Below are 121,896 nucleotides of genomic sequence, written 5' to 3' on the forward strand. Positions count from 1 at the left end.
GAAATGCATTGTGGGCAGAGTTGGCAGAGGTCCTGCATCTATACTTTATGATGAAATCTAGGGATACATTCTTACTTCAATTAAGTTGGCTTTGGATTTCATAATAAACATCCGAGGGAAGGTTAAACATGCACCAATAAGAAATTTGAAGAATTAAGAGACATGTTTCAGGCATGGATTAAGACATCTTAGATAGCCATGTGCCTGTAATTACATTTATTTCCCGACCTGGCAGGATGTGTAGCATCTTAATTTGTCTGTCATAAATTAGTAAGCATATTTCATTGAGAATGAGGTACTTACCTTATGCTAATAAATACAGGGTTATGCATTGACAGCAATAAATGAAGCAAAACAAAACCCAACACAAAGGTTTCAGAGTTAACCATGTTTAACAGAAATTGGACTGTTTCTTTTTTAAAACAATTAATTAGATCTAAACAAAAAATAGAAATGAAACCATCATAACCAACAACATATGGGTAAAATTTGGCATGATATATCTTAGCTTGAACAAAGTATTGCATAGACTTTGCAAGATTAACGTGAACCTTAAACAGGAACACATGCCATCACATAAACAATCCATAACATGCAATATAAGCATCGTTAATTGATGTAAGGGAATGAGGAATAAAATCACCATCAAGTCCATGAGGGAGATAATAGCACTTCAAAGCTTGTGTAGTTTAATCAATACAAAGTAGACAATTGTGGTTTCCAGTATAGGACTCATCGTTTGAAAGTACTGTATGTAGTTTACCATAACAAAATGACCATACCCATTTATAAAATTGTCAACCTAATGATTCAACTCTGTATCAATGTTCTTTATTTGATAGCAGGCTGCATAAATTATATTCTGCAACTTTGGTGATTTTAGTGACCTTATGTTTCTTGTGCATGATTTAGATAAAATCATTAATGAATCAAGGTCCTTCATTTGTACAGTGATGCATTATTTTTTCATCCCTGAGGCTCTCACCACTTAGGAGCAGGACAATGGTGAGGCCTCATTTGAGGAAGAATTAACAGCAGTCACAAAGAAAGTTCTATAAACTGATGAAAAGACTCTTCCTTTATTGTTGGATCTTCCTGCAAATGAGTTCAAGGGTCTGTCGTAACAAGCCAGTGGCAAATCAGCCACAGTAAAGTTGGCTGTCCTTTGGCACCTCCAAACTAACCCAGAGCTTACTGGAGGCAGTCATTTAATTGAATCATCGGGCCTTTAGTATTATTTATCAGCATTCAGTCCACTAATATTGTCCAATTAGGTTGAGCAAAGTTGGCAAAACATGGTGGTGGTCTATTTAGTATGCCTCACACACTGCTACAAAACCAACAACTCTTTTCTCTATGGTCTGGCACATTTCTACGTGGCTCTGATGCAAGTTATCTGAAGGCCCTTTTACAGAGAATCAATTTATTTTGTGGCTGTAGTGACCCTTAATCCAAAACTCAGCATCAGTTCTTTAGAGTTGTTTATATGGAGCAAAATTAAAGTCATCATTGGGTCCAAAATCGCATAACATCATATGGCAATATGTTTGTTTTACTTTCAGTTCTTCATATACTTTTGTCTATGTCAGGCACTGTATAGACATGTTTATACACATTTAGAAATGACTATTCATTTGATAGTACATCCTTTGATTCTACTATGAGTTGCACAATATATGTTTCAATATACTTTTCTATTTGTTGCAATTATAAAGCATTTATTTTCTTCACCAGTGCATTCTTACCTTCCACTCACATTTTTGTCTCACATTTCCTGAGCAGATTGAACATTTGCCAAATTGTCTATTCACCGTCCTGGATATGATCATAATAGTTTCTAAAATGTTTAGGAAAATGTAGTGCCATAATGTTGTAAATGCATACATTTCTAATGTGTTCAGAACAGTATAATGAATGTTGTTGAGCAGCATGATTGCAAGAATTCTTTCAAGTTCCACTATGATAGTCACATTCACAGCAGTCACTACATCTTGAAACTTTGTTTTTAAAGAAAAGTCTCGGTTTTTATCTGGAAGCTTTAGACTTGGCATATTCTAAGTGTGATTTTTTTATTTCCAGATCATTATGTTGCAAAATAATTTGGAACAATTTTTAAATCTACCGAACAATTACTTAAAGTGGCATTTTCAGTTTTTACCACAAATAATTTAGTTTGAGTTAAACTTAGTTTTTAATTGTAAAAATCATTGCTCAGGAGACTTTGTCTGGTAAAAGCAATCGGACAAATATTTTCAGCACAGTGCTGTCAGTGTAAAATCTATGATTATTTTGATGAATGATTGCAATGCCCTTTCCGATTGCTGTAAGTCTGCTTCCCATTGTGACTGCGCAAAAGCTTTCAGAGGAGGAATTAATTTCTTCACACATTACTTCACCAGTACAAGAAACTCTGAAGAGACTTGATCCAGCCTGAACAAGGCAAAACAGTCTATACCCTCAAGCATTTACTTCTCTGGAAATCACTGACAGCTAAATCCTTAAATACTAACACTGTATGAGTTCCATTGACATATATAAGCTCCTAACAGCTGCTAAGAAATGCTCAGATGACATTGTAGATACTTCATTTTTCCTGGGATAATGATTAGGTCATAGTTTATTCACAACACTTTAACAATATCAGTAAGATCTTGCATCATGCTGTCATCTTCGGTCAGCTGCTCCTTTGTATTTACTTAAGTTTCACAACTCATCACTATGCTTGTAAATCTTTAACCATAACCCTCAAGTAATAATGCAAAGAGAAACATATGTCTGTTTCAAATACTCTCAAACTAGTTATCATACATCCATTTCTTTCTCTGCCAATGGATTGTGTATCCAACAGGAAGCAAGTTACTCTCAAGGTACAATTGAATTTAGAGTGATATACTGATTTGCAGTGGCAGTGAATACAGGAATGGCTTTTGGAGTGTAATATAATACAATTCACTTAGGAAGGAAGGAAGGAAGGAAGGAATGAAAATAGGCAGGCTTATTTCTTTGGTAACCCTTTTTGTTTAGTTTTTTTTAAAATCCCAGTTATCAACATAATAAATCCAAAACACCCTAAGGAAATTTATGGACACAAAGAAGCATGATATTGGCTCTAGCTGAGACTTTAGTGGATCACTAGCCCCTATGACATTGAACACAGAGAGTCAAGCTCAAATGTAGAGTTCATGTGAAATGGAGGGACCACACAGAAAGACACAAGGTACACAACAGTGATGCAATCTAAAGAAATGAGCTTATCTATGTTAATTTCTTCCTACTTTGGGAGACCATTAAACAGATGAACAAATTGTGTATTATAGCATAAAAGCCATTCTTGCAGTCATTACTATTGCCAATCAGTAAAGTCTGTTCTTGACTGCGATTATTCATGTTATTTTGATAATTGATACTGCTTATGTAACCAGCGGTGATTCTGTAATCTCTATTGCAGGGGGATGATATATTACAGTGTAACATGCAGTTAGTATTTTAAATGCCGAAGTGGCAATTTAAAACAGAAAAGTTACAAAAAATGTGTCTGTTACCATTTATCATCTGAAAATGGGTGTGAATAATACAGGGAGCAACCTGTCCAATCCATTCATAGAGAAGGACTATCAAATGTAATTTTTCATCTGGATCTGTAAATTGGCAAGGAGTCACATGGCTGGTTTACAGGAGGAAATGATTCAGACAGTTTGGCATTGCTTTTGGGTGGTTGAAGAGTTCTGAAGTGTTTAAGAACCACTCCAAGTAAATTTTAAATTCATTTAAACTCCAGGCTGGAGATCCTGCATCAAGTTCTACAAATGGGGCTATTTGCATAACCAGCATGGGGTTATTGCACCTGCAAGGACACTTTTTAGTAAGCTCTATCCTAATGGACCACCCGGAAGGAGATGAGTGGTGTGGTGATCAGGCTTTCAGAATAAGGTAATCAATCCCCTCTGGAAAAAGTTTGGCACCTTCATTAGGTTCATAATGAATCTAAAGCTGCTGTCAGAGCAAAGCAATGGAAGCTCATTCAAATATGCCTCCGTTCTGTAGTGGTGGGGGTGGGGGAGGGGCGGGGGGTTGTAGATGGAAGATGTAATCATGATTACCCCCTTTGGAGTTTGAAAGATTACAGCAAATGGGATGCAATTCAGGCAGATCCAGTTGTTACCCAAGTTTCCACTGCACTAGGTAGGGAATTATTCTTCCTACCTAGCCCCAGGAAATATTAGAGTTTTTTATATTTGTTCTTAACCAATATCATGTTTGGATGCACATGACAAAATCCCCACAGGCAGCACAATTTCAAGGTGAGGATGGATATGTTAAGATGCATAAGTGGAAGGTTCCATTTTCTGCTTCTGTTATAAGCTTCAACTTCTTACCCATAACAGAAACTGCTTTTGGGCTGTAGTTACATGCTCCCAACAATGGCAGTAATTAGAAAGATGCAATTAGTAATTTACCATTATAACTGTGACAGAAAAAGTTGTGATAAAAACCTGACAGTAAGACATAAAGGATAACATTTAACAAACATTTCCTGGCAGATAGGAGATGGTGATGAAATAGTGAAGGAAATAATAGACATAGCTTCCTTTTCCAACTCTGTCATCATTTTTCCTATGACCCATTCTAGAAGGAGCAGGAAGGACTGCCTTGCCCAGACAGTCTCACTAAGGTGTTGAGATACATACAGGGCCCCAGTTGAATAGTTCTTGGGACAGACAAAACATAGTTCAGCAAAACCTGACAGTTCAGCCAAAGAGATCCAAAAATGTAAAGGTAAAACCCCTTTCATAGATAAAAACAGAAAATATATGAAATAATCTGAGGAGCATTTGTGGAGATAGAAGCACAGTTGATATTTCAAGTCTGTAATCTCTCATCAAAACTGAAACAAAGTAGAAATGTAAAGGTTTTGAGCAGGAGAAAGCATAGAGAGTAGAACGAAGACCAAAAGAGAAGGTCTGTAATGATAAATGGAGGACGGGAGAGATTAAATGATATGGAGTTTCATGGTACAATGAAGAACTAATAGAACATGTACAGAAGCAGGCGTTGTGAATGACTGACAGGATATCAGCCATCCTAAAGCAAAGAAATGGAATTAGAAAGTAATCAAAAGTAAGAGAAAAAAAGCAACAATAAGAAACAGTAAGTGGGATGGATTTCAGGCAGAACCAGTTAATTGGAACAAAATTGTCGAAGTCAATCTTGACTTGTAAACGCTGTAAAGTTGAAAGATAAGGTGGTGTTCCTTCAGCTTACATGAAGCTTCTTGGAACACAGTGGAGCAAGAAGATCAGAGTAGAATAAGGTGGAGAATTAAAATGGCAGGTAGCTGGAACTTTGTGTTTGTAAATTGACTGACTTTCATAGGACTGAAAAGAACAGGCTCCTCCAAGATCCGCAAGAATAATGTGAGTTGTTGCTACCCTGACTACTTCTGTCGCCTCAGTCTTAATTCCAAATGTGAACCTACCTTTTCACCAGTTAAATAATCAAATTCCCTATCAAATAAGCATTCCATTGCCAACACAATGTGAGCCAGGTTTAAAAGACTGCATCAAGTAACAGCGAGAGTGAATGGTACCCAAAAAAGCAAAACACTGCCTTTAATTAGTGATATTATATTTTTATCACCATTATGTTACTTAGTTCCTTTTTTTAACTCAGAGGACATGGGCATTGCTGGCTGGACCAGCATTTATTGCCCATCCCTAGTTGCTCTTCAGAAGTTGGTGATGAGCCAGCACCTTCTTGAACTGCTGTGGTCCATGTGCCAAAGGTAGACCCATTATGCTTCTAGAGGGAGAATTCCAGGATTTTGACCCAGCAACTGTGAAGGAAGAGTGATGTATTTCCAAGTCAGGATGGTGAGTAGGTTGGAGGGTAACTTGTAGGTGGTGCTGTTCCCATGTATCTGCTGCCCTTGTCCTTCTAGATGGAAGTGCTTATGGGTTTGGAAGGTGCTGTCAAATGTCTATGGGACCCCCTGTACTAAAGGCCATTGTACCTGGGGCAGGGATACAGCCTCTGACCTCAGATGGGGCAAGGGTAGTGAGGTTGACTGCTGTATTCCGGTTGGAGGTGGGGTCACTGCTCAGGTCAAAGACTGAGAGCGGGGTCAGGGGGCAGGCGCATGACTAGCACATGAATCCATGGTTTCTGTCCCTGGCCTTGACTCAAACCCTTTATCTGGCAAATATTCAAGGCTGAAAGGAATATGATCAGACTGTGGAAAATATTGAAGGGATGGAACTATGCATGACACTGACAGTGAAGCCACTCTCTAGTAAACTACTTCATCCTCAGGCACCAGACAGTGGGGGTACAACAGGACACAATAACCAGATCCCAGGGCTGTATGGGACCCCCTGTTCTAAGGACCATTGTCTCTGTGGCAGGGATACAGCCTCTGACCTCAGATGGGGTGGGGTGGTGAGGGTGACTGCAGTGCTCCAGGTAGAGGTGGGGTCACTGCTCAGGTCAAAGGCTGAGAGCGGGGTCAGGGGGCACTGGCATGACTAGCACATGAGTCCATGGTTTCTGTCCTTAATGTAATCCCTGACAAATATTTGAGGCTAAAAGTGATGTGATTTTTGACCACATGGAGCTATTAATAGAAAATGAGGACTGCAGATGCTGGAGATCAGAGTTGAGAGGGTGATGTTGGAAAAGCACAGCAGGTCAGGCAGCATCTGGGGGGCAAGAGAATCGACATTTCGGGCATAAATGTGGCTGTGGTAGTGGCTCTGTGGGTCAGGATGTGGCAGAAAAGCTTCAGGGCAGAGGAGATGACCTGGGGGTGCAGTGTGTGTGTGTGTGTGTGTGTGTGTGTGTGTGAGAGAGAGAGAGACAGAGAGACTCACTAAGATCTTTGTAGAGAGAGGAGGACAACTTCTTCAAGGTAAGCATCCTTGGAAGAGACTTTGCACTAAGATTAGAATCAACTAGGAGGAAGTGAGGACTGCAGATGTTGGAGATCAGAATCGAGAGGGTGGTGCTGGAAAGCACAGCAGGTCAGGCAGCATCCGAGGAGTGGGCGAATCGATGTCTTGGACATAAGCTTCTCCTTCCCCTTGGCCACATTCAAGCATACTTAAGACTGCTGATTTCCATCTTGTGCCATCAGCTGAACTGCTCCTGAAACTTTAATCTTTTACCTCTGACCTCAACTATTCAAGCATTGTCCTGGAAGGCTGCCTCTTGGTCACCTGCCTAAACATCTCCTTGTTTCACTCACTTTCAAATTTTGCTTTATACCACTCCTGTGAAAAACCAAGTGACATACATTATGTTAAAAGGCACTATATACAGTAAATATACGTGTTGTTGTTGAGTCTCCTTGATGTCAATTGAGTTATTGCTGTGTCTTTTATGTAACAAAATATTGAGGGAATTTGAATTTAGCACAATAAAGACACATAAATGGCATAATGTACTGAAGTGTAAGTTTCCTCAATCTCTTGGTGCAACAAAGGCGTAACAATGTCATAGATGTTGCAAACAATAAGGAATTCAAGGCCACTATTTTGCTTTTGCCAAGGTCTTTACCTCATTGATCAAAGAGATTTTGAAATTCAGGTACACAGATAGGAAGCTAAAATTCATAAATTAAACATTGACTTGTCGTGAGATCTATTGCAAAACAGCTTTTTAGTTCATAAGTTCAAATAAACTCGAAGCTGTGGAAATGGCACAACCACTGATGCCTATTAGCTGCAGCGGGCCAAGGATAGAATATTTTGGAATTTGCATGTTTGCTTTTGATTATGCTGGAACATTTGGCAGTGAGCAATCCGTTCCACATATTATTTGATTGCTCTTGAGGTTCAGTTTCTTTTAGCTTTTGGCTACTTCTTCGACTGAAAGAAGTGTACCAATGTGTGAATAATAAACATCGAGCAAACAAATATAACAAATGTTGTGACTGTGTAGCATTTGTAATGTTAACTCCATATAAAACGTATTCATGTTTATTACTTAGAATACTTAATGTTCAGTCATAATGCTAATATTGGTTATAAAACAATAGATTATGTAAGCATGCATTCTTGGATTTGAATTGTCAGAAGTATGGTTGGGTTTGTGTATCTGTTATCATTTTGTACAAGATTCTTTTATTTTTGCTTAAAGAAATTCAGTACAAATACCTGACAGATCTTACATTCAATTTACTCATGATAGACTATGCTACCACATGGCTTTTGTTATTTAAATATAAATTGGGAAAAGATGTAATTCAATATTAAATGTACATTGTATTCATTGAAATCTCAGCCTAAATAATTTGTTTGGTTTCGATCAAATTATAAAATCACACAAATTTCCTTCAATTAATACCTAAAAATAAAAAAACTTCAAACATTGTTCTATATCTCGAGCCGAAATCTCAATTGTTATAAACATCTTTGAAGTATCCTGGGAAGCAATGTTTGACTTACAACAAAGACAAATATTTTAAGGTTTACATTTTACAGTAGGTATTTTCAACTTCATGAACAAAAGTTTTGGATGCATTCAGTCATGCAGGAGAACTATTCAGTCCGCATCATACTATTCACATTGATCTTCCTTTTTTTTTCTTAAAGCAGAGTAACAACAACACAGAAAGCACAAATTTAACATTCAGAACATAGATCTGAAAGTTTAAATCATATCAGACTGAGATTAATTTTAAGTCATTTGTAACAATTCTAAGTCAACTTAAAATCCCGTCATGGGATGTAGGCTAGATCTCCAGCTAAGCCAGTATTTATTGCCCATCCCTAGTTGCTCTCATTGCAGGGGATCTGGAGTCACCTGGAGGCCAGGATGACAGATTTCCTTGCCTAAAGGATAGCAGTGAACCAGATGAGGTTTTTTTGCTAATCAACAATAGCTTCATGGTCATCAGAGGACCCTTAATTCCAGATGCTTTTTAGTGAATTCAAATTTCACCACCTGCCATGGCAGGATTTGAACCTGTGACTCCAGAACATCAGCAGAGTTTTAGATTAGATTAGATTAGATTAGATTACTTACAGTGTGGAAACAGGCCCTTCGGCCCAACAAGTCCACACCGACCCGCCGAAGCACAACCCACCCAGACCCATTCCCCTACATTTCACCCCACACTACGCGCAACTTAGCATGGCCAATTCACCTAACCTGCACATTTTTGGACTGTGGGAGGAAACCGGAGCACCCGGAGGAAACCCACGCAGACACGGGGAGAATGTACAAACTCCACACAGTCAGTCGCCTGAGGCGGGAATTGAACCTGGGTCTCTGGCACTGTGAGGCAGCAGTGCTAACCACTGTGCCACTGTGCCACCATGCCATCCACTTCTGGATTAATAGTCTAGCAATAATACAAATTGGCCATTGCATATGTAATCTAAGCATAAGTTAGAATCAAGAATAGAGTTTTCACATGCCAATCCACTTTCATCAGTAAGGAATCCCTGACTTATGCAAATTCAAGTCTTGATCCAAGTAATAGCATCTTCTCCAATTATGTAGCAGTACATTTTTATGCCAATTGGATATAATCATTTTGAAGTCTCCCAGTTGTTTTTCTTTGAATTCAATTACAGAACTAAAGTCTGTACATATCAAGGTATAAGCTGTGCAAATTCATGTTTGTTCATATGATTTTTGTGCTCAACAAATCGAAGCCCACTTTATGATGCAATGGAATATTGTGTCAGGGCACCCAGGGGAAGTATATTGTGATTAATCTTCTTTATTCTGCTGATGTGTATTTTCAGTTCCTCTAACTAGATATCTTGTAGCCTGGCTGAACATGTTAATTCAATGTCTATACTGAGACTGTATAGATTCTAGGGGTGAGAAGTGCTGCACCAAACTGTTCCCTGACTTTGTTTTAACTGCAATTTGTAAAAGTGCTGCTCAAACCATAACATTTCTTTGAAAAGTAATTATGCATTTATCTGAATTATTTTCCATTCAGCTTCCAAATCTAATCACATCCACACAAAGTACCGAAAACATGCAAATTTTTCCAAAATTAAAAGTCTTAGTAAGTTAACGAAGCAGCACAACTGTGGGATTTGTTGACTTGCCAAGCACAACGACAAAACTAGCTAAGATACATTTGTTTCTTCTCAAGGTCAAACTGCAAAGAAATACAGATAACAAGAGTTAATGCTTGTCTACATTAAAATGGTAACAAGAGGCTCAGAATCCAAAATAAGAATTCAAAATATCTTTTCGTTCTTTCATTAGTACATCCAAAGACCGACTAGATCCAAAGTCATTTATACATATAATGAAAAAGATGGAGGAAAAGATAATTGAAGGAATTACAGTAGTCAGTCTTGACCATGCAAAGAGACTCTGTGCTGGAAACTATGCAAGTTTTAAAATGAAGCTTATTTGATCCATTTACTTTGCCTATTTAAACTGGACTTCACATTATTGATGCCTCAAAGTTCTAGTGACTGTGCAATCTTTTGCTAATTTTAAGTATGTTCCTAAATATTTGCTGTGCACCAATGGATCAAAGTACTCAACGACCAGGATGAGGTCCTCAGTGACAGATGTAGGAGGAATGCAAGGAAGGTCTTCGATGTGCAGGAATGGTGATGGCCATGAACTCTCTGTTTATGAAGGTTGTGAAGTAGAGATAATCAATCATTTTTAGAAGAAATTGGATTGGCATTTGAAGGAAATAAACCTGCAGGCTATGGGGGTAGAGGAGGAGATTGGAACAGATAACATTGATGCAAGGAGAACTGCCAAAAACTATGAGTCAAATTACATTCCTCTGTGCCATGATGGCTATGAGTGGAATCACTTGAATTTGGTGGATGTCTTGTGTGTTGCCAGAAAAAGTATTGAAACGTAAGTGCTAATTCATAAAGTGAGAGTCCTCCAGATCTTCTGGCAATCAGGCAGCCCCAAGGCCACTTGTGGGTCTTCTTCAGGCATGAAGTCAGGGGCCACAACACCCTCCCACAGAAACTGCCAATCAATCATTGACCAGCAGTCTCTGTACTCAGCAGTGCCAGGTGGAAGGCTGTGGCTGCTACTAGCAATGCAACATGAGATCCAAGACCCAGGCCAAATGTGAGGGGTTTGTGGGTTTTGCATGGACATATAAGCTCACTATGATCTATGTGTTGCTGCACATGATGATACTTACTGTCAACATACTCTTTAAGGGTAAGAAACTATAGAGTCTTCTGGGGCTAGTGTGGTAGAAGAAAACTATTTCCTCTAACTAGGAAAGTCTCTTCAAGTCATAGAGTTCTACAACACGGAGACAGGCCCTTTGGCCCAAACTGGTCCATGCTGACCAAAATATCCACCCATGCTAACCCCATTTCCTGCTCTTGACCCAACTCCTTCTAAACCTTTCCTATCCATTGGTTAATAAAATATAGTTTATTGCATGTTAGCAGCTAGTTACAGTTTACATTGATCTGATCATCTCTATGTCAAGGTCTATGAGAAGGTCCCAGATGTTAGGTCTCATTCTTTTGAGTTCCTCAGTTCTGTCTATATGAATATCACACGGTGATTGGTGCTTTTGGGATATACCTCTATTAACCCTTTCAGACATATATACAGCATCTTGTCTACACGATATTGTTTTCCATTTTGATGTTGTATATGAAAGTATATATAGTTATGATTACAAGTACCCCATTTCTTTGCAGTTACCGACTTTAGTCTGAAGGTTGTTATCTTTGTAAAAAGCATTCTCTTCGGTCTTGGAGCACTGGTAGTTTGCTGGGTGAAAGACTGTTGTCTTTGATTCTGCTCCTGACAATCTGATTGTCTCTGGGTCTCTTTAAGCTAAAGGATCTTTAATCTCTTGGATTTTCATCATAGAGAATATCTTCTGCACTGACACATATAGAGTCATAGAGTCATAGAGACGTGCAGCATGGAAACAGACCCTTCGGTCCAACCCATCCATGCCGACCAGATATCCCAACCCAATCTAGTCCAACCTGCCAGCACCTTCTCTGCTATACCTTAAATTGTTGGACATTGGTTATCTGTTCTCGGGAATGGCTTCCATGGGGTTGTGTAAATGCATATTCAATTTGTGTCACCAGTTTTTTATTCTTAATCTGCCTGTGGATATGTGCTGGAGCATGCAAGCTTTATATTTTGCATAATTAGGTTAGACTCTCTTCTTCACAGAGCGCAATTTCCCCTCCCATGTGTTCAATGATATCCTCCATCACATCCCATCCACTTCCTACACCTCTGCTCTCAAACCCCACCCCTCCAAACACAACAAGGACAGAACCCCCCTGGTCCTCACCTTCCACCCCACCAATCTCCGTATACATTGCATCATCCTCTGCCATTTGCACCACCTACAAATGGACCCTGCCACCAGAGATATATTTCCTTCCCCTTCCCTATCCACCTTCCATAAAGACCATTCCCTCCATGACTCTCTTGCCAGGTCCACGCCCCCCACCAACCCACTATCCCCTCTCAGCAACTTCACCTGCCTCCACAGGAATTGCAAAACCTGTACCCACACTTCCCCCCCTCACCTCTGTCCAAGGCCCCAAAAGAGTCTTCCACATCCATCAGAGATTTACCTGCATTTCCACATGTCATTTACTGTATCCATTGCACCTGATGTGGTCTCTTCTACATTGTGGAGACAGGACACCTACTTGCAGAGTGCTTCAGAGAACATCTCTGGGACAGACGCATCAATCAGTCCCGCCGCCCCGTGGACGAACACTTCAACTCCTCCTTCCAATCCGCCAAGGTCATGCAGGTCCTGGGACTCCTCCATTGCCACTCCCTAACCACCCGATGCCTGGAGGAAGAATGCCTCATCTTGCACCTTGGGACCCTCCAATTACATGGAATCAATGTGGATTTCACCAGTTTCCTCATTTCCCCATCCTCCACCGTATCCCAGTTCCAACCTTCCAACTCAGCACTGCCCTCATGACCTGTCCTACCTGTCCACCTTCCTTCCCACCTATCCGCTCCATCTACCTAACTGACCTATCACCATTACCTTCACCTCTGTCTACTTACCGCACTCTCAGCTACCTTCCCCCCAGCTCCACCCCCCTCTCATTTGTCTCTCCACCCCCTCAGCTCACAAGCCTCATTCCTGATGAACAGCGTTTTGCCTGAAACGTCGATTCTCCTGCTTCTCTGATGCTGCCAGACCTGCTGTGCTTTTGCAGCACCCTGCTCTCGACTCTGTCATTCACCCTCAGTGATTGCACCAACTTACACATGTCCTCAAAAAAAACCAAAGAACTGCGGATGCTGGAAATCAGAAACAAAATCAGAAATTGTTGGAAAACCTCAGCAGGTCTGGCAGCATCTGTGCAGACGAATTTGAATGAACGTTTTGGGTCCATGAACCTTTCTTCTCAGAGTTGCTGGGTTTTTCTAGCAATTTCTGATTTCCTTGGTTTAGTTTTATGAGGATTGTTTCTGGCTCAGCTTGACCTCTGCCACAGTTACTGGGGATTCTTCTTGTGTAAGGAAGTCGAATAATCCAAGTCACTGCAGCATCCAACATCAAACTTCAATCTGTCATAGCTACTTGTTCACCAAACTGCATTGCATTCACAATAGTTATAGATTCATCATGTGGTTCAAATGGGTCATGCTGTTCAATGACTATCTCATTGCTTGGTTTTCTTCATAAATCATAGTGGTTCTTATAGTCTGAGCATTGTTATTTGTTAATAGCAGTGGAAACATTTGTGCTTCTCCAGTATAGTCACAAGAGCATATCTCAGTGAAATAGATTTCTTATGCCTGCATAACTAATCCTTGCTTTGTGTACATTCTGTCATGAGTCTAGGGAACTGTGTGAAACTGAAATGGACTAGCCATATAAATACTATAGTGACAAGAGTAGCTCAGAGATTAGGAATTCTGCATTCTCCTACCTCTACAGAGCCTGTACACTATCTACGCGTCAGGACAGCGAGGAGATTTAGATTTACCTGAATGGGTACAGCTCCAAAACTACTCAAGAAGCTTGACACCATTCAGGACAAAGCAGCCCAGTTGATTTGGACCATATCCACAGCAGTCCACATTCATTCTCTTCACCATTTGGGTGGCACAATGGCTCAGTGGTTTGCACTACTGCCTCACAGCACCAGGGTCCCAGGTTCAATTCCAGCCTCTGGCAACTGTCTGTGTGGAATTTGCACATTCTCCTGGTGTCTGTGTGAGTTTTCTCCCACAATCCAAAGATGTACAGATCAGGTGAATTGGCCATGCTCAATTGCCCACAGTGTTAGGTGCAGAGGGAAATGGGTCTGGGTGGGTTACTCTTCGAAAGGTCGGTGTGGACTGGTTGGGCCAAAGGGTCTGTTTCCACACTGTAGGGAATCTAATCTAATCTAATCATCATACAGTGGCAGAGTTCTGCACCATCCACAAGATGCACTGCAATAACTCAATTTGGCTCCTCTGGCCGCACCTTTGAAACATGCTTCCTGTGCAATCTAAAAGGACGAGGGTAGCAAATATGCTGAAAGCTCTCTTCCAAGCCACGCACCATCCTGACATGGAAATATAGCACTGTTCCTTCGCTATCACTGGGTCAAAATCTTTCATCCCACTCTAACAACTTAGTTGGTGTCCCCTCAATCCAAGGTCTGTAGCCATTAACCTTCCTGCTAAACACATACTTTGGGTGGGGGCAGGAATGCATCCCAGATTATGTATACTTTCCCCACATTTAATTAAATGGCCTTTTCATCTCCTACCTCTCTCCTCCAGGACCAAAACATTTTGATCAAAGGCTGTAAGTTTAGGAAACAATGGAATTGATTTTCACAATTGATTTGTCCATGATGTGGCATGAATTTTAAAAGCATATTAGGTCATTCCAGGCCCAGTAATGAATTTATGTGGAGTCAGAAAATAATGCATCTGAACTAAGAAAGGAAAACTCGGCTAAGGCTTCCAGTTCTGAGAGCTATTCAGACAGAACCCAGCAAGAAAATGTGTGAGATGTCAAGTAGGAATAGGATATCACTTCCTTGTAATGCCTTGCACAGTTGCATGCTCTGCCAGTGATCACTGATACGTTTTACACATTAAGGAAAAATATGGAAGTGAAAAGTGAAAGATGACAAAACACTGCATGCATTCCTTGCACAAAGGGTAGTATTTCATGTCTTCCTTATTCAGTTAGCATCTATCAACAGTTAGGAACAGCAAAACATTAACGAGTGCTGACTTCTGTCTTAACATTTCCATAATGTCTCTAAAAAATATTTTGACATCTGAGTGTAATCAAACTAGATCTAATCTAGTGTATTCAGGTCTTATATAGAGTATTCACAGGGTTCAATAAATATGTGCATATATTCAATAAGAGATATACCCTGAAACGTATATTTTGATAGGTTGGGAATCTATTAGGGCTGGTTTTCTTGGACCTATAAAAATAGGACTGTGCAAGGATACAGCACTGGAGTAGCACTGTGCCCGATTTAGTCAATTGAGTTTGTTTGCATGCTATGGATGTTACATGGCTAGACATTAAAGTTTCCTGTTGAATGTAATGATAAGGGCACAGGAACATGAATTGGTTCTGCAGGCCTAAATGCATAAGAACTACATTTCTATATGCTTCTGCCAAGTGATTCTTATCAGAACATTCCAGTAACAGTGCAAAGATGCACAATTTTATGATTACAGTAAAAATCAGTGTGTAAGCCATCAGTATCTTGGTAATGAGGACCAGTCACGTAAGGATCAATATTTTGATGACAAGGGCATTAAATAACTGTTATAGAAAGAAATACATAGGAGGAATGACCAACTTCTCTGCCTGAGATAATAATTAAGACAGGGCTCAAAGGACCAAACTGAGCCCATCACCAGCACCAAGCCAAAGATAAGGAAGTAATGCTGAAAGAGGGTTAATAACATTACCAACAGAGGAAAATCTTTCATTTTAAAATTAAGTCTTTTGGCAACTATATGGTGTTTCCTATCTCCCAGGATAATGAGCTAATTAAAATGGCACCATGTAAGGCTGATACAGTCTCACGCGCAATAAAGACTGTAACTTGTCAGCAGTGAACCATTACTGCACACAAACATCTCCTCAATTACCAAATACAGTAAAGTAAAACAGGGCCATGATCACAGTATTTGCAGCAACTTATAAATGCAAAGGGAGAGCCAATGTTATATGGGATTATGTTAGTACAGTAAATCATGAAGGTCTCATATGATAATTGCACACTAATTGTGGATTCCAAGTAGTCAGGGAGCGAACATTCATTTGGAACCAACCTCTACTCCTGCATAGAGGAACAGGCTAAAGGTGTGCTTGTTGTTTCAAGGTGCTACTTGTCTCCATAAGTAAGAACGAGGCTCCAATATCCTAACCATCACTGCCTGGTTATCCTGAATTTCAACATTTATGAGATTGTGACAGGCAAGGCACACCAACTGGATGCAGACCTGTTATAGTTTAATTGCCCCTTTTGTGGATCGATCATTGGCGCTGCTGCCACACAAACATGAGGGAAGTGGAAAGAAAAGGCAAAATGGCTGGCCGGATCAATACTGAAGACTTATTGGTCTTTTTACTTCTTTCCCATTCTTGATCAAGTTGTCTGAAAGTGTGAGTTTAATAAGACTTGAGTGTCTGCTGTGGTTTAGTGGATTCAAGTCTGCTCCAGAGTTTAAGCGCAAAACTCTCAGCTAAGGACAAAAGGATAACTAGGGAGAGAATAGGGCCCCTCAAAGACCACCAAGGCAGCCTTTGTGTGGAGCCGCAGAAAATGGGGGAGATACTAAATGAATATTTTGCATCAGTATTTACTATGGAAAAGGATATGGAAGATATAGACTGTAGAGAAATAGATGGTGACATCTTGCAAAATGTCCAGATTACAGAAGCAGAAGTGCTGGATGCCTTGAAATGGTTAAAGGTGGATAAATCCCCAAGACCTGATCAGATGTACCCAAGAACTCTGTGGGAAGCTAGAGAAGTGATTGCTGGGCCTCTTGCTGAGATATTTGTATCATCGATAGTCACAGATGAGGTGCCGGAAGACTGGAGGTTGGCAAACGTGGTGCCACTGTTTAAGAAGGGCAGTAAAGACAAGCCAGGGAACTATAGACCGGTGAGCCTGACCTCAGTGGTGGGCAAGTTGTTGGAGGGAATCCTGAGGGACAGGACGTACACATATTTGGAAAGGCAAGGACTGATTCAGGATAGTCAACAAGGCCTTGTGGGTGGGAAATCATGTCTCACAAACTTGATTGAGTTTTTTGAAGAAGTAACAAAGAAGATTCATGAGGGCAGAGTGGTAGATGTGATCTAAATGGACTTCAGTAAGGCGTTCGACAAGGTTCCCCATGGGAGACTGATTAGCAAGGTTAGATCTCATGGAATACAGTGAGAACTAGCCATTTGGATACAGAACTGGCTCAAAGGTAGAAGACAGAGGGTGGTGGTGGAGGGTTGTTTTTCAGACTGGAGGCCTGTGACCAGTGGAGTGCCACAAGGATCCGTACTGGGCCCTCTACTTTTCATCATTTACATAAATGATTTGGATGTGAGCATAAGAGGTGCAGTTAGTAAGTTTACAGATGACACCAAAATTGGAGGTGTAGTGGACAGCAAAGAGGGTTACCTCAGATTACAACAGGATCTGGACCAGATGGGCCAATGGGCTGAGAAGTGGCAGATGGAGTTTAATTCAGATAAATGCGAGGTGCTGCATTTTGGGAAAGCAAATCTTAGCAGGACTTATACACTTAACGGTAAGGTCCTAGGGAGTGTTGCTGAACAAAGAGACCTTAGAGTGCAGGTTCATAGCTCCTTGAAAGTAGAGTCGCAGGTAGATAGGATAGTGAAGAAGGCGTTTGGTATGCTTTCCTTTATTGGTCAGAGTATTGAGTACGAGAGTTGGGAGGTCATGTTGTGGCTGTACAGGACATTGGTTAGGCCATTGTTGGAATATTGCTTGCAATTCTGGCCTCCTTCCTATCGGAAACATGTTGTGAAACTTGAAAGGGTTCAGAAAAGATTTACAAGGATGTTGCCAGAGTTGGAGGATCTGAGCTACAGGGAGAGGCTGAACAGGCTGGGGCTGTTTTCCCTGGAGCGTCAGAGGCTGAAGGGTGACCTTATAGAGGTTGACAAAATTACAAGGGGCATGGATAGGATAAATAGACAAAGTCTTTTCCCTGGGGTCGGGGAGTCCAGAACGAGAGGGCATAGGTTTAGTGTGAGAGGGGAAAGATATAAAAGAGACCTAAGGGGCAACTTTTTCACGCAGAGGGCGGTACATATATGGAATGAGCTGCCAGAGGATGTGGTGGAGGCTGGTACAATTGCAGCATTTAAGAGGCATTTGGATGGGTATATGAATAGGAAGGGTTTGGAGGGATATGGGCCGGGTGCTGGCAGGTGGGACTAGATTGGGTTGGGATATCTCGTCGGCATGGACGGGTTGGACCGAAGGGTCTGTTTTCATGCTGTACATCTCTATGACTCTATGACTCTAATACTGAAGTGCAGGATTAAGAGGGTGTTCCACTGTTGGAAGTATAATGAAGTCCTGTTGTTTGCAAGGGATATGCTCCCAGGAAACCATAGAGATGTCAAAATCATGAGCAGTGAACCTGATTTATAATATGAGCCAATTGAGTAGGCTCTAATCATCCAAAGTTTTGATAGGTATAAACAATGCTTCAGTAAATAAAAGTGATATTAATGAAATACATTAACAAGTTAAAAATATCACTCTCTTGAATGCAAACTGCTTTAATTGAAAGTCAAGGTGACTGCACGGCCTCATTGTCAATAGAAACATTTGTTATTTTGTTAGATTTAGTAATAACTTATGGCAAATGTTTATTTTCATTATCGTCCCTGGAGCGTAAAACCTATCTCCAATGACATGGCCAATTGTCAGAGATACCGGCAAGCTGATTCACAGTTACTATGGGAAACAGAAATATTCAGTCCCATAAAGCCTGCTCCCACATTCAGTGGCCAGCTTTGGTGAAACAGTAATAAATATTAGCAGCAAAAGTTATTTTTAGTGAAAAAACAAAAGCTGATTGTGAGAACCGGATTAGTACAGCATGACTGATATTAGTTGGAGACTAAATAATCAAAAATGCCATTAACAAGTTAATGGTCATATAGTTTTAAAAATCAAATGAGAAATATGAGAAAGGAACAGGAGTGGGCCATTTAGCCCTTTGAACCCTTGCAGCCATTCAATGAGATTGTGGCTAAACACCATTTTCTTTCCTGAACACCATTTTGTCATGTCTTTTGATGTTTTTATCGTATGGCACTCTATCAATCTCCATCTTGAACATACGCACTGACTGGCCTTCCACAGCCCTCTGGGAAAGAGAGTTTAAAGATTCACTGCTGTCTATGTGAAGAAGTTACTCCTCATCAGAGTCCTCACTGACCTGCCCCTCAATGTGAGACTGAGTCTCCTGATTCTAAACCTTCCAGTCAGGAGAGCCATCCTTCCTGCTGCTACCTGTCAATCCTTGTGGGAAGTTTCTATGTTTTAATGAGGTTATTTCTCATTTTTCTGAACTCCCGATAATATAGGGTCAGTCTATTTAATCTTTTCTCATAGGCCAATCTCTCCATATATTGATTTATCAATTTTAAGTCTCATTAAAGTATTTAGTACTATGTTTTAAAATAACATGAATATCTTGCAATTCCTTATTTACACCAGTCCCTAGATCCTCTATTATTTCTGGAAATGTTTAATATTTTCTTCTCAAAGAAGATCTCTACGGGCAGAATTCTCCCAGCCCCTGGATCAGATAGGCACCAGAAATCAGTTGAAATAATATGACAAAATTGGAAAACTTAGACTCTTAACGCCAATCTTAAACTCAAGGTTTGAACAGCAAGATGAGAATCCCATCAGTGAATGGTAAGAGGCTTACTTGCATACATTTAGAACTTACTAGCATCTGATCTCACCTCATTTCCCATTCACCCGCTCAGCAGAGAGAAACTAGACAGTGTTAAGTCCCACCATAAAAGCAGCTGGAGATTGGCACTTGCTCCATGAGGCCTCAGTCTTGGATAACAGTCACCAACATCTCAGGGTTCACTCCATGGGCAGCACCTGCCTGCACCCCTGTCCACCTAGGTTGGCATCACACATGCACCACCCTCACCACATCATTACGGCATATCTTCAATATACGTACAATGCATGTATTCACTTCACTTTGGAGCACACTTGACACTGCATTGCAATCATAGAATCTAGAATGTTATTGCATTGTTACTTTGTGCACAGAGACAAGCATTAATCGCATGGAGATTCGTACTGACTCACTTACTCCCATTGGAATACGTGTGGCATATCTGCCATACCTTCCTTGCCTTTATGTGCTTCGCTGCCTAATTCAGAACTTACAGCCTCACAGCACTTCTGCTTTATATTGCTTTTTAGCATCAACTCAAAAATAGGCAACTTAACATATTTGCCTGGCAGTGATCAATCAAGGAAGTATGGCTGTATGGCACTGTGCTATGTCAATCTCATGCCTACAGTATGTGCTAACAATTTACTCAGCAAATCCACTGAATGTGAGGACTCCCCACCACCATGGTTGACAGGACCAAGGCTAGTCCAGGAGATCTTTCACTGAAAGTCAAGGAGAGTTATCAGCATCCACTGCTTTGGAGTGGGGACGACACTGGAGAAGTCAATTGTGAGTATTGGAAGCAGCATGCTGGAATACAGAGGAGATAATAGTTGTAAGGGACAACTCAACAGACAGGCAGGAGTGCTAGAGCACAGGAGGATAAAGGATACCTTGGGACGTGGAGGGGGGTTGTGCGGGAGTCATCTTGACTGAGAGGCTGAGTCTGTGACCCACTCTGTGAAGCACAAGCCATGTTGTTTTCTACTGTCATCCAAATCATGTGAACAGTTGAAATCAAAACTGTCTGCCATCAACCCAGAATTAGTACAGTGAATCACTTTTGAATTGCCAATATATTCATTCTTAAATGCAGGGACCAAGACTGTACACAGAACTTCAGGTGTGGCCTCACCAACACCCTGTTCAAGACGTCTTTCTTTTTAATTTCGCAACCCCAAGTCATAAAGACCAAAATTTCATTTTCCTTCTTAATTACTTGCTCCAAGTGCATGGTCAATTTAGTGTTGATGCACAACAACATGTAGACCCCTGTCTGCGGTACTTATATGGGAGTCTTCCTCTATTTAAGTAATAGCCTGCCTTTGATTCTTCCTACACAAGTGCACGACCTGAAAATTTCCAACATTAAACGCCATCTGCCAAGTCTTTAATCGTTCTCTCAACATGTTCTTCCAAACTTATTTGAATGATCAGTAAATTCAGATACATTATACTCTGCTCCCTCCTCAAAGTCATTAATACAAATGGTAAATAATTGAGACCCAAGTACTGATGCTTGCAACATTCCACTAGTTACTAATTACCAACTTTAAAAAATCCATTAATCCTAAATCACTTTCTTAGTGTGTTAACCAACCCTTGTTCCATGCTAACATGTTAATCTCAATGATGTGACCTTCTATCTTGTACAATATTATGTAACTTTTATGTGACACCTTATTTAAAGCTTTCTGGAAATCTAAATATACCACATCCACTGGCTCCCCATTATCAACTCTGATGGTTACTTCCTCAAAAACGCAAGCAAATTTGACAAACATGATTTCCCTTTCACAAAACCATGTTGACTCTGCTTGCACTTCTTACCTGGTTTTGTTTATTTTATTTTACTAAACAGTACACAGTTTACAAAACAATTAACATTAACAGCTGGAAACAGAGAAACATAGGCTTCAAGCCCTACCGTTCAACCAGGGAAATGAGGACAAACTTCAAATCTCAGTTTCAATTGATTCTGATTGCATTAAGGCTTTCTCATTATCCTGCTATTTCTTCCTTAAAAATGGATTTTAGCATTTTCCCAATGACAGATGTATTGATAATTTCCTGTGTTGTATCTCCCTTTGTCCTTGAACAGAGGCATCAATCTACTGGAACCCTTTGGATTTCAATAAACTTTGGAATATTTCAACTTAGTCCTCCAGCACTTCCTTTAAAATCCTAGAATGCAGGCCAACAGGTCTTGTCAATTTGTCTGCCTTCAGTCCCATTAGTTTGTCCAATACTTTGTCCCTTGTCATAGAATCACAGAGCAAGGAAACAGACCCTTCAGTTCAACCAGTCCATGCCAAACATAATCACAAACTAAACTAGTCCCACCTGCCTGATACTGGCTCATATCCCTCCAAACCTTTCCTATTCATGTATCTATCCAAATGTTTTTTAAATGTAACTGTACCTGCATCCACCACTTCCTCAGGAAGTTCATTCCACATGCAAAACACCCTCTGTGCAAACGATTTGCCTCTTGTGTCTTTTTAAAAATCTCTCTCCACCACCTTAACAATGTATCCCCTCATCTGGAAATTCTCCAACCTAGACAAAAGACAACTACCATTTTCTCTATCCATACCTCTCATTATTTTATAAACTTTTGTCAGATCGCCTCTCAGCCTCCTACATGCCAGTGAAAGAAGGCCTAGCCTATCCAGCCTTTCTTTATAACCCAAATCTTCCATATGTGGCAACATCCTAGTAAATCTCATTTGAATCCACTCTAGCTTGATAATTTCCTTCTTGTGATGGAAGGTGTTCCAAAACCTTTCCTCCCTTTATATCTTGGAGATGTTAATATTCTCCAGCATGAAAACAGAAGCAAAATATTGGTTTATATGCCATTTCCCTGTTCCCCATTAACTATTCCATTGTCACATCCTCAAGGGTCCCACTATCACTTTAGCTATTCTCTTTCCTTTGAGATACCTATCAACACTTTTTCTGATTGATTTTCTACTCATTCCAATTTACTTTCATTATCTATTTTCAAAATTTGTAGGAAGAATCAGGGTATTATTCCTGACAGGCTGGCCAATATTTACCCTATCATCAGCATCACAAAAGAACAGATTATCTGGTCATTATGATGTTAGCATAGCCGAGCGATGCACACATTCCATTAATGAATAAAAATTGTTACTCTATGAAGGTGTTTAGTCGTCATACATTGGTTTCTGTGTTTCCCACAGGAGTGTGACTCCTCTAAATGTCTTCATGAGCATAAAGTACTTCAAGGCATCCAATGGTCATGAGGGTGCTACCTTCTTTTCCCATGCAGGTGACACTAATGGTGAACCATTTTATCCACATTTGTGCGACTATTAATTTTTCTTTATGGGTGTCTTTCATTAACTATTCACAGAAATGGTGTAGCACCAGAGGCTGGGCCACCCAGAAGACTTCATCTCTGCCACTTTCTATTTCCCTGCTCCTCAACTGTATAACCACCAGGTGTTTTCAGCCAGTGATTTGCCCTTCTCATGTGCAATCGCACAGAAATCAAAAATAACTTGGGTCCTGAGGCCTAAGAGTGACACCCTCATGCCATAAAGCCGACCTATTCTGAACTCAGGGAAAGCATCTCAATGTAGCAACAGACTCATTAGTCACATAGAAATGACAGCACTGTGACGGTACAAATTAGGTTGAAAGTTACAATTAATGTATCGTGAAAAATATGTTGTCTTCAGACAGTCATTTCTACAAAACCTGGTTGCTGTTTTTGATGAGTTCTTACATTTTTACAGTAAGTTCAATTATGATGAGAGGAGATGTATTCATAGAGTCATAGAAACCCAACAGCTTAGAAGCAGGCTATTCAGCCCATTGAGTCCACATCAACCCTCCGAAAAGCATTCCACCCAGATCCACCCTCCCCAACCTATTTCTGAAACCTTGCATTTCCCATGTCTAATTTACCAAGCCTCCACATCCCTGGATACCATGGGTAATGTAGCATGGCCAATCCACCTAATCTCCTCATCTTTGGATGCTTGTTCAAGGAATATTAAAAGGCAGATATGGCAACTAAAACTTACAATGGATGATATGAACATAAAGAATTTTCTAAGATTTATTCAGCTTCTTCAGTAAGATTAATAAAAACCTACCTTTCACCATTACCATATCCTTCTACTCACTTACTTCTTGCTCTTTTACCTGGATGTCCCCTGTCAATATCTAGATTGATTTGGAGGTGCTGGTGTTGGACTGGGGTGGACAAAGTTAAGAATCACACAACACCAGGTTATAGCCCAACTGTAAGTACTAACTTTAGGAGCGCTGATTTTTCATCAGGTAGTTAGTGGAGCAGGATCATAAGACACAGAATTTATACCACAAGATCATAGTCATACAAAGGATATGATATATTGAACATACCTAAATTGCTGTTAAGTCTTTCATCTTTTAGAAGGGATTGCAGGTTTCGATCCATTAATGTTTAAATCCAAGAACTTCTTTCAAATCACATTCCCAAGATAACTTAAGGTTTAATTTTTAAAAAGTGAATCTCAGTTCAGGTAATGCATTAAAGATGTGTGGCACGAGTCTGACTCAAGATTAGAATACAGACAGACCGGTTCTATTTCCAAAGTAGGAATTTATAAACTGTCACATGGGTTAACTTCCTGCATTGACTGTCTGCAGAACGTGTGTTTTTTGAACAAAAGAGAATGTATCTGCAAATACAATGCAAATGCAAATTCACCCCATAGACTTATGTGCGTGTGCGTGCATGCATGTGAAGGGGAGGGAGAGAATGTGTGTGTGTGTGAGAGTGAGGAGTTATGTATGTGAGTGCGTGTGTAAGCGACTATGTGTGTGCATGTATGTTTGTGTGCACGTGTGTGTGAGTGAGAGTGATGTGTGTTTGAGTGACCATGTGTGTATGTGAGTGACAGTGTATGTCTTTGTGCATGTGTATATGTGTGCGCATGTGTGAGTGTGTGCATGTGTGTGTGTGTGTGTGTGCACATGTGTGTATGAATGAGAGTGACTGTGTGTGTGTGAGTGACAGTGTGTGAGAGTGACAGTGTGTGGTTGTGCATGTGTGTATGTGTGCACATGAGTGAGTGAGTGTGTGTGCATGTGTGAGTGTGTGTTTATGTGCATGTGTGTGTGGGCGTGCATGTGTGAATGTGTGTGTGCACATGTGTGAGTGAGAGTTTGTGCATGTGTGTATGTGCTGTGTTTGTGCATGTGTGAGTGAGAGTGTATGTGTGTGCATGTGTGAATGAGTGTGTGAGAGTAAGAAGGTGTGTGCATGTGTCTGTGAGAGAGAATGTGTGTGCGTGTGTGAGTGAGAGCGTGTGTGCATGTCTGTGTGAGACTGAGGGACTGTATGCATGTGTGTGTGAGTGATAGTATGTGTGTGTGAGTGACTGAGTATGTTTAAGTGTGCATGTGTGAATGAGTGCGTGTGTGTGTGAGTGAGTGTGTGCATGTGTGTGTGTGCATGTGTGAGTGTGTATGCGTGTGTGTGATTGCGACTGTGTGAACATGTATGTGAGTGAGACTGTGTGAACATGTATGTGAGTGAGACTGTGTGCACGCACGTGTGTGCGCGCACGTGTGTGTGAGAGTGTGTGCACATGTGTGAGAGTGTGAGTGAGAATGTGCATGTGTGCGTGAGAGTGTGCGCGTGTGTAAGTGCATGTATGTGTGTGAGAGAGTGTGCGTGTGTGTATGAGTGAGAGTGTGTGCACGTGTATATGAGTGAGAGTGTGTGTTGCATATGTGTGAGAGTGCATGTATGTGTGCATATGTGTGTGAGTGAGTGTGTGTGCATGAGAGTGTGTGCTGTGTGTGTGTATGTGAGTGTGTGCATGTGTGTGAGTGAGAAGGTGTGTGCATGTGTGTGTGAGTGAGAGCGAGTGTGCATGTGTGTGTGAGTGATTGAGTATGTATAAGTATGCATGTGTGCATGTGTGAGTGACAGTATATATGCATGTGCGTGTGTGTGAGTGAGAGTGTATGTGCGTGTGTGTGAGTGAGAGTGTATGTGCGTGTGTGTGAGTGAGACTGTGTGTGTGCACGTGTGTGTGCGCGCACGTGTGTGAGAGTGTGAGTGAGAATGTGCATGTGTGAGTGAGAGTGTGTACGTGTGTGCATGTATGTGTGTGAGAGAGTGTATGAGTGAGAGTGTGCACGTGTGTGTATGCGTGTGTATGAGTGAGAGTGTGTGCATATGTATATGAGTGAGAGTGTGTGTGTTGCATGTGTGAGTGAGAGTGTATGCGTGTGTGTGCATGTGTGTGTGTGTGCACGTGTGTGCATATGTGAGTGAGACTGAGAAAGTGTGTGTGTGCATGTGAGTGAGTGACAGTATGTGTGTGTGAGTGGTGAGTGTGTGTATGTGTGCATGTGCACATGTGTGAGTGAGAGTGTGTATGCGTGTGTGCGTGTGAATGAGTGTGTGTGCATGTGTGTGAGTACGTGTGTGTGCACGTATGAGTGTGTGTGAGAGAGAGTGAGAGTGTGTGTATGTGTGTGAGTGAGAGTTTGTGTGTGAGTGACAGTATGTGTGAGAGTGTGTGCACTTGTGTGTGAGTGCATGTGCATGTGTGTATGAGTGAACGTGTGTGTATACATGTGTATGAGTGAGAGTGTGTGTACGTGTGTGTGTACGTGCATGTCAGTGAGAGTGCGTGTGCACATGTGTGTGAGTGAGAGTGCGCGTGTGTGAGTGAGAGTGTGTATGTGAGTAACAGTATGTGTGTGTGAGTGAGAGTGTGTGTGTGAGTAACAGTATGTGTGTGTGAGTGGTGAGTGTGTGTATGTGTGCATGTGCGCATGTGTGAGTGAGTGTGTGTATGCGTGTGTGCGTGTGAATGAGTGTGTGTGCATGTGTGTGAGTACGTGTGTGTGCACGTATGAGTGTGTGTGAGAGAGAGTGAGAGTGTGTGTATGTGTGTGAGTGAGAGTTTGTGTGTGTGTGAGTGACAGTATGTGTGAGAGTGTGTGCACTTGTGTGTGAGTGCATGTGCATGTGTGTATGAGTGAACGTGTGTGTATACATGTGTATGAGTGAGAGTGTGTGTACGTGTGTGTGTACGTGCATGTCAGTGAGAGTGCGTGTGCACATGTGTGTGAGTGAGAGTGCGCGTGTGTGAGTGAGAGTGTGTATGTGAGTAACAGTATGTGTGTGTGAGTGAGAGTGTGTGTGTGAGTAACAGTATGTGTGTGTGAGTGACTGAGTGTATGTATGTGTGCATGTGCACATGTGTGAGTGAGAGTATGCATGCAGTTACGCATGTGTGAGTGAGAGAGTGTGTACGCATGTGTGTGTGCATGTATGTGTGTGCATGTATGAGTGAGAGGGTGTGTATGAGTGAGAAGGTGTGTGCATGTGTGAGTGAGTGACTGTGTGTATGTGTGAGTGAGTGACTGTATCCATGTGTAAGTGAGATGTGTGTGTGTGCATGTGTATGTGTGCATGTGCGCATGTATGAGTGAGAGTGTGTATGTGTGCGCGCGTGTGAGAGTCTGTGTGTGTGTGCATGTGTGCGCGTGTGTGTATGAGTGAGTGTGTGTGCGCGTGTGTGTGTATTCGTGAGAGTGCGTGTACGTGTGTATGAGCGAGAGTATGTGTGAGTGTGTCTGAGTTCATGTGTGTGTGAGAATGCGCGTGTGCACATGTATGTGAGTGAGAGTGTGTTGGAGTGAGACTGAGTGTGTGTGTGTATGAGTAGCAGTATCTGTGTTTGACTGTGCATGTATGTATGTGTGCATGTGCACATGTGTGAGTGAGAGTATGCATGCGTGTGGGCATGTATGAGTGAGAGACTGTGTGTGCGTGTGTGCATTGTGTGCATGTGCATATGTATGTGTGCATGTATGTGTGTGTCTGTGTACGAGTGAGAGGATGTGTGCATGTATGAGTGAGACGGTGTGTGCACGTGTGTGTGAGAGTGTGCATGTGTGTGCAAGTGAGTTGGGTGTGTGCATTTGTGTGTGCGAGCATGTGAGTGCATGAGTGTGTATGTACATGTTGAGTGAGTGACTGGTGTGCGTGTGTATGCATGTGTGAGTAAGATGTGCACATGTGCATGTGTGTGCATGTGTACGTGTGTATGTGTGTGTGTGAGTGAGTGACTGTGTGTGCATGTGTGAGTGAGTTTCTGTGAGTCTGTGCGTGCATGTGTGAGTGAGATATGCACGTGTGTGTGTGTGCACTTGTGTGAGAGTTACTTTGTGTGTATGTGTGAGTGAATGCCTGTGAATGAGAATGTGTGTGTGAGTGACAGTGTGTGTACATGTATGAGTGAATGACTGTGTGCGAGTGAGTGACTGTGTGCATGTGTGAGTGTGTGCATGTGTGAGTAAGATATGCATGTGTGTGTGTGTGCACTTGTGTGAGAGTTACTGTGTGTGTATGTGTGAGTGAATGACTGTGTACGAGTGAGTGACTGTGAGAGCATGTGTATGTGTACATGTGTGTGTGCATTTGTGTGTGCACGTGTGAGTGACAGTGTGTGCATATGAGTGACTGTGTGTATGTACATGTGTGTGAGTGTGTGTGCATGTATGTGAGAGTTTGCGTGTGAGTGTGTGTGCATGTGTGTGAGTGTGTGTGTGAGTGTGCGTGTGAGTGACTGTGTGTGCATGTGTGAGTGCACGTGAGGGTGCGTGTGTGCATGTGAGTGACTGTGTGTGCATGTGTGTTTGAGTTTGTGCGTGTGCATGTGTGTGTGAGTTTGTGTGTGTGCACATGTGACTGTGTATGCATGTGAGTGACTGTGTATGTGCATGTGCGTCTGTGTATGAGTGATTGTGTGCACATGTGTGCATGTGTGCAGGCGTGTGTTCACGTGAGTGAGAATGTGTGTGTATGCATGTGTGAGTGAGAATGTGAGAGTGTGTGCATGTGTGTGTATGTTAGTGTGACTGTGTGTATGTGTGAGTGAGTGACTCTGTGTGCATGTGTGAGTGAGTGACTGTGAGTGTGTGCATGTGTGCCAGCATGTGTGAGTAAGATATGCATGTGTGTGTGCTTGTGTGTGTGTGTGCACTTGTGTGAGAGTTACTGTGTGTGTATGTGTGAGTGAATGACTGTGAGAGCATGTGTGTGTATGTGTGTGTGTGCATGTGTGTGTGCATTTGTGTGTGTGCACGTGTGAATGACAGTGTGTGCATGTGAGTGACTGTGTGTATGTGCAAGTGTGTGAGAGTGTGTGTGTGCATGTATGTGAGAGTTTGCGTGTGTGTGTGTGCATGTGTGTGTTCATGTGAGTGAGAATGTGTGTATGCATGTGAGAGAGTGCGAATGACTGTGCGCATGTGTGAGTTAATGTGAATGTGTGCATGTGTGAGTGTATGTGAGAGCGTGTGCGTGCATGTGAGTGATTGCGTGTGTGCATGTGTGTTTGTGTGTGTCACATGTGAGTGACTGTGTATGCATGTGTGTGCATGTGTGTGAGTGTGTGTGCATGTGTGTGTGTGCATGTGTGTATGAGTGATTGTGTGCGCATGTGTGTATGAGTGACTGTGTGCATGCGTGTGTTCATGTGAGTGAGAATGTGTGTGAGAATGAATGTGAGTGTGTGCGTGAGTGACAGTGTGTGCATGTGTGAGATTGTGTGTATGCATGTGCGAGTTTGCGTGTGTATGCATTTGTGTGTATGTGAGTGAGAATGTGTGTGTGTATGCATGTGTGAGTGTGTGTGCATGTGTGAATGAGAGTGTGTGTGAGTGAGTGTGCACATGAGTGTAAGTGTGCATGTGTGTATGTGAGTGACTGTGTGTGCACGTGAGTGAATGACTGTGTGTTCATGTGCGAGTGAGAGTGTGTATGTGTATGCATGTGTGAGTGTGTGTTCATGTGTGTGAGAGTGTGTTTGTGCATATGTGTGAGTGTGAAAGTGTGTGTGCATGTGTGTGTGAAACTGTGTGAGTGCATGTGTGCAAGTGAGAGTGTGTGTGAGTGAGTGTGAGTGTGTGTGCACATGTGTATAAGTGAGAGTGTATGTACATGTGTGTAAGTGAGAGTGCGTGCATGTGAGTTACTGTGTGTGTATGTGTGTATATGCATGTGTGTACATGTGCATGTGTGTGTATGTGTGAGTGAGTGACTGTGCATGTGTTAATGGGCTTGTGTGTGTGCATGTGTTTGTGTACATCTGTGTGTGAGTGACTGTGTGCATGTGACTGTGTGTGTGACTGTGTGTATATGTATGAGTGAGTGACTGTGTGTATTTGTGAGTGACTGTGTGTGCATGTGTGAGTGAGATGTGCGTGTGTGTGACTGTATGTGTATGTGTGTGACTGAGTGACTGTGTGCATGTGTGTGCATGTGTGAGTGAGATGTGCGGATGTGCATGTGTACGTGTATGTGTGTGTGTGTGCATGCGTATGTGAGTGACTGTGTGTGTGAGTGACTGTGTGTATGTGTGAGTGAGTGACTGTGCGTGAATGTGTGATTGAGAGTGTGTGTGAGTGATAGTGTGTGTGTACATGTGTGAGTGAATGACTGTGCACGTGAGTCACAGTGTGTGCATGTGTGAGTGAGTGACTGTGAGGGTGTGCATGTGTGTGAGCATGTGTGTGTGCTTGTGTGTGTGAGTGTGTATGCACCTGTGTGAGAGTTACTGTGTGTGTATGTGTGAGTGAATGCCTGTATGCGAGTAAGTGACTGCATGTGCATGTATGAGTGAGTGACTTTGAGTGTGTGCATGTGTGTGTGTATGTGAGAGCATGTGTGTGTATGTGTGAGTGGGTTTGTTTGTATGTGCATGTGTGTGTGCATTTGTGTGTGTGCACGTATGAGTGACAGTGTGCGCATGAGTGACTGTGTGTATGTGTACGTGTGTGTGCATATATGTGAGAGTTTGTGAGTGTGTGTGCATGTGTGTGAGTGTGTGCATGTGTGTGCATTTGTGTGTATGCATGTGTTTGACAGTGTGAATGTGAGTGACTGTGTATGTGCATGTGTATGAGAGTGTGTGCATGTATGTGAGAGTTTGCGTGTGTGTGTGTGCATGTGTGTGTTCATGTGAGTGAGAATGTGTGTGTATGCATGTGTGAGAGTGTGAGAGTGTGTGAATGAGTGACTGTGTGTGCATGTGTGAGTTACTGTGAGTGTGTGCATGTGTGAGTGCATGTGAGAGCATATGTGTGCATGTGAGTGACTGTGTGCATGTGTGTGTGTTTGTGTGAGTGTCACATGTGAGTGACTGTGTATGTGCATGTGTGTGAGAGTGTGTGTGTGCATGTGTGTATGAGTGATTGTGTGCGTATGCGTGCATGTGTGTATGAGTGAATGTGTGCGGATGTGTGCATGCGTGTGTTCATGTGAATGAGAATGTGTGTGTGTATGCATGTGGGAGTGAGAGTGTGTGTGAGTGAGAGTGTGTGAGTGAGAGTATGTGCATGCATGTGTATGTGAATGTGCGTATGTGTGTGAGTGACTGTGTGTGCATGTGTGAGTTTGTGTGTGTGTGCATGTGTGAGTTTGTGTGTGTGAGTAAGAATGTGTGTGTATGAATGTGTGAGTGTGTGTGCATGTGTGAATGAGAATGAGTGTGCGCGTGAGTGTAAGTGTGCATGTGTGTAAGTGAGTGACTGTGTGTGTGCATGTGTGAGTGAGAGTGTGTGAGTGAGTTTGTGTGTGTGTATACGCATTTGTGTGTGTGTGCATGTAAGAGTGAGTGACTGTGTGTGTTCATGTGTGAGTGAGAGTGTGTATGTGTATGCATGTGTGAATGTGCATGCATGTGTGTGAGAGTGTATTTGTGCATTTGTGTGAGTGAGTGTGAGGCTGTATGTGCATGTGTGTGTGAGTGTGTGTGTGCATGAGTGTGTGTGAGTGAATGTGAGTGTGTGCACGTGTGTATAAGTGAGAGTGTGTGTGTGCATGTGAGTGTGTGTGCATGTGTGTGAGTGTGTGTGCATGTGTATGTATGTGTGAGTGAGTGACTGTGTGTGCATGTGTCAATGGGTTTGTGTTTGTGTGCATGTGTGACTGTGTGTATTTGTGAGTGACTGTGTGTGCATGTGTGAGTGAGAGCATGTGTGTGAGAGGGTGTGTGTGCATGTGTGAATGAGAGTGTATGTACATGTGTGAGTGAGATGTGCGTGTGTGTGACTGTGTATGTGTGTGAGTGAGTGATTGTGTGCGTATGTGCATGTGTGAGTGAGATGTGTGTGTGCATGTGTACGTGTGCGTGTGTGTGACTGTGTATGTGTGTGAGTGAGTGATTGTGTGCGTATGTGCATGTGTGAGTGAGATGTGTGTGTGCATGTGTACGTGTGCATGTGTGTGTGTATATGTGTGAGTGAGTGTGTGTGAGTGACATGTGTGAATGAGAGTGTCTGTGCATGTGTGAGTGAGATGTGCGTGTGTGAGTAACTGTGTGCGGTGTGTGCATGTGTGTGTGAGATGTGTGCATGTGCATGTGTGTGTGCAAGCGTACATGTGTATGTGTGTGTGTACATGTGTGAGTGAACGACTGTGCGAGTGACTGTGTGCATGTGTGAGTGAGTGACTGTGAGTGTTTGCATGTGTGCGTGCATGGGTGAGTGAGATATGCATGCGTGTGTGCTTGTGTATGTGAGTGTGTGTACACTTGTGTGAGAGTTACTGTGTGTGTATGTGCAAAAGTGACTATGTGTGCATGCATGAGTGAGTGACTGTGAATGTGTGCATGTGTGTGTGCATGTGAGAGCATGTGTGTGTAAGTGTGAGTGGGTTTGTGTATGTGTACATGTGAGTGCATTTGTGTGTGAACGTGTGATTGACAGTGTGTGCATGTGAGTGACTGTGTGTATGTGCATGTGTGTGAGAGTGTGTGTGTGCATGTATGCGAGAGTTTGTGTGTGTGTGTGTGTGTGTGTGTGTGCATGTGTGTGTTCATGTGAGTGAGAATGTGTGTGTATACATGTGTGAGAGTGTCTGTGGGAGAGTGTGCGAGTGAGTGACTGTGTGTGTATGTGTGAGTGAGTTACTGTGTGTGCATGTGTGAGTGCATATGAGAGCGTGTGTGTGCATGTGAGTGACTATGTGTGCATGTGTATGTGTTTATGTGTGTTTCACATGTGAGTGACTGTGTATGTGTGTGTGTGTCAGTGTGTATGTGCATGTATGTATGAGTGATTGTGTGCGCATGTATGCATGTGTGTATGAGTGACTGTGTGCACATATATGCATGTGCGTGTTCATGTGAGTGAGAATGTGTGTGTGTGGGCATGTGTGAGTGAGAGTGTATGAGTGAGAGTGTATGCATGTGTGTATGTGAGTGTGCGTATGTGTGAGTGACTGTGTGTACATGTATGAGTGAGTGACTGTGTGCATGTGTGATGAGTTTGTGTGTGTGTGCGCATTTGTGTGTACGTGTGCATGTATGAGTGAGTGACTGTGTACATGTGTGTGTTCATGTGTGAGTGAGAGTGTGTATGCATGTGTGAGTGTGTGTGAGTGAGAGTGTGTGTGCATGAGCATGTGTGTATGTGCATATGTGTGCATATGTTTATGGATGATTGTGTGTGCACATGTGTGAGTGAGAGAGTGTGTGTGCGCGTGTGTGCATTATGTGCATGTGCATGTGTGTGTACGTATGTGTGTGTATGAGTGGGAGGGTGTGTGTGTATATGAGTGATAATGTGTGTGCACGTGTGTATAAGTGAGAGTGTATGTGCATGTGTGTGCAAGTGAGAGTATGTATGTGCATGTGAGTGAGTGACTGGACATGCATGTGTTTGTATGGGCATGTGTATGTGTGTGCGTGTGTGTGTATGTGTGTGTGACTGTGTGTGCATGTGTCAATGGGTTTGTGTGTGTGTGTGAGTGTTCATGTGTTTGTGTGCATGTGTGTGTGAATGACTGAGTGTGTGCACGTGACTGTGTGTGTGACTGTGTATATGTGTGAGTGAGTGACTGCATGTGTATTTGTGAGTGACTTTGTGAGTGCATGTGTGAGAGCGTGTGTGAATGAGGGTGTATGTGCATGTGTGAGTGAGATGTGCACATGTGCATATGTGTGTGTGCATGTGTACATGTGTATGTGTGTGTGCGTACATGTGTATGTGAGTGACTGTGTGTGTGTGAGTGAGTGACTGTGTGTATGTGAGTGAGTGACTGTGTGTGTGAATATGAGTGAGTGTGTGTGAGTGACAGTGTGCGTACATGTGTGAGTGAACGACTGTGTGCGAGTGAGTGACTGTGTGTGCATGTGTGAGTTTGTGTGTGTATGCATTTGTGTGTGTGAGTGAGAATGTGCATGCATGCATGTGTGACTGTGTGTGCATGTGTGAATGAGAGTGTGTGTGAGTGAGTGTGCGTGTGAGTGTAAGTGTGCATGTGTATATATGAGTGACTGTGTGTGCATGTGTGAGTGAGTGAGTGTGCATGTGTGAGTGAGTGACTGTGTGTGTTCATGTGTGAGTGAGAGTGTGTATGTGTATGCAAGTGTGAGCGTGTGTGAGAGTGTGTGTGCATGTGTGTGTAAAACTGTGTGTATGCACATGTGTATAAGTGAGAGTGTATGTGCATGTGTGTGTAAGTGAGAGTGTGTGTGTGCATGCGTGTTTATGTGTGTATCACATGTGTGTGTGAGCATGTGTGAGTGACTGTGTGCATGTGAATGACTGTATGTATATGCATGTGTGTGAGAGTTTGTGTGTGTGTGTGAGTGTGTGCACATGTGTCTGTTCATGTGAGTGAGAATGTGTGTGTATGCCTGTGTGAGAGTGTGCGAGTGATTTTCTGTGTGTGCATGTGTTAGTGAGTTACTGTGAGTGTGTGCATGTGTGATTGCATGTGAGAGCGTGTGTGTGCATGTGAGTTGCTGTGTGTGTGCATGTGTGTGTGTATTTGTGTGTGTTTGTGTGTGTGCACATGTGAGTGATTGTGTATGCTTGTGAGTGACTGTGTATATGCATGTGTGTGTAAGTATGTGTGTGCATGTGTGTGTGAATGTGTGTGTGCATGTGTGTATGAGTGTATGAGTGACTATGTGTGCATGTGTGCATGCATGTGTTCATGTGAATGAGAATGTGTGTGTATGCATGTGTGAGTGAGTGACTGTGTGTGCATGTGTGAGTTTGTGTGTATGTGCATGTGAGTGAGTTTGTGTGTGTATGCATGTGTGTGTGAGAGTGAGAATGTGTGTGTATGCATGTGTGTGTGCATGTATGAATGAAAGTGTGTGTGAGTGTGCGCGTGAGTGTAAGCGTGCATGTGTGTATGTGAGTGACTGTGTGTGCATGTGTGAGTGAGTGACTTTGTGTGTGCATATGTGAGTGAGTTTTTGTGTGTGTATGCATTTGTGTGTACATGTGCATGTATGAGTAAGTGACTGTGTGCATGTGCGTGTTCATATGTGAGTGTGTGTATGCATGTGTGAGTGTGTGTGCATGTGTGTGAGAGTGTGTTTGTGCATGTGTGTGCATGTGTGTGAGTGAGAGTTTGTGTGCACGAGTGTGTGTGCATGTGTGAGTGACTGTGTGTATTTGTGAGTGACTGTGTGTGCATTGTGAGTGAGAGCGTGTGTGTGCATGTGTGAATGAGCGTGTATGTGCATGTGTGAGTGAGATGTGCGTGTGTGTGTGACTGTGTATGTGTATGTGTGAGTGAGTGACTGTGTACATGTGTGTGCATGTACATGTGTGCATGTGTGAGTGAGAGCGTGTGTGTGCATGTGTAAGTGAGAGTGTGTGTACATGTGAATGAGTGACTGTGTTTGTGCATGTGTGTATGAGTGCTGTGTGTGCATGTGTTTGTGTATGTGTGAATGAGTGATTATGTGTGTGCATGTGTGTGTGCATGTATATGCATGTGTGAGTGAGAGCACGTGTGTGCGTGGGTTTATGTGTGTGCATGTGTGAGTGACTCTGTGTGTGTGTGTGTATGCATGTGTGTGTTCATGTGTGAGTGAGAGTGTGTATGCATATGAATGTGTGAGTGAGTGTGTGTGAGTGTATGTCTGCATGTGAGTGCGTGCGCGTGTGTGTGTGAAAGAGAGTTTGTGTGCATTTGTGTGTGAGAATGTGTGTATGTATGTGTGTGAGTGAGAGTGTGTGTGCATGAGTGTGTGTGTGTGCATGTGTGTATGAGTGACTATGTGTGCATGTGTGAATGAGTGTGTGTGTATGTGTGCGTGTGAATGAGTGACTGTGCATGTGTGAGTGAGTGTGTGTCTGTGTATGCATGTGTGAGAATGTGCATGTGTGTGCATGTATGCATGAGAGATGTGTGTATGCATATGTGAGTGAGTGTGTGTGCATGTGTGTGTGCATCTGTGTATGCATGTGTGAGAATGTGCATGTGTGAGACTGAGTGTGCGTGTGCATGTGTGTGTGCATGTGTGAGAGTGAGTGTGCGTGTGCATGTGTGAGAGTGAGTGTGCATGTGCATGTGTGTGCATCTGTGAGAGTGTGTGCGTGAGTGTGCATGTGTGAGAGTGAGTTATCTCAGGAATGTGACTTGTAGTTCTGAGATTTACATATTAATGAATCAAAACCTGCAATCCATTTTAAAAGATGAAAGACTTACAGCAATCTAGGTTTGTTCAATATATCATATCAGTTGCACGATACTATGCTCTTATGCTATAAATTATGTGTCTTATGGTCCTGCTCCATAGCTACCTGACAAAGGAGCAGAGCTCTGAAAGCTAGTGCTTCCAAATAAACCTGTTGAGCTATAACCTGGTGTTGTGTGATTTTTAACAATAGCTGGATTGTTACTGCAGCCAAAGCTTTTTGGAGACCATTTGTGGAAATTTTCACCAAAACTGGTGTGATCAAGTGCAATATTAGTTTTTCAACTGTTTACTTCTATTGAAGTCGTCAGAAAGTAATGTTGAGTGAGGTGTAAAACTGGCATTCTAATTGAACCTATAGATTTGCCCATTAAGTTATTTAACTCCTGAAGATCTCAAATAGCAACAAAACAAATAAATATTCTCAGTAACTAAGTTTCTGTACTTCAAACATTTTGTTAAAGCAGGCCACAGTGTTGAAAATTAAACATTCTTTATATAATATAGATGTATTTGGTAAACTACATTTGAGCGCTTTTTTATTGTTAGCACATTTGTTTATGGTCGCAGCTGGCACATGACCTTTGACACCCTCTCCTCACCGTGACAACTGCTGGAACAAAAAAAAATCAGCCATGGGTCCATATGGTTGAAATTGTTTGATTTGAACAACTGGATCACTTTCAGACATTGCTCTGGGTTTTTTTCTCAAGTGACAAAAGGAAACTTCTGAGTCCAATGCAAGCAGAGACCCAAGTTGTCCTGAGACACTAAATACAGAAAATCAACTTTATGCAATTTTGCCAGATTTGTCAGATGTAACACATTAGAATTACCTTACAAAAGTAATGTGAATCCTAGCATTAAAAACAGGATTGAGTTAGAAAGTACACCACTACAAAAGCAAGATGTTGCAAATGCTGGATATCTGAAGTTATTGGTGTTAGAAGCAACATGAAAGAAAGGGCCCTTCACTATTTCGATCACGTGTAGTGAACAAGACTTTTATAATGTCCTTGGGACTAGAATTCAGTATGGTATTTTCATAGAATAATGATAAAGTGAACACGCTAGATGACAAATTATAATGGTATTTAAATGCAGTTGAGTCCATCAGGTGATATATTTGAGTGAACAAATTAGAAGGAGCCATAGACCATTCAGCCCCTTGAACCTGCTCCACCATTCAATAAAATTATGTCTGATCTGATTGCTCCACATTCCTGCCTAGCCTTTCATCTCTTCCTCATTGAGAAGTTATCTACCACTGCTTTAAAAATATTGAAAGACATTGCTTCATCTGTCTTTTGAGGAAGAGAGAGCCAACGATTGTGACAAAAATAATCTTCTTAACTCTGTCTTAAATGGGGAATCCCTTATCTTGTAACAGTGGTTGCTAATTCTAGATTCTCCTGTGAGGAAAATAACTTTCCACATCTACCTTGTCAACATCTCTTATATAGAGTCATACAGCACGGAAACAGACCCTTAGGTCCAACTCATCCCAAACTGACCGAGTCCCATTTGCCAGTGTTTGGCCCATAGCCTTCTAAACCCTTCCTATGCACATACGTATCCGATGCCTTTTGAATGCTGTAATTTTACCTGCCTCCACCACTTCATCTGCTAGCTCATTACATATATGCACCACCTATTGTGTGAAAAAGTTACCCCTCAGTCCTTTTTAAATCTTTCCTCTCCTACTTTAAATGCATCCCCTTTAGCTTTGGACTGCCCCACCCTGGGGAGAAAGACATTGCCACTCACCCTATCCATGCCCCTCACAATTTTATAAACCTCTATGAGGTCACCCCTCAGCTTTCGCACTCCAACGGAAAAACCATTCAATCTCTCCCTATAACCCAAGCCTTCCCGTCTGGGCATCATCTTTGTAAATCTTACCTGCACCTACGCCTCCTACTCTTCTAAACTCCAGTAGATAAACCCTATTATGCCCAAAGTTTCCTAATAAGAGATTCCACTCATTCCAGTTCTCTGAAGTACTTCCAACAATTTAAATCCTATTTTTAAGTACAGAGACCAAAACTTCACATAGTACTCCAAATGTAGTTTTACAAATGCCTTGTATAAATGAAACAAAACATTCCTACTCCAATGCCATTCTGGTGCCAGGTAGTGGACTGAAAAGCAAACTGCATATCCCTCTGTCTGTTCACAAGTAAGGCAGTGAACTGTACCCAACCAGCCTGTGCTTCCAAAACTCACCACCAAGTGTCCAATACTAGACATGATTCTTAATTGGACAACCTTTGCCGGATTTTTTTAAATGTCCAAAGAATTACACTGACAACCAATTTAAGATTATTAATTGGATTCTCTATATGGAATACTGGAAGATGTATATAAAATTGCACAGGAACCTGTTCTTTAATGGAAAGAATATGCATATGACCTGCCCTGTTCAATAACTGAAGTAGTTGAAAGCCACTCAATGGTCAATTTCTCTGGACAATGTTTTGAGAATCAGAGTCAAGCAGCCTGGTTTACAATTTAACTGAAGTCTGGCAGTTAACTGTCAATTGTAATTAATTGATGCACCTTTATCAATCAGATTCCATTTACCACTCTATCACATTCTCCCCTCATGCAATATGTGTTGGTTTTTTATGAATTGGTATTTCTGCAAATTGTCCTGATAAGTGCAAGTTTCAATAAAATGGGTCTTTTTTCAGAAATACTTAAGTTCTATGCTACTAAATGATTATTTATCTTTTGTAGTCTCCTTATGTTGTCTTCAGAATTTACTTTCCAACTACCTTCATGACATCAGCAAATTTAACAACAATACTTTTGGTCCATTCAGTTATAAATAATTATTAAAACGTTGAGATCCCAACACTGGTCTTTATGCCATACCACTTATTACATCTTGCCATTGAGAAATCACTGATTCCTGTTAACTTGCCAATCTTCTATCCATCGAATATGTGAGCTCCTAAACCATGAGATTTATTTTCCACAAGAACCTTTGAAGGTTAAATTTCCATTTGAAAGTTCCATTTGCTGAAATTTGAATGCCTGTCATATTTTTTGTTTGCTATATAAAATACTTTATTGTTATTCCTTAAAATAGCATGTGCTTGAGTCTCAATACAGAGCCCGCAGTTAATTTTGACATGTCAAAATTAGTGTACCATAAGTTATAGTCTGAGTTTAACTTCTGAATTGGACATCAAACAGTTGATTAGTAACAAACTGGGCAGGGTTTGCTAATTGTAACTTCACATTATGGGCTGTTCTTAACAAAATTGGATTCACTTTAAATATAAGTTGAGAAGGTTGTGCATTTGTGAATGGCATAAATTAAAATGCTGGGCCACTTTGTTCCTCATAAGTACCATCATCTGCCTCCTGCCATGCAGTATGCTGTTAAAGTGACACTTCTGTACTAGCACCTGCATGGACATTAAGTGACAGCACAACTTCAAGGTCAGACCTGGCTGTGACTCTGAAACACCCAGATGGGAAACCTATTTCAGAAAGTTACTGAGAGATACCTAAAGCCTTTGTTCTTCTGTTCTCTCCAGAGGCTGCCTGACCTTCTGAATGTTTTCAGCATTTTCTGGTTTGTTTAAGGTTTCCAGCGTCTAAAGTATTCTTTTCATTCAAGACTAATTTTAAAAGTGGTCAGCTATCTATTTGACCTATTGGCAGTTTAAACCTTAAGAGTGGAATGTATTAAAGTTCTCTTTTCTTATTCTTGTTATATTGCTTCATTGATACAGCTGTTACTTATTGCTTGTACTTTAAAAAAGAAAGGTGTTATTGGCAATTTTTCTTCAGTTAGTGCAGTGTGGTGTATGTTCTATTTGTTCTTGTGTGTGGTGTTCCAGTGTCATGTAGGATTGATGCATATCCAAGCCATCTTGGTGTGAGATTTGGAAGTGAACTCAGAGATGACACGTTACCGTAGCACTTGCTCTCCACTTCTGCTTGGTAATTGAGATACTGAGTTTGGGAAATGCTGCTCAAGTCTTGATAAATTTCTGCAATGCATCCTGTAGATGGTACACACTGCAGCTGAGGTGCTCTGCAGCAGGAGATGTCAGACATTTAAACTAATGGATAAAGCGCCAGTCTTGTGGATATTTACTTTGTCTTGATGGTGTTAAGCTCTTGATTGTTTCACCTACTCTGACATCTGGACAGTATCATATTCCTAACTTTTGCCGTGTTATTTTAAAGAGTCACTTCCTCCAAAATACACTATACTTGTGGCAATTTATTGAAAGTTGGGATTCAGCTATGGCAATGTTGCTGAGCCATGGGGTGGTGATTAGACTCTCTCACTCCAAAGAGAAATATTATCTGGCAAGTCATTAGTTACAGCCTCAGATTATTTTGATCTTGTTGCATGCTGAGAGCTTTTAAATGGAATACAATGCAATCATTAGTGAGCAGTCCCAGTTCTGACGTTGTAATGGAGTGAAGATTATTGAAGCATCTTTACACAACTAATCCTCACACACTGCTCTATTTCTTTTTTAACTGAACTTCCTTTGGGGCTAAGATAGTTGGCTCCAAAAACCGTGACCTTTAAAATAACTTCGCCCAACCACCATGGGCTTCATTTTTATGAAGGCTTTTTGGTTCCATACTAAGTTGAATGCTGACTTGATGTCAAAGCAAGTAACTCTGACTTCTGGAATTTTTCACTGGGCTCAATGTTTGGATCACAATGTTTTTGAGGTCTGGGGGCCATTGGTCCTGATCCAATCATACTGAACATCCAGTGAAGAGAGTATTGGTGAGTTTAGGAGTTCAGATGATATTGTTGATGCCGTTCCATCTCAATTCTGATGATAGGTTGTGGAGAAGATGATAATTGGCTAAGTTGGATTTAGCAATTACCCAAAAAAGTTGCACTTGTAGCACTAAATTGAGTGTTACAATGTCCAAGCTATCCCACACATCCCAAGCTGGGCCATCCCTATGCCCAAATGCATCTCCCTATGCCGAGTGCTACAAGTCTCAGATAAATAACGTAGTATAACCAAGGGCAACTAGGAAGAGAATAGGGCTCCTCAAAGATCAGCAAGGCAGCCTTTGTGTAGAATGACAGGAAATGGGGGAGATATTAAATGAGTATTTTGCATCAGTATAGACTGTGGAAAAGGACCACGAAGACATAGAATGTAGGGAAATAGATGGTGACATCTTGAAAAATGTCCATATTACAGAGGAGGAAGTTTTGGATGTACCCGAGTACACATCCTTTTTTTTAAATTCAAAAATATACTTTATTCATAAAATGATTTGATGGTCTGTACATTTGATCATGCCATACATATGTCCACATTTACAAACACAGATTCGAATTTATCCTTGTCATATACAGGCCTGTGAATTTTTCAATCTTGTACATATATTTGGCTGAGGCATCAGCAGAGCCCAAAAAAACGTCCGCATGGGCCCCCTGTTCTTCTTTAGGCAGGCCGATCTTACATGGTGGTCTTTCCCCACCGCGCCTTGGCGGCAGCTGCCCCAAGCTTCAGCGCGTCCCTCAACACATAGTCTTGGACCTTGGAATGTGCCAGTCTGCAACACTCGGTCGGGGTCAACTCCTTCAGCTGGAAGATCAACAGGTTTCGGACCGCCCAGAGAGCGTCCTTCACTGAGTTGATGATCCTCCAGGCGCAGTTAATGTTCATTTCGGTGTGAGTCCCGGGGAACAAGCCGTAGAGCACGGAGTCCCGCGTCACGGCGCTGCTCGGGACGAACCTCGACAAGCACCACTGCATTCCTCTTCAGACTTCCTCTGCATAGGCACATTCCAGAAGGAGGTGTGTGACAGTCTCGTCCCCCCCGCAGCCACTTCGAGGGCAGCGTGCGGTGCGGCAGAGAGTCCAGGCGTGCATGAAGGATCTCACAGGCAGAGCCCTTCTCACCACCAGCCCAGCCACGTCTTGGTGCTTGTTGGAAAGTTCTGGCGATGAGGCATTCTGCCAAATGGCTTTGACAGTCTGCTCAGGGAACCGCTCGACAGGATCCGCCCTCTCCTTTTCCCGAAGGGTCTCAAGGACGCTACGTGCTGACCACTTCCTGATGGACTTGTGGTCAAAGGTGTTTTTCCTCATAAATTTCTCCACGAAGGACAGGTGATACGGAACGGTCCAACTACTCGGAGCGTTCCGCGGCAGCGAGGCCAGGCCCATCCTTCGCAACACCGGGGACAGGTAGAACCTCAGTACGTAGTGACACTTGGTGTTTGCGTACCAGGGATCCATGCACAGTTTGATGCAGCCACACACAAAGGTGGCCATCAGGGTGAGGGTGGCATTGGGCGTGTTTTTTCCCCCATTGCACCGGTCTTTGTACATTGTGTCTCTTCAGACCCCGTCCATCTTTGATCTCCAAATGAATTGGAAGATGGCCCGGGTGACCACAGTGGCACACCGAGTACACATCCACTGCAGCAAACCCACAGCATCCCAACAGTACTTTCTTAATAAACAGGATGCGGTCGACCGGTGTATGATCCTCTACCTTCTTCACAGTCACCCGGACTGTGTTTCGAACCCCCTGCCCAGGGCTGCGGGCAGCTGTTGAGGTCATAGCTCTGAGGTTGGCTGGTCCCTGAATTGGCGTTAGGCCGAAGCCAGCATGAAGATCCACCAATAGCAGGTCAGCACAACCAAACGATCCCCCAAAGTCCAATCACAATCCAGCGATGATCTCCAATAGCTCTGAGGACTCGCAACTCAACCCCTGTCCTGATAAGAACAGACACTTGATCTAGCCTCGTCCTTGGAGAACTACCTTGGTGATCATGGTATCTCCCCTGCCAGGTAAGTAGGCAAAAGATTTATACGATCTGAAGAGAAATGATGTGATGGACCCCTTTGGGATCTGGACCAGTAAGCGGCAGGTCAGGGTAACTTTGAGGGTCGATGACAATGGGAACATCCTCCACCCACCCTCGAGCTTCGCAATTGGAGGGAGCAGAGGCTACCTGACATATGCAGGGCAGCCGAAAGTGTGCCGAACCTGTGGGAAGTCGGGACACGTGGCGGCGGATTGCAAAGTGACCATCTGCAGGAACTGCAAACAGGAGGGTCACCTGACTAAGGACTGTCAGGAAGAAAAGAGCTGCAACCTGTGTGGAGAGGCGGGCCACATGTATTAGACCTGCCCAAGACGGGGGGGCCCCACCTACGCACAGATGGCTGGAGGTGGCAATGTGAGCCGTGGACCCCCAAAGACCAGTAAGGTCCACCCAGACAGCAGGGAAACGGAGTCTGGTGGCACCCAGAAAGAAGAACAGGCTGGAGTGGAGGAGGCGGCAGCCAGTGGAGAGACACAGCAGCTGATCCTAGCTCTAGCTGGGCAGATGGAAGAAATGGAGGACGAGGTAATCAAGCAGGCGGAGGAGTGGATACCTGTTAAAAACAGGAAGAGAAAATCCGGCCAGGCCCCCAAAGCCTCCCAGCAAAGGGGGAAAAGACAGCTGCACGAGGGAGGGACGGCCAGCTCTTCGGAGGGGGAAGATGGGCGCAAAGAAGGCCATCACCACCAGAAGAAGAGACAGAGCACCATCGGTAAAGAGGAGGGCATTTCCTCCCAACCAGGAAACAACGGACCCCCTGAAGTCCACCCTCCACCCAGTGAGAACCAGGGGGTACCACTGCCCCACAACTACAGGCAACCGAGAGCTGTGATCCTCTGACAGTCCCATTGTCAGACACAGAACTGGACAGTGAGGACCCTTGCCTTGGCTCAATGACACCAGAGCGGGTAAGTGACCCCAGTGAGGAGCTGGATAGCTACCTCAGCCCAGCGAAGGTCCAGCAGTTCGTGCTTACCATGGGGATGTAGACAAGCTACCCCAGAGACAGGACAGTCAAATGGACAATGGTAACCCCATAAACTGGGGGTTAAAGAAGTTTCATTTGCTTTCATATAACAGGGCACCCACTCAGTCGGTGGGTTCCGCTGAAGCCACAGCTAAATACTAAGAGACTGGATGGTTAATAAAGGGAACTGTAAATAGGATAACTGTAAATTCGATTAAACCAATCTGTTCTTTGTAATGTTAAGACATGCAATGTATATATCTATGAACGACATGACAAACTGTACAAGGGCCAAAGATTTATTTCTATGAATAAAGTATATTTTGAAATTTTAAAAAATTAGTTTCGGTTTCACTATCCTTTGGACGCGAACATATTCCGTGCTCACTCAGATGTTGTAAGAGAATGAGCGCTGTGTTCATTGATGTGGTTTTGTGGAGGTCCGCTTGCCTTTTACCTTTGGCGAACATGTCCTGTCGCAGCCGACAGGTGTACAGTAAGGACATCTAACTATTAGACAGTAACTCTCCGACAATAATAAAAAAAATACCACGACTGTTTTCAAAATGAAAATGATCGAATGATTGCTGTGTTTGAGAAGTTAGCTGTTCATTCCTGTTCAGTTAAGCCGTTTACATTTGGAAAAATATTCGTAAGCCGTCGAGGAAGACAACTAATGCCTAGCGTGTTAGGAACTCACCTGCCCGTGTCCTCTTAACCCTATCTGTGCCGGCTAATGAATCATCTACAAGCCCGACTTCTCGAGTCTGCAACAGACATTGGATCCTTGTTAGAAAAGATGTGCCATCCTTAGGCAGCTTGGGAAAGAAAAATGTTGGTGCGAATGATCCTGCTTTGAACCAGTTAGCAATAGACAATACGTTTTAAGCGAATGTGACATTTGTAACCGCCGTTTGCTTATCGGTTATAATTTCCATTTTGTTTTTTTTAAAAAGCGTAATTCCGCACGAATCCATTGTCTGGCCGGGGAAGGGAAAAAAGAGCACAGGTAGAGTGTTGGGTGAGTTTGCACAATTCCTACAATCGGCCACCGAACCTACAAACACTGCTATATTGGTCTTGTATTTTAGACACAGGAGTGTAGTTTCTGCCACGGTTTCACCTGGAATCATCAACTTGAAACCCTTCGGCCCGATATCGGATTCTAGCCCCATTCCCATCGGTTTGCACTCGAAAGACTTCTGTCGCCATTATGCTACATATAACCACGTTGCTGGTTTTAGTCAAACTTTTTTTTTTCAATCATTAGTACATAGCACCACAGCGAGAAGTGAAATATTTATCGCCCTGTCGGAATGTTTGCAAATATTTCCCATTTAGTGAATAGAAATGAGCCATTAGCGTTTCTCAATCCATTTGTTTAAACAGGCATGAACTATCTACCGAATCTGTAGATTATTAACATTATAATCGGCCCTCGCAATCATGTTGTTCTGACGATTTACTAAGGGTTTTAGACAAAAAGTGGAAGAATGTGATATTCTATAATCAGCTTTTACCTTTCATGGAGTCGGTGAAGTGACACTGAGGAAGAGGGTTCGCTAGGCCTTGTTAGCTTGAGGATCATGGGCACAAATATGCGAAATGAAAACGGGACTCCTTGTCCGGTAACCTGGTAGTTTGTTTTACTGGGATTCACTGTCATTTGTTAATGTTTGTCAATTTTGACAAATACACACACCCCCATCTTCAAATCCATACGCACCCATCTCCAAATCCATACACACCCATCTCCAAATCCACACACACACACACCCTTCTCCAAATACACACACACCGCCTCCAAATGCACACACCCTTCTCCGAATACACACACACACACCCATCTTCAAATACACACACCCTCATCTCCAAACACACACACACCCATCTTCAAATACACACACCCTCATCTCCAAACACACACACACCCATCTCCAAATACACACACACCCATCTCCAAATACACATGCCCCATCTCCAAATACACACACCCATCTCCAAATACACACACACCCATCTCCAACTACACATACACCCATCTCCAAATACACACGCACCCTCATCTCCAAATACACACACATCTCCAAATACACATGCCCCATCTCCAAATACACACACACCCATCTCCAAATACACATGCCCATCTCCAAATACACATGCCCCATCTCCAAATACACATGCCCATCTCCAAATACACATGCCCCATATCCAAATACACACACACCCATCTCCAAATACACATGCCCATCTCCAAATACACATGCCCCATCTCCAAATACACGCACACCCATCTCCAAATACACACGCCCTCATCTCCAAATACACACACATCTCCAAATACACACACACATCAATCTCCAAATACATAAGCCCCCATCTCCAAATACATACACACCATCTCCAAATACACATGTCACATCTCCAAATACACACACCCATCTCCAAATACACACACACCCATCTCCAAATATACACACACCCTCATCTCCGAATACACACGCACCCATCTCCAAATGCACACACACCCATCTCCAAATACACACACACATCTCCAAATACACTCACCCCATCTCCAAATACACACACATCTCCAAATACACACACACCCATCTCCAAATATACACACACCCTCATCTCCGAATACACACACACCCATCTCCAAATACACACACATCTCCAAATACACACACACCCATCTCCAAATATACACACACCCTCATCTCCGAATACACACACACCCATCTCCAAATACACACACACATCTCCAAATACACACACCCATCTCCAAATGCACACACACATCTCCAATTACACACACAACCATCTCCAAATACACACACCCCCATCTCCAAATGCACACACACCCATCTCCAAATACACACACACCCATCTCCAAATATACACACACCCTCATCTCCAAATACACACACCCCCATCTCCAAATGCACACACACCCATCTCCAAATACACACACACCTATCTCCAAATACACACACACACCCATCTCCAAATACACACACACCCATCTCCAAATACACACAGACCCTCATCTCCAAACACACACAGACCCATCTCCAAATACACACACCCCATCTCCAAATACACACACCCCATCTCCAAATATATACACCCTAATCTCCAAATACACACGCCCATCTCCAAATACACACAAACCCCACATCCAGATCCACAGATACCCACATCCAGATTCACCACAAAGATCCATGCACACCCATCTCCAAATCCACATACAAATATCTACACACATCCACAAACCAATATCCGCTCACAGCCTCATCTCCGGATTCGCACACATTTAGATCCATACACAAATATTCACAGACACACACACAGACGTATACAGAGGCACACAAGGGTACGTACACCTACTATCATAGAGACACGTAAGCAGTTAAGAGTGTGAGCTACTGAAACAATTACTGTTGTTACTGTTTTTAACCTCAGCGGTATTGTTGAGGCTTTTAGCTGTTTGCTGAATTTACACAAATAATAAGTATATAGATCAAAATTGAATATTGAGCGTTTTTAATGAGAAAGATTCAAATATGATGAGGATACCAGTGAAGTTTGTAACATATTGAATCTTGTCTGCCATTATAAGACGAAAAAATGGGAAACGCTTTGAACAGTAATTCTATTGTCAACCGTGTCAAGTCGTCTTTAATTTCTTGTTCGTGCAGATTTCAACTTAAGGTCACGTGGACAGGTGAGAAAGGAAGGGGACGAAAACTATTTCTTATCAACAAATTTCATAATATGTATGTTGTATGTTATCGCGTTCAAAGACAGGGTTTGCGTGTAAACGCGTGTAACGGGCATGTTACAATGTCCAACGTAATGCACTGAATACACACACACATGCTTTGGGAATACCACAATTCACAACGCTTGATTAATGTCTATCTCTGTAAGTCACACATAGACAGCGACAATTTAAAACTTGAATAGATAGTTTCATAATCAGATTAATAGTTATTTAATCCAAAACTATACATAGTTCGAAACCGGCCAATATTCAATATTCAGGAAAACACTAGCCTAGAAGGTGGTAGTTTGCTAAGTAGCGAACCTGTAATGTGCTGGTCTCGCTGAAGTTAGGAACAGGGTACAAATATTGCCTTAGCTATTTAATTCAAATATGTCTTTGGAACTGAGGGACAACCAATGTTTTGCACTGAACCCCTATTAATGCGCTGTGCGGGGACTGTGTTGCAGTGCCGTCGCTCAGAAGGCTCATTTTGCCTGACGCTATTAATTAGTGACGGGAAAGTGGCAATAAGTTGAAATCTATGACTCCAACCTCTCACTCCCGCCTCTTTCTCTCTCTCGCACACACACACACACACACAAGAGCACAGGTATCTTGCAAATTATCCGAACTGCCGTCAGACCTCCGCTCCATTTTATTTGCGGTTGTTGCAGGTGCAAAAAAAACCCCGGCAATTTAACAGCAAGGTTTACGGTCACAACGTTCCAGTGGATGACATGGTCACTTTGCAATCATTCTTTCAGTTGCCAACAATGACCCGGTGCTAACAAACCTGGGGGCAGCTCAGCTACGCGAAATATTTAATTGTAAAGATGCCTCTGAGAGACGGGTCGTACTTAACCCAACACCTCACTGTCTGTCTCAGCTGAAGAGAAACTGTGAGAAAGCTCTACGCTGGTTTAGACCGAAACCCATACTCGGACACAGCCTCGGCTAGCCCTGCCAATAGGTCTGATGGGAGCCGAGATCACCAAATGAAATTGGTCTATTTCTTCCAAATGGACACTGAACAAGGATGGTCCGAAAGACTTCAGAAATGACGAGCCTGTAATAACCTGAGCACACAGCGGATGGCTGGCTAAGCACAGGCTGCTCCAGACCATTTTTACGCTGAAAGCTGTATCGTGTAGCCGGCTGCTCGCTGGTTCTGTAAAATATGGCTCTGTTCAGCCATTAATTGAGCAGCTTTCAGAAACTTCTTTAATAATTAAGCCCCTGACTATACATTATACTCCATCCTGTGCCAGTGCCAGTGTGTTTCATATTTCACATGTCCGATGGCTCTATTCGGATGATTTTTGTTTTAAAAAGCTTTAAAAATGACAATAGGAACTTTAGATACACACCGTTTCTGTCATTAATATGACTTGTGACACAGGCCGATTATGCCCATTGAACCTGGATTAATGAAGGAGGAATTGAACAATGCACAACGCAGATAAGCATGTGCAAGAATTAGTCCTTTATTAGACCGTTATTGTTTGATATATGTACCCCTACAAGGCCATTTTTATCAAAATACTTATGTCAGCATGACCGTTCGTTCGTTTTAGAGCCGACGGGAGTACCAGAGACGACGGTGCACGCACTGTCGAAGAAGCCAGCGGCTTTTTAATCTTTAAAGTGTAATCACCAGATTTTAGAATCAAAAACATGTTTACTGAGAAATGAAATTTGTTGCATAATTCGGCAAAAAAAATCGAATAATTATAGTTACCGAAAACAAAACATGACAGCGCCTTCCAATTAATTTGAGGCAGACACACAGTAACTCCATGGCTCCAGACAAACAGTACGTCATTTGCCAAATGAAAAGGCATACAATTGAATTTATAATGGCACTCCGATCAGAAAAGTCCCTATATAATTCGATATTTTTGAGCATTCAGTGGCCAGCCTTCGTAAATAATATACAAAGTAAGGAAACATAATCCAGCAAGCTGGAATGTTTAATTCATCATTATGCAAGCTAATTGGAAGGTGATTATATGGTAATTGCTCATTAGCGGTGTATATTTATCGCTGTACCTTATGTCAAGGCCATGGGAATTGTGTAGAGCGTGTACTCTCATTTCAAGGATCAGTTTCAGAGGCAATTCGTGAAACTTGATGGATCAAATTCTTCCTGACGTCAAGTCCATCAAGAGCAATAGAAGCCCTGGGATAAATAATGGCTGTAGAGTGGGCATGGTAGTTTAGCTTTGCTTTTTCGCTCGCGGAAGAGAGATTTAGAATGCGGAAAGGGGATGTGGGGAAATGGGGGTCTCTGAGCTGAGCTCTGGAAGTTAAATTGGTACAGCAACAGGGTTACTGAGCTAACACAAACCCGTGGTTGAGAGATTGCTTCAGGTGCTGACATTGTGGGTGCAGCTCTGTCTATTGTACAACTGCGTGTTGCAACTGGAAGGAAATAGTGGCAATACGAAGTCAGGCATACACTTAGATCAAACAACACGCCGTAAAAATATGTACCAGTTCGAGACAAAAGGCGTAAACAACCAGAATGATTGGGAAATAATCTTTCGGGCGGAAATAAGTGATGGGTAGCACGAATTAATGTTGTTTTAACAATTTCAGTAGGTAAGAATTTACACAGCTTTACATATGATGATGTATCCTATTAGAGTGGTTGTGGATAGTAGTGGGAAGTTAGTTCAATATAATTAACCTTTTTGCTAAATTTGGAACTTATGTTCTTTCGCCTGAAAATTGTCATATTTGTGAGCTGAGCAAGTGAATGAATGGGTATTCTTCCAGACAGGTTTCTGATATCTTAATGACTCACTCTGCTGGATTGCTGGGATAATTACAGCCAATCGAGTCAATGAGAAAAGACTGATTTATTGCCCCTCTTTTCTGCTGGAGCTTGAAACCGTGACATTAAAATGTTTTAACTCTTCGACTGTCCGACCACGACCAGGTATCACACGGATTAGGGTTAGTGCTTGGGTCACGAGGTTCTCAAAACTCCCACTTCCAAATCGCAGCGGGCTTGTTTTCTTAAAGTAAATCAATTGATATATGAGGTCTAAGTAGTTCCTAAGCAGTGATACTGATCAGAGGATATAACAGTGGTGTTGAGTAAGGTTTGGGTTTCTGACTGAAGGCAGAAGGGACATCAAACTGACGCCCGTATATCAGGGAAATGACTTTCTAATGAGCAACTCTTCACGGACAAGTTTCACAATGAGTTGATTTTGTTTGCAATCACGTTGCTAATTTCCGTAAAGCTTTACTGTGTGGTACCGATATAAATTAAGTCTGAGACGCTTGAATAAAATTAACAAAGGAAACGAGAAGAGGGAGTGACAGGAAATTGAAAATAGAATCATAAATCTTTTTTTAATCGAAAAGAGCACATAAACGCTATTCTATCTCAATTCACATATAGGTGGATGAAATTCGCCAATATAACTTTTAACCGGGGCCATCACTCTTGCCAGTGACTTTTGTTTTAGCAGCGTGACAATTAATATTTTTACCAGCAATGTACAAAACACGGTGAACTGCAAGTCGCTCTAAATCAATAATATTATCTTAATGAAGGGCTCAGCCGATCTCGATATGATGGCCGATGGAATCTATCTACAGGTGTACACAAGTAATTTTAGATATCCCGCAATACACTGACTATGGCAACATTGGAGCACCTTTGCTATTATCCTGCAGGAAAGAAACCGCTCTGGATCCCCAGTCTGGGAGCAGGTACATTGCTGCAGAGGAGAGCTATCCGCAATGACGGCAGGTCAGAATCAAATAAAATGTGGTTCAAACCCAACCTTGTGTCCCTCACACCTCACCCCCACCCCTAACTATCATTACCATTCTAGATAATCCCGCGCTATTAACCAGACCCTATCACTTTGATATTTTAATGGCAATATTAATCCTATGTCTCCACAATAGGAGATGATTTTAACACAGCAACACACAATAAACAGTGCCACCGGGGATTAAGAATTACGGGCTTTTATTATTGTGAGTTTTTTCTATGCAATGACATTCGGAGCTTGGAAATGATGAAAGCGGATACTTTATTCAAGAAATTTATATGTAGAATGGTATAATTAAACAACAGCAAAATTTGCAGCATAATTAGCACACAGCTTTTTTTTTGCCATCGAGAAAACGAGTAAATGGAATCAGCGGGACAAGATACAGGAACTTTACTGAATTAACTGTCCTGTCACTGTCTGATGCTTAGAAAAAGTGCGCCGAATTTGGTTCAAGGGATCAAGGCGAGCCGCCTTTTCCTCCAGTTATTTATCTTAATTCCGACTTGAAAAGATATAATTATCTAGTTTGAACAGACCTGGTATAAAATCCTTCTTTAGCCGGTCAGGGAAAGCTCATGTGTATTCAGCGGTAGCAGGGTCGTCAGCGCCGCTTGGTGTACGCTGAGATAGTGAGTAATGAAGTTGTGTAGTCCTGCGATACAAAGGGCATTAACCTCATTAGCATGAAACCTTTTCTTCTAAGTATTGTGGAACCTTTTCAGCCTCCTAATCCCCTATTTTCAAAGATCGGTTTGTAATAAAGCTTTTAGGTTTTTCAAAGCTAATGGTATTCTCAAAAGATTTATTGCTGTTAGTGCGCAGGACGCTTTAAGTTCTTCCTGCTAAGTATATGTATAGCGCAAGACGAAGCCTCCCCCCCAACCCCCCACCCACCCCCCGATCCAGATGGGAAACCATTTAGGAAACTGGCCACGCTGTTCTTAAGTGCAAAGCTTTATAATCAAGGACTATGGACTCACTTGCATATTGTTAATCAAATGCCCCAGCCATAGAATACGCCGTAGCACCGGCCTAAAATTTAACAGAGAGAAAAAAAATCAAAATGTGAAAAGCGAATCGTGAGCAACTATTTCTGAAATTGCTGTGATCCCCGAACAAGGTAAAACAAGCGGCCGGCAACAGACGGGGGGAAAGGAAGGACCTATACATATCAATAAACTTGCAAACGCCGTTAAACTTGGCTTGTTGCCCATAATGTAAAACAAATCTGGTTCCATATATATCAGTCTGCGCCATGATTGTATTTTATTAAAATCCCCTCGATACTCAGGGTCCTGTATCGCTCTCGGTTTCTCCAAACGTTGTTTCTGCATTGAGAGGACGCGTGTGCACAGCAATTAATTGTGCAGTTTTTTAAAAAAAATCGCGGGTTAAAACAAAGCAGTTATTTTTGCTGTACTTTGTAACTGCACCGTATCACAGTATGACGACTGGTGAGATTGTCCTGAGTTATGTCAAACTATTCCCTCTATTCACGGATTAAGAGATTAAACGAACCATTGGCGCTGCCTCCGCTTTCCTCATATTCCTGGTATGATAATTGCTGAAACTGATTTGCACTTTCACAAAAGATTTCAGGACTCTTTGTAGCTGTACAGAGCAGACGAGGTTTCTGTCAATGGAAATAAAACTGATTAATGCAGTCTATCAGGATGAAAAGTAAATGAACCATGAAAAACATTGCCTGGCTCAGAAACCCGTTTTGTAGTCAAGAGCTGGTTACAAACAGTTCAAATGCTACAGTTTTAATTACGATTTCAATTAAAATAATAAAAAAAATCGATATCGTTTTGTGAGGTGAACATGTCAGACACCAGCGAAGTGATTTTAGTTTGTGCGTCTTTTCCGTTTCTGCTTTGTATGTGAGATACAAAAACAAAACAATACCATGGCAAATAAAATACCAAACAACAAAGATTTGGATTTCCTTCACACGCACACTGCATCCCCTCCCCCCTCAAAATGCAGGTAACGATGGAAGAGTTTGATTATGGGAGACAGGCGTAACGTCGGTTGGAAACACAATTCCACTTTTCTTTTTAAAAATACGCAAATAGACAAAAATGATAAATAACTACTCTGCATCACTTCTTAATATAACATTTAACACATTTACACATCCTGACAATTAGACGTCAACTGTTCTTAAGCGAAGGTTTGCGTTCTTCTGCAACGTTACAAAAACATCCAGCATTCTAAGGGTTAACTAGCTCAATATCTTCAAACCGGTCGATTTGTTCTTTAAAAATCCGGTGGAAAAAATATTAAGAGATATAGTGATTAATAACCGTTTTTTGGGGTAAAAGAAATTCATACATATCTGATTGCCTTTGATAACTCTGAGCAGCAAATGGATAAACCTTTATTGACAAAAATGACATTGACATACTTCTTGGAAGTATCATGTGTTAGAATTGCAACAAACTCAACAAACACAAGTATCTACATTCGATAGAAGACATTACAGAAACATCTTTAATTTTAGTGTCGCTATAAACACGGATTTAAGAAGCTCAGTGCCTTCTTGAACCCTAACCGTCCAGAGATGGCTACTGCTACTCTCTTTCTTTCGCCGACAGTCCTTTTTGGTGGCAATTTGCGAACAAGTTCCGCCAAACAAAATGCCACCTCACCAAAATGTTGTTTTCGCTTCAGATTGATGCGGAAGGAAAATGCGGAATACTCTTTAAACGTTTATTTTTCATAAAAAAAGTTCTTGTTTTAAATAAAGGACCGAAATCGTGGTCAAAACGATTCTTTTCTTAAAAGAAAACATGATGTCTAACTTTCTTTATTGGTTTTGTAGAACACTAAGAACGCAGCACTTCTACTTCATAAAGCAGTATTACAATCACGTCGACTGTATTATTTAACAGGAGTTTTTTTTTAAAACAGCAATTTTTTTCTGTAAAAAGAAGCACACAGCTGACAGAACTTCTCTCAAAGCAAATAAGAAAAAAAATAAAAAAATAAGTCCCGCTTTTTGTTTGAATAATAATCCATCTTTTCACGAGCGGCTCACATGCAATTCAAGTTTCTGAAACAGGTGTGGATTTTGGTTTTCCCATTCAGTTTTTTTTTAATATTTAAATTCGGAAGTGCAAAAAAAAAGTCCGGAATTGGATTGGAAGTACGGATGAAAGCGGACTGCATACAACATGAACAAGTTCGCTTGTCAGTCATCTTGCCCCAGAGTTGATTGATTGCTGTCTCTGGACAGTTCACGGTGAGCGCAGTGCCACCTCTCGGACCTCTTCTTACCCCAGCTGCCTCGTCACAGGAATTGCATTTGGTTGAAGTGTTCGTTTCCCCCTTTTTTTTTCCTCTCTACATCAGCAACTGTGCTGCTTGAAAGTTAACACTATAGTTTGACACGAATATTTCAGTCCTAATCGTCCGAGGTGACATCGATCTCCTCCGGACTCGCCTGTTTGGTCGCCAGCCTCCACCTATTGACGTGGTGGGTCCCCTTTTTCTTCTGCTGGGCATCTGTCCCTTCCTCCTCCAGTTTCTGTCGTTTAAATTTCGTCCTTCTGTTCTGAAACCAAACTTTTACCTGAAAAAATACCAAAGGTTCAATGAATTCGACAGTAGCCAGCAGACTTCCTCGCTTTCCGGTATTAGCGGTGCAGGCATTTTATAGAGCGGCATGTGTCAGTAAAGCGACGAAAATTTCGCTCTGATTTACAACAAAACATTTGTTTAGCGCAATTGTTACTGATTTATTTGGCATTTGACGGGCTGTTTGCTGGGGGTGTTTCCTACTTGGATCATGAATCCTTCTAAGGAGTCTGCAACGCGTTTAATATTATATTATAGATCAGCTAAATAATAAACTAAAATTATAACTTAATATTATTAACTAGTGTGCCGAATTATAATAATATCATAAATAAAAACACTAAAAATGCAACGAGAGCAAACATACGTGCAAGTTATTTCTATGCAAACTACTAAAATGATGTGTAGGGTTAATCTGCACAAGACATTATTTAATAACGAGGAGATCAGAGGGACACGATTAGATTTAGAAATACAACAGTCTGAAATATAAAAGCCTAAAAGTACAACATTCTTCCAATGAAGTTGCATATATATCCCCCTCGGCCCCAAATGTTCTCTCCTGACCTCCCAACCTTGATCCCAGTCTCTTCCCCCAATCTCCATTCGTTCACCTTTCTATGTTCACAGAACAATCTCGCTATTTTTTTTTGGCAGAAGCAGTCACCGATTAAGGACGATCATAAAGCCGAAATGTACTTTTTAAATCCATAAATGAAACGCGTTTTCCCAATGGAGTGACTGGGATACCTGAACTGTCTAGTTAGGAACAAGTGACAGAGGGACCCGCGCGCTGATCTCCGCATTGAACTTTTCAAACATGTCAACTTTCCAAACTGATGTTTCCTCTTTGAAACTGCTTAGTCTGGGCTTTGGTGCAAACCTCAGAACGCTTCAGAAGTAAAATCCAAATCAATACATTCCACACAGAAACAGATGGCCAATGACTGAAAAAACACGTAGGGAGAAATAATTCTAATTGCCCGCACAAATGCCGTTCTATTTTATTAACAGTAAAATGAAGTAAAGTTTGTAGATAAATAGAGAAAACAACATGCCGACATTTGAGTCCGCCTTCATATAAAACATACACTGGTCTTGTAATTTTACCCCCATTAGTCAGCGAATGAAAATGAACCTGTTCTCTCTCTCTCCTAATTGAGGGGGATGCTACTGGTTTTCCAAAGAGATGCCTTTGCTCAGGCCATGCGCGGCACCAGGACAAAAGACCCCAGTCAGCATCGATTCGCGATCACACAAAGGCACCTTAAAAACCACATTAACTAGGAAATTAAGCCTGACCGCTCCCTTGTTCGACAGGCAAATGAAGACGGCGAGGCATTTGTTCTCCCACAATGTTTTGCCCGATACGGTTTTGAAAAACACAAAGCCTCAAAGCGACGCTTGTCCACAGACTGTGAGCCTGGCTGCGCGCTGTTTCCTATCCCAGCCGCTTTCACTTTTTTTTACCTGCGCCCACTCCACTCCTGAATTGTTGTTATGATTGTTATTGAATTGTTATGATTTCGTTGACGCTAGCAACTTGCCTCACAGACATGAACTGAAACAAATATCCAAGGGGCCGCGGAAAGTCAGATGTCATCGGCGCTTCTCTGAGTCTCCCTTCTCTTGAATGGCTGCACTGAAAATCCCCAACATCATTCCCACCTAACAAGCTCAAAGTACAAAGCCCTTAAGAATACAATCACTTCCCAGCGCCGGGACGAGTGGCGCTGATCGATTGTAAATTATTCCCGAGCTCTGTACGGTAATTGCATGCGATTAATGTGTAAACTCGTGTAATTTCATCTGATTGTTTTGATCAACCCTAAGATGCATATAAAGACAATTCAAAACCATCAAAGAAATAGACAACGTTGACTAATTGACCAGTTCCTTCCCGGTGGACATTTACTTTATGAAAAATAATCCTTCTTGATGTAGTTGTGAGTATTTTTAAAATACCGTATTTTACAACAGCCTGCTACTAAAGTATCAAATTGCGCGGGGACTTGCTGACAATATCCAGTCAAAGCGAATGTTACAAAAAGAAAGGCTTTTTGAAGCCTCCATTTCAGCCAAGCTGCAGTTATTTGACGGATCATTGATAAACAGAGGACAAACAACCCCCAGCGAATGGTTCGCGCTCTCACCTGAGTTTCTGTGAGACTGAGACTGTGGGCCAGTTGTTTCCGCTCGGCCCCCACCACATAGTGATTTTTCTCAAAAGCGTGCTCCAACCTCAGCAGCTGAGACGGGGAGAAGGCCGTTCGGATGCGTTTGGGCTTTCTGGCCAGTGCATTGTGCAATAAAAAACTCTCCGGGCTCGTCTCGTTGCCTGAGATTGACACAAGAAAATAATTTAGGAAGCAGGACCAAATCCATCACTTTGTTACTGTTAAAATTAATCTCTATTCACCAATAAAAAAAACATTTTGTGCTGAAGTTATTCAAGCCGCTGTGTAGCTCTCCGACAGGCAAGCATTTAATATCAATTTGGTTTCAGCTAATTCGCTTAAAGTGATATATTTCAGTTACATTAAAATGAATCAATCGAGCGCAACATTGCTCGTGAGATCTGAACGAATATGGTTCATCCGAGCTGTTTAGTCGCATTTCAGTGCAGAGCCGAAGTGTGTAGGCCGTTACAGCTCAACTCAACAGCAGAGAACAAACACTATTTTATGAACTACACTTGTTAATAAAAATGCCATCTTAATCGATTTACGAAGAGTAAACCATATTCGCCCGTCACGAACCATTGAAATTAATGAATTTACTCAAATAATTTTAAAAAAAAATGCTAATCACGAAAAAGTGCAAAAGCACAGGCTCGTCTGACGACTAAACAGACACGAAAATAATTCATATCCACGCGTTTCAGTCCATTTAACCGAATAAATGAGTGCAATGTGTGTGTGTTTTTTTAAATAATTCCATTCCATGCCCAGGTAGTTTCACAGAATAAAAAAAATGCAAGATCTCAAGGAAGAGCCTGTCTTGTGGAATTCAGACATTTCCTTGAATTAAACTCCGTGCAAACTCCATTCCTGGAAGCCTGGCCCCTTCTATAGAAACAAATGACCCAGAAAAGAAAACTTCTAACAAAATACCGGCTCTTGAGTCGCTTTGAATGTGCCCCGGAGCCGAATTCAGAGGGTGAGGTGTGTCCAGACCCAGCACGTTATCCCCCACCCCGTTCCTCAACCCCCCATCCCATCCACACCCCCCCCCAAAAAAAAACCCCAGCAAGTTCAACCTCCGCCTGGGTTCTCGCTGCCCGTGGCGACTCGCTGCTTTTGAGGAACCGGGAGACACAAGGCACCGTGTCCGCGAATATTGCAGCCTGCTCGGCTCAAGCTCTACAGAACAGGCCCGTCCACAAACTCCAGCTTTCAACTTTCCCCAGTTACTTCAGCACGCGAAAAGTCAAAAGGCGATCCACGCGTTACTCTCTACAAGATCGGCCTCGGCGACTTGTATGAAATAGCGACGTGTTGGAAATGAGTCGAAAACGAATAACAAAATTTAGAGAAAGAGAGAGAGAGAGAAAAAAAAGAAATCAGTGCATTTTTTTTAAAAGACAGACGTACCTTGAAACCTGTGTCCCAGATATCTGTACCTGTGTATTAGCCATGGATAGAAACTCGAAGGATCTCTTTGTTGCGATGTGAACAGGGGATGTGGAGAATGAGAAGATTGCAGTGGGTGACCAGTTAAAGCGTGTGGAGGGACCGGGTGAACAGGCATCGCTGTGTTGGTTTGGTGAGAGACCGCATCGGCGAACACTAGATCCGGGTTGGAGTAGATGGCCCGGCCGCCGGTATGAAAGCCGTTCAGGAATGGATTCACTGAGCTAGAGTTTGCATAGCTGAGGGCGGCTGGCCTTATAGGTTCCTCGGCTCTCGACGCAGGCAATGGACTATCCTTGGCTACCAGAGATTCAATGGTGAAACACCGTTTAGGTGTTGGCTGGAACATGACTTGCCAGTCAGTATATCCTCAGTGCGGGAGAGAGAGAGAGAGAGAGAGAAAAGAGGGCGGTTGTGCGATACTTCCCCCCTCCCCAAAAAGAAGTATAAATGCTCAGATTGAAGAGAGAGTACATTAAAAGTTGGTCCGAGTACACTTTTAGTCGCGATGTGTCCACATAGTCCAGAGACAATCCATCTATGCGGTCACTTTATCACACGCCTGAAAAGTTGTGCAAACGACTTGTTAGTTCATGGGCTAATTAGTGCTGATATCACATAAACAGCTTCCACTGAAGCCCTGTAATGGCTCGATGATTGGTCGCTATTACTCGCCTTGAGGTTGAGGGAAGATTCTTAAAGTGCGTCAATTGCTGTTTAAACCCGGAGAGGCGGACTACTCCCATACGGAATGGATCAAAGCACCAGCCCAAACCCCGACCGCTCAGCCACCATCCCCCACCCCCTCCCCACCCCCACAACAACCCCCCCACCCCCCCGCCCCCGAAATAAAAACAAAACCCTCGGCAACCAGTCATGGCTCAACAACCCATCTCGCAGAGCGGAAAAAAAACTGCTCGGCTATTCGGTACTTGCAACACACACACACATACAAAAGCCCGAACGCAATGTGACAAAGCATCCGATAAGTAAATACCTTTTCTTAAAATACAGGAACGACAAACATTTGTGGAGGGGAAGCTGCTGTAGGCGCGGCTTTCAGAGTGTGCACTGAATTTCCTCCGGCTCACGTTGTAACGCTTCCCTAAATTTCCACCGCAGCGCACAATATAGAACAGTAAAACGGATAAGAAGGTGGCTTTACAAATGATTCTTAAAACAACAAAATACTAAATCTCCTTCAGATGAAGAGAGCGCAGTCTCCCGGAGTTTCGGGATGGCTCCTTGTTTTGGTTACCGCCTCGTGTCCAGGGACCTTGTTCGGACTGAATCCTCTACATTTCTATTGGTCAGGTAGGGGAATTATACAATTAGATAATTATATCGACTCTGCGCAATCTGCATGATTCCTGAGTGCGTTAATGCTCCTTTCTCTTTGCTGCATGTTAATAATTCGGGCTGTATTAAGTCAACACAAAGAATTAAGAGCCCAGCATGTCTCATTCTTCCGCATTTAATTGCATTCCACTCCTGAGAGTCCCGTAAACAGGTATTTCCCGCATTCATTAAGGTCAGGAGATTAAATATTGAAGCGCCTTGTTAATCAGTCAGTTTACTCTATCCTTCCCATTATATTTGAGGAGGTTGTATGTTCTAGGTGCAGGGAGCCCCTCCAGCTCTACAAAGCCTTCCCACCAATTGGTTAACCCCAGTTGTTTCACTAAAAGGTGTCATTTAAATTTTGGGATTGTAAGTGTTGCCCACACGTACATGTTTCATTGAGGTATATATGTAAACGGCTGAGCATTGCTGCGCCGTCCCGTTTCTCTGTATGTTTTTGAACTGTGGCAGACAGCAGTTTGAAGGTGAGGGCGGAGGTGTTCGATTGCGCCTTTTACTGTAATCCATTGTCGTTCATTTTTAATTATTGCCATAACACAACAGCTCGAGCTGTTCCTCAAGCTGTGGCAATTAAACCTCTTGTCGTTTTAAATATCGCGCTCTTTTATTATTATCAAAATAACAATGACGTCAAGAACATTATTCCGTTTTGTTACTGATATCAGAATAAATTCAATAACGGCAAAGCCGCGTGAGTCTTTGGAAGCTCAGATGTTTTAACGTGATGATGTTTCCATCTTGGGAGAGAGCAAAGCTCCTTTTTATTTGCCCGGTGTTATTAAAGAACGGGCAACATAGACTTCACAGAAAAATAAAGATTGTTCTCCTCTCTGTTGGGCATATAGCAAAATCACCACAACAGCTAACTCCTGACAAATATTGAAGGTTTGATCTGCGCGCGCGATGCCCGCAATTTCAATGAATGACCCTTTTAACATTGGCACAATGGAAGACATTGTTAAATGATTGAAAATTATTTGAGACAGAGACTCGGTTAATCTTATCTTTCAATTTCATCTCAGTCAGAAAAATATTTCTCTTATTTTAAGGGTCAGAACTCTAGTTATTACTTTATGTTTGGTAAGAGTGACCGGGTCGACATCAAAGAATGTTCTAGACCCATGATGGAGCTTGGTTTGAAGTTCTAGGGTATTATGAACCCATTCAGTTTCATACTAATCCCACAGCGAAGCGGCAGTTCTCAAATAAACAACTTCAACTTTATAGCTTTGTGAGGCTTGAGCGCTAGGGGAAAATAAATTTTATTTTTTCCCCTAATATAGGTCACAATGAATCGCTTTTAATTATTCATGTGTTTTCATGATTTCGGTCATGATTCGAATTAAAATTCAGCATCAATAGCCTGGGTAGTAATTTCTTTTCTGACTACTACATCGCGTAATATGTTCTGAATATAACGCAAATCAAGTTAGGTACATATTCAGAAACAAACGACAGGTTATGTTCTGCGTGCTGTGTAAGATAGTTATGTGAGCATTCTTCCGTCTATCACACAATCAGTGTTACATTTTATAAAAATATCAGAATCAGGAGTCCAAGCTGAAAATGATTCAAATGCACAAGGAAACACTGCTCGCTCGCTATCGCGTTTTACAAGCAATGCTTGCATCTACAAATCAGAGAAAAATGTTATTTAAATGGTTATTACCAAATAGCAATGCTATCAATAAAAATCAGCAGCAGATTTGGAAGATGTGCATGTTGCGTTCTGTACGGTACATGCAAGTTCCCATTGATTCAAGCTGTTAGATTTTGGCAGATATAGGAATAAATGCATTTATAATTATTTTTAAACGTTTACAACACAGGTTTATTAGATAATTACACTTCCAAAGCTTCCCAGTTTTATTGTAACTTTCTATGAAATTAAATTTTGTATTTTCCATAAAGGTTGAAATAGGCAAGAACTTTAATTAGTAGTTTGGTGTCCCGGAAACACTGGACATGCCGACATACTATTAGTTCAACTTTATTTTCAAAAAAAGATCATCAAAATGACCCTACGTTATGAAACTGATAATGATTCAGGCAAATAAAAATCAAATTTTAGCGCAATTAAGAAAAAAAAAACACATTTACGCATCGGACGTGCTGTGGTTCCTCACGGTTCAACGTTATGTCTGTGCTTTTAGTTCAATGTTAACTATAAACCTTTTGGCAGAATAGAAGTGGATTTTTAATCCTTAACCAACACATAGACAACCATTTAAACAAGTAGAATTTGTTTAGCGGAAGAGGATGGTGTATTCAAAGATGGGAGGCATTAATGGAAAAGCATGTTGACATTGTCAGTACTTAACTGTACTTGTTTGCGTGTTTAATAAATCAAAATATTTTCCACATTCAAATTGCATGTGAATATGTTTAAGATTGCGTCGATAGTATATTCTTTTTTTAATTGCTCCATGAAGGGTACTTTTAAAAATGTTGTGGAGAATCAGGTGAAATCACACAAACGCGCAACGAGGGATTAAGAACAAAAGAAACGAGTACATAGAATGGCCCGACCAACTTTGATTATTGACTGTCCTGTAAGTCCTACCCTCCCATCCCCACCTGACCAACACCTTCTTCGCCGAATATTGGATTTAACGTTGCGTTTACGTTGGAGTTAAAGACCACTAACCCGAATATTTGGAAAATACAGTATCAACTGCGTAATTGTCTATTGCATACTCCTATCTTTCAGGTCAGCTTCTTTGCCCATTGTCTAATGAAAAGTGACCGTGACCTCGAGTCAATTCAGGAATAGAACCTTTGCTAAGCAACTTATTTATTTTACGCAGTAGGTTTATAAAGATTCCAAAGTGATTGTACAACCTCAATAGTTTTGCAGAGATATTAATGACATTATTTTAAAATTATAGTCAAAGAAGTGAGCTAATAAAGTGTTCATCGTGACCTCAGTCAAGAGTTTGATTGTTGTTCTCATAAATCACCGGTACAAATTCATTTGAAGGCGCCGATAATATTTTATGTTCTTAATTCTTTCAAATTGCCATCAGCTTGAAATTACTGAGAAGGTAATCGTTAAGCGAATCAATCTTTTTCCCACCAAGGGACAAACGAGTTTTGTTAATAAAGGGAAATATTTTCCTTGCTCCAATTCAAACTGTATCTTCGAAAGTTTGCCTGTATTTTACAGTGAGGCCTCGCCGTGCCGGGCAATAGGAAAATAAAAGTCACATACAAGGTTTATTGTAATAAAGAGCAAATTAGTGGCTATCGGGGTACAATTAGATGCCTAAACGTACCACTTAATGAGGTATATGAGCACTAAATAATGACAAATGGATTTTAGTGTGCAGTAGGAAACGCTCAGGCTCGTTACTCTGCAATCAATGAATGTTTAATTCATGAAACCAAACTCTAATCCTTTTCAAAATGCAACACGTGTCATACTTTATGAGTTTGTGACGTGCTCTTGAATAAAAGTGGGACTTTACTGATAAGATAGAGGGGACCTTATTTGTGAGAAGCTCAATTCGCATCCAATGTTAAATCGGGCAGACACTTCAAAATATCAGATGAAGCCGGATGAATCGCTCACAACTAAACTGTGCAAGGTCGACTGGGAGCATAGTTACGCCAATTAGACCATTTGTATACTAATGTACGACAATAGATGATACAGTGATACGGTGAACTCTTTCTCTTCATGCATGTCGATATATCCCCAAACATCAGATTATCAATCAATTTGCCAAAGAATGTATAAATACAGGAATCAGCTAAATGTCTTTTAAAATACAAAATAAAACATATTTTAGCAAAATGTACAGTTTTAACACTCTATTAGTTGAACACAATTTTAAGTGTCCTATCTCATGTTTTGTTTTACCGATAGATTATTTTTTTCTCTTCTGTGGGTTACACATCGATGTCACATTCATTGATTCCCAGTCATACCATTGCATAAAGAGATGAACTCGCCTTTTTCACCTCTACACAACTGAAGATTTATTCAGAACCTTTAAAAATTATTAGCATGGCCTCACGGCTTACTTTCTAAAACAGAAAAATGTATAACATAATGGATCTTATTACTCTAATTTGAAAATTATGTTGAAAACAGAGGTTAAAACAAAGAAAGGGTAAATTAAGCGCTTAAACTCAAGTTATTCTAATGCTGATAATATGGAAACGAAGTGGGCTAAAACGTTTGTGTCATCGTGTTGCCCTTATAAGAATGAGGATATTTAGCAGTTTCAGTGTCTATCTGACTACATTATCTTCTGTATAATAAATTTATCCATGGAATATGAAAAGAGTACGTGAATTAAAAGAGCCCCTTTATGTCCCTAGGAAGAGAATGCAAGAAAACAGTTTTTCAAAAGGGATGAAACCCTGGCAAAATAATTTTTCCAAAGAAGTGTTAACAATGAGTATTTTTTTTCACAAAATTCTAGCAACCCAAGTTATACTTTCTATTGTTGGCATTAGAGTCAAAACACTTCAGTGTTACAATCCTTCGTTAAGTTTGATAGACAATTGAAAATGTAGCCATTGATTGTATCCATTTTTTTCAGGAATATAAGTGTATCGCATTCCCTGCTGCCACTGATGTAAATCCATGTGATAAGAGAAGATCTTTGTTAATGATTTTTGGTGAAGAAACCACAGTTTCAAGCCGGACTTTATTTTAAAGGCCTGATAACTGCAAATTTTATCACATTTTAAGCAGCAGATCTATTGTAGAAAAGAGATGCATTTTTCAGTGCATGGTTAAAATAACGACGATGGTTTCTTCTGTACGGTGTTGCTGGGCTTCATTATTTAATACATTTGCGTGTAGCGCCACTCAGTGGTTTATTCTATAAGGCCACATTAGAAATTATTAGTCTTGTGCATTCAATAGTTAGCGTATCAGAGATTCACAAATGACGAATACATCTTTAAGCACAAGTATTGATGCACCAAAATAAATGATCATGTGTGCGTACATTCAACATACTGTTATTTATTAAGTTCAACATTTATCCCGCTGTCGTTTTTACTCCAGTAAATGCATGGTCACCAAGGTAGAACAAAGTTTTTTCTTTGCTATTTTAATCATTTTGTCAATCACGTTGTGGACTTTTTTTTTGGCGGGGTGCTGTGGTGGTGAGGGTGGAGTTGAGGGGTGGTGGAATTTTTCCTTTATTCGTCTTGTAGGTTTGATCTGAACTCAAATATGACCCAAATCCAAAGTGTTGTGAGTCGTGGTTATTTTTGGGGAGTTATACACATCGAGAATTCTTACAGGCTTCAGCTCCGTCAACCTGATCTTTATGTAATTAATTGCTTGTTAATCTGTCCAAAATCATTGTACACAGGTTGTTACAAGCCAGGACCCCGTGTTGAAGCCAACGAATTCAATTTGAACTTGGATCAGATTTTTTTTTTCTTTTTAAACAAAAAGTAAGATTTATCACGAATATGTAATCAAACCCTGCGTTCATTAAATGGTCCAGACTTGTATATTACATGAATTCAGAACAATTTATGAACCAATCTAATTAGCGTGTTGTAGTACAACTTAAAGAAAACAGTCTTTTAAATGTCCAATTCGTTAAAAATAATCCACTTTCTTAAAGCGCCTTGACTGAGAATTCAGTGTTTTGCAGGTGCTGAGTGCAAAAACAGCGCATGCCAGCTTATGCTTTTGATTACAACGTATCCCTGACGTGCTAAATAAAACTTTTAAATTACAAGCTAAAACCAATTTATTGACCCATTCCATTAAGAGATGTAAGCGTCTAATCATTTCCATAACAGAGACGTAAGTACGGTAATGTTCTAAATTAATGTTTACCAGGCAGCAATATTCATTTGCATGATCGCGAAAAGTTCAGACGAAACCTTTTCACTTAGCGTTCTGATCTGTGAATGCCTACTTGCGGAAATTCAGTAGCAGGCGACCCGTTAGCTCCAAACGTTTCCATTAGTTCCAAAGGAAGTGCAGGCGACGGGAATAGCATCAAAAATCCACAGATTACATTGCGTGTGGACGCCAAATGTGACGGCACTTTGCAAAAGCGGTGTCTGTGTGTGCGCGTGCATGGATGTGCTGGGATTGACAACAAGATCTGTCCCAATATTAGTCAAAGTATGTGTGAACCACCTGTAGGGTCGGCAGAAAGGGGACAGGTAGTTTTAAATCCCAAATATTGAACAAAACATGCAAGGACAAGTTTCAGGTCGCGTTCATTTCATCACCTTGTAAACAAATAGCCCGGCACATAAGTTGAAGAGTCGCGATCAGGGGTTCGGTGTTAAAGTTTTGAGCCAGTTTCACAGAAGCTTCATTTCTGTGAATGAAACTTTCCCCCACCCCGCTGTCTGCCCCTGACTAGGGGTGGGGGGAGTGGATAAGGCAACCTCATGTTTAAAATCGCCTTCTTATACCCAGCCCGAGCAGCTTGTATTCCCACCATTCCTACTGCCCTCTCAGTGCTCCAAAAACGAAATAGATGTCACCTAATCGGTCTTTACAACAATTAACAGTGCAGTATAAAACATACCGTAAGGCTGCGATTGAATCAAACATGACACATGGTTAATCACACATATTGGAGGAATCTCCCCTTTACAATGTGATGTTGAAATCTTGCAGAAACATAGGTGCTTCATATTATATCAAATGACATTCTGCATGCATGTTGTGGGATTAAGTGTACATTCACTTTAGTTCGAAATAGCGTCAGAAGTCAGTAGCAAGCTCATCGGCGTCTAAAATTATTTAAAACGCGATAAACTCATTCAGCTCTGTAAACGATTAACGGTGTTCATGTCTGGATATTTGGAGTTGATCCCATTATTATAAACTTGCTTGTTCATTTCAACAAATCCTATTTCTGCGGCGTATCTCAGTTTAAGCCTCGTTCGGAAAATTTATTCAATTGCATTTTTTTAGTGGGACAATGTCTTTCCCGAATCATTTCTGTACTCGACCAAATTCGACGCTGGGCCTTTGATTTATTTCCAGATCCAGGGGTCCTGTACTTTTTCATGTAAACTTTTGTATCAGATTTTGCTAAGAGTGTGTGTATATGGGCATGGGCCTGTGATTACGATTCATTTCCTTAACAGAAGCGCGAAATTGTTTTTAAAAATCGTAATTTTGCCCCTATCTCAAACAGAAATGTGCGGAAAGCCGATAGATTATGGCTTCACCAAGGCAATGCAGAGGCGTTGGAGTGAGCTCACTGTCGTGCCTATTTGCAGTACAGCATTGCAATGCCTTCCTCATGCAACAAGGAACTCATATGATCAGGTAGCGGATGCATGCTCTTTTTGAAGTCGGCCTGTATGATAATATTTTTAAGGTGAACTGTTTATTTGGCCACAATTCATGGCAACAATTTAGGACTTGTTTGGTCGAGATATTGAGAGGGTCTTTTTAGTTTCAGAAGATCGAACGATAGGTTGAGTTAAGCTAAAGGTAACAGTTTATTTCTTGAAGAGTCGTTTTGCAACATGTTAAACCTGAAGAGCTGGCATTGTTTAGCATCATTTTAAACATAAATATTTAACACCGTCTCAGCTTTGGTTTCGATTTGCAGGCAAGGCCAAACATTTTCACTTCTTGCACTCTCCTGGATAATACCTGTAATTTGAGCTCAATGGTGCAACAAGTAATGGGAGATTCAGAGTTCTACAGGAGACGTGTGATCCTCTTCTTTAGAAAGTAATTGCCTCGATTTACAAAAAAACAAAATCTAGCGCTTTTTGAGTAGATTAATAATTACTCCGGATTTCCAATTAGGTGGCCTTATATTGCACATTGCTCTTGGTGTCATTTCTTGATGGAACTGACATTCTGAGAGAGGGGGTAATTTAATTAAAACGCCAAACCTGCATGCACTCATTTATATCAATACTAGTTCAGCCTTGTTGTGATCACATTTCAACTGGTCTAAATCTAGATCTCCCAGCTTTAAAATGTAACTTGCAAAGTTATTTTGTATTCGTGTAGTTGCGTTCCACGCCCTCAACACATTCTCCAGCGCTATGCAGCTAATTAATAAAGTTTGAACATTGCTACCTGATCTAAGAATGTAGAGCTAGCTCCCTATTCTTTTAGCTTAGCTTCAGCAATGCTATCTGTCCAGTTTTTCCTTTGCAGAACTAACAATTCCTACTTCCAGCAGATTACATATTGTTCTTGCAGCTGTAGGGTATTTAGTACGTGGAACTGATTCATCCGGTATAAGTATCAATGTTTCTTTAGATTGTCAGTACACCCACTACACGTCTGGAAAAAGATTTCTACAAATCATTTTGGGCGCACTGAAAGTAACCTGTTGAGATGCCCTAGGGTTCACATACCATTTTCCAGAGATTTATGACATCCTAACTTACAATGACACAATTGCCTTCTAAGCACTGTGTTTAGGTGTTGATGTGAATTACATAGAAACGCTGACAGAATGAGAAGTGTATGAGCCGTCTCAAAGTAAAATTCCAGTCCTACCACCACTCCCACCCGACCCATCCTTTCCACTGACAGAATGAGCAGAATAGGGGAAAATAAAACCTAAACATGTTGCTTTGTGTATCTTTGGTGGAACGTTTCTATTGCTACATTTTCCCATAGAATTTGGGTAAATAGTTTTTAGACTTATTCCATGTGTCTATTATTTGAAGAGCTAATTATATCCGCAAAGTTTTCCATTGTACAAAAACTTTGGCGACCCTTTCCCTGTATTAGCACATTGCAAAGACTTTGCCCTAATGGAGTAGCCAAAACAGTCCAGATGCCCCTACCCATGATGCTTTATTCTTTCAGGACATATGAGAATAAAGCATCATGGGTAATTGCCCATCATGGGTTATTGCCCATCCCCAATTACCCTTGAACTGATTGATAAGCCAACTTCGAGCCCAGTTAAGAATGAAACCCAGATTGTTACATGAATCTTATTTCAATCTTTTACAGAATGACATAATGGTTACAGCAACCGTTAACATGTTGCTAGACTGTTCAGCCATAAGCAGAAGAAACAATAATTTTGTTATCAGTAGAAATTAAAAGTATGGGTGTGTTGACACCTGGACATCTTATTTAAGGTGTTATGCTCATGGCCTGCTATTTGACCATCTCTCAGAATAGTTCAACAAAGTGAGCTGAACACAGTACCCCTTCACGTTGCTCTGTGACCCGCTAATTCATCTTCTTCCTTGAAGAGGTTCCTTAAAATCTGCCTCATGAACCAAGAATTTGGTCCATGGATCGATTTCAGATCCTGCTTCACAATATTTCTGTGAAGGGGTATTTTATTTAAATACAAGCTGCAAATATCGTTCAACCTTTACTGGTGAAAATATTCAAGTTGTATAAATGCTAATAAACCCGGCTTTAACCTAATGTAGGAGTCGCTGCCGAAGTATTCGGAATAATTGAAAATGTAACAATTTTTGCATAATTTAAGACATTGATTAATTTGGCTCACCTTTTGTACAATTCCTTCCCGTCAGCTCTCTTTGTCCTTACTATGGAAACTTTAATATTTTAAGTTTAACCTAAAGACCAGGTCGACGAGGCCTTAAAGTTGCACATGCTCACAGACAGGAAGAAACATTTCTACTGGCTCGGTTTGTTGCTGGTTGTATGTAGTTCCTGGAGTTATACTTATAGAATGAGATTTTTTATCAATTTGTAACTTTTAGAGACCTCAGTTACACATGCTGCATCTTCAAGACTCTTCAAGACTATAAGCATGGTGGCATGCTTATTTGGACATAATATGGCCCCATTTCTACTCAGGTAGGATAGTAGTGATTAGATGGGAAGGCCGCCGTTAAGCTTTCAATCAATTTAATCGAACTGCAAGACCTCGGAAATATGCAGAGAAACACAGCACATTTGGAAGATACAAATAATAAATAGCAAATGCGCCAGAAAGTTCATAAAATGTACTGAGGGCAAAGTGTGTTGGGGAAAGACACATGTTATTCCCGATGAAGCAACTGATTATTGGCTTTGTGTCAGATCTGCAGAACACTGTCCGTGTTTGCAGTGACTGACTTGAGTGTGAATTAAATGCGTGCATTTAGTTGTCAACTGTCCGTGAACGTTATAGGATAATAGGTCAGTGTGAGCGATCTTTTTTCGTGAGTCTGTCTAACGTTTGTGACCAAGTGTGTAAGGTCCATGAGGATGCCCTTTTGTAACTGTGTGAAAAAGTATGTATGCAGTTGTCTTAGTAAATTTCTGACATTCGTGATTTTATTTGTGAGGTTTTCGGCTTCTCTCAGATTTATGTTTATATACAAAGAAGGATTTCTGTGTGACTCTCCTGTTGTTATGTACGTGGATCCTTCCGTGTAGCGTTGTAGTCTGATTTAACCAATCGACATTACCAACTACATTTTTCAGAATTCTTAGAAAATTCCTGCAGTCTGCGTTTTAGACGAAAAATGTCTTCGTTCATCGTTAATTAGTGAGTCCCATTTCTGCTCTGCTCATGCTCACGCATGTATCTTGCCGAGAAACATATACGGGGACGACTTGGATTGTAGTTAAATAAGATATTCTGTAAAATGATACATGCATGGTCATGAATTTTAAAGCAATTTTCTGTTTTAAACTAATACTTATGCCAACAGATTAACATTGAAATCTATACAACAACTTGAAATGATTATATAGCTAGCTCAGGCGGTTCCAGCAATAATAGGGGGGAGCTGAATATTTCACATTAACAATAAAATAAATGTCCAGATCGTTACAGCATTTGTTAAGCGTTGTTGAAATTAATTCTTTTATGGTTTTAATAATGTACAGACTGCAGTACAGTATTGCATACCATTTAGTTCCTAGATAATCGTCATTTTTTTCGGTCATAGTGTGTGAGCTGAAGGGACCTTGAGCGACAGCAACACCTTGCCGCCAAAAGGCGCCGGACTTTGGATGTATAAGTGACTTGTTATCCCGGGCGAAATTGAACTCTGTCCTCCGACCAGTCTCATTCCAGCCCTTGGACAATGTTATAGTTCAGCCAGACCTCCACCAATTTCTGGCCTGTCAACTTACAAGATAATTCACTATTTTTTACTATCGGCAAAATGACAGGTAGATGGTTCCGAAATTAAATAGTAGTTGTAACTCAACTGATAGCGCCGGGTTTATATCTAACATAATTGGATAACTAACATATTAGAATGCGGTATCCTGGGGATGCAGGAGCTGAATGCTGGGACTTTCCCCGCGACTAATCATCACCCAACAGCAATGAGCAACTTTACAACTTGACACGGGGCTGTCGCCTGGTCAAGTAGAAAGTGAGGCAGATTGCTTAGTCTGTCGCTAAAGACAGTGTTTATGTAACCTTGATGTTTCCTATTAACACACAGTCTGCTTTGTATTTTATATTGTCAAGCGGAACAATAACTACAGTGACACTTTATGGCTTTTCTTTTGCCGCAATCCAATGTAGATTTGGTTCGCCATATCCAGCTCACGTGGCTGAAAGCTGCAGAAATATATGGGAAATCGTCACAATGCCAAGCCAGAAAATATACTCTTCAACCCTCAGAGATTAATTCTATGCCCATTTCATTCTACTTTGCTCAGAGCCTGGTATGTTATCTCTATCCTACGCCAACAACTTCACTGGCATCAAATTCCTTCCTGATCCCACTCCGACCCCCTCGGCAACTTTCAGGATGTCAATGCAGCCGGTTCTGGTGTGTGCAGATGAATAAAGACATGTCTATGTTTTTTTAAATCTGTGGTGGTTGTGTTCTGATGTATTGCACTGAGGTCTATAATTAAAGTGCCAGTTTCCACCGGATTATCGCAGGAATCGAATTGTACCTGCTGATGTGTGTGTATCAGTCTTTGCCATTTGATGTCAATAAACATCATTGACACTGACCGACCTTTGTTATCTGTCTTGTACAGTGTCGCTTTTGTACAAACTTCACTGCAGAGTGAAATTAGTTGGCGGTAGCAAGGAGGACTACATCGAGCCGGAACGATCTGCAAGCTACTAAACCGCGAGGGAAGCGGACTGCTCTACAATCTACCCACCACTGGTTCAAATTGTTTATATTAAATCCTTGACTGCATTTATCTCGTTCCTTCAGAGTTGAGCCATGTGTGTAATCTGCTTAATATTTTCATTTCTTTGCCTACAATTAATCAGGTTTTACTTTACACAATCTGTTTTGTGTCACTCGCATATAACCCTCTCCACTTTTTACATGTATTGTAATCATTACCATGTGTGCTAAGTCCTCCTTGCCGTGTTTGGAGAGGCAGCGCAACAAGAGCTGTGTTCCTTCTACTCCATGGCTACACTTCCTGTTAATTGTGTTTCCTCTGACCCTTCTGTGCTTCATTTAACATTCAATCTGCAGTAACTCTGCCATTTCAAACGGGAGTATCCTATATATTCACATCAAATATCTCTTTCCTCGCAAATGTAGGACAATGTGACGATATGTACCATCTTTAACGTTGACAAACCGACCCTCAGCGTGTTCGTTCTCTGTGAAAGGTCAGTTTTTTTCCCCCCCCCCAGAGCATCCTTACGCAGTGCTTGGTGTTTAGATGTGGTGTAGTCCCCGGGGCGTTTTACTGGGAGTGCGTGGGCTCTCTGCACTCCACAGTTACCCCAGACCCTGCTGCCGATTCCCAACCCATCTCCACCAATTTCCTTCCCAGGCCTGGACTAGAGAAGCACTGGAAGGTGACTTCCGAAAACTCTTAGTTACCTGGCACTCCAAGGCGCTCAGTTTTATGCTGTCTTTTTCTAAAATAGAGACACTATAATAAGGCTTTCGGGAAATGTTTGCAACAACTTTATGGCTGGCGCTTGGCATATCTCATCGATCGACCATCCAACTGGGCGTTCCACGTTATCAGGCATGTAATTGCTGTTTGGCTAGAATTCCGGACGGGTTTTTGTGATCTCTCATTTCAATACACAGACAATGGTACTATATATTGGAAACCTCTCACCAAACCGTATCCTTCCACTGGTAAGTAAGACTTCAATCGGAACAATTGTAGTGCTTCTGATTGAGAAATGCACCCCTTATATTCCAGTATAAAAGGGAGGAAAGTGTGCCATTGTATGTATCTAAGATTGTGAAAATAATGCTGTGAATGGCTTTGTATGTGAAACATCATGTCGAGGTAAATGTTGACGAGTCTGTGTGTATGTCTGAACTGCAGCATGCATGTAGGGAGATGGGTTATAAAGTATATCAGCCAGTCAGAGGGAACTTGGCTGAATGCACCTGGGATTTAAAGGAATGAGAGTAGAACATTCACAGTACAGCTGTAACAGTGATTGACACTCACTCTATTCACTGTCCTAATGGTGGCTCAGTGATTAGCACTGCTACCTCACAGCACCAGGGACTGCGGTTCGATTCCAGCCTCAGGTTTCTGTGTGGAGTTTGCACATTCTCCCCGTGTCTGCATGGATTTCCTCCGGGTGCTCCTGTTTCCTCCCACAGTCCAAAGATGTGCCGGCCAGGTGAATTGGCCATGCTAAATTGCTCATAGTGTCAGGTGCATTAGTCGAAGGGAAATGGGACAGGGTGAATTACTCTTCTGAAGGTCGGTTTGGACTGGTTGGGCCGAAGGGCCTGTTTCCACACTGTAGGGAATCTAATCTAATCTGAATCCGGACTCAGGAGCAATGCACAACGCCCTAAAACAGACGCGGTTCTGATTTTAACCTCCCAATTTACGCCACACGAGTTCTGCTTAGTGTGGACTTGAGATGTGAGTGCATTGAGTGAGCGTGTGAGGATGTTTGAGAAGGAGCAGATAGATACGTCCCAGCAAGTGAATGTGCAGTGCTCTGAGTGTCAGTGAGAGTGTGGAAGTGTGTTCCTCGCCAACTTAAAGCGGACACTGCTTGTGATTCCTTAACAGCATGTACGAGTTCACCATCAAAACGATGACAGCTCTAGTCAGCTCTAACCTGAGAGAACTCGCAACAGACGATTTTTGCTTTGAAAAATGACGCAGATATCTGGAAGAATTTGTTGAACAGTAAAAACAAAGTAATGTCGCCATTAAAATAAATCTTTGTATTAAACTATTCGGCGTCTGGCATTGGCAATGTTATCCTCAATGAAACCCAGAGTATGAAATATTAACAACCCAAAACTTTTATTTAAAACCAACACTCGGGATTTTTATTTGCCGTGCGATTTCTACATTGCAGGGATCATGTCTCCTTCTTAAAATCAACAAACTGCAACAAAACAAACCACACACAGATTCCCAAATCTCTTCTAATTCAGATTCGTGACAACTCGGAACCACTTTGGTAAATTATTTAGTCTGGAGAATACCCTGCCTTCAAACGCATCACACACAGTTTGTATCCCACGTGGAAAGTGGATGAACAAACCATTCAGCAAGATGGGGGAAATTCTCAAATGGTGCTTTTGTGCAAGAACACAACTTCAGATAGGTGCATTGTATGATCATCATTTAACTTTCTTTTCGAATCTTCACGCTCGCTTTATTGTCTTATCAACTATTGTCCGAGCTAATTTTAAGCCAGTAGTAAACGCCTTTGAGGCAAAATAAAGCGGACAGCGTCAGGGCGTTGGAGGATTTGAGATACTTTCACGTCAAGTTCCGACGACAACTCGCGGCGGTGCAAATTTCAGCTGCTCTCTTGGTTTTGTCGGACAGTCATCTTCTCTCCCGTGTTCCTTGTACTTCTGGCTGAGTGCGCTGCGAAAACCATTGCTCCTTGCTGCAGAGGCTCTGCACCGAAGTTACAAAGCAGGGCGGGCGCATAGCTCTGTGCAGCATCGTCACTGCTTGCCGCCCGTCCCGGCTGCAACCAGTCCTTCCTGGTCTTCACAGAATAACTCGCATACAGTCCGCTTGAAATGCTTCCGTTCCCAGGCTCACTCCATTCCTGAGGTCCAGCAGTTCGCTGGTAATGGGCCCGCACCAGCTCAAGCTAACTTTGACTCCTGGCGACTTCACAAACGTACGCATCGCAATCGTAAAGTTCAAGGAGCTACAAATAAAATGCCCGATTTCTTCTAAACGAAATCTTAGTCGCCCAGAAAAAAAAACTTTTTAGCAATCTTTCTAAAATTATGTGCGTGTAAGATTTTTTTTGTGTTTCAAGTTCAACAAACTGCAAATAAAAAGATTCATGTAAACTAAATCTTAGTCACCCAGGAAAGAAACACTTTGCTTTAGCAATCTTTCTGAAATTATTTGCAAGGGTAAGAATTTGTTTGTCTATTCGATGGTACAAGACATATGTAACTCTATATATCCATGTACAATGGATATATAACTCTTTCTTTGGGTGGGACGGTGGTTAGCTATGCTGCCTCACAGCGCCAGGGAATCCGGGTTCGATTCCAGCCTCGGGCGACTGTCTGTGTGAAGTTTGCACATTCTCCCCGTGTCTGGGTGGGTTTCCTTCTGGGTGGGTTTCCTCTGGGTGATCCGGTTTCCTCTCACAATCCAAAGATGTGCAGGTTAGGTAAATTGGCCATGCGAAATTGCCAGGAATATGTAGATTAGGTGCATTGGTCAGGGGTGAATGTGGACCAATAGGGTCTGGGTGGTTGTCCCTCAGAGGGTTGGTGTGGACTCGTTGGGCCGAAGGGCCTGTTTCCACACTGTAGGGATTCTATGGTTATTCTTCAGGCATGAGAGACATTGTTCAGTATTATAGATACTTTTTCTGTTCCACTTGCTCGATTAAGGAAATGTTAAACAATTGATTGTGGTGTAAATTCGGGTGTTTTGCTCAACGTTAGTACATTTCCTAAGTACGGCGGAGTTAAACCGAATTGGAGATGAGTAACAGCGAAATTCACTGTTTAACAAGCACTACAGGAGCACAGGGCCGGGACAGAACCGTTCCAGCCGGTGAGAGTCCTTCAACCCACAGAAACACAAGTTGCCGAGAGCAGCTCACCCTGAGTGTGTCGGCAAGACGCTGAAAAACTCGCTCATTTCTCTACTGACCCAGTCAAGTTCACCGTTCTCTCGCCGCAAGGTTTCAATGCTTTGGTGGGATGGGGGAAGGTGGCTGCAAAATGTGCACATTTTCATCGTGTTTTGTTTTATCTTTGGAAACTTAAGAGAGACGTTTTGGCCTTTACTCCGGTCAAAGTAAACCGATGGATCGAGTGGATCGACACCCGATCCAGTGAAAGGTCAGCGGAGGTTTTCATGGGAGGAATTGACCTTTACTCCCCCTCTCGCCCAATCGTGCACGTTTCACGAGGGATTTACGAGACCGGCGATGAACAGGGACTACGTGAAGCAGAAATAACATTCTCCCGAGTGACGATGTCTTGCTTAAAGACAGACAGAAGAGGTTTTGATTTTTCTCTCTCTGTTGTATGGCTAACATGTGTTTTTGATCAAATATCTGCACGTTAGAAGCCGTTTCTAATCAGTAGTCAGCGTCCCTTCGTTCATTGACTGAGGGCGGGGGGGGGGGGGGGTTATTAGAATAATAAATGTAACCAGTCTCCGCTTTAAATGTACCGTAAAGATTACAGAAAAGTTTAAGCTTTTTTGTGAGAGAAGATCTGAAACTGCTCAACATCGAAATCCTTGTCTCTGTTTTAAAGTTTCTCCAAGGAAGTGTGCACACTTTGTCCAGTGTTTGACCGGCTGTGATTGGGCTACTCCGTTCCTCAAAGTTCCGGGTAAATGTCCATATCCCAAACTCGGCTTCCAGGATACTTCCGTGTTTGCCCTTTTCACTGACAGCACAGTTTGCTCAGGGACAGCGGTTCCAATTCTCTTCCTGAGAATGCCCGATGCTGTCCCTCACAGTATAGAGTTCAACAATCACAGAGTTGACTTCGTTTTGAGTGTATTTGGGTCTCAGAGGAAATGTTCCTCGACTCCCATCTCCCTCCCATACAGTCGGAAACAGGCCATGACGTCACCCGCTTGTCCACCGATCTCCCGCGACTAATGTGAAGGCTTACGGTGTCTGAGCTGGCCAAAAGGCACCTGGGTTACGAGTAATTCATCAGTCAGTTACAACCCGAAATAAAATCTGCCCATCGCCCGCAGGCTATCAGGATTTGTTTATATTTCAGAACAAATTGGACAATTCCAACCCTATCAGTGATAGTGATCTGTGCGAGAGCAATTTACCTTCTTACAGTTTTCAGTATAGTTTCATTTACTCTCAGTAGCAAGACATTGTCATGGTTCATGTCTGTGGGGGAGTGGGGGCGGGGGGGGGGGGGGGGAGGGGAGGTGAATCCACTACCATTCTTGGTTCTTTCTTTCACTTTAAACACAAATATGTTGGGAACGAGCAGTCAAAAAGTCGAAGCTGCAAAGACAGCAGGAACATAAGGTTCTGCGTCAAGAGATCAGATTAGCGGTCATAAAAGGTTTCAGTTATGAAATACTAAATCACCTTTATCACCAGTGGAAGACAGTTGGCTGTATTTTTGAAAGCGAACACATTGATAGGAATTTTGTCTACACTCTTGAGAAAATACCGGTATTTTGTGGTGAGTTTTTTTTTCTAACGTAATCTGCCAAACATCAGATATATCACGAGGTTGTTACTTTTATTGTTTGACGAGATTTATGATGGCCTTGTTCATAAACTAGTTTCCAATAAGTTTCACATTGCTTGCCGCGTGTCTCAGGAAATTATGATTAACTAATTTTAACTGAAAGAGTCCTTATGAAACACGGTTAAAGTAAATAATTGGTGGAACATAACAGTGTCCGGGGAAGATTACCCATTGATAATGGTACGGTATTCTAGTAGAGAATTGAATTGCACCTTTCCATTTGCTCATTAACGTTAAACGACAGCCCAGACAATTGGGGTTTCGATTTTTAAAAGCTTTTCAAGTTTCTAAGCTATCTTGGTTATGCAAATTGTTCCTTTGAAAAAGAGGATGAATGTATTCTGTTGTGTACACAAAACTGACCATCAAAATGTCATGGAAAGCATAAACAGGCGATTAAACATTCTTGGCTAGCGCTTACCTTTGCGGCAGGACATTGTATTTTCTTGGTTTGATCAACTCCAAACTTCTAATTATTTGCGTTAATGATTGAGAGACATCTTCAGATTCATGTTATTGTTTGCTTTTCGGTTTCTTTGATTATTATAAAAATAGTATCTATTCTTAAAGCAATAAAATACAAACTGGGGGAATCACGGGTACAAGGTTATATATTCACTCTGCGCTCCAATGTAACTGCTCCACATATAACCTGAAGCTTATTAATTAACAGGATTCTGTCTCACTTTGGCGGTAGTTGGTCAAGAGACTGGCTTCAAAGCTGAAAGATTAAACCCGGGACCGTGGATAAAAATTAATTGAGCCGAAATAGTCACGTAACCACCCAAAATCCACTGACAAACGAAGGATCTGCCTCTCTTTTTAAAAAAATAACTCCCAAGTGTGCAGCACCACATCCACGATATTAACGCATTTTCTTGGAGAGGGATAAGTCGATGGCATTCACACTAGCAACATCTTTACTGCCTGATGGACGTTAACTTCTTTAAAAGTGTGTCTGAATTGGGATTGTTACTGGCCTTTAACAAGTGGTGAATGTGTGTGTGTGTGTGTGTGTTTGTATGTTAGATGACGTGAAACAAACACGAAGTTTAGGTGTTAACTCAGAAAAACATATTGAGTCCAACCAACTGCAACGAGCAACTTTCAACATGCTGGACCATAAGGTCCCATCATTGCAGAAGGAAATAAAACGTTTTCTCTCTCTCAGTCGAAGGTTTATCATCGGGGTTTTTTGGTGTAGATTGAGAGGCGGTCGAAATAAAACGTGTGTAAACGGGAGGATGCAAAACACCAGCCTCTGTTAAGAAAATACCATTATTTAACAAAAATGAAAAATTATCTGCTTAAAGAGTGCCTCATGGCAGCAAGGCTGGCTGTTATTGTATCTAAGATCTCAATGCTACACAAATCTTGCAAACAGAATTATGGTAACGTTTCAATACCATGAAGGAGGTATTATAATTCCCATCAACTAACCATATCTGAGTCCTGAAGGAGTTTTGTTAAAAGAAACTACAATGTTGCGGGATAAACAGAGCTACAATTATTACTGTACAAAATACGAGTTACCTAGATCTGTCATGTAAGTGTCTGCAACACTTCATTCTTTTGGGAAAAAAAAGTTTCCCTAACATAAAGAAAATGCAAAAATATTGACTCAAATTAGTCACAATTTCACAGGAGTACTTCCATGGTTCTATTGACAATCGACTGGATTCAACTCATAACAATTAATTTATGAAATTAAATTTCAACTAGTAATGGAATTTTGAGATAACATCTCTTTTGTCATTATGGGTATAATTATATTAGTGATTAGGATAAAAGTTAATTTTATTTCTGCTGGTTCATAGGAATTATTGGCAATAATTTATAAAACTCAGGGCTATGAGTGAAAAGGGTGGTAGTCAAAAATATATCATAATTTTATTCCTATATCAGTAGAAAGTGTGTTGTCATCAATGTTCTCTTTAGAAATCAGTTGCCCACAGAGAATGCTTAAAAACAAAGACTTGCATTTATGTAAAGTTTTTCACAACCATCTGTTGGCTCAAAGTGCTTCACATAAAATGAGTACTTCTGAAGTGCAAGTAGGAAACACAAGTTCAAATTTTCACACAGCAAGTCCAAACAAACAACAATGTAATAACGAACTTTTGTAATGTTGATAGTGGAGTATATATTAGGCATGGCACCAAAGTTAACTCAATGCTCTTCAAATAATGCTGTAGGATCTTATATATTCTTTTGCCCCAGCTCAACAGCTTTTCTGAGAATTTGCACCTTCAGAAATGTGGTATTTTCTTCACACCCCACTGCAAAGTCAATCTTGATTTTCATCCTCAATACCTGGAATAAATTGGAACCTTGTGACTCTGGGGTATGAGTGCTACAAACTGATCCACAGCTGATAACTTAATAGGTTATTTTGGGTATAAATAGGTTATCTAAGTATTGGATATATTATTGTTAGCTTAATGTCAAAAAAAGTGTTTAACAAATGTACTTAGATTTTCCTTCCAAACAATGGACATATTACATGACTGGCAAATGATACAATTACAATAAAACTATCACTTTTAGCCTCAATTCCCTTCCCAACTCTAAGAGTAGTTTTCATCAAGACAATGCCCTTTTAAAGACCATTGGCTGCTGATTAGAATCAGGTCCACTGATCTGGAGAAACCTTCCTGAGAGTTTGTAAAATCATGTGGTGAACACATGTTTTATAGACAACCAGGTTTATAATCTAATTGTTTACAGCTAAGGAAAGATTTATCATGGGGTGTCTGAGATATAGCAATTGATAATACCTCTGTAATGTAAATAATGAAATAAATGATCTTGTATACCTACAGAATTGGAAATTAATAGTGTTTACAATTTCTTCACGTAAGGCTCAGTTTAACTAAGCTGCATTAGTAGGCTGTTTGAATTTAGCTAAACACCCGATAAGCTTGAAACACTTGTTTTGAATTAATCACAACCAACCAAGCAGAGCAACCTATAGTGCAAGAAGGCATTTAGTGTATCTCAAAATGCTGGATCTGTAATAAAAGCGTGCTCTCTTTTGATGTAGTTTCAGTTTTTCCTTTGGAGATTGTCTCAATGAAGCGAACAACATGAAGTTTCAAAATTTTAAAGATACTAACTGAATAAACAAATAATGCTTGCAATTCATAAGAATAATAAAAAAAGTGTCGGCAGAATATTTTTGTTGCAGCTGGATAGAAATGGTTGGATGAAATAGTCTGGGAATCATAAAAATAAGTAAATCAATCATACTGAGGCAACAATACTTGTCAAAACAGCTGTCTTCAAGAAGAAAATTCAATTTCAAATTAAAAATTGTTTAGGCACAGGTTCTCAGGTATTGGACTAACATATTCATATAGTACACACATTGTGCCAATTCATCGATCTAGAAACTATCTTATACAAATGTTTTACAAGCTTCGAGGGGACATAAACCAGAATACTTAAAGTACTATAGAATACATGTTGAGAAATGTGCACAACATTTAGCAGACTTGATATTATGACAATGCTCATCAGTAATTGAGGACCATCAACAATTTTTTTTATATTTAATGGAACTATACTGTGATTGACTTTTTTTTTCAAAATTTGTTTCCATCTTGAAATTTCGTGTTATGGCGTCTCAGCATTTAGTTAAAGCTCCAAAACTGATTGGAGGTTTGATTATTTAAAAATGTACCTAATCTTTCAATAAACTAAGGCAAATATTTTAAAGTTACTTCTTTCTTGCAGTGCTTTTCTTGAAGTCTTATTGATGGGAGTTGAGAGATTTTTGTTCTGTCTGCCCTCAATAGTACATCACTGATTTAAAAAATCTGAAGGCTGGGGTCACTAGCTATGATACCTATTTGTGTCAATATGTTTTGAGAATTAAATATTTTTCGACTAAAATATATATTTTTGCTCTAAGGACCTACCATACATAAAATGACTGGAATTATATATGATGTTGTGGAGGGGGGTAAGAGTTTAGCTCTGTTCAATAAAAATGTGATGACAGATACTGACAAATTTCTCCCAAATAATTGCAGACTGATAATCATTGAAATAAAATAGAATCATATTTTAAAGATCATCTTAAAATGTAGTTGTAACATTGTGTCTTTTAAACTTGTGGAAACTAATTAAGTATGACAATCAGTTAGAGTACACAGTATTTTATCAACTTTAATGGTGCCCCTTCATACTACAGCTATAGTGGATACAGTTTACTACTGCAAGTAAACTACAGTGGATACCCAAATTGATCTTGGCACTTGCATTTAGGTTTGTACTTTCTAATTAATAATGGGATACTTTGGCAAAGATGTTGGTCGATAACAGCAATTTTAGAAAAAAAAACAATTATAGTTATTATGCCAGCTTTCTGCTGGCACGAATGCACATTATAAAATCAATTACTGATAACTGCTGATGAAAATGCCCTGATAAATATCCTAATGGGAGAAAAAAAATGCTACCATTAATAATTTTTTCAAGCAGTAGAAACCTAATCTGAGTACCTGTTGTAATTCTGCAGCAATAAAACATTCCAGCTAACTTAGCATTTAACTTTAAGTTTCTATCACAGTATATAGACACAATTTACTGAATAATTTTGTTGCTAAGTCATACTTTTTCAAAACTTGTTACTTATTGATACATTTCCATTTGCTCAATAGGCTCAAAAATGATAGGATAGTTGTAATTATATCTTAAAACTCTGCACATCAAAACCTTTAACCAAAGTGTATATTTCTTTATTTTTTCCAAAGACCAAGTTTTTTGAAGATTTTATACTGGCTGCAATTGTGCCAAAATTGATACATGTCACTACAGATGCAAAATTGCCTGCTACATTTAAATTTTCTGTCCTTTTAAATTAATTATAATAATTAGACCAGACAACTAATTTTATGAAATCCTACTCCTAACACAGTGCTTTGAACAATGAGCTCATATCAGGAATTCAGGTACAGAAGTAATCAACCCCACAGAATGTTCTGTCTAATATATTGAATGAGTGGTACATCCTCTGGATCTGTTGATCCTTCCATGTACAGTTTGTGATGAATGATGTCCATTCTGTGGATGATTGGTTGCAGGGAAGCAGTCCACAGAGTATTGAGGGAAGTCTGTGTTATGTGTGCAAGCTTGCAAAATCTCAGGAGTAAAATATAATTAAATGTAAGATACTCCACAGATTAGTTGTGTGATACAATTATCTCTGCTATCTTGGTAAATGTAGTTTCAAAAGCACTCATGAAATGTTCTCTAAACAGCACCTTCCCAACTTCAACATTCTCTTACTCTACTATGGCACACAGCAATGAGTGCTGCCAACTCCAAGATATACTGCTGTTACTCTCTAAGCTTCCTGTGACAGCAAATCCTGCAAGTTCAACCAAGTAGAGGAATAGCAGATACATGAGGACATCACCAGCTGATGCATACTGTCCTGACATGGACCTATATCACTGTTCACTGCAACTTGCTCAAAATCATGGAACTCCTTCTGAACAGTACATTCTGGGTGTATGCACATTAGATGGATTACTGCAGTTCAAAAAGGCAAATCACCATCACTTTTTCAAAGATAATTAGGAATGGGCAACAAATGCTGAACTTGCTTTTGATGTACTTATACAGTCTCAGAGACATACAGCAAAAAAAAATAGGCCCTTCGGTCCAACCAGTCCATACCAAACACAATCCCAAACTAAACTAGTCCCACCTGCCTGGTCCTGGCCCTTATCCCTCCAAACCTTTCTTATTCATGTACTTATCCAAATGTGTTTTAAATATTCTAATCGTACCCACATCCACCATTTCCTCAGGACATTCATTTCAAACATGAAACACTCTCTGTTTAAAGAAGTTGCCCCTTATGTCCTTTTTAAAACATTCTCCACTCAGCTTAAAAATATGCCCCCCAGTTTTGAACTTTCCCACTCTAGAGAAAAGACCCTTTCCATTCACTTGCCTATGCCTCTCATAACTTTATCAACGTCTCCAAGGTCACTCTCAACCTCCTATGTTCCAATGAGAAGATTCCCAGACTATATCCCAGCCTTATAACTCAAAGCTTCCATTCCCAGCAACATCCTGGTAAATTGTTTCTGAACCCTCTCCAATTTAGTAATATCCTTCCAATAACAGGGAAACCAGGACTGCACACAGTATTCCAGAAGAGGTCACACCAATGTGCTGTACACTCTCAACTTGATGTCCCAACTCCTATACTCAAAAGTCTGAGCAATGAAGGCAAGCATACTAAACACCTTTTAAACCATCCTGTCTACATGTGATATAAATTTCAAAGAATTATGTACTTGCACCTCTAGGTCCCTCTGTTCTACAACACTACCCAAGACCCTACCATTAATTGTATAAGCCCTACCCTTGCTTGTTGTACCAAAATGCAATGCCTCACATATATTTTTCTCAGCAAAGAATTAGAAAAAAGAAGATTTTTAGACATAAAATAGTTCATCTGCTGATTTGATTTCCATTGACAATAGGTGATGTAGTATTGGCTAGCATTTTTGAAATTAGATTGGCAAATATTTAATATGAAATAAACCAATAATTATACGAGTGAAATAAAGATAATAGAACATTCAACTGAATATATTGTATCAAATACTGTTGGGGCAGAGTGAATGTAAATTGTGTACTTTGAGGTTAAACAATGGTAATTTTAAATTTGGGTTTTCTTTGATCAGTGTTGGGGATCAAGGAGAAATTTAAGTTTTTTTTAAATTATCATTTATGATTAATTTCTTCCCAGTGTCAAATGTTGACTGATTGAGAGACCAAATGCATTATTCATCAATCTGAAGTATGTCATGGCAATCTATTATAAATAGCTTTGCCCATGCAGAAACCCACCAGTTGCCTGTGTAATTATAGTCCACAATATCCTGATTGTCTATCAATTAATTTGCTGCACTTAAAAGCTAATACATGAGTTACTTGTTTTCACTAGAATGGTTAAGATCAGTGAATTAATCCTCAAACACCACAGGTGGAATTTTACACATCCACCCCTCCCATTGTTGGATTGGGTGGCTAGAAGTGTGAGCAATAAAATTGGGAAGTATAGGAAGTATTTGTGCCTGTAGCAAACCCAGCACTGCTGGCATGTTTCATGCCAAGGTCTATTTCAAATGGCCCATTTGCCCTTGAGCTGAATGAAGCTTTAAAGTGGCCAATTAATGGTCTGATGATTCTCATGTTGTTGATGCTGGTATTTTACCAGTGTGGGGGTTTGTGGGAGGTGGGTGAGAAGGGGAAGGATGCCCACATCACATTGCACCGCCAACCAAGTGAACCCTATTGACTTTGTGCTCAAAGGAGGCCCCCTGTATGATATTATCCACCATGGAAAGTTCCTCCTCATGGCTCCTGGTCATACCTCACTGATATCTCCAGCCTTGTTCTGGTGAAACAGCCCCATTCACATTCTAACCTCGACCCATTGATTAACGTAATTGAGGATTGCTGGTGCTGTCACTCCCTGGGGTGCTACTGGAGCTGCATGTTTGGTTGCAGGCACTTGTCAGCAGTGGGACCTCTACCCAGAACAGGGTGGAATCTCACCCTTAGCAAACTAATGGGTCAACTGTCATACAATCAGGTCGTGACATCCTAATCACCCTTGCACCATACAGACTGAGAAACTGAGGTGAAGAGAACCTGAAGGATGATAGTAGGATGAAAAGGAATTCAGGAGCTGGAGTAAGCTAGCAGTGGGTTTGGGGATGCAGGGAGTGGATATGGGAAGGGAGAGGTGCCAGTGATGGACGAGGTTCCTGGAGGAGTGACAGGGATACCAGGAGAGTTGGTGTGGGACAGGTGCTAAAGTGAGTCATTGAGATGACAGGACGGCTGGGGGCACCCTAGAATCTTGGAGAGGGAGAATTAGGGGAACTTAGGGTACTTGGTAGGGGAGAAGTAGATCAGGTATAAAACTGGAACTCACTAAAAGTCATTTGCCTATCATTCAACTGAAGGTAATGCACCATGGTGTACCTTCAGCTTGTGACATCAAAGGTGGGATTTGGAAAGGGGGAGCATGACTTTCTGGTGTGGTGCTGAGATGCTCAGCCTCTTGGGTAAGTTCCTCTTTGCACCTGAGCTGCCGACAGGAGACCAGCTTGCTGCTGCAGCTACAAGGAAAAAATTGTGAAAGTTTTTCAGCTGATCTTAAGAAAACAAACCTGCTCCACCAGGATACATGCTCTTGATGCAGTTGACATGTGTTTTTGAGGCTGACATGGTACAGGCCTTTGCAGAGAGCTAGGGTCCCCTCCTGTCCAATGCGTGACGTGACTGGTGGCTAACTCCATGTAAACAAATGTGGACCCCATCATGATGCAGCCTGATGGCCAATGTCTCAGATTCCATCATATCACATGCAAATGTTACTTGACACCCAAATGCTGCAGTGGAGACTCAGCATGAGCACATGAAATCTCACCTAGCTCATCCTGCATCATCACGTGGTCCTCAGAGCTATCAGGATTTCATAGCATCCCAGCAATCAGTGCTGCAACCAACTAACTGTGTCACACTGGGGTATGAAAGTGTTGGCCTTTCTCAGGGTTACAAGTATTCACTCTCCTGTCACTGTCACTCCACCAATATCCGTTGCTGTTGCCTGTCAATCTGTTAGCCCACAATTCTGTTGTCTAGAGTGCTGTCCAAAGTCAAGCTTTCTAGGCCTATAGCTGCTCAAGGATGTCTCATATGACCTCTGCAGGGCTCTCAATGAAAATCAGCAGCCTTTCACCAGCCTTGATGATATGAGAGTACAACTGTGTAGCAGCACTAGAACATGCAAATAATATGCAAAAGGACATTCCTTGATCCATAACCTGCAGGAATCCTGGGTAACCACTTTTATTTTCTGCAACCTCTGACCTTGTGCAATCTACTGAGCATGTCCATCTCCTCTGCTGTCAGACCCTGACTGTCAGCTCTCTCTGCATTGGTGTCTTATATGCCCCACTCTGAATAACTCATTTCCACGCATGGATGCACTTTCACCATATTCCAGACTAAGGTTAGCATGAGTTTCACTGTTTATGCAAAGGTTCTTCTGATGAACTGATCTTGGCTTCTTTACAAAGAAAAAAGAACAAAGAACAAAGAACAAAGAAAATTACAGCACAGGAACAGGCCCTTCAGCCCTCTAAGCCTGCATCGATCCTGATCCTCTATCTAAACCATTCACCTATTTTCTAAGGGTCTGTATCCCTCTGCTCCCTGCTTATTCACGTATCTGTCTCGATACATCTTAAATGATGTTATTGTGCCTGCCTCTACCACCTCTGCTGGCAACGCATTCTAGCCACCCACCACCCTCTGTGTAAAGAACTTTCCATGCATATCTCCCTTGACTTTTCTCCTCTCGCCTTAAACTCATGACCCCTAGTAATTGAATCCCTCACTCTGGGAAAAAGCTTCTTGCTATCCACCCTGTCTATACCTCTCAGGATTTTGTAGACCTCTGTCAGGTCCCCCCTCAACCTCCGTCATTCTCATGAAAATAATCCTAAACTACTTAACCTTTCTTCATAGCTAGCACCCTCCACACCAGGCAACTTCCTGGTGAAACCCCTCTGCATCCTCTCCAAAGCATCCACATCCTTTAGGTAATGTGGCGACCAGAACTGCATGCAGTATTCCAAATGTGGCCGAACCAAACTTTGTATGCATTCAGCTGATCTTCATATAACTCTCATCTCATTTGTTCCCAGATTATTTGCATTTTTAATACCGAACTCACTAAACAATTCATGTAATAAGTTATTATCGACCAAGTTTTGTAAAAAGCAGCAAGGAGAAGGGACGCATCACTGACTTCAATAAAACTGTCAAAAAAGAGTTAACAGGTTCTCAAGTTTTAATTTCCTCTATTTTGATGTGACTTTGAATCTGGCGCCATCTAGCAACAGTACAGGCAACAGGCAGGTTGATCAAGCATAATAACTCTAACAAAAGGGCAACTCTAGTTCTCTCTTCACAGGTACTTCCCGACCTGTTCAGTATTTCCAGCACTGCCTGTTTTTATTTCACACTCCAGTATCCAAAGCATCTTTACTTTGTAACTGAACTCATTGCACCATCAGACAGAAGATTTCATATAAACATGAAGCAGTTAGTTCGCAGGATTGTAATTCACACTTTAGGACATCCTATAGAAAGTGAAAGAGCATAAAGTTTAAGATAGAAACTGAAATATTATAAACAGATTTCAACTGTAATGCAACTTTTAAGTATTCTTGTATGAGAATAACATTCAATACATATAATTAAACTTTCAGGAGCAGAGAGGTTGATTTATAGCAATTACGCCTTCATATGGCATTAAAATCTCAGTTACATCACATTCAGCAAGACAGTGTTCTTGTAACAAAACTTGTGTCCAAAAGTTTGAAGCTCACGTCAATCACTAATTTTACATTGATTACATCTGCAAGGAATGCAGCAATGCAGCCTTGTGAGATGCAAGGTATTATTAACAGCAACTTCAAGATTTCATTGTTTAACTGTACATATAGCAGAAGTTGGTGCTAGCCTTATATACAGTGAGTGCTTGTAGTTTCATCATCATTACAATAACATGTTCTAGACAAATATATGAATGATCTTCCACTCAAAATACCTGACAGGACAAAATTTATTTAAGAAGGATAGAAAAGGGGAAATTGCAAATGACGTTATTGGCTTAAATCCTTTAGTGAAGGTCAATGTAGATAAGGGAGTGATAAAGGTGGTCATAATAGTTGGAGAGCAAAGATGAAAAGTACTTTCTACACTAACAAGGGTCTATTAAATGTCTCTGTACTAGACAAAAGTAAAGAGGAAATCTGCAGTCAAACAGGAGACCATTGTGGGAATAACAGAATTATTTAGATTAGATTCCCTACAGTATGGAACCAGGCCTTTCCGCCCAACAAATCCACACCGACTCTCCGGAGAATAACCCACCCAGACCCATTCCCCTACGTTTACCCTAAACACTATGGACAATTTAGCACAGCCAGTTCACCTGACTTGCACATCTTTGGATTGTGGGAGGAAACCGGAGCACCCAGAGTAAACCTACGCAGACATAGGGAGATTGTGCAAACTCCATACAGACAGTTGCCTGAGGTGGGAATCAAAGCTGGGTCTCTGGCGCTCTGAGGCAACCAATGAGCCACCATCCACCCATAAGCATTGACACCCTTGTCTATCAATATCTATTTAATCCATGTTTGGATCTCCATGCCTTAATTTTCCAGATGGCCTCTCACAATCCAAGCCCTCACGTTACATTGTTTTGGGGATTTTATTCACAATTGGGAGAGAAAGGAAATGTGATTTCTAAAGTATATACAGGACTTGTTTCTTAAGCAGTTATTTAATAGGTCTGTATGGGTGGAATCTAGATATACTTGGGAGCAATTCAATCAGATAAATTAGCTAAATGCATATGAATACTTTCATAAGTTTTATGAAAACATGATAAGAATTAAGATAAACTATGAAAGTTAAAAGTCACTATGCCAACTACAGCCACAATTTGGAATGAGGCAACTGTTACTGGCGGTAAAGTGGAAGCAGCATTTGGTATTCAGCCCACAATCGACAATGAAACAAAAAAGCCAAGAGGTGAAAGGACCTTGTAATGTGTGGGCTTGAATTGTGAGAGGCCAACTGGAAAAGTAAGGCATGTGCGTGGAGATCCAAACATGCATTAAATAGATATTGATAAACAAGGGTGTCAACGGTTATGGGAGGACAGGGACGGAAGACAAGAAAGTGGAATTGAGATCACCAACAAATCAGGCACTTTTCTTAATTTTCCTACTCTTGGCAAGTTTTAAATTTATGTCAATCTGGCCTTCTGCCCTGTATTTGAGAAAGGTGGCACTCAGTGTGCATAACTGTATAACTCAGGCAACCTTCTTCAGTCATTTCTTTCCTTGTAAGCCATTCTTCCTTCAGTTTTTTTCAATATGGATCCTCAGGACAAGAAGATGTAGGAACAGATGTAGCCCATTCAGCCCAGTGAGCTTGTTCTGCCGTTCATTTAGAGTATGATTGATTTGACTCCATGTTCTTGCCTTTTTCCCCATCCGTTGATTCACTTACTGATTAAAAACTTGTCTTTAATATATTTAACTATCCAACCACTACAGCTCTCTCAGGTAAAAAATTCCAAACAGTCACTAGTCTCTGAGGGAAGAAATTCCTCTTTGCATTTGTTCTAACTGGGTGACTTATTCCTCTCTGGTTATGTTGTCTTGCACTAGCCTTTAACACAATGGGGAAGAACATTTAGGAATTACTCAGTCAAGCCCTCTAATGTCACCTCTTGTTCTTGTAACTTCCAATGAGCACAGGCCTAATCTACTCATGCTCTCCTTATAAGGCAATTCTTTCACAAGGATCAAGGTAGCGAACCTTCTCAGGACTGCCTATAATGCTAGTATATCTTTCCATTGATAAGGTGATTAAAACTGCTCATAGAATTCTAGGTATGGCATGTACCATGCATAGTTTCAGCAAACTTCATTTTTGTACCTCATTCTCTTTGAAATAAATGTCAACATTCCATTTGCTTTCCTTACAACTGCAGGACATGAATACCAGCTTTTTTGTGATTTTTGCACAAGGACAGCCCAAATCTTTCTGTGCTGCAGCTTTCTATATTTAAATAATATACAGCTCTTCTGTTCTTTATGCAGAAGTGTGAAACCTCAGATTTTTCCATAGTATATTCTATCTGCTAAGGTTTCATCTACTCACTTCACCTGTGAATATTTGTACTGAGGGAGTACTAAGCATTCCCACCTATTTTTGTGTCATCCACAAACTTTGTGGTGATAAATTAATTTCCATTATCCAGGCTATGAATATATACTGAAAAAGGATTGTGGCCCAAGCACTGATTCCTGCGACTCTTCACAGGTTGCCATTCTAAAAATGCCCCTCTTATCTCAACTCTTCCATTAGTAATCCATGGTAATATAAATAAAGGCAGGTCAGCATCACACAAGTCCTGCCTCACCTCTTCACTCTGCCACCAGTTACTTGAACCTGCCCTTGTCATCCTCTACAAGTGTTTGATGTTGCATCCAGAAAAGGATACATCAAAAAAACCCTGGACAGCAATTCAATTTCTGATTACATATATTAACACAAACAGTGCTTCCATATTGAATTAATGTTGTTGAAAGCTTTGCTAGCAATTTAAATTCTGGTAATAAATTGCTCTGGATCTTATAACCCAGTGACAAGTCTTCACCCTATGCTTCTGATTCACAGTAAATGATCGGTGCTCATTCGTTCCTATAAGATCAGTGGGGCATGTTACCAACAACTGGAAGTTTTGGCATTTTGTTGTAACTCCTCTGAAATGACCCTTGAATGACATTGTTCAGAATGATGTTGCAATAAATTCGAACATTGCATTGCAATAATAAAGCTGTTGGAGTATTAGAAAAAGTTTCATTATAACTAAAATCATGTGCTACAATAAATGCATAACTTGAAGTTTAAATTGTTTTACTTCTGTAACAGTCATTCCCATATAGTCTTGTGTAACAAAATCATTTTCATTTTTAAAAAATACAGCTTTGTTACATGTCATATTCCCTATAGCCACAAGATGGCTTATTCAGTGAATGGATAATGGTACAACAGGGCTGCTTTCCTGAACTAAATCCACTGGGAATAATGTAAATGGAGTTAAACATGTAATCTAATATGCCTTGTACCATCTAATAATTTTTGAAGTTAACAGAGAAGAGAAAGTGATCTCCCTCAGTTCTGCTATTACTTAACTTGAAAATCTTATGTTTACTTTTGATTTCATGCAAGGGTAAACCGCATCAGGAGATTTATATTGGAAATGTATGGCGTAATTAGTAACATTACTTGTATACAACGTCTGACCGACAGGTGGCACTGTTTACACAATTGTGAGTTATCCTCATATAGCAATTGTGGGTATCAGCACCTTTATAACAGGAATAACTCTTTTGCACAGGGACAATGTATTATCTACTAACTTTGACAGTTGACCTTTTCTCCCCATTTGCTGTGCACTAATTAAGTAGCCAACATGTTTATGTAAAAGGGTTAAAAATTACATCTGGTTTGCAGGAATAGTGTGATGATATATTGGCTTTGTGAGATGTATTTTGTCCTGGATTTTTTTATGAATAGAGTTTGAGACAGAGGTAACGAGTCTGTCACAAGCTGATAAAATAAACAGCTTATGAGGCCTCGAGGTTTTTTTTAAGTTTGAACAATAGAAGCAGCATAAAGGGGTGGGGTCAAGCTTCCACAGAACAAGGATTTTAGTTTAACTTTCAGGAAGTGTTGGGGTTTGAAAACTGCTGTACATCTCTTCCTGCTACAGCAAAACACTTGAGTTCACGCTGTCTCTCTCTCTCTCTGTCTCAGAGTTTTCTCTTGATATTCTTTCCTCCTGAATTGGAGAATTGTATGTGAGACAATCTATTTCACTGAATTTGCCTTTGCGAAGGGTGTGTTTATGTGATGTTACTATATTAGAACAGTCAAAGAGTCATAGAGTCATAGAGATGTGCAGCACAAAAAAAGACCCTTTGGTCCAACTTGTCCATGTCAACCAGATATCCCAACCTAATCTCGTCCCACTTGCCAGCACCTGGTCCATATCCCTTGAAACCCTTTCTTTTCATATACCCATCCAGATAAATATTGTAATTGTACCAACCTCCACCACTTCTTTTGGCAGCTCATTCCATACACGTACCACCCTCTGTGTGAAATAGTTGCTCCTTAGGTCTCTTTCATATCTTTCCCCTCTCACCCTATGCCCTCTAGTTCTGGACTCCCGACCCAAGGGAAAAGACCTTGTCTATTTATCCTATCCATGCCCTTCATGATTTTATAAACTTCTGTAAGGTCACTCGTCAGCCCCTGATGCTCCAAGGAAAACAGCCCCAGCCTTTTCAACCTCTCCCTATAGCTCAAATCCTCCAACCGAGGCAACAGCCTTTTACATTTTTTCTGAACCCTTTCAAGTTTCACACCATCCTCCTGGTAAAAAGGAGACGAGAATTGCACACAATATTCCAACAGTGGTCTAAACAATGACATGTTCAGCCACAACACAACCTCCCAACTCCTGTACTCAATACTCTGACCAATAAAGGAAAGCATACCAAACACCTTCTTCATTATCCTACTCTACTTTCAAGGAGCTATGAACCTGTACTCCAAGGTCTTTTTGTTGAGCAGCACTCCCTAGGACCTTACCCTTAAGTGTATAGGTCCTGCTAAGATTTGCTTTCCCAAAATGTAACATCTGGTATTTATCTAAATTAAACTATCTGCCACTTCTCAGCCCATTGGCCCATCTAATCAAGATCCCATTGTAATCTGAGGTAACCTTCTTCGATGTCCACTACACCTCCAATTTTGGTGTCATCTGCAAACTTACTAACTATATCCTCTTATGTTCATATTCAAATCATTTATATAAATAATGAAATGTTGTGGACCCAGCACCAATCCTGTGGCACTCAATTGGTCTCAGGCCTCTAGTCAGAAAACAACCCTCCACCACCACGGTGGCTCAGTGGTAAGCACTGCTGCCTCACAACACCAGGGACCCAGGTTCGATTCCAGCCTTGGGTGATTGTCTGTGTGAAGTTTGCACATTCTCCCCATGTCTGTGTGGTTTCCTCCAGGTGCTCCGGTTTCCTCCCACAGTCCAAAGATGTGCAGGTTAGGTGAATTGCCCATAGTGTTAGGTGCATTAGTTAGAGAGAAATGGGTCTGGGTGGGTTACTCTTCGGAGGGTCAGTGTGGACTTGTTGGGCCAAAGGCCTGTTTCCACATTGTAGGGAATCTAATCTAATCACCATCCCCTGTCTTCTACCTTCAAGCCAGTTCTGTATCCAAATGACTAGTTCTCCCTGTGTTTCATGAGATCGAACCTTACTTTTTAATACTTAAGTAATCTGTTATTCTGGTAAGTTTTCCATTCGAGTTATTATTTCAATTCTTCTTTCTTTAGTTTGTATTTTAACAGTGAGGTAAGAATAAAGTATGTTTTGCTGCAAGCTTGGTAGTCTGACCACTCAAATTGCATCCGGAACATATGCATTACACTTCCATTTAAAAATAAGAAAGAAAGTTAGCGTCTAGGCTAACTTTAACATAAAGTGAGACAGTTTTATCTGGTCCACAACAATGGACATGACAGTTTCTGATTTCCTTTTGCCCAATCAAAATGCTGCTTGCATCACACATGTTGCCTGCTCTTCTCCATGTTTACAACATGTGGCTGAGCCCGAAGTGAACCACAATCTGAAACCTCATGGCTCACCATATACCACTAATTATCATTAACATCAAGTCGGGATAAATCCTGATTCAATGAAGAGTGTAGGAGGGCATGCCAGAAGAGCATAGAACATAGAACATGACAGCGCACTACAGGCCCTTCAGCCCTCAATGTTGCACCAACCTGTAAAACCAATCTGAAGCCCATCTAACCTACATTGTACCATTTTCATCCATATGTTTATCCAATGACCATTTAAATGCCCTTAAATTTGCTGTGTCTACTACTGTTGCAGGCAGTGCTTTCCATGCCCCTGCTACTCTCTGAGTAAAGAAACTATCTCTGACATCTGTCCTATATGTATCACCCCTCAATTTAAAGCTATGCCCCCTCATGCAAGCCATTACCATCCGAGGAAGAAGGCTCTCACTGTCCACCCTATCTAATCCTCTGATTATCTTATATGTCTCAATTAAGTCACCTTCTCCTCTCCAATGAAAACAGCCTCAAGTCCCTCAGCCTTTCCTCATAAAACCTTTCCTCCATACCAGGCAACATTCTAGTAAATCTCTTCTGAACCTTTTCCAAAGCTTCCACATCCTTTCTATAATGTGGTGATCAGAACTGTATGCAATACTCCAAGTGCGGCCACACCAGAGTTTTGTACAGCTGTAACTTGACCTCATGGTTCTGAAACTCAATCCCTCTACTAATAAAAGCTAACACACATTATGCCTTCTTAACAACCCTATCAACCTGGGTGGCAACTTTCAGGGGTCTATGTGCATGGACACCAAGATCTCTCTGCTCATCTACATTACCAAGAATCTTACCATTAGCCCAGTGCTCTTTATTCCTGTTGCTCCTTCCAAAGTGAATCACCTCACACTTTTCCCCATTAAATTCTATTTGCCACCTCTCAGCCCAGCTCTGCAGCTTATCTGTGTCCCTTTGTAACATACAACATCCTACAATGGCACTACCTATAACTACCAACCTTAGTGTCATCCGCAACTTTACTAACCTATCCTTCTATGCACTCATCCAGGTCATTTATAAACATGACAAACAGCAGTGGACCCAAAACAGATCCTTGTAGCTGAACTAATAACTGAACTCCAGGATAAACATTCCCCATCAACCACCACCCTCTGTCTTCTTTCAGCTAGCCAATTTCTGATCCAAACCGCTAAATCACCCGAAATCCCATGCCTCCGTATTTTGTGCAAAAGCCTATCAAATGCCTTACTGAAATCCATATACACCACATCAACCGCTTTACCCTCATCCACCTGTTTGGTTACATTCTCAAAGAACTCAAGGTTTGTGAGGCATGAAATACCCTTCACAAAACTGTGTTGACTATTCCTAATCAACTTATTCCTTTCCAGACGATTATAAATCCTATCTCTTATAATCTTTTCCAACACTTTACCCACATCCGAAGTAAGGCTCACTAGTCTATAATTACCAGAGTTGTCTCTACTCCCCTTCTTGAATAAGGGAACAACATTTGTTATCCTCCAGTCTTCTGGTGCTATTCCTATAGACAATGATGACATTTGTGGGCGGCATGGTGGCACAGTGGTTAGCACTGCTGCCTCACAGCGCCAGAGACCCGGGTTCAATTCCCGCCTCAGGCGACTGACTGTGTGGAGTTTGCACGTTCTCCCCGTGTCTGCGTGGGTTTCCTCCGGGTGCTCCGGTTTCCTCCCACAGTCCAAAGATGTGCAGGTCAGGTGAATTGGCCATGCTAAATTGCCCATAGTGTTAGGGAAGGGGTAGATGTAGATGTAGGGGTATGGGTGGGTTACGCTTCGGTGGGGCGGTGTGGACTTGTCGGGCCGAAGGGCCTGTTTCCACACTGTAAGTAATCTAATCTAATCTAATAAAGATCAAAGCCAAAGGCTCTGCAATCTCTTCCCTGGCATCCCAGAGAATCCGAGGATAATTCCCATCTGGCCCGGGGACTTACCTATTTTCTCGGATTTGTTAACACCTCCTCATTGTGAACCTCAATCCTGTCTAGTCTAGTAGTTTGTATCTCAGTATTCTCCTCGACAACATTGTCTTTTTCTCATGTGAATACTGGCAAAAAATATTCATTTAGTGCTCTCCCCATCTCCTCTGATTCCACGCACATCTTCAGACTACTATCCTTGATTAGCCCTAATCTTGCTCTCGTCATTCTTTTATTTCTGATATACCTATAGAAAACCTTAGGGTTTTCCTTGATCCTATCCACCAATGACTTCTCATGTCCCCTCCTGGATCTTCTTAGTTCTCTCTTTAGGTCTTGCTGGCTATTTGTAAGTCTCAAGTGCCCTAAATCAGCCTTCACATCTCATCCTAACATAAGCCTTCTTCTTTTTGACAAGAGGTTCAACTTCCTTAGTAAATTACAGCTCCCGCACTTGACAACTTCCTCCTTGCCTGATTGGTGCATACTTATCAAGGCTAAGCAGTAGCTGTTCCTTGAATATGCTCCATATCTAAATTGTGCCCATCCACCCTCCCCCTGCCCTCCCCCCACCCCCAGTTTCCTTCCCCATCCTATGCATTCTAAATTTTGTCTAATTGCATTATAATTGCCTTTCACTCAGCTATAACTCTTGCCCTGAAGTATATACCTATCACTTTCTATCGCTAAACATAAGCAAATTGTGGTCACTGTAACGAAAGTGCTCACCTACCTCCAAATCTAACACCTGGCCTGGTTCATTACCCAGTACCAAGTCTAATGTGGCCTCGCCCCTTGTTGGCCTGATTATATACTGTGTCAGGAAACCTTCCTGCACACATTGGAGAAAAACTGACCCATCTAAAGTATTTGAACTATAGTATTCTCAGTCAATATTTGGAAAGTTAAAGCCCTCCATAACAACTACCCTGTCACTCTCACTCCTATCGAGAATCAACTTTGCTATCATTTCCTCTACATCTCTGGAACTATTCAGAGGCCTATAGAAAACGCCCAAGAGGATGACCTCTCATTTCCTGTTTCTAACCTCAGCCCATACTACCTCAGTAAACAGCAATCATTCCTATAAGTGAGATGTTTGTCTGGTGAAGCTACAAAACAAGAATACTTGTGTGTCAAATAGCATAAGCAGAATGCAATCAACAGGGCTAACTAATCCCACAACCAGCAGACCAGATCTAAACTTTGAAATCCTTCCACTTACAGTCATGACTGATTGTGGCCATTTGAATAATAAACAGCAGGTGGAGGCTCCACAAATCCCTATCCTCAATGCTGGGCAAAAGGCAAGCCTGAAGTATTTACATCCAACTTTAGCCAGAAGTGTTGAGAATGGTCCATCTCTGCCTCCTCCTGCGTTCCTTCACATTACAAATGCTAGTTTTCAGCCAACTCTATTCACTCCACATGATATTGAGAAACTGCTGAAGGCACTGGATACTGTTAAGGCCATAGATGATGACAGCATTTTGGCATTTTTGGGCTGCTTTTTGAAGGAAAGATATACTGGCATTGAATGCAGTGCAGAGAACATTCGCTCGGCTGATACTCGGGATAGATGAATCATCTTACAGTGTTAGGTTGGGCCTGTACATGTCGGAATTTAGAAGAATGAGAGATGGCCTTATTGAAACATACAAGATTCTTAGAGGGCTTGACAGAGTAGAAGAGCAGACGTTGTTCCCTCTTGGGGAGTGTAGGACTAAAGGCCATTTTCTCACATTAAGGGGTCAGACATTTATGACAGAGATGAGGAGGAATTTCTTTCCTCAGAGTTGTTAAACTGTGGAGTTCCTTGTCACAGCGTATAAGTTAAGTATATACAAGGCTGAGATATGCAGTTTTCTAATTAGTAAAGGAATCAAAGATGATGGGGAAAAGGCAGGAAAGAGGAGTTAAGGATTATAAAATCAGCCACAATCTCATTGAATGGTGGAGCAGACTCGAGGGCTGAATGGCCTACTTCTGTCCCTATGTCTCAACGTCACTGTCAGAAGTATGGACTTGGCTGCAGTATGAGGAAAATGTTTAATACCCTCACATTCGTGGTTAAGGTGAATGAATATATTTTCAAGTGCCAACCCTTATACAATGCACATCCAATCTCATATGTGGCTCAGTGGCCCCCACCTCCATCATTCACTGATTAAAAATCAGGGCTTACACTTAATTTTTATTGACCACACTTTATCAGTGCATACTTGCATTGTTGCATGCATCACACCCAAATCTCACAACTTACATATTCTTTCAGCTATTCAACCATGGCATGACACTCTGATTCATTGCAATGCACTTAGTAACATCCTTCCTACTCTCTTGCACACCTGGGAAATAACAGCAGAGAACAGTGGGGATAGATATGGCATCCTTTTCTAGCAGTGAAAGTGATCCAGTTCATTGGCATGGTAGTCATGAAGGCTTTTGCAACTGGCAGTGCTGAAATTGCTGATATGACACGCCTGCTTTATACTTCTCCTTAAAACCTAAATCACACTTCCCCACAATCTGGAATTTTTGATAAAACACACTTAGTATGTAAAATGGCTATGTGGCATCATGGGTTAGGTCTGTCCGTCACTATCTAAAGAACTGTTCCTGGGAGGAACTAACAAAATCCAAGTTGTTTCCTCTTGAGTCATGGAGTCTGAGGGGGAGACCTGGTAGAAATCTATAAAATTATGAGATGCATAGATAGGGTTGATGGTCAGGATCTTTTTCCCAAAGTTGAAATGTCCAATAGTAGGGGGCATGCATTTAAGGTTGGTGTTGGAGGGGTGCAAGTTCAAAGGAGACGAGAGGGACAAGTTTTTACAGAGTAAGAGGAGTCTGAAATGCACTGCTAGCGGTGGTGGTGGAGGCAGATACGATTGGGGCATTAAAAGGGCTTGTAGATAAGCACATGAACATGCAAGGAATGGAAGGATATGGACCAAGTGCAGGCAGAATGGATCAGTTTATTTTGCCATCATGTTTGACACAACATCGTGGACCAAAGGGCCCATTCCTGTGCTGTACATTTCTATGTTGTACGTTCAAAGCCTCACTTCTGCTCCTCTGTGTGTTGTAAATGCAGTGTGAGAATAGCAGCAGCAATGTGAACTTAGTCTCGTTGAGATATGTGTCTCACAGTCAACCATCATGTGGCAACTCAAAACTGTAGGGACCAGCAATAGGGATTCACTGACCTGGCTCTACATGCATAGTCATACATTAACTGCACATTGAGGAAGAGTAACTCTTTGCCATTTTTCCACCTTGTCCTGTTGAGAGATGTTACCTGAAGAGTCACGTATGTACGGTCAATGGCTCCCTATGTTATTGCAAATCTCTCTAACTTGACAAAACCCTGTCCTGCTTCTCTTTGCATACAGAAAAGAAAATGAACTCTTGTCCTTTTGTCCCCAGCACATTTGTCTGAGCATCGGGGAGCTCATTGAGAGATGATGAAATGCTGTCAGCTTCTGTCCGGAAGAATTCTGAGGCATAGAAATTGAGGGTGATGAAGATCTTGCCAGCCAGTGGTAATGCCTTCTGTGTTCAAATCAGCAGCAGCAAAATCAGATGTATGTGTTGACACAGTTCAGTGACCATCTTGGTGAGTCAAAGACACCACTGCCACTGCTCCTAGCTGAGACGAAGGTAGGAATAAATACTGTCAGAATACATAGATCAACATGGCTATCTCTTTAGAGCTCTTCTTCTTATTCCTCTGTATCCAGAATATCCTCATTGCTGCCTCTGCTCCAACTTCCTTCTTTGCCACGGCCAAAGAGGAAATGTAGCCATAGCCCAATGACTGAGAGCAAGGTTTCAACTCAGAAGCCTTCAAATTCCATTCAATCTCTTGTAAACTGCCCCACTTCCAGAACCACTCCCTTCTGATTTTAACAACTTCAGTTAGCTGTTTCAACATCACCAAATATAATACTTTCATCGACTCTGCAGTGACAAGAGCAAGTCGAAGCAGTTCACCTGAAGATCCATGTTGATACCACTGAATAGCATCAGTTGGCAGGATCCCACACTTTGCTTAATGCATGCCCTGCTGTATATTTAACAGAGGGCAGGAATCAGACCTGTGAGGTCTAAAGAGACAGGCTTGGCTTTCAATTAAGGTTATGTATTGACTAGGAGCCTCAATCCTCCCTATAGATTCACTACCCACTGAGAAAAGAAATTCTTAAATGCATGGCCCTTTATTCTGTGATTATACCCTTTGGTTCTAGGCTCTCCCATAAGGGGGAAATTCCACATCTACCTTGTCAAGTCCTCTGAGATTCTCTGAGGCCTAATCTACTCAACCTCTCCAGCTAAGACAGTCTCTGCCAACCCGGTTTCAGCCTAGTTAACCTTTTCTGAACTGCTTCTAATGTCCATATATCTCTCCTTAGATAAGAGGCCGAAAACTTTCACATTATTCCAGCTGTGGCTTGAAGAATCAGGGAAGTGAAAATTGCCAAGGTCCGTAGGCTGCTCTCTCATTAGAGAGAGATGACTAATGGTGAGTTTAATGCTGAGAAATCAGCAGACTGTTGGGTACCCGTTCTTTTTAAATACACTGTATAAGTGATTTTCCTCTGCTCTTCATAGTTCCTCTCTGCTGCAGTGTGTGGTGGCTCATTGAATATTCTCATGCAGCTTCATTTGTGGGTGTTGGAATGATTGCCTCTGTAGTTCAGTATTTGGTCAGTATGTTTTGTTTTCCTGTAGACGTTGGTTTGAAGTTCCCCATTGGCTGTTCGCTCTACTGTGACATCTATGAATGGCAGTTTGTTGTTGTTTTCCTCCTCTTTAGTGAATTTTATGCCAGTAAGGATATTATTGATGGTCTTGAAGATTTCCTCTAATTTGTTTCCTTTAGTGATGACAAAGATGTCATCCACGTAGTGGACCCAAAGTTTGGGTTGGATGCTTCGCAGAGCTGTTTGTTCGAGTCTCTGCATTACTGCCTCTGCTAAGAACCCTGATATCGGAGATCCCATGGGTGTTCCATTGGTTTGTCTGTAGGTTTTGTTGTTGAAGGTGAAGTGGGTGGTAAGGCATAAGTCTACTACCTTGATGTCATTGTCCTTGCTGATGAAGTTGGTGGTGTTTGGTCTATGTGTCTTTGGTTCTTCTAATAATGTAATCAGTATTTCCTTGGCCAGGTTGATATTAATGGATGTGAACAGGGCTGTTACATCAAAGGAGACCATTATTTCATCCTCTTCTATTTCAGCATCTTTGACAGTCTTCAGGAATTCGTGTGTGGAGTGGATGGAGTGGTGTGAGTTGTCTACTCAGTGTTTTAGTCTTTGGTGTAGCTCCTAGGCCAATCTGTAATTGGTGTTCCAGGTAGTGGGACTATGGGTCTGAGGGGGGGCTCCTGTTTTGTGAATTTTGGGTAGTCCGTAGAAGCGTGGTATGTTGGATCAATCTGGTTTCATTTTTTGGAAGTCGGTGTTATTTATTTCTCCACATTTTTTGAAGTTTTTTGAGTAGGGATGTGATTTGGTTCTTTGGTTGTGGGGTCGGGTCCATCGCCACTTGTTGGTAAGTGTTGGTATCTGCAAGCAGTGCGCTCACTTTCTCAATGTAGTCTCGTTGATTTAAAATGGCTGCCAATCGTTCTTGGCCTGCAGGTAGGATAACAATGTTTTTATCTTTTTTTAGTCTTTTTAGTGCTTTTCTTTCTTGTGTATTGAGTGTGTTTCCTTCCTTATTCCTGCTTAATATTGGTGCAACTGTCTGTCTAATGGTTTGCTGGGTTTCTTCTGTGAGTTCATTGTCTTTCAGTGTTGTTTCTAATGCTGCTAAGAAGTTTTTCTTGTCCGCATCCTGAAAGTTGTAATTTCATCCTCTTGCTAAGTTGGCTTTTTCAGTGTCTGTTAAGGATTAGTCAGATAAGTTTTTATCCATGCTTCTGTGTTGTCGGTGTTGTTAGTTTGTGTAAGTTTGTCTAGTTTTTTCCCGCAGGTCTAGTTATTTCATTTTCTGTGTTTGTTGTTGTGTAATGTCTGTAGCTTGTTGTACTCTGTCTGTCCATTTATGGTCTATCACATTAGTGAGTAAAGTATTTTGGTGCAAAATTTCCCAGTTGTATTTACGGAGTCTGTTGTGGGCATCATTAATCATTTCTCTAAGCATTCTGTGGCCATTTTGCTCTGCTATCCTTTTTGCTAGCTGGGTGTTAAGGGGAGGTTTGTATTTAAGACATTTAGGTAGTACCTATTTCCTTAGGCATTCATGCAGGAAGTACAGCTCTTCGTGACTGGCATTCTATTTGATGGCATTGGTTCCCAATTATTGGGCTGGTTTTAGTGAATTGCATCCATAAGTGTTAGCAAGTTTTGAGAAGATTGCTCCCTGTTCACGTCCATCAACATCAACATGGCCAAGGAAACACTGACTACACTATTAGAAGAACCCAAAGACACATCACTAAACACCACCAACTTCATCAGCAAGGACAATGTCACCAAGCTAGCGGACTTATGCCTTACCACTCATTTCACCTTCAACAACAAAACCTACAGACAAATGGAACACCCATGGGATCTCCGATATCAGGGTTCTTAGCAGAGGTGGTAATGCAGAGACTCGAACAAACAGCTCTGCGAAGCATCCAACCCAAACTTTGGGTCCACAACGTGGATGACACCTTCATCATCACTGAAGGAAACAAATTAGAGGAAATTTTCAAGACCATCAATAATATCCTTACTGGCTTAAAATTCACTAAAGAGGAGGAAAACAACAACAAATGGCCATTCATAGATGTCACAGTAGAACGAACAGCCAATGAGGATCTTCAAACCAGCGTCTACAGGAAACAAACACATACGGACCAAATACTAAACTACTGAAGCAATCATCTCAACATCCACAAACTAAGCTACATTATTTCAATGAGCTACCATACACTGCAGCTCAGAGGAACTATGAAGAGCAGAAGAAAATTATCTATACAGTGTATTAAAAAAGAACGGGTAACTGATGAGCACAGTTTGCCGATTTCTCAGCAACAAACCCAAACAAGCAGACAAAACATGTCCAGAAACCCTAGCCACTCTCCCCTACATCAAAGGCATCTCGGAAATGACTGCCAGACTACTCAGACCCCTTGGCATCATGGTAGTTCATAAAACCACCAACACACTAAAACAGCAGCTAATGAACTTGAAGGTCCCTATACAGACAACAAGCAAAACTAATGTAATTTACAAAATACCTTGCAAGAACTGTAACAAACACTACATTGGACAAACAGGCAGAAAACTAGCCACCAGGATACATGAACATCAACTAGCCACAAAAAGACATGAGCCACACTCACTAGTATCTTTACGTACAGTTGATGAAGTTCACTACTTTGGCTGGGACAACACATCCATCCTAGTACAAGCCAAATAGAGACATGCACGAGAATTCCTAGAAGCATGGCATTCCAACTGGAACTCTATCAACAAACACATTGACTTGGATCCCACCTACCACCCCCTGAGAAAAAGAACAGAAAATGACATTACCACAGGAAATGCCATCACCAGAGAAAATGATGTCACCATAGGAAATGGTGTCACCAACCCAAGGAAACCTAAACCCATAAATAAAAAGTGAGCCATACCACCAGTGCTTCATCTGGAGTCTCACTGGCGATGTTACCTAGTATGGCGGTGAAACCGAACCTTCCAGCTCAGCAAGCAAACCTACATCCAGAACCACAACCTGAGCTACAGGGGCGGCACGGTGGTTCAGCGGTTAGCACTGCTGCCTCACAGCTCCAGGGACCCAGGTTCGATCCCTGCCTTGGGTAATTGACTGTGTGGAATTTGCACATTCTCCCCGTGTCTGCGTGGGTTTCCTCTGGGTGCTCCGGTTTCCTCCCACAATCCAAAGATATGCAGGTTAGGTGAATTGGTCATGCTAAATTGCCCATAGTCAGGGGTGAATATGGGGAATGGGTCTGGGTGGGCTACTCTTCAGAGGGTCGGTATGGACTTGTTGGACCAAAGGGCATGTTTCCATACTGTAGGGAATCTAATATAATCTTCTCCAACTTGCTAAGCATTTAATCATGAAGGATATTAAAGTTTTCCACATGAATTATTTCTTGTCTTTGTTTTTCAGATCGCTAACATAGAAAATTTGCTATAAATTTTCCTGTTATTAAAAGGGGTGCTCATTTAAATAAAAATATTATTGTCTGAAAACAGGAGTTTCTTGAAAGACCAGAATTTCAAATCCATCCCAATTGCCTTGAGAAGATGATGGTGGGCCATTTCTTTTTTCCACTGTGATTTAGATAGAATGATGAAGTTTGCTAGTTATCTTCATCAGGCAGTTAAGATATGAATCTGAGTCACATGTAAGCCAGACATGGCAAAGTTGGCAGGCGTCCTTCTCTCTTCAAAGGACATTGTTGAGTCACTTTTTTTAAAAATAGTAAATGAGCTAATCCATCAGCTGCAGAGATAAATCAGACTAAAAATATTTTTAAAGACAAGAAAATAGCTCTCAGGAGAATTAGGTAAATTTTTGATCTCAGTTAATGGCAACAAAGCTGCTATCAGAACAATGAAAAAGATACCGGAAAAGAAGGTACAGGTGTCCCCCGCTACCTGAAAGTAGAGCGTTCCAATTAAACCATTTGTAAGCCAAAATGGCGAAAAGCAAATAAGCAATTACCATTAATTTAGAGTCAGAGTCATATAGTCATAGAGATGTACAGCATGGAAACAGACCCTTCGGTCCAACCCGTCCATGCTGACCAGATATCCCAACCCAATCTAGTCCCACCTGCCAGCACCCGGCCCATATCCCTCCAAACCCTTCCTATTCATATACCCACCCAAATGCCTTTTAAATGTTGCAATTGTACTAGCCTCCACCACTTCCTCTGGCAGCTCATTCTATACACATACTACCCTCTGCGTGAAAAGTTGCCCCTTAGGTCCCTTTTATGTCCTTCCCCTTTTACCCTAAACCTATGCCCTCTAGTTCTAGACTCCCCACCTTAGGGAAAAAAGACTTTGTCTATTTATCCTATCCATGCCCCTCATAATTTTGTAAACCTCTATAAGGTCACCCCCTCAGCCTCCGATGCTCGAGGGAATGCAGCCTCAGCGTATTCAACCTCTCCCTATAACTCAAATCCTCCAACCCTGACCACATTCTTGTAAATCTTTTCTGAACCCTTTCAAGTTTCACAACATCTTTCCGATAGGAAGGAGACCAGAATTGCACGCAATAATCGAACAGTGGTGTAACCAATGTCCTGTACAGCCACAACATGACCTCCCAACTCCTGTACGCAGTATTTTGACCGATAAAGGAAAGCATATCAAGCCCCTTCTTCACTACCTATCCTCCTGCGACTCCACTTTCAAGGAGCTATGAACCTGCACTCCAAGGTCTCTTTGTTCAGCAACACTCCCTAGGACCTTACCATTAAGTGTATAAGTCCTGCTAAGATTTGCTTTCCCAAAACACAGCACCTCGCATTTAGCTGAATTAAACTCCATCTGCCACTTCTCAGTCCATTGGCCCATCTGGTCCAGATCCTGTTGTAATCTGAGGTATTCTTCTTTGCTGTCCACTATACCTCCAATTTTGGTGTCATCTGCAACTTACTAACTATACCTCTTATGCTCACATCTAAATTATTTACATAAATGAAGAAAACTGGTGGACCCAGCACCAATACATGGGAAAAATTTCTGAGCATTCCCAGAACCAAACAATAGCCTACCAAATCTTACCAAATAATAGATAACACCTAAACTAACACTAACATGTAGTAAAGGCCGTCTGAGGTTGGGGTGGTGGGACGTATAGGATACTTTAGGACACATTTTGCTAATGGATGCACAAAATAAATTAAGACAAAGCACAGATGCTCACAGACACAGTTCAGAGTTATGGCGGCTTGATGCTGAGATGCTGAATGTAGTCTCCGGCGAAGGCACTTGGCAGCGCCACTCTTGCTGAAAGCAAAAAACCTCTTTCGGTTCGCAAAACCAGGTCCTAAAGTAGGTCTTTCATAAAAGCAAATTGATGTAAAGCATACATTCGAAAAGCGGGGATACCTGTAATGGAAAGCTATACTAGTGAAAGCAAGACCATGTTTAAATATGTTTGGAGACTGAATTAAGAAGCTATTTTGGATTGCTGAAGAACCTCTGTGAGCAGAATTTGGCAGATTTCCAGGTAGAGGCTGAGCATTTTAAATCATTGCAGCAGTTATTTCCTGCGAAGGGGATTTCATTTACAAATAATAAGTTGAAAGTGCAAAGTGAATGCAGATATTGTTTTCTCAAAACTGACAGCATCTCCCCACCATCATGCAAGGCTTTGCCATCTCTGGCATCACTGACATGACCATCAATACTGGTTTGACTGGTTGTCTCCATTTTTACAACATCCTCCTCCACCCCTTAATAAGTAAACTTGTTCCTGGATCCCTCAACAACACGTCTAGGACACAGCTTCACAATATTTGAAACAAACACAGAAATTGCTGGAAAAGTTCAGCAGATCTGCAGCATTTGTGGAGAAATATCAAAGTTAACATTTTGGGTCAAGTGATCCTTCCTCAGAACAGTCACTATCAGATTGTTGTAGTCAAAGTTTGCCTTGCTTTTTCAAATCCTGGCTCACCTTACTACCTTCTCCAACCCTATGTACCATGTGCCATAGCATACCCTCTTATCTTCTCACCTTTGGGTCTTCTTTGCAAACCTTGTGTCATTTTCACCTATAAATCTTTCAACGTACTCCTTCCTGAGCTTCCACAATTTAGTTTGGGAGTAGAGTGCTTGCTAGTTTAGTGATTAACAAGTGTAAAAACAAATTGAAACCAAATGGAACAGCTAAGACATGGTTTACTGAAATGACACTAAATGGCAACATGCCTTGCTAGTTCAGACATATCAGGAAATTGTTGATGTGCCTTCCAAGACTTACTGCCTAATCAGTTAATGGATGAAAATCACTTACAGAGTGGTTGTGATTTCTTGAGGCAGATTAATGTCCATACTATTTGCTTCAATTTAGAAAACTGTTTTCATTTATCCATGCTTACTTTTAAGTATGAGTTGCATTGTAATAAGCAATGCTTTAAAGCGACTGTGGAGTGGTGAGTAGTTCAAGGGAAGTCATTAAGGTTCTGAATTGTCAAAATGTTGAATTTGGCTTACTGATACAAAGATTGATAGTTCACGTGAAATAATTGGGCAGGGCAACATTTGAGACATGGTGATTATCGTATTCAGATCAACACCTCTTCAATAGCTGATAATAAATTTTGGCTCCCCTTTGCTATTTTCTGGAAGATATATGGAATTTGGCTTGGCTGTGATGCCATGGATGTTATGTAACTAATAGCTAATACGTAGCATTAATTTATAGCCCAGACATTGTTTGGAACACTTGGGGAGAAGCCTACTGAAAGAAAGAGGCTGCCCAGTCAGCTCTACTTTTTCTGAAATAAAACCATTGTTATGGGTCCAGTGTGGTACCTGGAGCCTGTGTCCAATTGATTTTGCATAAGAAACTTCTGGAAGAGTTTGTCTATTTTCTTTCCTCAACTATTGCATCCAGCAAGGTCCTCAAGGACAACCTTATGTGTTCAGCAACACTCATGCTGCATGCCAAAAAGTCAGACCAATGGCCATCTGAGCATCTCAAACTGTATCCTTTTTGCCGTCAAGAACCATGACGTAATTGGGCAAAGGTACATATTTGATTGAAGTGAATCTCTGCTGATAAATCTACTTTTGTTTTCTTTTATCATGTATGTTGGAACCTAGAAAGGTAAACATTTATATTTTTATACTACAAGCTGTTCTGCTATAACGCGTACTTAATTTACGAGATTTAGCTGTTACACAATTGATGAACTGGGGACACTGTTACTAAAGCGTGAACTTTTAAAACATGTGTTGGCTGTAATGCAATTACACTGCCAACACTTTAAGTGCTGTTTCTAAAGCGCGATATTTCTATGATGTGGGCTTTTAACCTTCACTTTAAAGAAGACCTACCTGTACAAACTAAAGTTAACCAGTTTTGCATCTTCATTGAATATGTTTTGGTTTATAATAAATCAATAATTTGTATTTATTGAATAAGCCTTCTGGATGGATATTTTTATTTGATGTTTAATTTAGGGGTTGGCCTCTTCAGGAACTGGGTAAAACAACCTTTTTATAAGTCAGAACTCTAAAGTCTTTAAAAGTACCAACCCAATTTAAAAGTACCAATCCATAGGGCCAAATTTTCTCATCATGTGTCCTGGTAGGGAGAAATACAACTTGCAATTGCCTACTTGTCTGAAGAAATTTTGGCATTCGGTGTAATAATTCGATGTTGTGATTTATCATCTCCATACACTTTAAAGAAACTACTGGAGATTTCTTAACAAGACAAAGGAAATTATTTTTGTGAGAAGTAGAGGTATCCCTCGTCAGGCCTAAACACCTTGTTCTCATCCTCTGTACTTTGAGAGGTCATTTCCTCTGTTCAAAGCACCACACAAAAGGAGTATAAGATTAGGGTAAATTTCTTTATTGAGGATTATTGGATCATGGAGTATTATGCAAAGTATAAACTATTGCGTCTATCATAGGAAAAAGTAAATACATACTTGAAGCAGTCAAAGATACAAATAAATAGAGAGTAATGTTGGATTGCTCCAACAAAGAAGCATCAGAAATGCAATGAGCTAAATAGCCTCCTGAGGTCTGCAAACCTCTATGATTCTTTGGATGTCAGGCTTTTAATTAACCCAATAGGCAAAATTGCTCTGTTATCACACTACTGCACACAAGGAAGAAAACAACAGTAAAACAGATTTCTAAAACCATTATCTGCATACCTTTACTGTGCTTGACATTAAGCTTTTGTGCAGAGGCTTACTTTTTGCCTGATACAAATAAAAAGGGAAAAAGCAGTGGGTTTTTTTTCAGGAAAATGTCAGTAATACTGAAGAAGTTTCCACAACTTTTATGAATTTAAATTTTAGTCCGGCGTGCTTAACACTTTCTCTCAAGGAAATGACTGTTGATAAAATTTATTGAAATATGACCAGAATAATGCATGCTGACTCCAGACATCTGGGCACGGAGTAGTAACCAAATATCGAGTCAATTTTGGCTTCATAAGGAGTTAGGAGCTAGGAATAGCAACACAGGAGAAAATGCCTCATTACTGAGTTGACAGGAAATATATATTTCATGTTCAATAATACATTACCCTTGTCAACCCATGTGCAGATAATGGAATTTCTGGAGTAGAAATCAAGTACTGATGATAGTAGAATACATTATAGAAACATTTTTGTGTAAAGTCCTTGGGCAATTTGAAACTTCAATAATTTTTAACATGCAAGCACATGATAGAAACAAGTCATAAATGATAGCTGAAGTCACAATTTTGTAAAATTTTAAGTGTTACGGTAATATAGTTCACATTTCTCGACTTCAATGTAACAACCATCTTTCATGATATATCATTCAATGAACTGATCATGTTGTGGTGACATTCAACAGCAATAACTTTACTGAACCCCAACATCAATATCATTTTGGAATGGCAGGGGTGCGGGAGAGGTGGGGAGATACCATTGACCAGAAAGAAACTTATTAGGCCTATCTATATAAATACTGTGGTTGCAAGACCAGGTCAAAGTCTGGAAATCTAAAGTGAGTAAACTACCTCCCAATTCTCTAATGACTGTCCACCATCAACAAGCCATATATCAGGAGTGTGATGCAGTATTGCTCATTTACGCAACTCCAACAACACTCAGGAGGCTCAACACAGTCCAGAACATAGCAACTACCACCTTTAATGTTCACTTCCTCCACCACTAATACAGAGTGGCAGCAGTGTGTAGTGCAAATAAGGTGCAATGCTACATTTCACCAAAGCTTTTTCGAGAGCTACTTGCAAACCTGAGACATCTATCACCTAGGACAAGGGGAGCAAATATATGGGCGCACCATTTACATTCTTTTGTTGTTGCTGGAACAAAATCCAAGAACTCTCCTCCTATCAGCACTATGGATGTACCAATAGCAGATTGAATTGCAGTGGTTCAATAAAGGTGATTCACCAGTACCTTCTCAAGGGCAATTAGAAATGAACAACAATGTGAGCTTATGATGCTCACATCCACTGAAACAGTAATCTAATTTTCTAACTGCTCACATTTCCTTTGACTTTCACCATTTTTGATCGGTTTCACTACTGTTTGTAAAGCATCAACATTAAAATTAGCAACGGTAGTGAGAAAAATCATATGAATTATGTTTATATTCGCATTTGCAATTTCACCTGCTATGTGTACACCGCAGTTACTAAACTGTAAAGTTTCACAGAGAGTTTATCAGTATATCTTAACATTTAATTAATGTAAGGAATTCAAGATCAATGCTTTCTGGGTGATAACTGATTCACTGTCATGCTCGAAAAGTGTGGTGCCGGAAAAAGCACAGCAGGTCAGGTAACATCTGAGGAAAAGGAGAGTCGACATTTCAGGCATAAGTCCTTCATCAGGAATGTGGAGGGGGAAGGAGACTGGAGGATAAATAGGGGAATGGGAGTGGGCATGGGGGAAGGTAGGTGGAATGGCGATAGGTGGATGCAGGTAGGAGGTGATTGTGATAGTTTGGGGGAGAGGACGGAGCAGAGAGGTGAGACAGGTAGGACAGGTCCAGAGGGCAGTGCCAAATTGGAGGGTTAGATTTGGAATAAGGTGAGGGTGGGGAGATTTGGAAACTGGTGAAGTCAAAGTTGGTGCTGTGTGGTTGTAGGGTCCTGAGACTGAAGATGGAGTGTTCTTCCAATCGGCAAGTGGCTTTGATTTGGCAGTGGTGGAGGCCCAGGATTTGCATGTCCTTGGGGGAGTGAGAGGGAGAGTTGAAGTCATTAGTCACAGGGTGATGGGGTTGATTGGTGCGTGTGGACCAGAGATGTTCCCTGAACCACTGCACAAGTTGGCGCTCAGTCTCCCTGATGTAGAGGAGACCACATTGAGAGCAATGGGTACAAGTGGGAGGATGAGTAGAAAAATATGCCAGAGTTGAAATTATCCTTTAGGGCCTTGGATGGAGGTGAGGGGGAAGGTGCAGGTGCAGGTGCAGGTGCAGGTGCAGGTGCAGGTGCAGGTTTTGCACCTCTTGTGGTGGCAGGGGAAGCTGCTGGGTGTGGAGGGTGGCTTGGTGGGGAGCATGGAGCCTGAACCTCACTGTCATGTTTCTAACCTCATGACTACAGAAATTGAAAGTTTCACATTAGATTCTTTTCTCATACCGATATTCAACTTCTTTTCCTGATACAAACACAGTTCAGATTAGCTTTTATTGTTTTTCAGCACACATTCTCTCCGTCCCATCTTGAAACGAGTGACTATTGTTGGGACACAAATCAGCAAGGTGCAAGAGGTCCAAATGAGACAATGAGTGATAATTAATACATGAGCCCTCAACCACATCTCATATGACAATCTCTTCACCCTTGGGATTTTTCTTTTAAAACACCTCTGGACCTCCTCCAACACCAGCACATCCTTCCTTAAACACAGGGCGCAATACTGCTCACAATATTTTGAATATGGTCTGACCAGAGCCTTATACAACCTCCGCAGTACACCTTTGTTCTTGTTTTCTAGTCCTCTTGAAATGAATGTCAACACTGCATTTGTCTTCCTAACCACCAACTGAACCTGCATGTTAACCTTAAGAGAATTCTGAACTAAGACTCCCAAATCCCTTTGTGCTTCAGATTTCCAAAGCCTTTCCACATTTAGAAAATAGTCTACACATCTATTCTGTCTACCAAAGTGCATAAACTCACACTTTCCCACATTGTATTCCATCTGCCATTTCTTTGCCTGCTCTCCTAGTATTTCCAAGTCTTTCTCAGTGTTCTCAATACTCGACACCATGAGTACCAGGCTCTGCCTGATCATCATGTTGATTCCCCCACAACCAACCCAAACCGAACATTCATGCCTCTTTTAACTCGCAGTTAAAAGCCTCTCTGCTTCCTAAACACGACTTGTCCCTCTACCTATCTTTGTGTTATCTGCAAATTTAGCAACAATGCCCTCGGTTCCTTCAACCAGATTGTTAATGTACAATGTGAATAGTTGCGCTCCCAAAACTGATGCCTACCAAACACCTCTAGTCACTGGCTGCCATCCCTACACTCTGCTTGGTGCCAGTCTGCCAGTCCTCTACCCACACCAGTACCTTGCCCTGAACACCTTCTTATTTAGCAGCCTCATGCGCAACACCTTGTCAAAAGCCTTCTGGAAATTCAAATAGATCACATCCACTGGTTCTCCTTTGCCTAATTTTCTTGTTACCCTCTCAAAGAATTCTCACAGATTTATCAGGCATGACCCCCCGTTTGCCGTGCTGATTCTGCTCTATTTTATCATGTAGTCTGCAATCCTCTCCTTAATAATGGACTCTAGAAGCTTACCAGTGACTGATGTCAGGCTAACTGGCCGACAGCTTCCTGTCTTCGGCTTCTGCCTCTTCTTAAACAGAAGTGTTACATTTGCCACTTTCCAGTCCTCTGGCACCCTTCCTGACTCCAGTGATTCCTGAAAGATCATGAATTAGCACTGCTGCCTTTACAGTGCCAGGGACCTGGATTCAATTTCAGCCTCGGGCTGTCTGGGTAGAGTTTGCACATTCTCTCCATGTCTGCGTGGGTTACCTCCAGGCGCTCCAGTTTCCTCCCACAATCCAAAGATGTGCAGGTTAGGTGAATTGGCTGTGCTAAATTGTCCACAGTGTTCAGGGCTGTGTAGGTTGGGTGCATTAGTTAGGGGTCAAATGTAGTGGAATGGGTCTGGGTGGGCTACCCTTTGGAGGGTCGGTGTGGACTTGTTAGGCCAAAGGGCCTGTTTCTACACTGTAGGGATTGTAATTCTAAAATCACAACCAATGCTTCCACAATCTCAACTACCTTCTTCTGAACTCTGAGGTTAGACCATATGGTCCAGGTGATCTACCTTCAATCCTTTCAACTTCCTCAGCACTATTGTCTCAGTGATAGTCTAACCCACCCCCTCCAAATCCACCACCACTATCACCATCACCACCACCCCCCCCCCCCTCAATCCCCACCCCACACACAGACTATCTTGAAGTTCTGGTATGCTTCTGGTGTTTTCCATTGTGAATACTGATGCAAAGTACCTATTCAGTTCCTCTGCTATTTCTCTGTTCCCCATTACTACTTCTATAGCCACAATTTCTGATGGTCCAATATTCACTCTTGCCTTTCTTCTAACTTGTAGATCGGTAACAAAACATTTGATATCTTTATATTATGGCTTGCTTTGTCCCATATTTCATCTTCAGCCCCCTTATTACTTTATTAGTTATCCACTAAGGGTTTTTAAAGACTTCCTAATCCTTTGGCTTCCCACTAATCTTTATCACAGTGTATGCTTTTTCTTTTGATTCTTAAGCTGTCCCTGACTTCCCTTATCTGCCATCATTGCCTCATCCTCCCTTTAGTATGTTTCTTCTTCCTGGGGATGAATCTCTGCTGTGCTTCCCAAATTACACCCTGCCATTGCCGGTCCACATCATCCCTGCTAGGGTCTCCTTTCAATCAACTCTGGCCAGCTCTTCCCTCAGGTTTTTGTAGTTACCTATACTTGATTATAATGTTGTTACATCTGATTTCAGCTATAGACCTTCAATCTGAAAGTAATCTGTAATAGATACTCAAATTAGTAGTTATCACCAACTAATTAATTTACAGTTTTCCAGTGATGCACTTTTGTGCTGGTCACCTAATCCATTAACCTCTTCAATTTATCTTGTTAAAAATATCTATACTGGCAGAGAGATTTGCTGGAGCTTCTTGGGAGGATTTAAACTAGTAAGGTGGGGGGTCGGGGAGGGGGATCTCAGGGAGATAGTGAGGAAAGAGATCAATCTGAGACTGGTACAGTTGAGAAAAAAAGTGAGTCAAACAGTCAGGGCAGGCAGGGACAAAGCAGAGAACAAGGTAGGACTGATAAATTAAACTGCATCTATTTCAATGCATAAGGCTTAACAGGGAAGGCAAATAAATTCAGGGCATGGTTAGGACATGGGACTGGGATACCATAGCAATTACTGAAACCTGACTCAGGGATGAACGGGACTGGCAGCTTAATGTTCCAGGAAACAAATGCTACAGGGAGGATAGAAAGGGAGGCAGGAGAGGAGGGGGAGTGGCGTTTTAGGTAAGGGATAGCATTACAGCTGTACTGGTGGAGAATATTCCTGGAAATAGATCCAGGGAAGTTATTTGGTGAAATTGAGAAATAAGAAATGGATTATAAGGCCATAAGACAGAGGAGGAAAAGTAGACCACTCCGCCTGTTCAGTCTGCTCTGCCATTCAATGAGATCATGGGTAATCTGACAATCCTCAACTCCACCCTCTTACCTTTCCTCCATAGACCTTGATTCCCATACAGATTAGAAATCCGACTATCTAATGACCCAACTGCAACAGCGCTCTGTGGTAAAGAATTGTACATATTCACCATTCTCTGAGAGAAGAAATTCCTTCTCACCTCCATCAAGTAGTGGATGAACATAAGAACCTAAGAACTAGGAGTAGGAGTAGGCCATCCAGCTCTTTGAGCCTGCTCCGCCATTCAATAAGATTATGGCTGATCTTTTTGTGGACTCAGATCCACTTACCCACACTCTCACCTTAGCTTTAAAAACGTTTACTGAAATAGCATCAACTACTTCCCTAGTCAAGGAATTCCACAGATTCACAACCCACTGGGTGAAGAAGTTCCTTCTCAATTCAGTTTTAAATCTGCTCCCTCTAACCTTGAGGCTATGCCCTCTTGTCCTAGCTTCACCTGCCAGTGGAAACATCTTCTTTACTTCTATCTTATCTATTCCCTTCAAAATTGTACATTTCTATAATATCCCCCCTCATTCTTCTGAATTCCAATGAATATAATCCCAATCTACTCAGCCTCTCCTCATAAGCCAACCCCTTCAACTCCAGAATCAACCTAGTGAACCTCCTCTGCACTGCACTCTGATGCTAGTACATCCTTTCTTAAGGAGACCAAAACTGCACACAGTACTCCAGGTGTGGTGTCACCAGCACCTTGTACAGCTGCAACATTACCTCTCTGCTTTTAAACTCAATCCCTTTAACAATGGAAGGACAAAATTCTATTTGCCTTCCTAATTATTTGTTGCACCTGCAGACCAACCTTCTGTGATTCATGCACAAGGTCACCCAGGTCCCTCTGCATAGCAGTGTGCTGCAACTTTTTACCATTCAAGTAATAATCTTTTTTTACTGTTACTCCTACAAAATGTATGACTTCACATTTATTAATATTGTATCCCATCTGCCAGATCTTTGCCCACTCACTCAATGTATCTACGTTCCTCTGCAAAGTTTCACTGTCCTCTGCACACTTTGCTCTGTCACTCATCTTAGTGTCATCTGCAAACTTTGACACATTACACGTGGTCCCCAACTCCAAATCATCTACATAAATTGTAAATAATTGCAGTCCCAACACTGGTCCCTGAGGCATACCACTAGTCACTGATTGCAGCTTGAATACACTCATTTATCCACACTCTTTGTTAGTCAATCAATCCTCGAACAATGCTAATACTGCAATGCCATGCATCCTTATCTTATGCAGCAGCCTCTTGTGTGGCATCTTGTCAAAGGCCTTTTAGAAATCTGGGTACTCCACATCCACTGGGTCCCTGTTGTCCACCTTGCTCGTAATGTCTTCATAGACTTCCAAAAGATTAGTTAAGCATGACCTGCCCTTTATGAGGACTTGCTGCATCTGTCCAACGGGACCATTTCTATTGAGATGCCCTGCTATTTTCTTCCTTGATAATAGACTCAAGCATTTACCCCCAACGGAGGTTAAGCTCACTGGTCTATAATTCTCCAACTTTTGTGTACCTCCCTTTTTAAACATTGTTGTCACATTTGCTGTTTTCCAGTCTGCTGGGACTGCCCCCGAGTCCAGTGAATTTTGAAAAATTCCCACCAGTACACTTGCTATTTCTCCCGCCATCTCTTTTAGTACCCTGGGATACATTCCATCAGGACCAGGAGACTGGTCTATCCTTCGCTCCGTTAGCTTGCCCAACACTACCTCTTCCGTAATAATGATTGTTCCCAGGTCCTCACCTACTTCCGTCTCTTTGTCATTTACTGGCATGTTGTTAGTGTCCTCCACTGTGAAGACCGATACAAAATACCTGTTCAATGCCTCGGCCATTTCATCATATCCCATAACTAAATGCCCCTTCTTATCCTTTTCTGTTTTACATATTTTAGAAACTTTTGCTTATAGATTAGATTACTTACAGTGTGGAAACAGGCCCTTCGGCCCAACAAGTCCACACCACCCCGCCGAAGCGTAACCCACCCAAACCCCTACATCTACCCCTTATCTAACACTATGGGCAATTTAGCATGGCCAATTCACCTGACCTGCACATCTTTGGACTGTGGGAGGAAACCGGAGCACCCGGAGGAAACCCACGCAGACACGGGGAGAACATGCAAACTCCACACAGTCAGTCGCCCGGGAATTGAACCCGGGTCTCTGGCGCTGTGAGGCAGCAGTGCTAACCACTGTGCCACTGTGCTATCTGTCTTTATATTCTGTGCTAATTTTTTTCTCATGTTCTCTTTTACTTTATAGCTCTTTTTGTGGCTTTCTGTTGACCTTTAAAGATTTCCCAATCTTCTAGGTTTCATGCTCTTTTTGACCACTTTCTATGCCTTCTCTTTGAATTTGATAGAGTCCCTTATTTCCTCAGACACCCATGGCAGATTATCCCTTTGCTTAAAGTCCTTCTTTTTCACTGGAATATACTTTTGCTGAGCACTTTGAAAAATTGCTTTGAGAGTCCTCCACTACTTGTCAACTGTCCCACCATAAATCCTTGTTTCCTGTCAACCTTAGCTAAGTCCTCCCTCATCCTATTGTAGTTTCCCTTGTTTAAGCACAAGACCCTGGTATTGGATTTTATCTTCACACTCTCCATCTGTAGTCTATATTCAACCATACTGTGATCACTTCCTCCAAGAGGATATCTAACAATGAGGTCACTAATTATTCCTGTCTCATTACACAGGACCAGATCTAAGGTAGCTTGCTCCCTTGTCGTTTTCATTACATATTGTTCAAGAAAACTATCACAGATACATTCAACGAACTCCTCCTCAAGGCTACCCTAACTGAGCTGGTTTAACCAATCTACTGTAAATTAAAATACCCCATGATAATGGCCATACCATTTTTACAGGCCTTAGTTATTTGTTTGTTTATTGCCTGCCCAAATGCGATGTAATTATTTGATGGCCTAGAGTCTATGCTTATTAGTGACTTTTTCTTCTTAGAATTTCTAATTTACACATAAATGGATTCAACTTTATTCTCCATAGAACCTATGTCATCTCTCAGCACCACCCTAATGTCATTCTTGAATATCAGAGCTATACCACCTCCCTTCCTGTCTGTTCTTCCAAATAGTCTGATATCCCTGGATAGTTAACTCCCAGTTGTGACCATCCTGTAACCATGTCTCCATAATGGCCACCAAATCATATTCATTAGCGATGATTTGTGCCGTTAACCCATCAACCTTGTTACGATCGCTACGAGCATTCAGGTAAAGTGTCTTTATGTGTGCTTTCTTACCATCATTATTTCCAACATCTCCAATAATATCTCCTGAGTTATCCTTCCTTTTTAATTCTTTCATAGTCTGCCTTGAAGTTAAACCTTCCTGCACACATGCTAACCTGCTGCTTACCTTTTTATTTACTACTATACTTCTTTCGTTTTGCCTTTCCCTTCCCCCTCCGACACATTAGTTTAAAGTCCTAGTGACCACCCTATTTATCCTTTAGCTAGAACACTGGTTCCAGATGGGACAGAGAGAGACTGTTCCATCGGTACAGATCGCTCCTGTTCCAAAACTGATAACAATGCCCCTCGAAATGGAACCTCTCTTTCCCACACCACTCCCTTAGCTATGTATTAAATTCCTAATTTTCTAATCCCTAAGCCAATTTCCACGGACTCGGGCAATATTCCAGAAATTATGGCCATTGAGGACCTGTTACTTAATTTTGTTCCTAGTGCTTAATAATCCCCAAACAGGTCCTCCATCTGAGCCTTGCCTATGTTGTTTGTGCCAATGTGGACCACACAACTGGATCGTCCCCCTCCCACTCCAATATCCTTTCAAGCCTCTCAGAGATGTCCTGCATCCTTGCACTGGGCAAGCAACACACCATGGGGGACTCCCAGTCTGGATGGGAAAGGATACTATCTATCCCACTAATTATAGAATCCCCTATAATTACCACTTTTCTTTTTGCTCTCCACCTCTTGAATGCCTCCTGCACCATTATGCTGTGATCAGCTGGTTCATCCTCCCCGCAGCCTTTTTCCTCATCCACACTGGGAGCAAGCATCTCATACCAATTGGATAAGGTCAAAAGCTGAGGCTCTTTCACTCGAACTCAGGAACCCCCTACCTGCCTCACTTGCAATCACACCCTGCTGTCCCTGATCACTAACTGAATTTGAATTACTTAATCTACCAGATGTGACTGACTCCTGAAACAAAGCCCAAATATATCAATTCACTCACCTTCCCAAACCGCAATTCAACTGCAATGAAGGCCGCTCCTCCCATGAGGGAAGCTTTTAAATGGAAAATTTACCTTCCTGACAGCTCCCTGGTTTGTGCTCTCGCTGCTCCCGCTGAACAGATAACCCCTTATTCTTTGATCCTCCGGTTCTAGGCTCTCTAACAAGGGGTAACAACCTTTCCTCATCTACCCTGCCAAGTCCTCTAAGAATATTATCTGTTTCATTTTTCTAAACTCCAATGAGTATAGGCCCAACCTACTTAACCTCTCCTCATTAATAAGTCCTTCAGTACTTGGTATCAAATTTGTTATCCTTCTCTGGACTGCCTCTAATATACCTTTCCTTAGATAAGTATTACATCCTTCCTTAGTCCAAAGAGGCCATTTTTAGCATAGCTACAACAACCTTGATTGTATCAATCAATACCAACGGCTAGGAATTAAACTTGGAACATTGAAACTCAATGAAATAAATGAGCATTAAATTTGGTGTCTAACTTTAAATGTGTTGATCTTCTGTTTAAATAATGGGGAGAGAAATTTGTTGCACACACAAGAGCATAATCAATATTAATATCCAGCTTTATAACTGGGACTCAAAACAATAACTGATTGTGACAACAGTCAAACCTTTAAATGATGGTTGATCCTTATGAGGGATCATATGAAATGAGAACTGACCAGGCAAGACATAAAATAAAAACCATGGAAGATGGACATCTGAAATTGAGAGAAACATTATGAAACATTCTATCACAACATGAATCAATCTTTTGTAAGATGCTAACTGGCTGACTCTTCATTTCAAGTATATCCTTCTTTGAAAAGCTTTTGTCAACTAAAACTTGATGTAGAAATTGATACTCTCGTGGAAATTTTCAAAGATTTGAGTAAGCTTACAAAATAACTCTCAGACATAGCTAGACCACACTGCCAGTTTTGAAATTTTTGATCAAAAGGTGAGGTTATAAAATCATCGGATATATAACTCGGTAAGTGTCAGCATCGCTCAATTAATAATTACTCTTTCCCACTATCCTTAAAAGCTGTGTATTCAAGACTACTTCAGCACTTGCGTTACTATATGAACTGAAATATTCAAAGAATGCTGAAAGAGCGCTTCATTGTCAGGTGTATCTGTCTTCAGATGAGATGTCTGCCAATTCAGATGTATGTAAGTGATCTCATGGTAACAACTTGATAAAGATCACGGGCAGGTCTCCTTACATTAGACCTTTACAGCTCTGCAATGGGTATTTTCACAGAATGTAGGGCTGATTATAGCCAAAAATGAACCTTGTGTCTCTCTGTGGTATTTCCTTGTGATCTGGAAAGCACCTTTACTTCACAATTTCCTGCTATGCAATTGTATGATGCAAAGTTCATAACAATACACCCTTTGTTATGTATATTATGATCTCACATGATAATATGTGTTTTCTCTGTCTTTAGGGATGGCAGACTGAAAACACTCTCATTCAAACCCCTCCCTTGGAGAACACTGAAACGTAATTGAAGAATTCTCAGACTGAGTAACGGTTTACAAGTTTGCAATATGATCATACCTTCCATGACCATGACCATTACCATCACTATACTAGTGATATGGTGGTTTATCCTATACTTTCTGGATTTACTCATTGAACCAACAGAGGCAAAACAGATTAAATGAGTTTTTGTTTCAGTTTGTCATTCATAGAACTCACTATTTGTTAACTGCCTGCAGTGTTTGCCTATATAACAGTGCACTTCAAAAGCATGTAACTGGAGGTGAATTGCTTTGGAATGTCTGGTGTTTATGATGAAGCACTGTACTGTTGTAAATTCATAGACTCACAGAATAGCACAGCATAGAAGAACATGTGGTGAGTTTGCATTGGCTCTTTCAAAGAGGAAGTAACCACTCTCCCCATTTTTCCCTCATAACCCAGAAATTTGTTCTCCTTCAAGTATTTATCCACTTACATTTTGAAAACTAAAATTAAATATGTATCACCCTGATCAGGCAATGTAATTCAAATCCTAATCACATGCGTAAAAGGTTTCTCCTCATGCTGCCTGTAGTTTATTGCCAATCACATTGAACCTGTGTCCTCTGGCTATCAGAGGTTTTGGTTATAACCCATTTGGAAATTGATTTGTGAGGCACTGTCATTGCTGTTATACGTGGCACAGGTCTGGCCTATTCCCAGAACCTGTGCCGTTGCAGTCACCCGGGCCATCTTCCAATTTATATGGAGATCAAAGATGGACCAAGTCCAAAGGGACTCGATGTATAAAGATCTGGGCAACAGGGTAAAAAATACACCCAATGCCACCCTCACTCTGATGGCCACCTTTATGTGTGGCTGCATCAAGCTGTGTGTGGATCCCTGGTATGCAAACACCAAATGTCACTACGTTCTGAGGTTCTACCTGTCCCCAGTGTTGCGAAGGATGGGCCTGGCCCCACTGCCGTGGAATGCTCCGAGTAGTTGGACAGTTCTGTATCACCTGTCCTTTGTGGAGAAGTTTATGAAGAAAAACACCTTTGACCACAATTCCATCAGGAAGTGGTCAGCACGTAGTGTCCTTGAGACCCTTCGGGAAAAGGAGAGGGTGGATCCTATTGAGCAGTTCCCTGAGCAGACTGTCAAAGTCATTTGCCAGAATGCCTCATCGCCAGAACTTTCCAACAAGCACCAAGACATGGCTTGGCTGGTGGTGAGAAGGGCTCTGCCTGTGAGATCCTTTATGCATGCCCAGACTCTCAGCTACTCCGCACGCTGCCCTCAAAGTGGCTGTGGGGGGGGAGGGGGGGGGGGGTGGGAACGAGAATGTCGCACACCTCCTTCTGGAATGTGCCTATGCAGAAGAAGTCTGAAGAGGAATGCAGTGGTGCCTGTCAAGGTTCATCCTGAGCAGCGCCGTGACGCGGGACTCCGTGCTCTACGGTCTGTTCCCCGGGATACACACTCAGACGAACATCAACTGTGCTT

At 41.4% G+C, this 121,896-nt stretch overlaps 1 protein-coding gene and 3 long non-coding RNA genes across 9 annotated transcripts; 2 read left to right on the forward strand and 2 right to left on the reverse strand.

The window, feature by feature from the left end:
* Positions 1-52,159: 52,159 nt before the first annotated feature.
* Positions 52,160-53,429, reverse strand: LOC140463712 (uncharacterized). Its single transcript, XR_011954750.1, has 3 exons — positions 53,312-53,429; positions 52,774-52,825; positions 52,160-52,445 (listed from the first exon to the last, which is right to left on the reverse strand). It is a non-coding gene; the product is annotated as an uncharacterized lncRNA (long non-coding RNA).
* Positions 53,430-54,138: 709 nt separating this feature from the next.
* On the reverse strand, positions 54,139-59,763 carry emx2 (empty spiracles homeobox 2). The gene is made up of 3 exons (XM_072557331.1): positions 58,969-59,763; positions 57,529-57,713; positions 54,139-55,370 (listed from the first exon to the last, which is right to left on the reverse strand). The coding sequence occupies exons 1-3, from the start codon at positions 59,354-59,356 to the stop codon at positions 55,203-55,205; spliced, it is 741 nt and encodes a 246-aa protein (XP_072413432.1). The 5' UTR covers positions 59,357-59,763; the 3' UTR covers positions 54,139-55,202.
* Positions 59,764-59,855: 92 nt separating this feature from the next.
* LOC140463421 (uncharacterized) lies at positions 59,856-75,530 on the forward strand. Of its 6 annotated transcripts, XR_011954676.1 has the most exons (4): positions 59,857-60,321; positions 67,512-67,645; positions 72,278-73,359; positions 74,267-75,530. It is a non-coding gene; the product is annotated as an uncharacterized lncRNA (long non-coding RNA). The 6 variants fall into 6 exon arrangements; XR_011954672.1 differs by lacking the exons at positions 72,278-73,359; positions 74,267-75,530 and adding an exon at positions 71,811-72,250 and having other exon boundaries at positions 59,856-60,321; positions 67,512-71,446; XR_011954675.1 differs by lacking the exons at positions 72,278-73,359; positions 74,267-75,530 and adding an exon at positions 71,221-72,250 and having other exon boundaries at positions 59,856-60,321; positions 67,512-70,814.
* Positions 75,531-77,628: 2,098 nt separating this feature from the next.
* LOC140463422 (uncharacterized) lies at positions 77,629-121,693 on the forward strand. Its single transcript, XR_011954677.1, has 4 exons — positions 77,629-77,868; positions 99,648-99,881; positions 100,634-100,743; positions 120,371-121,693. It is a non-coding gene; the product is annotated as an uncharacterized lncRNA (long non-coding RNA).
* The last annotated feature ends 203 nt before the right edge of the window (positions 121,694-121,896 follow it).

The sequence above is a fragment of the Chiloscyllium punctatum genome, chromosome 38 (genome assembly GCF_047496795.1).
Source record: "Chiloscyllium punctatum isolate Juve2018m chromosome 38, sChiPun1.3, whole genome shotgun sequence".
In the NCBI taxonomy this organism is placed as follows: domain Eukaryota; kingdom Metazoa; phylum Chordata; class Chondrichthyes; order Orectolobiformes; family Hemiscylliidae; genus Chiloscyllium; species Chiloscyllium punctatum.

What these genes read in the sequence shown, in the direction of transcription:
- emx2 (XM_072557331.1), bottom strand. Translation starts at nt 59,356, where the DNA reads ATGTTCCAGCCAACACCTAAACGGTGTTTCACCATTGAATCTCTGGTA. An exon ending in TCTGGGACACAGGTTTCAAG is followed by an intron (nt 57,714 to 58,968) that starts GTACGTCTGTCT and finishes TGTCAATCTCAG; the next exon opens with GCAACGAGACGAGCCCGGAG. An exon ending in TCAGTCTCACAGAAACTCAG is followed by an intron (nt 55,371 to 57,528) that starts GTGAGAGCGCGA and finishes GTATTTTTTCAG; the next exon opens with GTAAAAGTTTGGTTTCAGAA.